Genomic DNA, 109,051 nt, shown 5'->3' on the forward strand with positions numbered 1-109,051 from the left:
AATGTATTGTCTTCTCCAGATATTTCAACATGTAGACGCGATCATGAATTGGGACTTGGTCAGGAGCGATGCTCCATAATTATAAAGACAGGAGGTTTGTAGGAAAAAGGATTTTGTCTGGAGTTCCTGTCAGATAATCTATGATAGGCTTAACACAGGTTCCATGATGTGTTTTTTAAATTTCAGGTTTGATACTTGATCGCAAAATGCACATATATTCTTCGATCTCTATGTACGTCAATCTATAAAATACACTTAATCACATCTTGACATTTAATACTTCTGTTCAGTTAGCTGAATAGCTTTCAAAATATACCGGTAACTTGTTTGTTTCTTAAATTACATTTGAATTGTAGATACCTCGCCGGTTCGACTGGGGGCAGTAAATAAACTAAGAGATGCGATGCTTTAAGGACGAAGAAGAAGAAGTGTCGCTCGCACGCGCTACTCGCTTGTGATTGGCGTTGCTATGTGATGCTGTGTGACATCCAGGAAGACGCTGCTGATGGAGCCCAGTAAGTTACCGAGGTAACAGAAAAACATCTTTAGTCGTTGAATCGATTTATTTTGTTTCTTTTTACATCGAAAAACCGTGGTTATTTCTAATTTCAGGACTAAGGAGCCCAGCCCTGCTTTGTGGAATATTCGTCTGGATTAGCATTAGCAGAGGGATACAAGATGGACGATAGCTTGCATTTTCGAGAAACTGGTAAAGTAAAAAATGTAAGTGTCGACTGAATCATAAGGAGAAAGAGAATGGAATATTAGAGAGAAGTTTGTAATACTGATGCCGCTGGAATGTTGAAAATATGCATGTTGAGCAGCGGTGCAACGAAAGTTCTGCTAACTTTTGGCTAACTGTTATGATTAGCGCGTCATTAAACGGCAAAATGTTTGAAAAAAATGATTTGCTAGATTTATTATAATCTCCCATTACCAAGGAAAAAGTAAAAGACAATTTTACCCTGAGTGGAGGATCCATCATCGTTTAAGGACAAGCATAACCTTCTACAAGCTTTGTGCTCCATCCGCATTCTCGACCATTATTTTATTCATAAACTACATAAAGTGTCACATCATGGACTGCAACCCCCTCTGTAGTTAAGGGAAGATTAAGCCCTTCCTTCAAAATAAGATTCCCATGTACAGTATAATATTTTGAATCTGAGTTGAACGTGTGGAATGGAAATGGGAGTCCTAATAAACCCTGTTACTGGGCTCAGTGGAGTTAGGACTGATCTCATTAGTACAGCATATATGTCACAATAGATTCTTGATGTCTAGCCTTTATATTTTAGTCAGTGTTGAAAACAGTGACATCAATATAATTGTAGAAGAAAATTGGTCAGGAAATGCTTTTGTTGTGAGTTCCAAAGTTTGATACAGAGTTTAATAAATGAATTCAGACAGGCCATCCACAGATCAGGGTATTAATATTAGAATGAGCTCGGGGACAACTAAAGCGTAATGTAATATTGGTATATGTAATGTTGGCCATACCAGTATGGTTGTTTACAGATGCTCTATTAATTCCATTGTCCATTAAGGCAACATTTAGCTGCCTCATTTGACAGCAGCGATAGCCCACTGAAACCACAAAGCCTTTGGTAGATTTTATGCTTTTGAACTACAAAGATATAAACCTTCCATTCTCTTAATTAACCATGTCTTCCAGGTTGCAAAGTCTGGCCGAAGAGCTCGCCTTGCAGCTGACCAGTTGTCAACAGAAGATCCTCGTTATGTAAGAGATCACTTGCAGTAGAAATGTCGGATCCTGTGGTAATCCACAGTGGTGTGTCAAAGTTTTACTTCAGATTGTGCCATCAATGTGTATTTTTGTTTTTCTCACACACGAATGACAGGATGATGAGGAGGTAGGTTGCATGAAAAAGAAACCCTCCATCTGCTGTTAGTTCTTCAGCTCTTTCCCATTTACAGCAGCCTCAGTTTCATAGACTGTTAATTTTTCCGTAATTGTTCGCTTCAGTTCATTTGGTTGCATTTGATATCTTGAGACTTTTTATCCCACTTTTCAGACATACAGTACCGGCACCCTTATGTTAACGCAACCTGAAAAGCAATTAAGTTGCATTCTACGTCCTTCAGCATTCCTTAAAACACCTGCATTTCACAAATATACAGTAGCTCCTCCTTATAGACGTACGTCCTTTATATAGTATTGATGTGAAGTGCTGTTGTATGAAACCTTTAAAATCCTTTTAAGAGGCACAGAGCTTTTTATTCCTTTATTATTGAGCCTAAATTTCTAAATAGTACCTACAGTTATGACCTCTTCACAACATTTCAGGAAAGATATTGCCATTTCTAAAGGGATCTTATCCCTATTCAATCCATTTAGACTAAAAACAGTTCCAACATATGAGAGAAGCTGCAGTCTTTGCGGTGATGACTTCATTATTAGTGTTTGTCTTACGTCGTTTGATTTCCAGCTCACCAAAATTCCACTGATGCTTTTGCTTGAGGCTAATCTTCCCAAATTAGGCCAACTTTCTCCGATGTATGAAGCCGGATTCTCGCGCCCTCCCTGACCCACAGCGTTCATTCAATACATTTTTCCAGAGTGTTGTGCGACTGGGTGGGTTTATTTACACTGTTGGTTTATCAGCCCCGGCCTCATCTGCCTAAAATACCCAACAGATCGCTCACATTCCTGACATCCTTGAAAACATTTCATTCGCTTTTATGGGCTCGCCGCGTTTGGTCACCATAAGTTCCATATACCCCAGAGAGCAAAGGAGTCCCGAATTAGAAACGAAGCTAATTTTCTTAACAGCCATAACTATTCTACTACAACTTTGAGGTTCATATTTGGTCATGAAGAATTGGAACGACAAAGCTGTTTTGTTTCTCAGGAAACTCATGGTCCTCTCCATCTTTGTAGAGTAAAGCAACTGTCAGAGGAGGAATCTATCTCCCCTCAAAGGCCCTCCACCATATGATCACGTCTGTCATGAGAAACAACAAACATCAGGCATCACAGTGATTTTTTCTTTTATATAAAGTTGCCTAAAACGACTCATCTGTCATTATTATCATCTCCCTTTGTTCTCCATAAAGAGACGGGTGCTAATAACGCGAAGTCAAGGCATTTTGTTCAGCCTCAGCTCTCTGGATTAATAGTAATATACAGCAGTGTGGAGTCCCCCCCCCATCCTGCTTAATGGTGACATTCAGATTTATAAATGGGTCTGATGAAGGAGCCGTCCGTGAAAGATTATTTCCTCTTTCGCCATAAACGAAAGAAATTCTTCATGAGCACTTTGTCCTCTGCAGACCCAATTTAGTAATGAGAAACGTTGCGCTCCCTCCCTCCCTCCCTCCCTCCCTCCCTCCCTCCTTCCCACCCACAGCCACCCCGATTCATTTGTCTAGTGCCCACCCTCATGAGCTCAGAGGAATTCATTCATTCAAGTGCTGATTTCAGGGTCCGGGTCTCAGGATTGAGACGCAAGCTCTGTTAACTATTTTCAGAATAAAAGAATGAGAGGCAGGGGTCTATTTTGGGGTCGGACTTGCAGGCCCTGGCAGTTCCCACACTCCGCTCCATATGTTCTGCTGCTGGAAACGGACGTTTCTGAAAACCATAATAAACAACACAATGGAGCGCATATGGACGTCTGCGCTGCAGGCTTATTGTTAAACATGCAGGATATGAGTTGATGCTCGGTTCAAATCGTCCCCGTGATTTAAACAGTGCGATTATTTTCTTCTATATTAGGCTTTCCTTGTTTGCTCTGGCAGGAGGTCAATCTAGGAGTGCATTTGCACCGTAAAATCCTTTTAAGATGATGTTTTCAATGTGCGACTCCAATAAACCCCAATCCTGTCTGAGAATTCCTGACGCAGCCTTTATGGTTTCATCCACCTGACCGGTCTGATTCTCCAGCCTGCTTTTTTTCTGCCGGTGTGAGCGTCAATGCCGTTCTGTTACCACAAATTTCTTTTCATTCAGCACCTTTGGTAAGTTTTTCCTTCTTGTTCCAGGGCACCCCTCCCAAACCCCCCCGGCGGCAGGCTGGCTGGGCCGAAGAGAGCTCCTCTAAGTACGTACTTACAGCGTTTCCTGTCGCGCACTGCAGCCACGTCGAAGGACGCAGGCGCGCGGCGTGATCTTTTTGGGTTCTGCGTTATTAATGAACACTCGTGCCGCTGAACGAGCTTATTTATCAGTGCATATTTGTCACTCGGGCTGTGAATCAACACGGTTAGACTCGGCCTGTCTGAACGAGCAACTCCACATTCGTCTTCATCTGCAGGCAGGGCTGTAATTGACATGGTTAATGCATCAGCCACAGGAGGGCACTGTTAGTCAGCTCGCCACTTCATCACGCGGGTTCAAGCCACTTAATCAGCCCTCGCCACTGCGGCCTGCTCTTTACACGGGGAGCACAACACGGGGAACGGGTGAAATATTTGGAACAGATGGAAGTTGCCAGAGCTAAAGCCCACGACTAACAGATCTAAATAGAAATGCGGAATGCAAATGAATCCAGAACATTACTGTGGTGCCACCCCTCGAGGTTTCCCTCCCACCTGCCACCGTGTGTCTTTTGCTCTCCGCGGAGGTGAGAGTAAGGAGATGCACTGAAGTGAGCCGGCTGTGTCGATTGTACTTATTTGTGATGTTTACCGCACCGTTAGTGCGAGTAGGGAAAACAGCAAACGCGCTGGATCTTTCCCGCCCGGCAGAAGGTCAGCGTGTCGCTTCTGTGCTTTTTTGTGTAACCCGGCTCGATTCTCGCGGCGATTGAAATACAGGAGGTGTAAAAGGGGCTTGCACACACATTGATCCTCTCTGAAACAAAGTAAGTAATAGTCCCCCCTGGAACCGGCAAGGACTTTTCCCTTCAATGTCACCCCTCATGCTCAATCACCACCGCCCTCCTCCCACTAATCCCAGCGCAGAAATCCCAGGATTTGTCGATCTATCACTTCTAATTGACACTAAATGATCTGTCAGTTTATTGATGAACCTTTGAAACCAGGTTGTCACAATATATTTTATCCCTAACAACTTTTTCCAGACACTTTTACCATGTCTATCGCTTTGCCTTACATGAGTCTTAATCAAGAGGCCTGTAATGTGTCTTAAGTGTCGCCGCCCCTGCACAGCAGACAGGACACAGTCCAAGGACAGGCAGGTGCTCTCCCTCAGCTTCTCTGTCCAGGCCGGCAACTTCACGGTTGCTAGTTTACATTAAATCAGCGATGATAAACTGAGCAAATCAGGCGTAGCTTAAAGATTGTCTCTATATTTTGCTTTATATTTGTCCTTTCTTTCAAACCGTTTGACAGATTTGATTCCCACAAAAAAGGGCAATTTATTAAAGTTTAATATCCCTCTTTTTTTCTCTGAGGGTTGGGTTGTGTTTGTTGCCTGTTTAAAGACCCCCCCCCCTCCCACACACACACACACACACTCTGCAGAGGCAGTGACATTGTTTGAAGACTCTAAAATATGATCACTTCGTGTAACGGGTTCAGCAGGCATGTTCATGACCAGTAGGGGGCACTAACAACCAGGAGACGGGGAGGCGCTATCCTTTAAAAATGAAAAAAAGTTGGCTTATTAAAGCATGAAAATTTGTTTTTGATGGCTGTTTCTTGGGGTGATTTCATTTGGTAACATTTAGCTGGTCATATTTTAAATTTGTAACTGTGTGTCTGCCATGATGCACACTGCTAGAAATATGGCAGAGGTGCAGTATTTTAGCGCTCAAACTGGGTGATTGGAGAAGCGCCTCAAAATAGCTTCATTGTCCAGCAGGAGATGAGTCCACACAACAATCACATGTCCGATAGTAGACTTGCTTTGATTAGACAGAGCTGAGGATGCTGTCCTAAAATATACCATGTTCAACAGACGATTGTTTCAGTTTTAGCGTTGCGATTGTGTCGTGCTTTTGAATCTCTCACTGTTTCCCTCTGTTGTGACGCAGATCTTCAAGGAAATCTGCAGCCGATGACCTGGAAGAGTAAGTTCCCTCACCAAAACAGAACCATTTATCATGTTCATTCCAACATTTGATTGAATTTATAGGCTGCCGCCGTGTTTTTGTGTGTTTGGATGGAAAGAAATGTCAGTTTAAATGTTTGTTGCTTTTGCAGTAAAGTTGAAATAGCGCCATTCTTCCAGATTGCCCTTGGTTGCAGCTAATCCTTGCCTTCCAAGAACAATCACTTAACATGATTAAAAAAACAGCACGACTGGGTTGTCATCACTTTTATTGCTGTTTGGAGCCAAGTTTTCCTGTTATTTTAGTCCCCCCCGACCCTCCCTCCTGTGATTCTGTGACTGGAATAGACATCATGAGGAGAGGCAGGTAGAGGACGCAGTCCTCTGCGTTTTGCTCATCGTTGCAGTTGGGAACAGGTCCCTGATTGGCTGCTTCCTTGCCCAGAGTCCCCTATGCTGTGCTTGTGACACGACTCGTGTCACTAATGTTTTTTTTTAAGGCTGCTGCCCCACTTGCGTATTTTTACTGCTCAGAATTTCTGGACCTATCTGTGGAGGTCGCTCTTATCAACCAGACAAGGACGGCAGCGTGTCAGGACTGTCCAGAAGTTCTGGGACTCTGTAGCCAGCTCAGCAAGGAAGACAAACATGAGAGAAGGGGAAAAAAAAACCCAAAACAGACCCAGTATCAAAGAGGAGTCGTTGCTGATGACCTCACTGTTACGGCTGCGTTTTAAAAGCATTAAATAATTCACACTTTTGCACTTCCTGTTCCTACAGTCGTCGCCTGCGACCACAGACTCCCCAGAGGTCAGATGATGAAGGAGGTAAGAGCACCCTCACTGTCCCCCAGCTCTGTGTCTCCCCATGGACGAGGAAGTCCCCCCCCACCCCCGTGGGTGCCTTCCCGGCTCATTCATCCTCTGCAAGTAGAGCAGATAAGCAGACGGTCAGATCATCACTTTTCACATGATGCTGGCGAGGACTCGTGTGTTGGGACTCTGCGTTTGACCGTCGTTTCTCACTTTGACCAGCGTGTGACTGCTGGCTCATTATAAAGGTTGGATCTATTGTTGTGGGAAATTTAAGGGTTCTGTCCCCCACCCAGGCTAACACACACACACACACACACACTAAAAGAGTTACCTGAGGGCCCAGAAAAAGTTGGGAAGTTTCAGCTAAAGACATGAAATAATTATTCTCTTCTGATGCGCAAGGCAGCTGGGAAAGTGTCAGGTTGTCTGTAAAGATACGTTAAATGTGTAAAATACCAAAGGTCTGCAGGTAATATCGCACCATAACCCTGCTGATCGCATACATTTTTGTTTTAATAACAGGAAGAAGAAATTTTCCAGTAGGCGTAATAAAAAAGAAACAAGTAATAACAATGGCTGGCTTCATTTCGTGGAATTCTGAGTCAGAGGTTTCATTTAGGTTTTAATTAAAAATTTTAATCATTTTAACCACTAGGATGATAATAGAGTTAGTTATAGAAATGTCATATGCATTTATGCTGTGCAGAAACTGTAATGCAACTTCAACTATCTAGTTACTGCTGTTAAAATGATTATGACAGATTTCCAAACTAAAAATCTCCACTAATATTGTGAATCATCCAAATGATCGGCAGCATTGCAGAAAAAGAATGTGGTCCTGACTGGTTGTAAAGTGCAACTGCGGTTCACTTCTGTCCAGTCAGAGCGTCTGCCGTCTGTCTGTGTCCACTGGCTCAAACGGCCAGTTGAATGAAGGGCCCAAAGGTTTGGTTCTCTTGCAGTTAATGCCGGCGGAAAGATTATTACTCTGTGGGGGGAGACCTTTTAATACAGAGCCGGAGGCAGGGGCATTGGAAATTACAGAGCTGAGGGTTAGTGAGATAGCCCCTGCGATCTTGATTATGTCCCCTACCCTTATCCCTTATGTCCACTGGCTACAAGCACAGAGGAAAAGAGAGAGATGGAGCGGGCTCTCCCAGTCCCCCCCCCACGCTCCCCATCGTCCCATCAGCTAACCCCCACAGCCTCGGGCATGTCACTTAAAATAGCAGCACTCTCACGCTAAACGCGCTCATCTGTTTCACGTCTCACCGTCTTTGCTCTCGGCTGGCGTGGAGACGAATATTGCCCCATAAGCTTTTCAAAAGCATTCAGCGCCAAGGTAATCATATGAGTGGACCCCTGCGCAGATTACAGGGGCCCAAGTAATGCGGGGAGACGTCCAGCTCGCCAAAAGTAGCTGACTGGCGTGTGCCTGCCGGGAGTATGTCAACACTAGCAGCAAATTATCCCCTTTTGATATTTACATGCTCCAGCCAGGAAGCCGGACGCACTCAGGTAATAAGGATACGGCGGCCTTGGTGGCGGCCAGACAAAAGCCACCTTGATGCAGCCGGCCCAGGAAAGTCCGGATTGGTGAGTGCAACGCATGCTTGGTTGCGGGCCGGTTCCGCTGGCCTCCTTGACCTCCACTAATGGGCCCATTTTGAAACTCGTTTAAAAACGTTGTCCCCTCCCCCCTCGCTTGATCATAGACTTTGCATACGGACACGATGTCCACCCCTCACACCGACCCACTTTAGTAACACGTCGCCGGCTGAAACCGAGCAGGGCTCGGGTACACAGGGGTGTTTGCAAAGAGCGGGCGGCAGGGCTTTTTGATGTCATTGCACTAAGACCATTAAATTTGATTGGGGGTCCAGGGGGGACAGATTCTGCTGAACACCGTGCTTTGTAAATGAGAGGACAAAGTGTCACCGGGGCCTCATGAATATGAAATACCCGTGCCTGCATTTATTTGGATATCAGAAACAAAGATGAATCTTGTCAGCGGCTAAACGAGAACGGCATTGCTAATTTGGCTTAATTAAAAAAAAAAAGAAGAAGTTCAACACTTTTGTTATTTGCTCAGAGCTGATTGGTTCCTGTTGGGACTTTGTCCAGGAGTTCCTGAAAGCGGTTCCTTCCTCCTGTCCAAACTTTCAACATGTGGTGGATTCCTGATATTCTGTGACTTGTCTTTCTTCAGCTCGAGTTGGAGTTATTTTTCGGGGAACGGTGACACAGATGCCGAGATATTTCCTCACATCAGATGCAGACTTCCATCTCTTCACCTCTATTTAGCCGCTCTATTGACTTTTCCCTCCGGGCTCAGTACTGTGGTTAGAGATTACCGACATGCAGCTCCACTCTCCCCCCTCTTCTATCTTTCTCTTCCTTCCACTCACTTTCTGTCGCTCTTTTTCCTCTTTCCGTGACTCTTTTTCTCTGCCGTCAGCACTCGGCTGTAGTCCTAATAAGGAGGTGAATTCTGCTGCCTCCTCTGGAAAATCTTGTACAGGGAAACTCCATCACACCAGAAGCTAACACGCAGCAAAACAGACCCGCATCCAACTGAGAGCTATTTCATTTTGGTTTTGGTCTCCTACAGGACCCTTTTAAGGGTGCGTGCCATCCTGCAATAAGGTTCTGATCCTTAAACCCTTTGAACACGTGTTAGTCAGGCTCTTTATCAATTATCAACCGCAATCGCCTCTAAAACCTCTTTATCTCATATCTCAACAACCGTCCATCTGAAATGTGCCGTGAAAGTTTGCCCTGTCCTTCTTGGGAGTAGAGCCATCCTCCGTCCTGTTGCTTTTTGCCAATTAAAGCGGGTTCCCACTGTTTGAGCAGCGGGTCGGCGGCTCCTGCCATCGCAGCCCCACCAGGCCTCGCTGTGACTTCCGACCCCACACAGATGGGCCCGCAAGCAAATACTCTTGCACGTGGCTGGACGCCGCACCAGTCAGAGTGGCAGAGTGGACATGGAGGTCGGCCCGCGGGCCACCATGGGTCCTGGGGGTGGGCAGCGCTGACAGGGCCCAAATGCTAAGGTAGCGGGGGGTACTTTCTGGGGAGCCCCTGGCCGGCGCCTCTCTCTCAGCAGGTAGAGCTGCCGCTCTGCCTCCTGAATATTCATGGCCGCCTGGCTATTGTGACAGGGCAGCTCTTATGAGGATGTAACCAAAGAGATGGAGTGTGTGTGTGTGTGTGTGGGATGGGGGGGGTCACAGACATGGTTATACATACAGCAGACAAGACTTACACAGGGGATTTTTCAGGAAGCGTTCCGTCATGTCTCTTATAGATCAAATGATCACACTCTGGGAAAATGAATTAACACTTTTTTCCTCGTGTATAAGATATTCCCGTCATTCCATACCTGGAGGAAGTACAAGAGGAGGACCTCATGATGCAAGTCGCAGCTCCACCGAGGTACCAGCAGTGATTTGGTTTCATTTTAATGCCGTATATACATTTTCTTTAATATCAGTACTGGCAGCGTAACTCTCCTCCCGGTGGGACGTAAAGCTCTGTTTTCTACCCACAACAGTCCAGAACCCGACTGTTCAGCTCTGCCTGTGTGAACGCAGCGGTAGATCAGTCCCCACCCGCCCCGGTGACTTTGATCATTACCTCTCTCCCAATCATCGAGTGTCTCGCTTTATAGGGCTGAAAAGAAGAAATAACAGTTAGGTATGATTTATGCAGCTCCATATTCTGGCCCCGGCTAACTGGGCCCTTTGATTTACAGGGCAGTGAGAGACACGCCGACATGTGTCGAATATGTAGCAGGACTGCGACAGCAGTGCAGGTTATTAGGCTCGGGCTTTCTCTCTATGTGAGATAATATCCACATTGAACTCATTGTAGGGGCAATGTAGCGTGTAATGTGCAGTAAGTAGGACTGGCATGCTCTGCTAGGCCCCGGCCACTTTGAGAGCCCCCACACTTAATTCCAAGCCACAGATAAGCAGCTGGGTTTCAATTTAAATCGTTTACCACTTGGCAACCGTCTCCGGCTCTCTGCGGTCTTTGTTTGACATCTTGGAACTTCAGCGAGCCCAAAGTTGAAAGTTCTCCTCTTCTCAGTCCGCTGGTTTGCACAAAGCGTGAAAGTACCCCCTGCTAGAAACACGACTCTGTAGGAGATGCCTGTTCTTCCCGCAGTGTCCAGATGAACCGGGTGATGACCTACAGAGATCTGGACAAGGATTTGAAGGATTACTCTACATTCCAGACCTTAGTAAGTCCCATTTTGTTTCTGTCTCCTCTAATTGTCCATGGGATCGATTCTGTTTGCGCAGTCTGAGTGAATTCTGCCGCCGTCTCCTCTTAGGATGGAGAGGTCGACATGAAGCTCCTCACCAAGGTTCTAGCGTCGGAGCAGGACGTGAAGGAGGTGAGTGAGTTTTTAGTAAATATAGCTTGTAGTGGCCCCCAGCAAAGGCCTGTCCAGCTGTTTCTGGCACCCAGGGAGGCAGCCGTTCTGTCTCTCAGGTAATCAAGATTTATGATGTGTACATTAACACCTCCTGCTCTCTCCTCTCATCCTCTTCCCCTTGCCCCCCCGCTCTCCTCACCGGTGCCTCTCCCTGTGCCTCTCTAATTCTTCTTTTCTCTTCCTCGCCTCTGCAGGATGATGTGAGCTGGGACTGGGATCATCTGTTTACAGAGGTGTCCTCTGAGCTGCTGATGGAATGGGATCAAGGAGAGAGTGAGGAGCAGGCCGCCGTAGCTCAAACATAAGGAGAAGGCCTGGACTGGAACTCTACATGGATTGGGTGGGAATGAGCATTGTATAGGATGGAAATAACTTGTTAAAGTTACTGCTTTATATGCGTATATATGCTTTTCTTTTGTTATTTTTAGGAATAAAGCTGTGGTGGGCTTTGTCTTAATTGCCTTTGTTTGGGCCTATTTGTCGCTTTTTAACTTGCACCGCTGAAAGGCAAACTGATTTTCTTTGAAAAGGCTCGTTGCAGATAAAAAAATGCCCTCCCTGTACTACGGGCATTATCAACACCCTCATACAAGTCCAAGGTTGATAATCAGCTAAGCTGAAATCCAGTTGATTGTGTTCAAATTAACATTCCTCATTAAAGCCTACAACCTTATTGTTATTGACCGCACCATTGACTTTATCTTCCAGGTCTTCGATAGGAGCAACACCTTCTTCACTATTATCTCAAATGCATTGAACAGACTTCCTATTGACAAAATGGGGATTAGCATACATTATAGTTTTTTACTGGATGAAAGGGAATGAGAGGAAGTTTGAAACAAGGCCGCACTTTGTTTCCGAAGCTCATGGCCGCATTTGGAACCTATGGAACACGCCGGAGTCGTGTATCAGTATTCAGCTTAGTCTCCAGTTCATGTGTGTGAATATAGATGCAGGCCTCCCGCTTTATTGTGGAAACAGCTGTAACATTTACAGATTGTGATTAAGTTTATTTCTGCGGCGCAGAGAGGTCTCCAGACATTAGGAGATGCACAGTGAGGCCCTGAAGGACATGTAATCTATGCATCAAATGGCTCAATCACTGCCTATCCCAAACAGAACTGGGTTTTTTCTTTTTTTCTTTATTTGGTAGCCTTGAATCAACTTCATCAACCTCAGGACGGAGCTGCCACATGGGATATTTGTGCTCGGAATAATTGTGTGTCCACAGCTCTGCGCTCAGAACCGCCGAGCGATCTCTGTTTGTTTCTGCGTCCGACATACAAACACACACTTCTTCACCGCCTCCACAATTGGCTTATTTATCCAGACTTAATGAATTCTGCCCATATGCCCTGAGCAGCTGCCGCGTTGCCCCTTCCTCCCGCCCCTGCCGAGCTGAGAAGTGCCCATCCATGTAGAGACAACCTCTAGCTGTCTCTCTGGAGAAGGCTAAGCCTGCCACTCCTCTGCTGGCAGCCAGCCGGTGCCGTCTGAAGCGGACCGCGGACGGCCCGCCGACTCAGTTTAGGGGCCCCGCGTTAGCCGGTTGTGTCCGGCCTCAAATGCGTCGGTGGATCAGAGAGGGGATTAGAAAAAGAGATCCAGAGATGCTGTTTGGCATGTGTTTGCATCCATCTTCTCAATGTGACCTCTGCCTGCGCAGCCTCCTCCCGCCGCTCTCTCCGCCTTTATTCGTTTCCACGCCGTCCGGCGTGCGCGGCATATCCTGGTGCTGCGGCGTGGTGACCTCGCTCCGTATGGTGCAGCGAATTCAATCACATCGTAAGAGCTGCAGTATATACACGGAGTTAGATAGCATGTTATCTGAAAGCTTTTTGGTTATTCACAGGAATGCGATGTCATGGCAAGGTGAGCCGAGTTTGAAGCCTCTGGTTGTCAGATCTGGCGTAACGGGCCTCGCCTAACGTGGGACTGGGTTGGGATTTATGCGCCTTTAATGTTTTTCTATTAAAATAATGGAACCATCACTGCTGTTATAATCCGCGTTGTCCCGCCGCACACTTCCGCAACGCGATATTTCACTCAAAGCGTCCCCCCCCCGCTGACACCATGTTAACAATCCCGCCTCTTAATGGTACTCGTGCGGCACCAAACCTACACAGTGTTCCTGTGTCTAGTTCGTAGATTCCAGATTTATTTGTTCCAAAGCAGCAGCCTCTCAATGGAAGCCCTGTCTGCTGCTTCCAGGCCTGTCTGGATTCTGTGTTGTTATTGGTCAGCTTGGTGCAAATGTCTAAAAGAAGAGAAAAAAAGGTTCATACATCCAAAATGTACTGAGCCTCCATTATTTAAAATGCTTTTCCTCTCGTCAGCAGGCCTTTCGTAATGTATCTTGATATTCGGCGCTAATTGGAAGGATCGGCTGAAGATAATACGCTTCCAGGTCTAGCTAATATACTGTGGCGCTGAAAGATGTTTGTACATCTTATCTGGTTTCAATATCTGCCTTCCATATGGCCCAAAAGCAATATGCTGCAGCGTAATTAAAGAAAATGGGGAGATGTGGCGATAGCCGGGGCCTGATGTCGGGGCCCCTGCAGAGTGAGGGGTGAGGACAGACAGGCTAAAACTCTGAAGCGCATTAAGACCCGTTCATTCCACCAGGGGCCGCGTGCCCACCGCAGGTCCCCTGCTGGGATCAGCCGGCGACGGTGAGCCGGTCACGAGGGGCTTATTATCTGTTGAAATAAAATAAACGTTAACTACTTTCAAAGGATCTTTGAAACGAGCCTCAGAAGCATCCGCTCTCCTTTCCAGACAGCGGAGGCCGTCAGATCACCGTTATTTCTTTTTTTAATTAAATCTGTTGTGTGGGGTTTTTTTGCTTTTGAAAGATTAAAAGGTTTAGTAGTTTTTGTTAGATACGCAGCACCTTAAAAGCCCTGCAGGGGTGGAGGGACATCGAAAGAGCTCCAAGTGCTTTTTTGTTTACCCCAGGTGGAATGCCCTCCGGGGTATTATCTGTCAAAGCAAGTGGGGGAAAGGGGGGGGGGGCTGTATTTTTAAAGCATAACTGTGAGACTGAAAGCTTTTTTGTAATAATAATAATAATGAGATTGACGACATTCATTATTCATCGTTGTCATTACTTCCCACTTTTTCCCTTCGTGCGTTTTTAGTGCAGCTAAAGGTGAGGCAGGGGTGGCTGAAATACGGTCCAGCCCCACATTTGTCATGTATTTTATTATTTCCCTTCTTCACCTCTCAGTCCCGTTTGCGGGGTCCTTCATTTTTCACATGACTGGTTTTCTTATCATGTGGGTCCTCTCCGCTGGCCTAGAAGTGACTTAAAGGCAATAAAACACCAAACATTCTGTGGAACACGGAGGCCTGCCTGCTCGTGGGCGCCCTGCGCTGCCTTTCTGGGAAATTATGATAATAATTCAGTGGCGGTCGGAGTGGCCGAGTCGCCCGCGTGGGGCCGGGGGTGTAGTTGGACTGGGAGTTCACAAAGGCTCGCGGGCAGGGACGGGTCAAGGGTTCGACGCCCTCTCCTGCCGTCGTAGACTCTTTCCATCATGCAGGGAGCGGCTCCATGTAGCCACTATTGATATAAGTTAAGGCTGTTGGGAGTTAGTTGCCCCCCCACCGGGGACGGTGAGGTCAGCCGGGGAGTTTATCATGGCCGGCAAAATGTCTGAGTCAACACAAGTGCAGCGTTTGTCCTCTGAGGGGTCACTGGTGCTGCTCAAGTTTGTGCTAAAATGTTGGTTCCTCCTGAGGTGAAGACACAAAGCAGCGACGGAGCCGTGTCTGCCGGAGCCTTTTGCCGCGTGGATATGTTACTGGGACGGGGGAGGGGCGGAGCGTGGCCCCCACAACACCTCCAGAGTGTGTGAATGAGAAGGAGCGAGGACAGGAAGAGAGCACCACTGAGGTGCTGACAGAGGGGAACAAGGGGCTGAGATTGCACCTGTTCTGGCCCAGCACCCTCCCAGCAGGGCCCCGCCGCGCTCTCAGCCTTCTCCTGGCATCTGTGACGGGGGCCGGGGCCAGCGCCTCCTCCGGCGCTCGCCGCGCCTCGTCTTAGCTTGCGGGAGAAAGACAGGAAACGCTGGAGGCTCCATCTGCCGAGGGCTCGCCGCGGTCTCTGTGGCCCGCCTGGGGAACGGGGGTACACCAGGCCTCTGCAGCTAAGGCGCGGGGGTCTCGCAGTGGTGGAGCGCGGCGTGGGACATCACACGTCACCTGCCAGCTGGTCAGGCTCTCGACTCTGAACAGACTAATGACCACTCAACACAAAATGGAGGAGGGGGGAGGAGGAGGAGAGGTTTGGTTTGGATCGGCTGCTTCTGCTCTCTTGTGAGTCGACTGCATCATATTCCACTGGTTTCCTGCAATATCCCAGTCCCACCAGTGCTCTGCAGGCCCCTGGGATCAAGCTGCCCCCCCCCCCCATCCCCGCTGAGGCTGTTTGTTGGAATTCTGTTAGCGAGCAACGGCGTGAAGTTATTGCGTCAGAAAATGATTATTACAGGAGACACTTCTCAGAGATATGCCTGCTCATCAGGGAGCGGGCATGGGGGGTGTGGGGGGGCTGATGTCTCTCATCTCTGATGTTTATAACACGTCGTACTAATTTTCATGTGCAAAATTTTCCCATCCAAACAGCTTCAAAGGAAGAAAGCGACGATTTGTGCATGTTTTTTTTTATTTTAAAGTCCCATCCTGATCAGTAGAAAACCTTGAATAACCAGAATTTTGAAGGAAACCGCAGCAGAGTCTCGTCCAGTTCGGCGTCTCCATCCTGAAGGACGAGTGCGTCTCAACGTTTTCCAGGCTCTCCTCTGACATCTTAAAAACCACCTTCTTTCTGTCAAAATTTCAATTATTTCCCTCCAGCCAGATAATTTTCCTCCATGTCCCCTTTTCTCCCGAATTCCTCCCCTGATTGCGCCCCCACACATGCATCTATAGATATAAATATAGACGCATATATATAAAATGTATGTGACATTGAGCGTGAGGCAGGGAGAGGTGTGGGGGTCACTCGGCTAGTATGAGCCACCGGCAGCCCGGGCCCCACTGGAGTGACTGGGCTTCATCTGCAAACTGGCAATAAATATATGGCCATCATTTATTTTAATTCACCCCTTTCTTGCTCAAATGGAATAGAATCTTAACCTTGCAGGACAAGGACACTCACATGCTGCCTTGCCTTAGCTGCTAAATTATTCTTCATTCTTGAGGGGGGATATTTAAAAAAAAAAAAAAGGTGTGCTGCCACCTAAAAACATTGTCACTGGACTCCTGGACATGAGGAGGGAGTGGGCAGTGAAAGACAGGGTGAGGTGAAGAAGTGGGGGAGAAAAGAAGGGTCGGCTGTGGTGACGGGTGGGGGGGGGGGAGTCAGCAGCCTCCAGAGTGATTTATTTGCCAAATCAGGACACAATGAGTCGATTATGAGTCCTCTAATAAGAGAGAGTGTTTGGGGACTCACTAATTGGGCGTGATTGAGTTGCAGTCTGGGAGCCGGGTGAAAAGGGAACCTGCTCGGCGGCTGTCATGCAATCATCAGCTAATCAGAGGGTTGAAATTAAAACTGCGTGTTTAGAGTAGAGGACAGGATAATGGCGGGGAACCTGTCCACGTCTGCCTGCAGCTGTGTGTGTGTGTGTGTGTGTGTGTGTGTGTGTTTGTTTGTTTCTGTGTGAGTACAGTAGTGGAGTTACTGTATGTGTGTGTGTGTGTGTGTGTGTGTGTGTGTGTGTGTGTGTATGTGTGTGTGTGTGTGTGTGTGTTGCGGCCCTCTTTATCTCTGACTGTGAACTCTGATGGTCTTGATGAAGACAATGGAGGACACACAAGGGCCAGGCTGCAATCAGCGTGTGTGCTTGACTTACTGTGTGCGAGTGTGTGTGTGTGTGTGTGTGTGCACGCGCGTGTGTGTGTATGCACGTGTTTGTGTTATTCTCTATTTTTTTTAAAAGGACAAAAACAAACTATTCCAGCTCAATTTATCGTTTAAACTGAAAATGAAATTTTAACATCATATGTACATAAATGTTATTCACAGAGATGTCTTTGTCTATGCTTTCTCTAAATAGTTGGGTATATTATTATAAATTAATAAAATGGAAAGGGGTCTCATAATTCATACATAAATGAACAAAAAAAAGCATCAAATCTTAGCAATTCTCAGACAAGAAATTGAGTCAGCAGCTATAGAGTTGTATTCTGCTGTCGTCACTAGGGGGCAGTGTTTATCTGCAAAGCATCGCGAGATTATGGGTTCAGGGCTAATCGATGTCAGGTGTTAAAAGAGAGCTGCAAAGCAGAAAATTACAGCAGCAGTTGCAATATAACCGGGACATCTGTTAAGGTAGAAAACACACATTTTAAGGTACTAAGGGTTTTCATATTTAGATTTTATATGCATTTGATGACATTTTTTTGAGAAGACGCGTGAAAGTCTATCATTTTAAAACTTTTTCCTTCTTCTAAACTAAAAAAAACCCCAAAAATTAAATCGTATTTGTAATTTTACAGTGGGGTTTTAAATACTGCAGCTCCTGGATGTACAGAACAAAACAAAGAACAAAACTCGAACCAGAATGATTCCTCAAAGTATTTATCTGAACTATCTCAGTGAATAAATTCAATGACAAATATTTATTTAATTTTCATTGCTAAAATATTTTTTATAGCATTCACCTTCATTTATAGCAAAAATGTGAATAGCACGATATTAATTATTGAACACTGATGTTGATTTAGCTGAACGTTAAGCCTTTAAGGGTTCACTTTTAAGATGATCAATTATTAATTACCAAACTGCTGATTTGTTAATATGTACCTATAATAATATATGCATTTTATGTTATTTCAGTAAATGTGATGAATATGGTTTATAAGTATTTTCAGCAACACAAAGCAGCTATTTAACATTTAATCCATATTTTAATTTTACCCAGTTCATTTTTAGCAATGACATCACTACCAGTCATTTTCAGCCATCCCACTATTTGGAAGTGTTTACATGACAGCTGATTGAAAAAATATTTAAAATAAAAAGCATTTTTTGTTTCTTTTCAGGACATTCGTACTTCCTGTCTGGATCCCCGAATCACCCTGGAAACAAAGCAAAATGCTGTTTTATGTGAGCTCTCCGGAGGCCTGCTCTAATTGCAGATGCGTCTTCCATCTAAAGACGGCCTCACTATAAAAACCTGAAGTGGGTTTAGGCATAAATGGGATTAATTCCCAAAGAATGTCCTTTGGTCTTCCTCCTATAATTTCATTTGCAGGGTCCACAGGATGAATAGCCAAGCAGGCAGTGATGTGGAACTGGAGGACAGGCCTTGCAGGGCCTGTGCTGCTGCACCGCAGCCTTCAGGTTATGTTACCTTGATAATGTCACAGCTGCAGGAACCTCACCGCCCACCGTACAGGACACAGGAAATCCAATTATCTGCCTCCTAATGTGTGGGAATTTTACGCTCTCCTTTCTTAGACTTTGGCCCGAGGGCGAGCCTACCTGGAAACCATTCTTGGGACTGTTATTTATTTATTTACCAGGAAAATGTCCACTGACTTTTTTTTTTTTTTTTTTTTCAGAAATCGATATAACAGGAAAGTTAAACTAAAGTGTTTCTTCAGAAAGAGTCCACCGGTTCCTTTTGTTGCCTTGGACTTTTCTGCAGAAGGATCCTGCAGACCTTGGAAACCTAACATCATGTGCCTGAGCTCACTCGCATACCTGCGTTACAATTTAAACCCCTGAGGGACTTTTTAATATTTTCTGATACTTTACCACACACAGCAGTGATTATGTGCCCCAGAAGTGATTATATGTCGTCTCCAGCACAGATCCAACCTTTCACTGATGAGCTTCGGTCCGGTCCGAAGGAATGCGAATGGAGGGGCCCCGTTAATGAACGGTAAAGACAGATGAGTCCCCCCTTTGCCAAGCAGGTTGCCTCAATTGGATTAGTGAAGCTGAGATTGGGATGGATCTCTGTCCGTGAGCCAAGTGGCCCATAGCTCGGCCAATAATCCAGCCTTAAATACGAGCCCGGGATTTCCCTCAGTCGACTCGGCGGGGACTGCTGATGCATTTAAAAGTCCGGACATGTTAAGAGCAATAAACACATCATTTATTGTCCTGGAGAATTAGAGAGCTGTTCTCCAACTGACCACTGGGGGCGCTGTTAGCAGACATCAGGGGCTCCTCTCCAGCCAACTCCGTGTAGAGCCGGGGAAACGTCATCAATCACTGTGCGTCCCCCAGTGGAGGAGCTGATGGCGTCCGCGCGGAGAGTCCCGCTCACGCCGATCCATATAAAAGGCCGTGATGTATTAGAGCAGATGAGCAGCAGCGGCGATGACACATGAGTGACAGCTCATTTGACAGCCTGCAGGAAAGTGTGCAGGGAAGTTTCAATCTCATCTAATGCTGCAGAGGCACCAATGCCCCGCTGTAAGATTATGTTTTCCTGTTATGTCCTCTTTAGGATAACGCCGACTGACACCCGCACCCGCGCCGGTCGGTCCGCCGTCTGACCTTTTGACCCGCGATCCACCTGCCGTCCCTCGATCCACTCCAGTCCAGTGAATCGGGTTTCTGAAAGAAAGAAGAAACCAAATCCTGCCTCTGAGCCATATCTGTGGGTAAACACAAACATTTTTTGTGTCATGCATTATCAATCAGCCGTCTCGCGGGGTTTTCCGAACAGGTAATCTCTGTCATCCAATCGCTCCACCGCAGGAGCCGCCCGTCCTGAAACGGGATAGCCGCGAAACAGACATTAATATTAAGCGCAACGGAGATCAGGTTGTCTGACTGCTCTTACTTGTCCTCAGCATCTCGGCACGTGCCTCCTGAAATCAATATTCCTCACCGTTGTGTGTTTCCACTAGAAACGCTCCTCATATCAGAGTTATAGGAATATTTCCTGCCCTGACAAAGGTCAGAGGTCAGAGGACCTGCCCTGGTCACACCTGAAATGCAACAGTAAAGGCTGAATGGGAGGCTAATCGTCCATTTTATAACCATTAAAAAAAAATCCTACATCACACCCACACTGAGGAGTATCTGACCCCCCCCCTGCATTTTCCGTGTGAGGTCACTGGTCAGGCGGCCCACAAGAGTATCAGCTGCTGTTTTTCCATTAAAGCAGACTACAGTTGGGTGTTTAGCCCTCTGTCAGGCCTGACGTTGGTCAGAGCAGCCCGGTGACCACAGAACCTGATCTCCCCCCACACTTAAGCCTCTGCCCAGTCCAACCCCCCCTCCAAACGCATGTCACACAAATATCTCCTCTCTGCACTTCCTCTGGTAAGCATCCTGTCTCCTTTTACATCTCCCTCTTCAGCCTTCCCGTGCAATGCCGCCCCCCCCCCTCCCACCCCGACGTGATGCCGTGCAAGCCCGGCGAATATTCGGATTGTCTAAGTGATCATTAAAATTTATGGCGAGCTGACTTCATCCAGCTTGTGAGGCTGCGCTGGCATAAGTCATAATTATGTGATGACACCGTAAGACGAAAGCGTCCACGCTGGCCTCGTCCCCCTGGCAAGTTAAATGATATAATTAGCCCAGTAAGAGGTGAACGCTCCAGATTGGATAAGTTATTAAATGTTTGGATGAACCTGAGCTCCATTTCCCTAACTATCCCCCCCTCTCCATCCTCCATTAGCCCATTAGCAGTTATGCGATACTATATGCTGATGGGGCAGTGGACAGAAAAAGTGGGTAAATCAAGCCTGACCACTGGTTGTATTATGGCTGCTTGTGCGAGGGGCCACTGAAGGACACTGTAAGACCGGAGAGAACAGCACATCCCTACAGGACACGCGACTGCAACGGACCTGATGGGACAGTAATGTGAGCTCAGCTGAGTTTGTAAACCTGAAAAATGTCCCCCTGACCTTTGTTATGAGCCCAGGCTGCGCGTTACGCTGATTGCGGTCGTTAGGCGCTCGTCTGCGTCCTGCTGCCTGCAGCGGCGTGGAGAGCGTGGAACAGTGGAGGGTCAGGAGAGCAAACGTGCTGAACTGAAGCCGTCACCGTTGCTCAATTTGTCCCCAGGTGAGCCGTGATGGGAGGTGGAGCGCTGAGGCTCCGGACCCTTGAGCCTCGGTGTCTGCGTGGTGTTGAGCGTAGGTGTGTGTGTGTGTGTGTGTGTGTGTGTGTGTGTATGCGTGAGTGGCCGCAGCGAAGGCCTCACCAAGCATGACTGTGTGTTATTCACACCAACGAGTTCCACTGTTCACTGTCACCTCTCATTGTGAGGGGGAATCAGCCTGTGGAGAGAGACATGGACAGAGTGCAGCCCCCACACACACACACACACACACACACACACACACACACACACTACATCATGTGTGTCTGTGTGCGCACTCATGAAATGAATGAATAAAACAATTCTATTTCTTATGTACTCATAAACTTATCTTGGATATTGTGCAGAAACAGTAAATATATATTGCACTATATTATATATTATTATATATTATAATATATATAGCTGCACTAAACCAGTGGATCCAAACAGTGGCTCTGGATTCTGACATTCGGAGAGTATTTAACACCCAAACCCCTCAAAATCACCCAACATCTAAATAGGGATTTCATATCTCTTCTCCACAGCAGCAACAAACATTTTGGGGCATCATAAATATCTAAAAATGTACTATTTTTCTTATTTATTTTTGGGGGGGGGGATTCTTAGAGCCTCAATAGAGCAACTGCTGCAAGGAATCCAGATAATATCTGAGTTTTGAGGGAAAACATCACTTTTTTAAGAATATGTGATTGCTGATATTCTAATATTGTTTGAGATGATTATCAGGATTAGAATAACAATATTTGATTTTTTTCTGTTGTAGCTCATAAAATCAGAAAAGAAAAATAAAGTGCCTTAAATGTTGAGTAAAAACAAATTTTGCTTGCAGGCGGTGGTGGCGATGCAACTCTGTGTGTGTGGTCGTGTTCAGGGAGGGGTGGGTGTTATGGTGTTTGATTTGTTGTGAAGCCTCGATCAGCAGGACCCAGCAGAGTCCAGGTTGGCCCAGCGGGCCCGCAGTGAGTGACACTTCCTCTCCGTCTTGTCCTGCGGCGAGCAATGACAGTGGGGGCCCGACGCGGAGACGAGCCCGCCGTTCATCATCGCCACAACCAACCACCCACAGTGGGCAGCGGGGTGGGGAGAATGGGGGACTTAGTTATCTCTGTCACCCCACCTCCACCTGCACCTGCACCTCCAGCCCCTCCTCCTGCTTCTTCTCCATCTTTGGCCCTGCTCCAGAGATGAAGACTCCCCCACGTCTCTTCCTTCCCTGATTGTTTTTGTTGCTGTGGACAGACAAACCGACTTTTGAGCTCTTAGGAAAAGAAAATCCCGGCGCTCATCCGATCTTACTGCCCCGTGAAGTGGCTCCACCATGATTGGACAATTACTGCACGGCTCCAGCTGACGGTCCAGACCGCTTCTCTCGTTGTGTGAAAGGTCATCAACTGAATGACCAATCATCTACCCTTACAGCTCGTCCGTCAGTACCCTGAAGTGATTAGTGGTCAGCAGCGATAATTGATCCCTTCTTGATTACTGCGCGTGATCAAATAATGCTGCGGGACGGAAAAACCTCCGTCCCCTGACGGATGCTCTCCGTCATCGGACCGCGGCCGCACGTTCGCCCGGCGAGCCAAAATACCTGTTGTGGCTCCGTGTTGCCGTGGACGCCACCCAGCTTTGCCTCACAAGTGGCTCTTCTATGATTGATTACAAAACGAGGGCCTCGTCAGCAGACCCTCCATTATTGAGGTCAATTTCGCTCCTCCCCTCCCCTAATTGAGTGAGGAGGAAGAGATTCCTCACTGAAGCCACCATCATCATCATCATCCCCTGAGGTACAGAGGCTGGAGCGGGCGTCGGTGCCATCCCTTTGTCCCCCAAACTCCCCCCAATCTTTTATCCATTTCCCTCCCCCATCTTTTCTCTTCCCCTCGCCGCCGCCCGATCTCCTCGTGGCCCTGGCTGTCTGCCTGCTCTTTCCCTCACCCCCGTGTTCGCAAATCACTTCTTCCCGTGTCAGCAGGTAAATTGTTTTGTCCTCCCGTTCCCCGCTTTCATTACCTTGTGTAAATTAAGCGATATGTCGTCCACCGGTGCGCGCCGGAGCGCTCGTCGCGCCAACGCCAAAATCATGAGATTTGGCATAATAAATGAAGACAAACTGGCAGTAGCAGTGCTCCTCTCCACGCGGACTCGCCTTCATTATTCGCTTAACTTGCCGGAGAAAATGACTTAACCCTGACCTGTGTATTTGGTCCCATATTCACTCCAGATAAAAGCCTTTTTACAGCGCACAACAATTTATATTCCAGCAAAGAGGCTGCTTTTCTCTGTCAGTTTTCCAATCTCAGCTCCTGAACACACGTCATTAAACTTGTCTTGCCTTCCTGTATTTGTTCATCACTCCTTCTTTTTACATAAAATCTGGCAGCATGATTCTGGGATTTGATGGCACCCGCTCATTTTTTCCCCTTGGAATGTTTGATTGGAAGAAATACAGCCGAGCTGGGGCAGTCTCCTCTCCTCTGTGGAATCATGCACTTGATGGAATAGCGTTCCCCAAGCAAGAATAATAAAAACAGACTTGTGCATTACAGGGGGTCCTCAATCCGCCAGCTGGGTCGAGCCAAACGGGATGTGGGGCACCCTGATCCTGACAGATACCTTTTTTTCCCCCCATCCTAGCAGATAAATGAAATAGAGTGACCACTCTGGAGGCCAACCGTGGCTGGACAGTGGGACAAAGGGTGGGAACATTAACGCGACGAGGGTTCCTGGTCTGAGAGAACCCTGAGAGACAGAATAAACAAAACCTTGATGTCTGTTGGCGCCACCATTAGTCATTTCGGAGCTGAGTGTGATGAACTGGGTGAATGGATGTCCTCGCTGGGACAGCTGCTCGTGTCCAGTTTGTCCAGCATTTCTAATATCCTCTCATACAGCGAGCTTGGCTGGCGGTCACACGCACGTCAACATCTTTCATGGGTTTGTGGTTTTAGATTAAGTTTGTAAATGCGAATCAGTTTAAACTCCACCTCCAAAAAGACTCTTCAGTGTATTCTTTAGTTGACTGTAGGCTTGAAATGAAAACATAAACCCTGTTTATATCCTTGTATAAACTACTGAAATCTGAAACTCTCCAGGATCATAAAGGAAATTAGAGGCACAAACAGGGAAAGAAACTACATTGGCATGACTTTACAAAGTAAGTGTACGTTTTCTTCATCGTTGTTTTGTAAAAAATCCTGGACATCTGCTCTTATAGTTGAATGTTTGTTTAAAAGAAATTGGATTTAACGAAATGCAAACAATTGTATTTCCACTTGTTTTAAGCTGAAATGGCTGAAAAGTTCCACTTTGAATTAGAGGCTTAAGGTTTTTTTTCCCTCTCTCTTCTTCTGGGAGGATAATCAGCTGTAAATGGTGCTCGATTCTACCTAACAGACGCTGATTAATCAGCCAAACTGAGCAGCCTAATCAATCTGCCTCTAGTGCTTCCTACATCAGGAGTGAAGGGCCTGGTGGAGCCTGCCTCCTCCATCACTGCCGCTCAGACACAGTTGTGAGGAACGGACGCGAAACCTTCTGCTTTTTAGTCTGTGTGTGGTGTATCCTATGATGCTTATGCGGGTCCAGTTTCCACACAGTTCAAATAAGTATTTACCCCTCTCAGGGGGATATTTTATCAGAGCTGCTAATATGCGATTTTAACTCCATCTTCATATGCAGCTCTTGTTGGATTTTTAATATTTATTACCGCATCTCCTTTCATGCACAATAAGCAGACACTTGTCAGCTCTGGCCCTCCAGCCCTCTGTGATCCCACCAATTGGGACCAGTCTGCCGTCGGTTTTGGATCACATTTTATCTTTTCATCTGATTGATTTACAACAGTTGATGCTGCAGCTCAGTGGGCTGTGTTTTCTTTTTTTAAGCTCAAAAATGTCCCCAGCCTTCTGGTGCTTTGCTCTGTACTTTGCACCCAGAACCCCGGCAGATATTTCGGGCTGAACTCTTTGTTCTCACGGACAGGCCACACACATCAAAGGAACAGATAAAGGATCAGTGAGCCTAGTTCGGCTTCGACCTGCCACCTGCTAAATTGAAATGTCAAACGCACCTTAGTGGATCAGGTTGATATGACAACCCGTGGCGGCGACACATCTGAAACAATGTACGGGAGGGTCTCCTGGTACAGACGGCAGCAAAAATCACATGACAACAACACAAATGGAACGCTGGCAGGGATCGTTTTGTTTAAAGCTCAGAAGGTTTCACCTCTTTATTAAGCATTGATACTTGAGTATTTGCTTGTATTCATTTTTTATTGGTCTCTACATTTCAGAGCTGCTGTTTTATGTTTTCATGTTTATCTGAGTCAGGGATAAACAGGAAGTTTGGGGGGTCATATGGCAGAGTTAAGGTTCACCGTGGCAACACGATTTCAGGGATTTCTGAAAGGTAATTTGACACTTGGTCTTGGGTGTGAAATGATTTAATTTTGGAGGTCAAATCAGTTCCAAACCACAGATAATCCAGAAAGATCACACCAAATGTGGAACGCTGGTGAGTTTCTGTTTTTGTTCTATTTTAAAGGGAAAGGGGAAATGAATGATACACAGAGGGACGCCACTAAAGTATCCAACTCATTTTTTACTACATGGAAGTTTTACAAGGTCGTTTGGAGAGTCGCGTTCACACAACAGCTGCATACAGATGCGTTCCCTTGTTCTACAAGTCATGGAGCCGAGAGTCTTTAAGCGATCATTATTACCATACAAATAGACAGATCTATTTAACAACCCCCGTTTTATCGCATAACACTTATTCTTTAGTGTTGCTCCTTGAATTGGAGCGAAATGCGCCCCCCCCCCCCCCAACCGTTTTTTTTTTTTTTTGGCGAGAAAAACGTCTCTGGGTTGATAAAGGCTCAGAGCAATAGAAGAAGCAAAGCTGACATCTTCTTAAGAGATGATAGGAGAGCCAAATCAAATAGGATGGAGCAGTCACTCTTTTCACAGATAGGTAGCTCATTTCTGGTGGCTGAGAGTTTGCATCCCTTGTGGCGCTCTGCCTGGGAAAGATAGCTCACTTGGACTCCATTCATTATTTCATTCCCTGCCTCCTCTTTTCACATCTTTGCCACTTCTTTTTTTCTGTTTTTTCCCCCCTCCCAGCTCTAATGAATCACCTATTTTTCTCCAGCCGTGATGGCGATCTTGGAATTTAGATTTGGAGACAAAATGTTTAATCGCAAGTGTTTTTCATTTGTAAAGAAGGGGGCAAAAAAAATCAATTATTTCCATTAGACAATGGTGAATGAAATGAAAGGAAGTGGAGGCTTGTGAAACAAAGGCTCCACGGCGGCCCAAGATAAGTGTCTTTCAGTGTCAGTGGTCTCCTGAGGTACGATGTGTCGTTTGGTTTTTACTAAGCAAACATTTGGGGTTGGAATTTTGTAATTGAATGGCACAGGTTTGCCATTCCAGAGCTTTGTCATTGTGCAAATAAAACCTAAATCAATCACCATAAAGATTCAAAGGAGCTGTCTCCTGAATATGGTGTGTGGGGGGTGTTCTGCTTGGTCTGACATCCCTTAAAGTTGCGGCACCTTTGCTGAGCACTTCCTGAAGAGCGCGCCGCTATCGTCTCCTGCACATTCTCTGCAAATCCCTTTGAAACGCATTTGTAGAAATGAACCTCTCCTTGCAAAGGTCTTATTGAAAGGCGGAATTACACCAAAGATAAAAACATTATCTGCAGCGGAAGAAATGACAATGCGTGTCACAAAATTGGGAAGATGGCCGCAACAATGAATATTAAGTGAATGTAAGACTGCCTCCTAAATTGAAAATGTATAAGTGTGCATCCTGAGGGGGCTTGGTTTCCAAATTGCTAATTACTGCTTCTGAATGGCTGCTGCTTCTGATATGTTTGCTTATGAGAGGCTGCTACTTAACGGAGCAATGGCTCAACTTTTTTCTTTTTTTTAATATACCCACACTCTTTGCTCGGGGCTCTCTCCGGACTTCCCTGCAGGCCTGAACAATGGCGGACCCGGGAGCCTTGCTTCCCCACAGGCCCTTCTGAGAGCAGGCCGGGGGCTGAGTACTGAGGGAGCCGCTCGGCATGCTGAAATATGGAGGCGACAGATAAGGTGGCAGCGGCACAGTGAGGCCCTCTCCCATGGGCCCAAGGGGAAATTTACAGTTATTAAGAGGAAGATGAGAGAGATTAAACGGCTTTTGTACTCGTTTTCACAGACTTTTTAAATACTATTTGGGCCGGCTTCGTCTAGGAGATGAAAGAAGTGGTAAATGACTTTTTTTTTGCCTCATTCAGAAAGACACCAAGAGAGAATTCTTCATTAATAAGAGCTGTCACACATTATAAAACACTTATTAAAGCGCTATTGTCTTTTCTTGTGTGTTGGTAATAGAATTAATGTAATCTATAACAAATCAGACGTGTCATTTTTTATAAATTCACTTTGCTACATCTCCCACGATTTATCAAGGGTACGCAAACTTTCTTATGTTAATTTCAAATAAACATCAGTTTAACTTGTTTTTTTAGTGCTCTCATGATCAATTTTGTTACCTTTGTTTTTAATCTGGTTCTAGGAATTTTCAGAACAACCTGAATGGTCGATGCCAGTGCCTGCACAGGGGGCATTAATGTGTGAAACGTCTGATAAATAAGGAGCTGCACATCCATTTAAAATCTTAAATAAGTAACAAAATCTTAAAATCAAAAACTGACTGTGAAGACAGAAGTAAATTGGTTACCAGTATAGACACAAGTGCTCCCACCCAACATACTGTAGTTACAGTAGTCTGAACAAGACATTATGGTATCTTTTAAATTCATTTTAAGGCAGATTTCTGTTCACCAGGAAGTTCAGTCTGGGCAAAAACAATGACTCTAGTCGCATTAGTAACAAGACACAGGAAATTGAAGCCCAACCCGGATTTGTTATCTGTCAAACAGATGAACAGTGGTTGAAAGGTGTCTTTGCATACGTATTTTATAGATTTGCAGATCATTACTAAACAATGGTAAAAGATGCTATAGTACGTTATGTGGAAATGAAGACAAATGGAAAAAGGGTCTTACATTAGCATCTTTAATTAATCATCAGACCGCTTTGAGTGATGGTGAAACTTGATTTGTGGATGTACATCATATTATTTGGGGTTCACATTTGATGCCTATTTTAGGTTTTGAGTTTAAACACATCTCTTTTTATCTTTACCTTTTCTTTAGTTTAAGGTTCAGCCGTTCATCCTGTTCTTGCTGAGGCTGTGATCACATGAGATGTTTGTCATGTTATCAGTCTGAAGCTTTTTAAATATCTCAGTGCCTAACTCTGTTTTCTTACAATTGCACAATTATTTTTTTTAAATTAACTTCTCAGAACAGCCCTTAAACCTGTTTTAATTTATATACCCACAAAATTGCAAACACACTTTGTTTTGATTGTCTTTACAATGAGAATGATATCCTTTCTCTCAATCAATCAATCAATCAATAAATAAAGTGGATGCACTCAAAGCTCACAGTTGGTGTGAAGGATTGAATCATTTTGATCCCAGTAAAATATGGGCATTGAAATGTAATCAGCTCTAAATCAGCTCTAAAGAGCCAGCCAACAAAGGAAGAGACAAAGTAATTGTGACATTAGTCGTCACATAACGTCGCTAAAATAACGGCTCCCGTTTTAGTTTATAGAGACCCGCTATTTTCAGATAAGGGGAGAAACCACTGAAACAAATAGGTGCACAAAATTATTCATTCGTTGATTAAGAGAGACGGACGGAATAAAAATCCGCGAAATTATACAACATATTCACATCTAGAATGCCGTTAATTTCTGAGGTTTTTCGTGTAACCTAATATTTTGGTCACGAGCTGCGGTGTTGTTGTGGGCGGATCCCTGCCGTCGTCACAGACAGACGGAAGCTTTTGATTGGCTGGGCCCCAGAGCGGAAGTGCTTCTGACGTCTCAGCTGTGAGGAAAACAAAACAACTGCGACTGGTGAGTGCTCAAACTCGTCTCTTCTCTCTTGTGACCAGTATCTGACACGACCATAGTGTTCAAAATCATAATGGTGCCTAACTACGCGTTTCGCCGTTAGTTTTAATTTTGTGTTGGTTGTGTTTGGGATGATTCCGAGCAACTGAGCTCACGTGTGTACTGTTATGTAACATGGAGCAGACAGCTCTGCCCCCTGCTATTGTTCACCTGTGCTGATGCTCTGCAGCGTCGAAAGCTCTCTCCTTACCTGTACTGACGATATTCTAGATGGGTTTTTTTTTGCCTCTTTTAATGTTACATCGATCCGCTTAGCTGACTTTTAATATCGCTGCAATTCAATTTGACGTGCCATGTTTTGATAATATTCCGATATTATACTCCTTGTCCACTCATTGTTTACCACAGTAAAACGTTCTCTATTGATGTTTAATAAAATCAAAGATTGTAATATTGTCTCCTTAATAGGGACGTTGTAAGCATGCCATGCAGGGTTCCTTATCATATAGCTTCCTTCTGGGTAAGGACGATATTAGCTCCGTTCCAGAAATTGATTCTATTCGTTTGTCTGATGTTGCAGATGGGGTTCACCTCCTTTTAAAGGTCTCTGTTGCATTCAAGTGTTCATTAGGTTTACAACAAATCAGCCAACCAACCATAAAAATTAGTGTTTGTTTTTTTTAAAAAAAAAAATCAAATTAAAACCTTTAGCTTTGAAAGCACACCAAATATGCTTTGGAGGCTTATCAATTTGACAAGAATATAATGTTTATTGCTTACTGTAATTGGAAATATGAACTCTTTTGGATCTTGATCTTCAGAAACATGATGGATGAGCTGGTGCAAGACCTGGTCTCTGCCCTGGAGCAGACTTCAGAGCAAAGTAAGTTGGGAGAGCTGTGGGAGGAAATGGTCCTGAGTCCTCTACGGCAGCGTCGACAGATTCGCCGTCGCAGAGGCCAACGGCGCTACCGTGAGTCCTCCCTCTTCCCCTTGAAGCACAGGTGTTGCTGGATTGAGGCCTCAGAGTCGAGCCTGGATGAGATGAAAGAATATAGGAAAACCTCTTCCTCAACCATCGCTGCCGCCGTGGCGACCTGCAGTGACTCTGATGATACAGTATCAAACAACCGGTGGCATCAACTCATGAGACACCCTGCGGGGACCAGGCAGCCATCTTGGCCTGAGTCTGAATCCTTAACTGAGAACAACTCTGGACGACAGCTGAGGAGACGGAGGAAGGTCAAACGGATGATCTCTGATGTCACCGTTAGGTTGCAGCCTAAGGTAAAGGTTCCCAATGTAGACGGGAAACGAAGACATGGGTCCTCACACCTGCAACATCTGTCAGGAGTAAAGAAAAGGTCAGTCTCCTGGGTGGGAGCAGAACGGCAGAGCGAAGGCGCCCGGCTGATGGGAAAAGAGTGCTGGAAGAGGAAGGAGCACAGAGATGGTGCTGATGAGAACATGTCAGAGGGGTAGGTAATGTTTTCTGTGTTGGTCAAACCTAAACTTTATTAATTACACAGTGTTTCTCCAGGAAGGTGTTACAAGAAATTTAGTTATAAGCTTCAGTAATAAAAAATTACAAAAAAGAACTGAATCCAGCCACACACAAACTTTTTCTTAAAGTGGATTAAACCATTATTCTATTTTTTTTACCTGTGAAAACCAACCACAAATTTCAGAGTGACATCAAAATGATCCATACACCTTCTCTCAATCATTTCTATAGTATTGAGTTACATTAAAAATGAATGCCTGAGTCTCCTCATCCTCATCTCCCATAGCTAAAATGATCACCAGGGAAGGATCTTTGATAGTTATGCCTCCAGGCACCGGCTAGCTCATTAATTCTTTTTTGAGGAATATTGTCACCAATAAATAACTGATTTGGTATGGTATTGATTTGTTCTGAAATCGTTCTTGTGTTGCGTCGGTGTAATTAAAGCTGGTGCTGTCCCAGTGTCCCAAACTCAACCCACTTGTGTGCATCTTTATTCAGCAAAGCTAAATATGGCCTGAAGCTGACAACCATTCTATTTTTGAAGGGAATTAAAAGTTATTCCTCAGTTAACATTCTATAGGTCGAAAAAACTAAATAAATATGGTCATTTTAAAAAGAAATATAAGATTGATGTTCGGTTTGGTATGTGATGCATAAAAAAGCCATGCACAGAATGATTGTGGCATGATTTGTTGCTATTTGTAGACCCTGTTATACATGTTGCATTAGCTGTGGGGGGGGGACATAAAACTCATTTTCAACTTAAACTAACAAACACCAGAATACGTGTAACTACTGCCCACGTGCACAGCTCCGTACGGCTGGATCTCCTTTTCATGCTCGACACACTTGAAAACCTTAAGTGACCCTGGAAGTCCAACTACCAATATAATAACTTTGAATAGTCCTCCTTTCAATATCCTCCCATTTTCTAGGAGGGAAAAGTGATTTGAGGTGGCTCTAATGGGACAGACGGAAGGCTTTACATCTTCAGGTTTAATTTGTGCTGACCTTCCTACCCCCTGCGTGGTACTTGTTTTTCTTACTTTATGGAAAAATCAATAGCTGTTCTGACAGAAAACAGCTCCGGAGAAGAAATAAATGGGATCGGCGTTGGCACGCTGTCAATCATTTCTCACTTACACGACTGCAACGCTCTTGATTGCTGCTCAGTAGACTGTCGCGTGGCTTCCAGGGCTGAGCAATCTAATGGTTAATCCATGATGGGGCAACGGCTAAAAACAAATGGCAGCGGTGGTACAACAGCGGTATTTTCTCTTCGCGTGTGTACAGTCCATTTGATGTCAGGCGCAGAAGCGGCCTGATCTCTTTGGTGTTTATCAAACAGACCGTTTTCGACTCTCCTCAAGGTCAATCTCATGCGCACGCTGAGTGGAACTTCGCCTTCAGCCACCCGTGCGCGAGCCGAGCAGATGTTGGCAGCTCCGGTTGGGCCCCACATCCTTGATTAGACCTGGCCCAGCCTGCTGGCACTGCAGCCACCTGGCGCTCAGGCCGGCCCAGCGTGTGGCCCTCACCTGCATGTAGACGTGGTTGTGAGCTCAGCCTTGGCCCCCCCAGCTGCGCGCAGCTACCGCTGATGTTGATTTTAGCTGTGCCACCAGACAAACAAAGCCGTCATGTGTGCCTTTCTCACACGTGGGCATCATTGTGCTGTAATTTATGTTTTGAAAACTCCACGAGCGTTTTTTTTTTTGGGGGGGGGGGTGTCATTTGCCAAAGTTAATTTTCATAAATCTCTGAGACTAATCCAATTACTGCAGCTCAGGGATGGAGGGATAACCTTATAATCAGACACCCATGGAAGAGGGCATGGATTTGGGGTGAGGCGACTTGTTTGAAGAGCCCACGGATCCATTGTTGTCGCCGCTCCACCCCCCCAACGCCACCCGTCTATTCCTTTTCTTTATTCTGCAGAATGAGCCTGGGCTCAATAAATGGCGGCTAGCCTGTAATCTCTGTGCAAACTGATCTGCCTCTCTCAGGAGTTGAGGATTATATCCTAATGATTAGTGCTCATCTGGATACTGTGTTTTGCTTCACCTCTTTGGCTTGCGCAAAGACAATAAGGCCATGTGGGAAGTTCAGCTCTAAAATCCTGGAATGCAGCTTTTGCCCTTGCCTTTGTCTCACCATGGACATATTAGCTAATTAAGACAGTTTTATAGCACTTAATCCACATTAGAATATCATCTTTTTGACTCCTGGGTTGGTACTGCAACTGCGTGTGAGTCAAAGTTTCCCCCAACTTTACTCGGCAAAGGTCATTACTGAACAAAGAGGAGGTGTTTTTCTTTTCAGACCCAAGAAAAATAGAGTAGAGACTCAATTATTCATGCCATTAATTAGGTAGTACTTAATAGAAACGGTCCCACATCAGCCCTGCACTGCTTCAAGTGACAAAGCATCGCATCCTTAATATAGATAAATACTTAATAGGTGCCTCTAATGTTTATAGCTCTTTTTCAAACTTCGCAGAGAATAAAAGGTCCAACGTTGCTTCTAATTAGAATCCACCTATAGTCCGGTGGTTCAGAATGTGCTTCTTAATGCTAATTGTGAGCGATCCGTCCAGAAAAATGATTGGTCAGTTTAGGTTTTTAACGGTGAACTATTGTTTACACCTGATACCAACTGATGAGTACAGAGGTGTTCCAGGCTTGGGGGGGGGCTGTCCAGCCTGCTCTGCCCAGCCAGATCTCCAGGATTCCCCTGGAGAGGCCCACATCTGCTTCTCTAGACTGTGAGGAGAGATGATGCAGGGCCATCTGGCCAGGAGGGTGTGCGGGCTGGATGGACGTTTTTCTGATCCTGTCATCCCTGGCAGTCCTCCGCAATATGGTAAAGCACTGTATCAGCACATGTGTGACCCCCCCCCAGCTCTCTCCTGTGAACAAGGTCAGCCGTGATAAATCTGAAGAAATACTGCAAGGCGGTGGAGGCTATTAGGCTCTCCTTGGCGTTTATGTCATTAACAAGTGCCCAGAGAGGCAGAATCAACAGTGTGCCACTGACTTTGGGATGTTTCATGTATCCTGGCCAAAAACTAGTTGGTCAACAGAGACAGAAATATGTGGAGTTGATTATTATTGAGGCTATATTGGAATGACCTGGCTCAATATTACAGCAGTTTATTTTTCAGATATTTAGATTTTTTTATGATTATTAATGGTACTCCTTGAGTTTATCTCCTCTTGTTAATGCATTCCTGGTGGAAACTTTCCCAGAATGGCTCTTTTATTAAGAGAATGTTCCGCTTCTGGTATCATCCCAGCATCTCCATCACGCTCTGCCCTGACCTTTGGGTGTCTGGAGGAGCCAGCTGAGGTGTGAGAAAGGCAAGAAAAGGCCAGGGAGGTTTGGGGTACGTCAAGTGGGGAGGGGAGGGGGGTGCAGTGGGGTTGCCTGAGGGCGCAGAGAGATCAGCGACGGAGTATTCGGCAGCGGGCAGCCGACGCAGCAGATGTTGGCCAGTTGTTTTGTGGAAGCTGCACGTCTGCCGGTTGCTCTGCGCGGGGGGCACACCCGGGGGGGCGGGAGGAATGTGTTTCGCTCTCCTGTCATCCTCCACAACGCAGGCCAGATTAGATTGGAGCTGACAGCGGAGGATATTCAATTAGATTGTGCATGTCACTCAGTGGCTTCGATCAGAGCCCGCGCTCGCGTCTTTGTGTTTCCTGTTGCAGAGAGAGAGAAAGCAGCGCGCTCTGTCTCTGTGTCATTTCCATTTATGTCTCTGGATTTCTTCATCGTATGTATCACAGACCATTACATGTTAAATATCGACTGGGCCGCATCAACGTCTAATGCACATCGTTCACCTTTCGGACGCCCCAACATTGACTCGCCCCAATCGGCCCATCAGGGATTCAGATGCCAAATAAAAATTCCTAAATTCCTTCTTCATCCGTACAAGCAGGTCAACGGTGACCACTCGTTTTATAGCTTTCTTCTCATTTTTTTCCTCCAGGGAAACCAGCAGCACATGCAGCAGTGACCCCGGCCTGTTCACCAACGATGAGGGCAGACAAGGTATTTGAAGCCTGAACAATAAGCCATTCGATTTTCAGTATTTTGAGCCCAAAGATGAAGCATTCACGTCAGATTGAAGGTGAGCAGTCGGGATCAGGCAACGCTGAGCTCCACTGTGAGGGAACGGGGATGCAAAGGGGAGGTTTCGTTACAATGGACTGGTTGCTGGGCACCCAGGCGACTCTAATAAGACGTTGTCATGTCGTGTTAATGAGCGCTGGAGCCTTTGCTAATCTCATTAGTTGTGGTGGGGCCAGGCGGCCTCTGATTTAACAGTTGTCACTACACCTTGACTGTGAGAGCCATGGTTCCTGCGCGCTCTCTGCTGACTGACAGGTCTGATGAGAGCTTCATGTCAGGGGACAGGAGAGGGGCTGCATATCTGTTAGAGATCTACGTACATTGAGGCCTGTCAAGTAACAACGGATTTACACTATTGTGTAATCTGCCGTTTTGATATGCCTGCTATCGTATTACCTGTTTAGGTGACGATGAACAGAGCGACTGGTTCTTTGAGGGGGACTGTGGAGTCGGGACAGCCGTGAATGGGCTCCTGTCGAGCTGGGACTCTGACAAACAGCTTTCCCTTGATGGGAACTGTCCCTCGCCCACCTTCCTGCTGCCGCCACGGCCTTCTCACAGAGGTAGCCGCTACCTGCACATCCGTTAGTCGTAATCTAACCAGGCGCACTGATGATGATGATGATGATGATGATGGTGATGATGATGTTGTTGCAGCGTTTAGGCATCATTCGCGCCTGAGACGAGCTCCTGGTTCTGCAGCCTGCTGCATCAGGAAGGACAGGAGGCAACTTCCCAGAAAGGTTAAAGGGCGCTGCTATCCTCCTAAAGATGAAGCAGCGATACACACTTTGTGCAATCTCTTTCTTTTAACCGTGTTTCCTCCCTTGTGGTTTGCAGCGCAGCAGCGTGTCAGTGTTTGTGGAGAGACAAAGGTCCTTCTGCCATGATCCATGCCAGAGATGGTAAACTAGACTCTTTTCAGTGTGGAATTAATGACTTGAATTTACATTTCTCTACCTTCTTGCAGCATTTGGCGGCCTTCTGTTGCAAAGCGGGATTTAAACCAGGTAGCTTTACTGTCCTTTTCTGCCTCCTTTGCTTAGATGTCATGTTGCACAGTATATAACAATAACTGTCAATTCTTTCTCCAGTTGAAGCCTTTGTGCCGATTCCCAGTGTGTCCTATCGACACGGTGTCAGAGAACGCCCATCTCAGATGTTCCCCTGCGGTCATTAGAAACAGGTAATCTTATTTTAACTTTCTTTTAAGGAAACAGCCCTCCATGCTTTTAACCAAAGATCAATACAGTGATGGATGAGTTGATCATTGTGAGTAATTCTAATTCTTTTTGATCAGGCGTGCAATCAAAATTATCATTATTTTCTTTTTCGATTCTACTTTTTTTAAATTGTTTAAATACATTATGTTTACATGAATTAAAATACCAACTAAAATCTTATTGTAATGATGTTTCTGACATCATTTTTATTGTATTTGGTCAAATAAGTGTAATATTTATGATATTACATTAATTAAAATTCCAGTGTTTTCATGCCACCAAGTAGTAATGGAAAGTACTGTGTTTGTCCTCTGTGGGCCACCATAGAAGCAGCTGAACATGGCTGAATCCATGCAGAATGAATGAGTTTGATGTTTTTTTTCTGCCCATAAAAGTCAGTCAACATTGTTTAGCTTCTTTATTAGCTGTGGACTTGAGATCTTAAACCAGTGTTAATTGAAATCCTCGTCTGACAGAATGAGCTGATACCAAGAATAGACGACTGCAGTAAGACTCCGTCGCACTTTAATTCAGTAGTTTTCAAGGTCAATGTTCCTAAACTGAAAAAAAATCCCAAGTTTGTGTCGTTACGGTGCCGATTCGAATCCCTGCGTTTCTGGGACTGTGCAAAAACATTAAAAAAAAAAGATCCAAAAGGTGTTTGTGAAGGCGTCACTTGCTCCCAGCCATCCCTGGAAGTGTTGGATCTGCACGGGGACCGTGGAGAAGTCGTTCAAGACTCCTCATTGTATTGTTTCCACTCTGCCTATTTATGGCGCATTCTTAATTTTGTTTCACATGCGCTCTTTTTCGCCGCTCTCTCGGGTTATTTCACAGAGCGCTCCAGCGCTCCTTGATGAGGGGCAAAAACACAACTGCTATGAAAAGCCCCCGACTTCTTAGGGCTTTCTTTCTAACTGGCCCTTTCTTCTCCACCTGAAAGGTTCCTTCAGATTCCAGTTTGAGGCATTGTGAATACTAATTTCGCTCTATTAAAAAGCCCTCATATCCCTGCCATGCTCTCATTTGAATGGCAGGCTCAGGGGAGACCTCTTAATTCCTTTATAGCAGGATTCAAGACCCTTCACTTCAAAAAGTATAAATCATACTCCCAAATGAATGAGGGTTGGGTGTGGGGGGGGGTTGACGAGGGGGAGCTTCTGATGTGTCCCGTCGGACGGCACGAGCTGAACCTCCCCGAGCAGCTCGAATCCTCTCTGCAGCGCGATGGCTGTTCCATCCTCACGGCCCAGCCCGGCACCCGTTTACCTCCCCCAAAACCACAAATATTGAATATTTGCGAATGTTTTGCAAGGAATGCCGCGATCGTTCGCATCAGGAATATCTCTGCCCCTGCTCTGGTGGCGCTCCGTCCTCTTATCCGGAGCGCGGCCGAGCGTTCTTCGCCGTTTAAGCATTAATCTCGTGCCTCAGCCGGGTTGAAATGATACTGTATTAATGAAAGCCGTCATCTCCTGTTTGTGGCAGCAGTCAGAGATTTGACGCTAAGTGATGTAGGCCACGCTGTTTATCCTCCTCCCGGCGTGGGAATAGGCGCGGTGCTTGGTGGGATTTGGCCGTAACGGCGGGGGGGGCGCGTTAAAATGCATCACTGTCTCCCACCTGAGCCAAGCAGCAGCGGCTTTCATCCATCGACTTATTTATTTCTAAATGACACTCGCGCTGCGAGATAAATCACAGTCTTGGGCCACCACCCCACCCAGTTTTTATTTTAATTGTGAGATCTTGGTGTCAGCAGTTAGTATATTGGTGTGAGTGGCCTATTGATTATTGATTTGGAGCTATCGATTATGCTCCCTGGAGAGCCTAATCCTTTCTGATTCATTTGAATACCTCTATTAATCTTGAGATCCTGCTCCCACCTGAAGCGTGTGTATACTAATGAAAATAGATGGCCATTTTGTAGCCGCAGCTCTTCCCTCCACTTTTGATTTATTATTTTTAATTGATATATTTGCTTTTGGGCGCCTGCTCCAAAATTACAATTGACCCTGTGTCAGTGTTGTTTTCACTTTGCCCTGAGGTGCACCGCGTCTGAAAGTGTCTCATGTGACCTGGAAAAAAATCCATCTTGGAGTCTTTTTCTTTGTGTCCGTGTGTCTTTGACGGCATTTACTTCTTGCTTCTTGCCATCTTCATCGCGTAAATGTAACTTTTTCCCCCCGTTTGTTGCCTGTGAGTCCTTTTTTTGTGTTCTTGTCACAGTTTTTTTTTTTTACTCACAAAAACAACTGGACAACATCTGTTCAAACCAAACCAAGTCACAGCTGTGATATATTAAAGGCAGCAACGTGGCTGTTTTTACAACTCGTCTCAGTTTTGCAGACGTGCTTCTGAAGGAGCCTTCGGCTTGTGCTGCCAGATGAATGCTGGTGTTTTGCCTCGGTTAATGAGCCAGCTGATAGTATTCTCATGTTTGATTAGCGTCGCGCTGAGTGTCTCCATGGGTTCTTTGGCGACAGGGGAGGGCTCGCACCTACTGGGCTGTGTGTGTGTGTGTGTGTGTGTGTGTGTGTGTGTGTGGGGGGGGGGGGGGGGGGGGTGCTGGGGTGCTCCGGCCTCTGCGTAATGAACGGAGGTGGAGGGCCGGCCTCTGCACATTAAGACCAAATGCATGGGGGCATTACGTTAATACTGCAGTCATGCCTCGTGAAATAATGTGACGTTTAAGCGCGGATCGATTTTGGAATTAAAAAGTTAGTTTGCAAAGATTTACTGTGGGAAGTTCAATGCCTGAGCTCTTTATCAGCGGCGCAAATGGCTGGTTATGTGCTGTCCGACAGAGCTACGATTGAGGGATCGATAGGTGCGTGATTTACTAACTGGAGTACAGGTAATCAATAAGTATAAAAGTAAATGAAATATGCATTACTGGGATTTTATTAGAGAGGAGTAGCAGGGAGAGAATAACGGTCAGGCCATTTATTTTTATATCTATTGATTATACAACATAGAGACTTCACTTAAAGCGTGCTCTGTGTAGCTTGCAACACCCCGCGCTGGCACACTCCCTCACGTGATTTATGGCTGTTGAGGTCGGGGGAACGTGCTGCCTGTTTAAAGCCCACCCTGATTGGAGCATGTACCTGTTATTGTGGTTGCTCCGCGCGGCCTGTAGTTCAAAAAGAGCCCCCGTCAGAATGCCAGGAACATATTTTACTGGTTCTTTTTATTGACATTTATTAGCACACTGTGTTGCTTTAGCATACAGCTTAGTTGGATAGAAAAAGAAAATCGTACTGGAATTTTCTTACATTATAAAGCCCCCCTCCCCACCCAGAACATAAATACGTGCTGAGCAGAGCACATCAACCCGAGTGATGGAGTGGACCTTGACCTTAACGTTACATCTTACGGCATGACTATTGAGCCGGTGCTGGGTGGGGGGGTGGGGGGGTTCCTATTTCAGGAGTTCTGACATGTGACATAAGAGCAGGTGTAATTTTTTATGGAAACCTTGCAACCACTCAGGCACGAGCACTCCACCTCGTAAAATATTCCCCCTCTCTGTTAATGATGAAAAATTCGGATAACAATAATTTAGGAAAGCAAATGAAGGGGTCTGTGTGCAGGTTGTGGACGAGGGCCGCGTCACCACGCCGTGCATAATCATTTTACTGCCTTCCCACCAGGGCGGCTGATGTCATTCCGGAGCTGTTGTGCACAGGAGACTCCAGGAGGAGGAGGAGGAGGGGGGATCCAGAGGGTGCGTCCGTCCCCACATCAGGTGACTCCCTGCACACACAACCGGGAACCTCGTAATTCCTCACTCACGAGATGGACTGCGATGAAATTTTGTACGGGCACTGCATAAAGTCAGGCAATCTTATTAATCCAAGATGGCTGGAATTAAAATGCAGAGAGGTCCAGTTAGAGAAAGTGTATTGCGTCTGCGTCCTGTGATTGTGTGATTCATATGAAGCAGTTTCTGTTCTGTGCCCTTGGTTGAGATTTGATCAAGAAAGTTTGATTTATGACATGTTATGGTCTGTGGTGCGGGAGGCACAGACCACTGGCTTTGCTCTGCTGCTGGTGGAGCCTATATGCAGATTTCCAGTTCTGTGTAGCTCGGTTGCCTCACTCAGGATGGTTTACAATCTGTGCAATAACTCTGTGACTTTCATGGGCTGCCGGGGCAATAAAACCTGCAATTCTGTTGTTTTCCTGTGTAAAATAGAAATTCAATTTATTTTTATTTCTACCTAAAAATGTACAAGTTTAGAGACGGAGTTGTTCTTCTAACAGCAGATGATGTCACGTGTCCCCCCCCCCACCCCCCCCCACCACAAAAACCTCCAGAATACTCCTGCTGTAATTTCTTTTTTTGATGGCCAACGTCTCCTGTTAGTCAGCCTCTGGTTCTCAGCGACTGTCTGAAAACAAGATTTAGCAAAGACGTCTATTTTCATTTCAGTCTGTGCCACCTTTGTGTTTGCAGCTTATTTTAAAAACATGCTATCAGGCAGTTGTAAATTCAAAAAGGCTTTTTTCAAAATTCTGATATATTAGCTTATTATTAGCTCTTATTATTTTTAAATCCCAGAATGCAAGATGTGTGTCTGGCGCTGATGCTTAAACCTGTTGGTTGTGACGGTCCGAGTGAAGGCAGAGGAGAGATGTGAAGTTCATTATCGGGCAGGTGGGCTCTGAGCCTCGGCCCTTGTGCCTGTTTGGACCTGCAGAGCTGCCTTTGTTCATTAGAGTCACGGCTCGGGCCGCGCGTGTTTGCCTGGATTGAAATCTGAATTGGTTTGTCCACCTTCTCTTCTGCTCCTTTTCTCCCAGCCTCGCCGCGGCCGTATGTCATTTAAATAACAAATGCCGGAGGTCCCCTGATTTACTGAGGGGTTCGGGCCTCTGATGTATATTAATATTGCCGCACGGGACGCCGTTCCAGGGTCCATCACTCATTTGGATAAAAGAGGTGGAATTTGAAAACAGCCAGTGCTTTACTTGGATACAGATTGCATCCATTTATTGCTCTGAGTTATGGAACAGCCACTAACTCTGTCCTTCACCTCCTCAACCACTTCCCATAAAAGTAAAAAAGGATTCACCCCTGGCCCGTAAGGTCCCTTCATATCCAACGCGCAGGCATCCTTCAGTTTCCCAACAGTTCCTGTGCTCTGTTGTTAAACAACAATAAGGCAGCTGATTCCTTTCTAAATGACGAATGACCTTAAAATAATTGCAAGCAATAGTTGACATGCTACTGTATGGAATTGAAACCATCACTTTTTATTAAAATGACCCTGAGAGGAATGTGCCAGATGGGCACATCTCAGCCCCGTTCTTTCTTCCCCTGCTTTTGGAATCCAGTGCCCCCTGTCCTCAGTGATTTATCATGCATCCCGGGCCGTCCAATGTCAGTTTCTGCTGCTGCGACTGCTCTGTATAAATCTTTACCTTGGCAGCCTGCTGCACCGCGTCTCAGTAATCTCACCAGCGCCACGAGATACACATTCCCCCTGACAAGCTTTTGCCCGCTCCGTGGACAAATCCTGGTTGCGGTACCTCTCCTGCGCGAATGCAGGCAGAGACAAAATCCGATGCTTTGATTTGTCAAGCGTTGACGTGTTTTGGTAAACATCCTCTTTGCCTGGAAGGACTGTTTGCTGCATTTAGCGAGGGGAGAATGGAGAAGGCTCGCCGCGGCGTGGTTATCGAACTCGACAGCCCAGCGTTTGTTTGAGTTGGCGAGAGGAAGTGGGCCGTTCCGTGAGTTACAGGTTGATTTGAAACTCTGTAATCAGGAGTGAAAATGGTCTGTGACTCGAGGTGTCTTCCACGGCTCCGTCGGGAATTACTCAGGCGGTACCCAGCTGTTGCTTTGTCTTCTATCTTTACCCTTTTAACACTTCAGCAGCAGTGCTGGAGCAGAAGAAGAACAACAACTTATCAAGCTAGGTTTCTGTTTGGATTAGACGGCCGCTCCGTTTCGCAACCTCAAATTGCCCATTTTCTACTTTTCACACCACCCAGCAATCGAAGTCACCCAACAAACTCTCAGCTGATGTACAGCGTTCTCATGCTCTCAGGAATGAATTAAAAAAACAGAATTGCAACTTTCAATTTCACGGATTTGTCTGTCAAATATTGATAATTATCGTCTGCAGTGAGTTAATTAATGTGTTGGATGATTGAAAATGAAAATAAATGCATTCTCCACAAATGTACGGGAGTGATTTATAAGGCAAAGAGGAATCGGTGGAAAGATCCTGATGGATTTAATAGGCTCAGCTGGTCTCACACACAGAATAATTAATAATTCCACTTTCACCCCTCCCCCCTGCTGGGTTTTATACTGCCCATCTTTCTTGCCTTCACAAAGGGATGAAGATAATAACCCGAGACTTTAACCATTTGATGTTAAAGTCTGCACCATTTGAAGAAAGCCAACCTCTTCGGGACTGTGAATATTTGTAAATGCTGAAAGTAGGATACCCGTGTCCAGACCGGCGCCACTCCTCTTTCCCTCCCCCCCCAACCCCAACCCCCTAGTCTTCACGTGTCTCCTTGCTTGAGCAAGACGGCTGCGTGACAGATCACCTGCGTCGGAGGGCCTCCGTGTTCCTGCCCGGCGGTCCGGCCCCCTCTCATTAATGCCCAGGCTGGTGCGAGGGCCGTGTGGCAGCACAAGACAAATAACGCCACCACTCAGCCATCACTTCTGCTGACAGAAATGCAGCCCACCGCACTATTTCGCCCTCTCTGGCTCCACTCTGCACCCTGCACGCGTCCTTCAGGACCCCCTCCTCCCCCACCGCGCCCCTCACCTGCACCTGCCTCTGCTGCTCCACCAAACTTCCTGGGTTTTGGGGGTTTTTTTTGCAGTCACTTAAGGCGGATTTTATCGCTTTAGCCCAGGTTGTTACAACATGAATGAATCCACCATTGAAACATCCTTAGCAATCAGGTGCTTGTTGATGCGCACCCACTCCCCAGGGGGGTGTGCTCGGAAACATTTGAATGTTCTTTTTATGTAGCTGTCGAAATAATGCTGCCTGTGAGCGTCTGTGTGCATTAGAGGGAGGAGGAGCGCGAGCAGGAGAGACAAACACAAAAGCTAATCATTAAAGAGCTATTCAGCCCTGTTCATTTAAGTGTGAGAATCAGCAGACCCATTACTGTCAATGTGTAATTAGCTGATTAATAAACAGGCGCGGGGGGGGCTCCTGGAAGGGGGGGGGGGGGGGGCTCCTGGAAGGCCTGTAATGATTGTTTTTAGAGTATCACATGAGAGCTTATTAAGATGGTAATATAGTTCTATTCAACCTCCCATTATCACCCACAATAAATACATGTACCATAATTCTGCCATTGATGGAATATCTGTCTGTTTTACTATCGACCTTCATGTAAAAGCAGCCGTGTGTACATTTGAATCAAACAGACCTCTTCCCTTTGAAATCATTTTGTCTTGTAGACATCAGAGCTTGTGACAGCTACAGTCACATCCTCTTTTCCTGCTAAAGAGAGGCACCTTGTTTTCCTTTTCTTGGTTTGCTTCCTTCCGCTGCTTCTGGATTTCTCCCCTGAAATATCGCTAATTAGCTTAGCTGAAACACTGGATAGGTCATGTTATCCTGTCTCTGCCTACAGACATCAAAGAAACACTCTCCTGTTTGGTTATTGTGATGTATGCTTGTGTACTTGATGAGGAGCACCAGCAGATTTCATCCTGGGATGGGGTTAGGTGAGGCCCTGGGTGCACGTGCAACTTCTTCTTCTCCCTTATTGGATGTGTAACACCAGAACTGGTTTTAGCTCAGGAGGATGAAGGAGACTTAAATCTGGTGGATGCTTCAATCAGGTTACATTTTCTTAATGTCAACGAGTAGAGGCTTGAAGTTTATCTTTGAGTTTAATTTACACTTTTTCAATATTGAAAGATGCCCCATACTCCTAACTTGTGAGTTATTAATGATCTTCCGTGATCTTGCATTGGCCCTATGTTATAAAGTATGTATGTTACGAAGTCGTCGCAACTACATTACCCACAATTCCAGAGGACTTCAGTCTGGAATTCCGGCTCCACCAGCCAGAGCTGTCTGTGTAACATGCTGGCGTGATGGATTTACCTGTGAAAAGTCACAAGCTTGAACAGATTTACCATATAAAGAGTGAATTTAAGCCCAAGCTCATTTGTAGATATATTTGCAATGACAATGAGCCTCTTTATTAGCTCCAAAACCAACACCTGCTGAACATGACTTTTTCATTGCTTTCTACACCCTGGCAGACCATCCATCACTGGTATATTCTGCCTGGCAACAAGTTGCGTAATCCTGTCTGTCGTTAACCTGAAGGACACAACATCCATAATATCTAGAAAGCGATGTTAAAATGTGGATTCAGACCAAAGCCAAAAGTCCAGTGACGCAACACGTCGGCTTGCATTTCTCGACATGACAAACATCCGCCGTGCTCCACGCTATGACATCAAACCGGCGCTTCTCATTTCACCTCTAAACTCTTCTGATGCTTTTATTCGCTCTGCCAAGGAGAGCTTGTGTTTTGGTTCCGTTTGTCAGCAGGATTACAAAGAAAACTCTTGGCCTGCATGACATCAACTGGGACTGGTGGCAACCTGCCAGTCGGGGCTTTAAACTGTAGCCAAATATCTTCCACATAAAGCTGCAGAATTACATTTATTACTACATTTAAAGGCAGTTTTGACATTATTTGAACCATTGAGAGGAATGTAATGATACAAGAGGTGGCGTTTGGTTTTGAATTTGGTCTGTGACCTTGAGCGGGGGTAGAGGTGAGGCTCCGTTATCCCCGGCGGATGGTAACACCCCCCCCCCCCCCGAAACGAAACGCCCCCTGTGATTTCTGGGTATCTGTCAGATGTGCAAACCCCAGAATTTTGATCCATGCCTTTGCCTGCGCTTAACCTGCCTGTTTGGGCTGAACCTCAGCAACAGTTAGTCATCATTCCCTCAAGAAAAATTAATCAATTATCTTGCCCGGCGGATCAGTTTGGGGAAGAAGTCATCTGGAAAGAGGCACAGGCAGATATAATGGGAGCGAGCAAAAGCACATGCCAGTGAATGCTGTAATGCCTAATCCTCCGAGACAGCCCAGAGCCACAATGTCACTTCTAGTTCCCCTGTCCTCTGCTCTGGGACCACCTCACAAATGCCTTGTGTGACCGCTGCTAACTTTTTTCCCTCTTGTTTCTTTTTTGTTTTTTGGAATGGAGGGGGGGGGGGATTTATTTATCAAGCACTGGGAGCGTCGCTGTGGTAGAGGTCCTCCGTCTGCTGGAGGGATTGGCGTTGGTTCTCCTGCTGAAGCTTCCGGCTCTGTCTCACTTTACAGGTGTGAAAAACCAAGAGGAGCATTTGTAGGAACCAACTGCAGCCGGAAGGTTGTGAAAACCAGAGAGCATAAATAAAAAACGTACAGTTTTTCTTCCACACCACAAGTGAAGGGAGGGAAGTTAAAGCAAAGGAGCAGCACAGATTGGCCCTTTAATAACCATGTCCACAAGTCAGATGGGGCCAAATTGGATTTGGCTCACTTGACCAAAACCTCATTAATATTTAACCTATTAGAACAGGATTGCCTCAAAGTTTTATTTTAATATACCTAAAACAGTGAGCGAACCAGCAGCCGTGGACTCAATTTAATTTTTTTTTCTTTATCTCAGAGTCCGTCCATTGAAACAGTCAAGAAAATGTGATTTATGTGGGTGTCTTTTACTGTTTGCTGTCTGTGTTGTGTTGCATGTTCAGAATATGATATTCTCTCTCTCTCTCTCTCTCTCTGTACAGCCACCAACCCATTTCAGAGAAATCAGAAGAGAGCAAAGACTCCAGGAACCAGATCCAGTGCAAGCCTGGAGGCTGTTGGACTCAGCCCACCAGGGTCACAGTCCCCTGCTTCTGCTCAGACGGACAGTCTCTCTTTCCTCTAGGGGGCGCAGTGAGCACGATGAGCGAAACACATAAAAAGGTCTCCTGACCGAAAACTTGCACTTGTATTGCGTTTGAAAGAAAATATGTATGAAACCATGTAAATCTTGTAAATTGGGATCACATTTGGATTTTTTTCCCCCCAGTCTCATTTCAATGTCAGGGAAGGAGGGCACGCGGGGACAGAAATTAGGATGTTACTTTTTTCTTTTAGTGACGGATCCATGAGGTTAAAAATAGACATAAGATGGAGGGCTCAGAAAAAGAAAAGGGGCCATTCCCTCGCTACACAACACAAGCAAGTCGTTTACCTCAACAAATGGTAAAAAGGGTCTTTCATTTATATAATACTTGCAGTTAGTTTTAGTTGTTTCAGCCATCCCTGGTGATTAAACATATTTAAATTACAGCCGTACAACCAAACAAGCATTTAAACGCTACTGAGAATTGTGGAAAACACAAAACTCGCCGTTATGCCTCAAATCAGCATTAATGCTACTGGATCCGGTCTTTCAACGCAGCACATTAAACGTGACAAATGTTAATGCAATCAAGCCTCGTTAAGCCCTCCACCATCAAGGGTGAAAACGGCTTGGAGAGGCCCCCTCGTTCCATCAAGCATCCGCAGTTCCTCCTGTTTTCACACAGTCTCAGGGCCACCTGCTACCACACAATCCAGCAATTATGACCAGTCAAGTAGCACGGCATTTGTCTGAGGGAACAGGGGGAGAACTGTCAGGTGAGGCTGGATGGCTGGTGGGTTTGAGGTGTGGGGGGGTTCTCCTCTGCTTAATGGCACTAGCGCCTAGGCTCTGTGGGAGGTGGGAGGGCATCAGAATGTTTAGCCACCACATGCTGCTGCAGCGTTCAAAGCGGCTACCAACGCTACAGAGCCACACAAAGTACAGGCTGCCTATTAGCATGGATTTGAAAACGCTACAGTTTGTACAAAGGTGCTTATTAGCACAACACAGAGGGAATGTAGCTGGGGTCCTCGGAGGGCCGCCTCCCCTTCTCCTCGGCTTACCTTCCATATTCAAAATGGCCTCACATGTTTGCCACTTCAAGGCCGGCTGGAGATGCGCATTCTTCAGCGGCGGCGGATTAGTTCCAAGGGTTGTGCGGAGGGGACGCGCCGGCTCTCTAGAATAGCAGAACCGTGCACCGGCTTCTCGTGCACCCTTGGGGGTATAAATTAATCTGTCTCCCTCAGAGTCAGATGCATTAAAAGATCAATGGCGGCAAACAGGGAGATCAGACGCAACACTTCTTGCCTTGCTGGTAAACAAGCAGTATTTTCAGAAAAACGCATGTCGCTTGCATTACATCACCCCCCCCCCATCTCAGAAATGTATTTTACTCTGAATGTTGGCATGAAGTGTAACAGCAGTGTGAGTTTGGCATGAAGAATATAATACCCTTAACTGAGATCCTAAATCACCCCCAGGAACAGGTATGCACTTCCAGTAATGATCACAAGATCCCTTTTTAGTAAAATGAATTGAATATTCAGGACAATATGCATGTCTTTCCAGACACTAAAAGCCATATTTAAGAGAAGAGTCGCATTTAGTTGAATGGGATTTGCCAATTAATGTGAGTTATGTGTCTGCCATAATCCATAGGAGGAGGCTTTATGTGATCATGTTGGCCGAGGATGACATTTATAAATGCTGTGTGTGCACACCCGTCTAAATGGATGCCTCACACAGGACATCCTACCACAGGAATCAGTCAAAGTGTGGAGACAGGAAAGGGGCCCTCCCCCGCCTGCGCCCTGTCCACCGCTGCAGCCTGTCCTGTTGGACTGTAATCAGAGAGCAGAAGCCTCTGTCCACCGCTTTTTATTTCAAATTTCTGTTCTCAAGTGCTCCTCCCTGCAACCGCCGCATCCGCTGGCGCGTGCCGACGGGACGGGGTGACGCTTCAGGTCAGTTACAGGTCCCCCTAGTAACGGGAGGGGGAAGACCTCACCTGACTCTATGGTAATTAGCAGTTACCATAACGACATCTCCAGACCGCACGCCCAGAGATGATTTTCCGATGGCCAGGAAGCAGAGGAATGGCTTCCGTGCCGCCAGTCAATTGCCCTGTTACCGTTAAGGAATCCGGTAGGCCGGTACCACTCATATTTCATCCCAGGTAAAGATTACCTGTCAGACCCATGGGAGATGTATTGATCTGTTTTCCTTTTTCCGCCAGCAATCACCTGACAAAGGCACCTAGGAAGCGAGTGAATGAGTGATGTCTGATGTGTCTGCGCCACTGTAGTGGCTTCCACTGTCCGCAGATTGGTGCTGGGAGGGGGTCCGTGGTGAGGAAAAGGCAGAGATAATGCAGTCTTAAAGTCTGTTTGAACCTCATGCATGCATGCGGGGCAGCCCCTTTCCCCCCTCCGAGGTCACAGGTCAGTGGAGAATTTGCTTTATTTTATTTATTTTCTCAGCGGCGGCTCCTCTCTCGTTTGTTCTTGCTGTGTAGGCTGCACGTATGGGGGGGGGGGGGGGGGCATGCAGAACAGGCACTTTGGTTCCTGCTGACAAATGCATGTTGTGAGTCAAGGTAGTTCAACTCACTTTCAGCTCCACGAGTGATCCGGTTTGATCCAGGCGGGTGGCTCTCGGTGCCGGCGGACCTGCGTGCGCGCTCAGGGCAGTGACTAAACACAGTGTACATTATCACAGTTACGCGGCAGCTAATTCTGCATATTTGCCCGGTTCAAGTCGAATCTTATCAGTCATTATGCAATGCCTTTGAGTTAGTTGCGCTTTAGAAAATGTGTTGTATTTATGATGTGATATTGGTCCTTTAATTGAAGATTTGGGTCTTAGAACATTAGATACACGATGATAGAGTAGATCCAATATGTCTATTTAATTTTAGATGTGTTTTTTTAATTCCACTTTGAAGGATTTAAATATATCTCCCTGTTATCAGGGTTCTTAGGCAGCTGTAGCCTCATTTGATATGTCATATAAATTGCATCTTATCTTCTAGGCTGTTATCTTCATATTTAATGGCAGTGCCGGCATGCCTAATTGATTTGCAAATGATCGGATCAGGATTAGGCCTTCCTTAGAAAACAGGCACGATGTGTGGTCTCAGCAGCTCTGTCACGTTCTGTCAAAGTAACCACCTTTGAGAAAACCGGGCGAGTGTCGCCATTCAACCATTCCTTCCATCCTTAGCATTTATGAAAAGTACCGCGGTGTGTATTTGTTGGAAAAATTGTGTCAAATAAATCAGCAAAACCTAAATCAACGACTCACATTTGCATCTTTCTCCCTGATCTGACACGAGACGGGCCGGAGTCAGGTATCAGTACCTTGAATACTGTATATCAGCCTAAAAGAAACTGTCAGGCTCAGACATGATGTCAGACAATTAATCATGTAGCAAAATACTACATTCTTTACATGTTACCATGGTGATCAATTGAGCCCAAAGATCCAAAGACTGAGCCCTGATATGACAAGAACATCCAGGAAGTAGCTGCTGGGATGACAAAAGCTCCAACTGATTCGAGGGTGGGTCCGTGGATACAAACGATCCCTTGGCTGATGGAGATTATCGGCGGATGCCCCCGCTGTTAATCTCGCGGCGTGATGGCGAAGACGGCGGCGGTCGCGCTGCCACGTGTTGAGTGCGGCAGCAATTCTCTACGCTCACCAGTGGTCCATGGTTACAAATCACATCATCAGCTGTCTGAGCATCCGCAGCCGCCCTCCTCCCCGCCAGATTGATGGCGAAATGGGGGGGAAATCAATGGCTTCCTCTCCTTCTCCACAGAAAGAGCCCCTCTGTCTTGTTTTCTGGTTTGATCCGTCCTCTCGCTCCGCTGTGGGCCGACCGACGCAAACGGTCCGAACGTCGGTTCCAATCTGCCCCCTTTGCCCCCGCCGAGGTTACTGGTGCGGCCTTGAGCAAACACTTTGAAGATCACAGCGGTCAGGTTGGGTTTCTGCTCGACGCTAGTTAGCTTTCGAACGGACTCACCGGTTCCCGTGTAGGTGACCCCCCCCCCCCCCCTCGCCGTGAGTAACGGCATTCTCCCCGCCACCATCCTTATCGCGGCCCTGGCGCGGCGAAATGAGCCAGGATCACTAAGTATTTCACTCTGACACATATTCCCCGCGCCTAATGGGAAATTCAAATATCACATATCAGCCGAATGCAATATTCACTTAGCGGGAGATAAGTCTGTGCCGCACGTGTCTCGTGTGTCCGGGTCAGAATAGACGCAGCTCAGTCTCTGACACCAGATCTGACTGGGAAACTGCATAAAAGGTGCGTGAGGCTGCTTCTGCTCTGTGTTGGCGGGCGCACGTGCGTGTGTGTTTGAGTGTGTGTATGTGTGTGTTTGAGGGGGAGCAGATTCCGGGGCATCTGTACTTGTCCCGCCGCTCCTCCTGCGTCTTCGCACCGGCGCCATCTCTTTTCATTTCCGCTGGCATTCTAATCAGAGCATTACGAGCTTCAGCGGGTGAAGTACGCTGAAAGTTGTGCTTCCTGACAGCCAATAAAAACTGTATAATCTCCCTGATTCAAGTGGCCCATTTAGAAAAAAACACTAACTAGTGCCATCGCTCAGACCTCCCCTTCCCTTTTTTAATGCCCCCCCCTGTATTTTTTTATTTAATATATAGCCCATGAAAAATGAGAGACTCCCGCTTCAGCGTGTAGATATTTTGTTGCTGATGATGCGAGACGAATTTCCATCACAGCTTTGTTTCCAGCGGATGAGTGGATAATCTTTTACGGCGTGTGAGGAGGGTGGTCAGGCGGGGGAAGGAGGGGGGGGGGACCCCACTCCCATCAATCTCCAGGGCTCGTAGCTGCCGAATGGGTGCCTCACCTGGCCGGAACTGGAATGCCTGGAGGGTACCACCCCCAGTTAGCGCCGTCGAGGGGGCCACAAACGAGACCGCCTCCCAAACCCTCCTCAACTGGAGCGGCGTTCCGCTCCGCTCCCATCGCCCCTGTCATTGTTATTATGTCCCATTTCTAACGAGGCCGTCACGAGTGAGGGGGCAACGTCGCCATCTCGCTGACAGCCCCCGCGCCCGGTGCGCTGCCTCTCCCCCTCAAGGTTTTGCCCACCCTGGCACATTCATGCATCAGGTTTGGAAGAGTCTTGGATATGTCGTGCCATCGTGCTTCGGCGGGCTCTTGAAAGGGGCCCCCAGCGGGCCCCGCTCCGCCGGTACACAGCCCTGCTCCTCGGTGCACCCCGCTGCCTCGGCAATCTCCTGCCGCACAGCCCCTCCTGCTGAGACGACGCCGCCCTGATTGACAATAATGGGAAGTGGCAGAATCGATGGAAGACAAGAGGGGAGTGTGTGTGAAATTCTCCAGGAGCTCGCGGTCGCACTCTGGCGCCGCTCACCTGTCATCCCCGCCACGCTGACATTAGGGCCCGGGACAGCCGCGGCACAGAGGAGAAGTGACAGCCGGGAAATAGTGCCTCTGAAGCTGCACGTGCAACACCTGTCCTCGCGGTAACGTGCTCGTTCGGTGAACACTGAGAAGATTCTGCTGTCAAATGAGGATGAAATGACAACATGAGAGTGTGAGAGGCTCTTATTTGATTAATTAATTAGTGTTATTTAAGAAATGAAGTGGCATTGTTCCCTATAAGTGGTGGTGGGGGGGTGCACCAGGTTGACCATCGCTGTGATTTTACTTTGTTTTTGATTTTTTGTGGTGCAAGAGGCAAAAATGTATATATTTATATGGTCTTTACTTTCATATGGTCAGGACACATTCAGTGCACAACTACACACATTAAATATAATTTACATAATTCATAAATATCTTGTCTGAGCTTGCTGTTCTTACTCTGCTTCGATTCAGCTTTATTTGAACAAGTAGATTTTCTTGTGATAATATTATAATTATGTAATGTTAATTTGAATTTGAACGTTTTGGGCTTAGGATATATGATAGGATAGTGTATTGACGTATGTGTGAGTGTGTGTTCTGTAGTTCAGCTGCAGGTAGAGGGCACGCGTCATGGCCGAAGGGGCACTCCAGCCTTTAATTGATCGGCAAAAGATGCACACGAAGAAGACGTTAGAGCAAAATGAAGTCATAACAGCGGATTGAGACATTTATTAAGTCAGACGAAAGGCCCTCAGAAACGTTGAGATTGTTTATTGATTTTTGTGTTTTGGCTGGCTGCGCAGGAGTAATTGCTCGTGCAGGCTGCCACAAAGGCTACAGAGCACAAGTGCAGCCAAATATTTAGGTGGAGGCACTGACTTCCTCCTCGAACTAGCACCTTTACAGTAAAAACCCATCCCAGAGCACCGCCAGACTGCTCCATCTCTATAAAACTACCGGATTAGAACTTCCTCACTCTGAAAATGAGCGAATAAATGGTGAAAGCGGGGTGGGAGTAGTCTGAGGTTGCTTAACAACTCAAAGGTTTGATTGTGTTTTACTGCTGTTTCCTGCCTGTTGTGGTCCATCCCAGTCCTCCAGTTTACTGTGTACAAAAAAAAATTAATAAAATGTTGATTCATTACAGCCGGACAATATATATGTAAACATAACACCAACTATAAAACACAGTTTTTATTATTTCATCTGCCAAAGAAGAGAATAAAACTGATTTATAGGTTCAAAACTGTCCTAGGGAGCACGTGAGCCTTAATGTGTGTGTGTGGGGGTGTGTGGGTGGGTGCACATGCTGAGTGGTTCTGGTTAGTGTTAGGTAGAGTTCAACCATACTGGTGACATCAATCTGCCTGTTCTTTATTAGATGGAGCAGTGAGGTGTAACTGACTGCATTGTCCACAGATGGACTGGGGCCCATAGGCTGGGAGGGGGGAGGCTGGGGGGGGGCATGGTCAGCCACCCTGACAATGCGATCAATAACCACACACTTATTATGGGGGCTCTGTATGTCTCCCGGTGGCGGGGTGCGCCGCCGTGCGTCCCTCCCTGTTTTAACTCACCTTCCCGTCTCTTCCTCCAGCCCAAATGTGACAACCTGTCCTCTTTCATCTGCGCTTTACCCAGAATATTCTTTTCCTCTGAAATTACAGCTGAAACAGTTGACAATCGCGGCGGGACGTCCCAGCGCCGGCGACTTGTTCCGCACTTAGTAGCCGTGCTGAACAGCAGCGGATGACAGTGATCCAGCGCGGAGCCTGGGGCCTATAAATGGTAATGCCCTCCACTTGCCTTCCTCATAAAGCATAATAAAAGAAGGTTATAAATCCCACCAATTAGCTGCGTCCATCAGTCCCCTTAATTGGAGTGTCGTGACTGGCTGGGGGATGACCTTGTGTTCTGAGAGAGCTGGGGCTGGGGAGAGATCTATGTGGATGTGGAGGACTCGGGCTTCTTTAAATCAACTGTATCTAACAGGCTGCGCTGTAGTTAAGGGTCAAACCATATGGTAAAACGTTTATGCTGACTGGCCGCGTTGCTGCCATCAGTCTAAGTGTGCGGGGATTGTGTGAAAATGCTCCAGGCCAAAAGTTGCTAATAGAGATGTATAATGAGGACCATATATTAGAAACGGAGAGGACCGGAGATTATTGCACCTGACGGAAGCACAAGATCGGTGGGTTCATTATGCAAAGAAGCCTGACGTCAGTGGGTGTGAGGGCGACACCGGATGGATCGCTGGTGTGGGCCGCGCCGAGCAAAGGGTTGAACCCTAAAGAAACGTGCAAAACCCAGGAGAATTTAAAAGTTTTTTAGTGCAACAATATTGTGGAATCTGTGCCCTCATCTCATAGTTTGTGTGTGTGTGTGTGCGTGTGTGTGTGTGTGTGTGTAGCCTGGGCGCCGCACCTTTTCTCTCAACACCTCGGTAAAGCCGCTCTCTGTGGCCACTCAAACTTGAGACCTCGGTTTCCGCTCCAGCTCCAAACATCCACTATATCATGACACTGCCCCCCCCCCACCCCCTCGAGAGGAAACACAGAATCTGCTTGTGTCTGAGAGCCGATGTGTCCTTCCGTCCCTACACTGGAGGATTAGACAGTAAAGAGCAGCTAACCGAGCAGCTGTCAGGGAAGAGTTTCTCCGCTGCCGACGGAGGCCCGCTGACACTTGTTTCCCGTCTCTCCCACCGTCAGGAGATAATTCAGTCAGCGGGCTTTGAACTGCAGATAAGAGAGGAAGGAGATGATCTGGGGATGGGTCTGCTGTACATGAGAACAGAGGGGCTGCACAGGTGGAGGGGAAACGAGAACAGGTGTATGGAAACTGAAGAGGGCCAAGTGAGGTCTGAATGAGGACAGACCCGCTAGTTTTACAGTGTGTCTTGCGGTAGGCTGCAGTACATGATTAAAATAATCAGACCAGTGTATAGTTGATAGAACTCTACTATTTTGTCTTAATTTTTTTTACATAAAGTTGTGGTTTGTGCTCCAAGTGAAGCAACCAGGAAGTGCTCACAATGTGCAGTTCCCGTCCTGGCCACTAGAGGGATAGTCCACAAAGAGTCAAAACTCCCTCAACCCTTTTAAAATGGTGCAAAAAATGCTTTTGCCTTCCACTTGATATCACATCTGTTCCACCTGTAACTGATTATTGTTCCAACTCAACTGAAAGAGTCAGCTTTAAGACCAAGACAGGAAAGTGAGGGGATTTCTTTAGGCGTGTCATGTTTGGATGCTGCTCTTATTCCTTTTCCTACCATTTAGTCTAAATGAAAAGGGGGAAAGCAAATTAATTTCCAATAATCGCGTGACAAAGTGGCCTTTGTTTGGGCCTGGGCACGTGGTCTTCAGGTAGTTGCCAGGTGTCGTTTGCCGTGAACCCCCGCCGGCCCTGAGCCCCGGCGCTCCGAGACAAGGTGGATGATGAAAAGTCCATCAAAGGAGCCATTGAGAGTCAGCAGGACAGAGGGCCGCAGTGTGGACGGCAGAAATCTGATACCCATGGACATGAGCTCCACACTGCCCACTCGGGGGTGGGGAGGGTCATAACCACCCTCCCTGTGCAGGATATCTCACTTTCACCTCTGAGGGATGATAATTAAACTGATATTGATACATTTTTAAGGGTTTGTTTGCACAATATACTCAATTTACACAGTTGCCCAGATTTCTGATTGATCCCTAATGTCAGGCATTATTAATCGAACAGAATTTTACTGCTAGATGCAGATTTGGATATTTAGATGCTTTTCTTGTAAAATTTCAAGAGTCTCCTGGTGAGAATGTCCAACGGTATTTGAAAGTTGGTCAACAACCACCTTCCCAGCATACTTTAATGTAGGCTAATATAATTTTAGCTAGGGGTCTCTCGTATAAGCAGCGACTGAGTCATTCTGGAGCCTCACCTGTCGAGCAGTAAAAGAGTCTCAGAGCCTTCAATCATCGGCGAGTGAGCCGCGGACGGCTCCGTGTCCTCCGACTCACAGATACACGTATTAATAGACACAGAGAGAGACAACACTCGCGATGCAAGACCGGCGTGTCTCTTATTTATCAGCTAATAAGTTGCATCGTGCTGTAGGTTTTATTAATAAATAAATCACCGCACTGCTTCAGAATTAGCTGCTGGCATGCTGTTTATATGGAGTGAAATGAGAAGAAATGAAATCAATTTATCAAGCCTTCGTGTCTCATAAATAAAGGGAACAACTCCGAACCCCCAGGCTGATTGTGGTGTCCTGCCCATTCGAGCTCATCACCTTTAAAAGACACAGTCTTAAATAATAAGAGTTGTCCCTGTTGACACGCCGGCTGATGTTTTTCCCCAGTAATATATTGCGCTGGCAGAGAGCGGCACTTGTCTTCGCCCTGCACCTGGACCAGCCATTCACCCCCGCGAGTCCATAAATCCCGCTGCTGCGAGGAATCTGAGAGCTGAAATGTTCGGAAGGGCCGCTCACCAGAGCCGGGTTGGCTTTCCTTTGTCACCTTACACGGCGCCAACCCTCAGATGTGCGTTTGTCCATACGTGTTTGCACCGGCGCGTCAGAACCTTTGTGAGCGGCGGCGCTTTGATTAGCTGCGGATTCCAGCCATGACCTCCCGCAAGCTCTCGGCGCCACGTGCCGCCGGGCTCCTCGTATACGAATCACCATGGCCTTGTTAGCATAGTTTAGTGAAGATGTCAGCTTTACGGGGACCAGGATGCTTGCCACGCTTGTCAGGGACGGGAAGGGAGAGGTCGGCCAGTAAGGGGACTCCAGCAGGGTGCATCAGGTCTGCGTTGTAAATTTAGGAGGGGGCGGGCCCATGTGGGTCGGTGGGGACCCCGAGGAGAGTGAGGACACGGAACCAGGACAGAGAGAGAGAAGGGGAATTTTAAAAAAAATCTACGATATGTCAAAATAACTCATCATGTATTCAGTCATATACACACTTTAATTACGAAGTCATCATCAAAGTGTGTGTGTGTGTGTGTGTGGGGGGGGGTGCTGCCGTCATTAAACTGTTAATCTCATTTCCTTTTCTGACGACTGGAAATAGAGAGACGCTCTAGAGTTTATCAGGCAGATAAATGGACGGCCCTTCCTCAGAGGAGATCTAATCTGTCATGCCGAGGCCCCGGGATCATCTGCCGCCGGGATAATCATTGTGTCGAAGGTCACCGATGATTTAGGAGCGCCGGATTCTTTGTTTGCCTTTGCAAACACCTGACGGTTTCATTAATTAACCCAGCTGCAATTAGCGGCCGGCGTCACCTCCGGTGGACCCCCTCAGCCCTGAGATATGAAACGGCGGAGAGGGACTCCATTAGAGTTGACCTTTCCTGTGGAATTACTGATATTTGAGGTTTAATTCAGAATCCTGTGAAAACTTCCTTTTCCTTCCCGCAGCTGGTTCCTTTGCTGTCTGCGGCCTGGAATCACGTCTCCTGCAGCCTTCTGGTCATTAATTAGAGACTTTATAAATTAAATTAAAGGCATGTCACTGCTCGAGTTTTTTTTTTTATCTCCCTGTCCTACAGGTTAAAGGGTAGATAATGTATTTATTACCTCTGGACTGGTATCTTTCATATTAATTACACAGCCGAGCCCCTGTTCTGTTATATTTCACTTATCAAATCAACATTTATTACACAGCGGCAGGATGAGATGGGATTCTCCTGCAACAAATGCTCTCCGCTCCCCCAATCTGGGCCGCTCAGCTGATAGCCTGGTAACATATTCAGGGACCGGAGCCGCCTTTGACGTGTGACAGATATGGACCCTGGGACAGAAGAGACAATGTAATTCTGAAGGAACCCTTCCAGATAAACCCGCCCGTAGCCGCAGCGACGTCTAAAGAAGTGTCCCGCTCCAGATGATTTCATCCTCTTCTTCTCCGAAGACACGCGCTTCATATTTTTATGCCTCCCTCTCTTCTTTTTGCTGCCTTTCCCCATATTTTCGAAACCCCAACACACTAAAGCACAGAGAACAGGCCTCATCTCTCTTAATCTCTTAAAACCGCCGCCGCTGCCTGATCTCATCTCATCTCACACACAACGCGCCGCCACTGTCACACGCGCGCATTTATTTATTCGTTATATTTCCTAACTCGGGTTGACGAATGAGTGACAGCTTGACACCTCATTCGGCAAGATTAATCGAACGACACAATATTTACGTGGCAGAGACAGCCAATTATCCCACCATCTATCATCCAGATTATCTTTCTGATTGAAAACTACTCGTCCATGTAATCGGAATTATTTGGAATTAGAAGGGAATTTATGGCTTCTTGTGTCACTTTTTTCTTCTTCTCCTGGATGGTGCTAAATTAGAAATATTAGATACATAAAGATTGCATAAGGAACAGGAGGAGCGGGTTCCAGAGGTGGAGCCGCAGATTTCTTTTCTTTTTTTTCTTTCCCAGGCCTGGAAAGAACTGATGTCATTTCACACGCGTTGTTGTGGCTGTTTGTCCAACGTGTCCCAACAAAGCTGCGTTTGATTGAACGATGAGCTATTTTAATCAGAATTAAATGTCCAACTTTAGACAGTAATGGATAGATCTTATCAACAGAGATAGTCTTGTGTGTATTGATCTCAGCCTATGTTTTTAAATGTCCAGACCTGATGCTGGTTCACTCCTTCAACCTCTGTCCTTCAGCCCCCTGATTAATTCTCCCAATACTTTCTACCCCCCCCCCAATAATGCTTCAGAGCCTGTTTTTGTGTCATCATTCCAACTGCATACTTCAACTACCTTGTCTCAAAGCTTAAATAATGCATTTTGTCTTTTAAAAAAATAAAATAAAATAAAACAAGCAGTACAACATAGTTCTGATGTGGCCGTCGGGCCGCTATTGGCTGGACGGAACACATCTGCGCTCAATACACTCCACTTCTGCAGGGTCCAAAAACGTGATTTTAGGCGGCTATATCGTAAATTAAAATAGACTTGCAATGCAATCTGTTGCCAAAGTGGCCGACAGCTGAACCAAAAATAAATGTCCCTAATATTTGTTATGGTACGTGAATTGACTGAGCATTTATTCCTCCCCCCAGAGGTCTTTAGTAATAGAATTTGGATTGTGACGTGTCATCCCTTTAGTAAATCCTGCCGCTCTAAAAGCCGAGCACTCAGTCAGTTCTTCTTTTAGAAATCGGTGAAAATTGCCACATATAACAATGTTGCTGGGATTTGATTTTATTGGCCCGAGTGCGTTCAGACTTGTAAATGGGATTAGGCCGTCCCGATATAGTGCCTCAACAACTAACTTGTTTATTTTTACCCTCTTATTAGGGGACCTGAATCTGTAAAGGGTGCCAGAATTCCCCTGCAAACCGCTGACAGGGAAAAATGAAAGGTCTCTGACGGTTGTTATAGGCAATCTGTCTCCACCGAAGCACCGAGCGACTGCTGCGCTTGCGATACCAACGAGGTGACCCCGGTGAGATGGGGGGGGAGAGGTGCTCTGAAAGTCAGGCGCGCCGTCTGGATGGGACCACCGGCGTTCTGCTCACACACCACGGTTACGCCCCAGCTACAGTCAGAAGGATATGGGAGATGACCTGCATGTTGGAACAGGGTTCTAGCGTCGTTTCTGAAGCTGCAGGGGGAGCTGGTATGTTGAAATATAATGTGGAGGGGGCAGATTTCCTCCCCGGTTGCTCCTTGAACCCCAGGGATCAAATTAACAGTTTTTTTTAAAGTTTCTTGCTCCTCAGTAACCTTTCTTTAGCTGCACTGACATTTGGGTTCCAGTCCTAAAGCAGCCCGTGAGAACCTGCCCCGAGACGCCGCGCGTGTTAAAACACTTGGCTGTGAGCAGGGCAAATGCTGAATCGATGGGTCTGTGCGAACTGGCATCGGGGATGGAACCACTGAGCGGAGGAGGGACACGTCAGAACACAGATTCAGCATCGGAGCGTTGCTGCCGAGGAGGGAACCAGCCCGCGGACGCAGCTGCTCTCCAGTTGAGAAACCGCATCGCAGACTTGTCGCGTTAGCATCGCGCCACAGCTGCTGCTGTTTGTCATCGCTGTGCGCAATCGATTTCACCACTTTATCTTCTGTCTGGCTTTCATACCTTGAAGTTCCCATTTCCCAGCGCATTTTTGCTATGTTTACTTCATAATACGGCTAAGCCACCTTTGAACACCACAGCTCTGCTGCAGTTGCCCCCCTTTCCTCTGCCACTGTCCCCTTTAGGTCCCCTTTAAACTCCCAGAAAAGGCGTTATGCCCTCATACTTGTCTCCATTATCGGCTACACATTTAAAGTGCAAAATCAAAGCGAGAGGAACATCTGGATGATGAAGCAGCGCCAGTGTGGAACTTTTCCCGGAGACAGAGTAGACCAGCTGAAGCAGTGTGGCAAAAGAGGGATGGAAATACATGGACCCTACAGAGGAGCTGTCATGGTGCTAATGGACAGAGTGGAGCAGAGGGTCAGGAGTCCTCAGCACCTGTGTGGAAGATTAATGACTGCAGAGCCAAGGGGGGGGGGGGATACACCAAAACGGTGAAAAGCTGGGAAAGAGGCCTCAGAGGTGAGGTCCGCTCGACCTCTGCAAGAGAGCTTTTAACTGCCTCCATCACATATATTAAAACTATATATAAATATGAAGGCTTGTTACCGAACATTCAGTCATATAAACCTGGAGCTTCTGCCTCTCGGGCCTTTGGATCTCATTAAATAGATCTGAAGGAGATCCTCGTGTTTTTAAAACAATTGCTGCTTGCTAATGTGTGCCGCCAGAGAGAGGGAGACACGCAGGTCGAGTTCCGAGAGTGAAGTTGTAGCCCCCTCCCTCCCCACCTTCCCCGTGTGCCTGCCTGGGGAATCACGGCGGGTACGGGGCTCATTTCCTCATCAAACACAGAACGAGTGATTTGGAATATTTATGAGGCTCCCAATTTAAGTTAAACATTTAACAAAAAAAGCCTCCGATTAAAATGAGACAGCAGAAAGGGTTAAAGTTCCCGCGGGCGGCCGGGGCTAAAAATTAAACACGGGAGCGCTGCGGATGAATTAAAGTAGCAGTTCTGAGGCCGATTTGACTGGAATTACTGTACAGGAGCCCGGGTGATGCGTTAGGTGTTGAAACAGGCTTTTGCTTGGCCGTGACTGGAATCCTAATTAGGGGCGAGGAGATAATGCTTTGATAGAGCGACCGCAAGATTTTATTTGAATAATCTGCATGCTAATGTGAGGATTTTATGTTCATGGGGTGTCGCGCAACGTATGGATCCAAATTTAAAACCGCACCCGTTGTGGAGCAAAGATCGACGTTCGTTTGCCTGATTTGCACGTGCTGAATGTCAGGTCAGATGACTGTTACGTGATACAGATCAGTAATAAACTAGTTAATAATTATGAGTCAGCACACAACGTCTAGTTATCACAGCTGTGGCGGTTTTCCTCAAATGTCCGAATATTGGAGCTGGTAACCCTGCTGAGGTCAGAGGGCGCGTGTAACACAATCCCATATCGACTCTATTGATAATCTATGTCTCGCTTTCATCCTGCCTTTTAGTCTCCGTGGCAGCCGATCGGTGAGCTGCTAAGGAGGAGGAAGAGGAGGAGGAGGAGGAAGGCTGGTCCGGGCCCCCCGCACCGCTCTGTGACTCTTCACTTCCTGTTTAATCGCTGCTCCGCAGGGACGCTCCACCATCCATCTATCACGCCCAGGGAAAGAGTTCAGGTGACTCAGATGGGGGGGGGGTCAGGCGTGCACGTGCACAGTGAGGGCCTGATGTGGATGTTCAACCTGCACCCCAGCAGTTATAAGATCACACATCTGCATAAGATGCCCCCGAATAACAGGAGAAAGGTGCCCGGCTGGTGAACGTGGGAGTCAACAGTTTAATAACTCGTTTACTACAGTAATCAAGTCAGTGTCGACCCAACATTTCATGCTGAAGGAGTTTAGTGGAACGGCGTTTGAATTCCCCGGCAGCCTGGAGGGGAGCGACTGGCACCTCGGCCACGGAGACACCGCCTCGGGCCATCATATGGTGTCCTCCGCTATTTCCCAGCGCAGTTTTAACCCCGGAGTGGGTCTGCCTGTAACGTACGCTGTGTGCATTCATCAATGTGGCGAAGAGAAGCAGCACTACTTTCTTTTAAAAAGCACTGAGGCCAGAAATCGGAGTTCTGCAGGTGGTTCCTGTTTCCAGTAACAGAAGCAGAGAATCATCTGTAATCGATGGTGGTCCAGCAGCGCCTGATTCTCTCACTCCTCTGGATGATGCAAATCTTCCTCTGCTGATTTTTTTATAGCCTGAAATAAAACGGGCGGAACCCCTATTGTGGTGGTCTGATCTCATTTTTGAGGCTCTGAAGGGAACCGCTGGCCTCCCTCTGATACACCTGGCAGGGTGGTGGTGGTGGAGGAGGTGAGGGGGAGGATCAGTGTGGCCTATGGGCAGCTGCTGACCTCTGGGTAAGGTCTCTAGCTGTGCCGGGCGGGCAGCCGGGGTGAGCCTAGAGTGGGCCACGGCCAACGCGGGGGTGCAATTAGCTGACATAGCGGCTGCGTTTTGCAAGCTGTCCTATTCTTGGGCGTGGGTCGGCAAAAGGGGTAGGGCAGCTAAAATGGGAATAAGGTTATTGATCCCACTGCTGCTATAAGAATAACACACATAAGCTAATTTTCCCAAGAAGGGGGACACACTGCTGGGGAAGGCAATTTGTGTGTGACGTAGATGAGATCTCTTCGAGTCACAGTGGGGGGACGATGCCGAAAAAAATGGAACGTCTCTGTGAAGAAGTTGAAGCATTTACCTTAACGTGGTCCCAATAATTGAGAATCATGTCAATTTTCCTCTGCTAAAAACAATAGAAATTCTGTTCTGTGTAATAGTACAACTCTAACTACAATAACTGACATGGATGATATGGTATACCACAGTGCTGCGTGTCCTCGGCCACCGCTCCCGTCTCCTCGCTGCCCTTTCGTGCCCATGGGAAGTGTTCTAGCGCTATTGGAATGCTGCTGCCTGCCAACATACAGTTCAGAGGTGGCTTATTCTCACTCACGCCGCTCGCCGAACTCCTCCACTCTCTTTGCATAAAGTAATTGCTGTCAGCGAGTGTGCACTGCCGAGAGTTGCTTTTGCTCCACGAGCGCGGAGGGTGAGATTAGGGAATAAAAGAGCTAAGTCAGTGCTACTTAGGCACTCCCAGATCCTGCCTCTGTCATTGCGCCGCTGCGGATGAGGGCTGACAGTGATGAATATTGGCCAAAAGTTGGTATTCCACACGATGATTTTCTCTAATGAGAATTGATGAATGCAGGAGGGAGGGACTCGTGATCGCGTGATGAGAGGAGAGACCACTCATTAGGGGCCGGTCATGCTAAGTTGATCGGCTTTAAGGTGGGCAGGGCCGCTGGGCTGAGCTCTGCCACTCCAGCAGTTCTGCAGGAGGAAAAAAAACCATCTGCTGATGTCTTTGATCAATAGTGCAGATGCAAAATCAATGAGAGTAGTCAGGAATAGCAGCTAGCAAACGTAGCACCATAGCAGAGAGCTAATTAGTCACATGTCAGCCTACACATGTGCTATCTCAGATCTATAGGAATTTAAATTCGTACGGGGGGGGCAGTAAACACCTGGGTGTGTAGCCTCCGCTGTCCTCTCTGCAGCCACATCAGCTGTGGAAGAAAGGAAGGGCTGCCGCTCTAACAGATGGCAGAGTGGGCTTTGAAACGCCATGGCCCAGAACGTGCCCCGGGCGGCCCCGAAGGCAAGAGCTCAGCCAAAGCTCCACATGTGGCAGGGAAATTAAGTGGATAATAGTTAATAGCGAACCAGGTCATTTACTATCACGTGTGTACTTTATGGAGTAAAACCACCAGCGTGTGCAGGAGGGGGGTCATGGCTGAGAGACGGCTTAACTTTTAGATGCAGATAAAAGTGCTAAATGATCATGCGGAGCCATTAGCCCGCTGTCCCATTCTTGGATAAACATTGAGCAATACTCCAGGTGCTTGTTGTCTGGCGAGAAAATGCGCATTAGTGGCAAATGTTCCCTCGGTCGTGTGACTGACCACAGAACGCTGCCTTGTACGTTTCAATGGTTTTCCACCCTGCACGTTAGCCCCCCCCATCTCCTCCTCTCCTCAGAGCAAGGGGTTATGCGTGTCACTCTGCCATGGTTAAGTACAGATGAGGAGATAGCCTCTTTAATATCCAGGAGCTCATTTCACAGTGGCTGGCAGGTCACAGCTCGATGACAGCTAAACAAGCCCGTCTACAAGATGGAACCCGAGCCAGACGGCGTGGATGTGCGCCGAACACGCACCTAGGACAGCTTTCCTTGGTGGAAGCACGTCCATTTTTGATTTACCCTGTTACACGCGCCTGAATCAAGAAAAATAAGCAGCCGTGCATAGTTTTTAAACAGCAAATGTCCTCCAGGAGAACATGCAAGTCCACCGTTGAGGACGATGTCAGTGATTCTTGTCCTCAGCCGCACTGACAGACTTTGTCATTGGCAGATGTAAAGCAGGGACATCTTGGGATGTATAATAGGATTGCTTCCTCTGCAATGTATCGTCTCCCAAAAGTGAATTAGGAGATCTCTTTCTCATCACGTGGTGAAATAATGCATCCAACATGTGCGTTTGCCACAACTTACCCACTCCGCGCTGTCCTCCTAATTGGATTTCAGATGCAGTTTCATTCAAATTTTCATCCTCCAGCATGTTTTTAATATTATTATTATTATTCCGAATACCTCTCTTCTCAGAGCCCTTCCTCTATTCCCCTGCGGTTGAGACTGTTTTAATCAGTCAGTGAACAAAATGTCTGACTGTGCTGGAGTCATTAAACTTTACGCAGGCACATTCACACAGGGCCCATTAGAGAGATGGAAGATTATGGCCTAAATGAATCCATTAGTTACACACACCTCATGATCGTCTTATTTGTATGTATAACTCTGATTCATTTCCCTTGCTCATGTCAAATATTTCCCCCACCCCCAATCATTTGGGGGGAAATTGGGTAAAACAACAACCGTCAACAACCAAAACAACGTCAGGACCTGTAATGAAAGGAGTGGAGGCAAAGGCACTCAGGTGATTGCATCAATTACCCCTCTCCACTATGCGGACCCTTCGTAGGGATTACCCCTCGTTCCAAAGAGGTTGATTATTAGATGCTCGCAAAGGTTTCGTTTGAATCACCCACGTTAAACGAGAAATTGCAGGCTGAGGAGAGAGGCTAATAACAGTTATTAACCCCGTGCGGGCGACGGTGTAAAAGAGCGCCACAATAACGAGGTACCACCAAGGTTTGAGGCGCAGCGCAGCTAGCACACCCCCGAGGAGAAGCTAACTTATTAAAATAATGAATTAGCCGACCAGATTACTGCAGCCTGCGGCAAAGGCAATTATCCCCCTCCAAATCCCTGGACAGGGCTCCCTAGCGCCACCATAAAACAAGTGCTCAGAAAGCAGGAGCCCCGCGCTCCACACAAATGAATAGGCTGTTAATTAGGACCTCTCCCGCTGCGGGTAGCCTTCACACTGCCATAACAGAAACTCCTCCAACGACAGCGAGAGCGGGCGGAGGAAGAGGAGACGCAGTGGAAGGATGCCTGATGAGGGAAGCATCTGAGCAAAGGTTTTAGTCACACAGACCAAACTAGAGCCGCTGGCCTGGTGGAGGGGCAGCAGCCATCTGCATCACCCAGTAAAAAAAATAAAATAAATCTCAAACACATTCAGAAAATAGTCATGAAAGACCACCTACAACAAATGGGATTCCCTTAAACTTTCTATAGAACTCTTCCTGGACAAGGTAACTGAACTCGGTCAGCGGGTTAATAAAAAAAATGTAAAACTCTGCACTACTCTATGACACACACGCACACACACACACACACACACACGCACACACACACACACACACATATACTTATATATAGCCTCTAATGGTTAGAAATACTAAAGCATCACGTGGATGACATCATGAACCAGATTTGGCCACCTTCTGCTGTAACCTTCCAACTTCACTCGTGTGGAAATCTCAAAGTTTTAAAGGCTGGACTCACCTTGTCCTGCATAGCTGTTGCACAGAGCAGCCCTCTTACCACCATCTTTGGTTTTTAGTAATAATAACTCCCAGGAGATTAGTGTTAACCTAATCAAAATAAATGTCACTTCTTCTGGAAACATTTGCTTTGAAGTACATTATGCTGCCTTCATCCAGAAATCATTGCTCTATTTAGACAAGGTATTTCTATTCTATAAGGGTGAGCGTAGAGTGATATGAAAAATGCAACATTACTTAGAATTGCTTGTAAAATAAACTCGTTACTGTGTGATTTTGCTCCCAAGAGGATGATTATGCAGTCACACAGATATGCAGGGCATGAAACAAGGCATTATTGCGGTGTACTGTATGAATATGCCTGCGAGGCTTGACATGAATGCAATTTCATGTAATTTGAATGCCTTTCATGAGGCAAGGACTCTTTTGAACTGTCTTAAAAAGCTCATCCACCATGTAGCTGCCAGTGGCCCTGGGTACAGAGGAGTCATGTCGACAGGCCCAATTAATGATGGGGCGTCTGAGAGTGAATGAATGAGGAGCTTTGAGAGGATTCCTCCACCTTAAATCCCCCTGTGCTGCTGCTCCCAGACTGCCTGTGAAGAACAATCAAACGGCAGCAACCCCCTCCTATTTATCACTTTAAGACATTAGCCAGACATGGGCCTGAATATTAACCAGCTCCTTTTCCAGGAGAGTTCCACACCAAAGGCTGCGTGTGGCAACATACATTTTTAATCACAGGGGAAAACGAGGCCTCTCGATCGCTCTCATCTATTACTGTGTACTTAACCGCTCTTTTTCTTCTTCGATGCTCTCAAAACAAGAGTTGCTTTCTGATTCTTGCTAGGTTTTTGTTTCTTTCTTTAATTTTATTATCTTTTTTTAAAAAAAAAGATGGGATTAAGGATTGATGTGCGTTGAGGTTTTTTTTTTTTGTTATTTTTTTGGAGCGCACATGTGTGGAGCAGAACTGTCCCGTCTGTGTTGAGTTCACTCCCTGGTTCGAGTCCGTATCTAGCTCCGCAGGACAACCACACCGGCTCAGTGGAGCGTGAGCCGAGCCTCCGCAGCTTAATTGGAGTCACGTTCTCCGGGGCCTGGCGCTGCTCCTCTCCCAGCCCCGGCCTCTCCGGGGCTGGGCCGGTGGTTGGATGAGGAGGACGCGGGTACAAGCTATGTGGGGAGATGATCTGTTCACCCTCTTCCGTCCCTCTGGGTTCCCCCACAGTGACACATGGCACCCCGGTGACAAGGTCGTTCCACTGTTGTGACACCACGGGGGGAGAGGGCCTTATTATCAGGAGGGAAGACATTCTTAAGAAGATCCTGAAAGAGAACCTGATCTACAATTGCATTTATTCACAGCTGACAAGGTTTTTTATAACCAGGAGGGTTCTAAGTTTTTCAAGGGTAGACTTGGACTTAAAATGGGCTGAATATGACAGTATAAACCATTCTAAAAATATATAATCATGTGGATACTGCTTTATTTCCTGCTTTATGTGTGCCGCCATTACTTTTCCATGTTGAATATGTTTTAATTAGAAATGTAATAACACACTGTCAATGTAACCATTCAGTGAATTATTTAAATTGCAGCCAACACAATATTGAGCTTACCGACGTCTTTTTATAGATTTGTTGTTTGCTTCTCAGCACATTGACATCGTTTGGTAATAAGATTGTTTGTGTCTTCAACCAAACTGATGTATTAGAATCAATAACAGCAAAGAAATTGCACAAATCCTGCTAAATGAGGGGCACCGTTTCCTGCAGAAACTTTCCCTTTAATTAAGTGACAAAATAAGAGCAGGAATTGTGCTTCCTATCCCAGCTGCGTCTTTTCAAATCCATACACTCACACACTTGTGATTTATTATGTTTTTGATATAGTAGATGGATTATGTGCTGGAACTGGGGGGGTGTATGGAGCCATCATTCACCGCTGGGGTCGGCCCTCACACATGATAGAAGATGACCAGTGTCAGACAGGAAAGGTCAGAGACCTGCAGTCTCGCTCTTTTCCATTTTACAGCTTAAAAACTGCAGCCAGCCAGCCTGTGAGACTCTCCGTCTGTCACGGAGCCGCTCCGAGGTGCGGGTCATGATCACGGTGCCACGCAAGCTCGCTTAGCCAGATGCCACTTTGCTTGATGCCTGCCCCCCGTCCCGCTCACCTCTCCCACCGTTCCGCTGCCTTTCATTCTGCTTTTGTCTGCGGAACTTTGACGGCGCGGCCCCTTTCTTCCTGACTCGCCTGCCTGCGTGGCCCCTGATGACAGTGAAGTCTGCAGGCAGTGTTTTTGAACATCTTTCTCTCTGCAGGAGCCCTCTGACATGAAGGTCCTCCCACGATTTGTTTAATCCAGGACGCACATTCAACATTTACCTGCCCGCGTGCACGTGCGCGGGCCTGCTTGTCTGGACCTTGTTCGCGTGTGCGCTGGCCCATTAGTTCAACAGATAAAATGCTCTGCTGCTCTCTCATCTCAGTATCGCCTGAGGTCTTTTTTACTTGATAACACTGCAGAAACGGTACACTTTCCCCATTAGAGGTAAAGATATCTCTTTAATCAAGACCTAGACTTTCAGAAAAGACAAAAAAAAAAACACATGCATTTTCCGTTTTGTTTCAATATTTCAGGACAGAATTGCCCAGACGGCGATTAGCCATGAAGCTTGACGTGGGGAACCTTTGTACCAGGCCCTCCATTGTGGGAAAAGGGCATAGATAGGAAGGCCGATAGAGCTGATCAATAGGTAGTGCAGTTTTCTCCTCAGGCCTTCTCTCATATCTCTCCCTTGTTTGTGTTTTGAAGGGGTCGGGGGCAAGGTCTGGTGAAGTGGTGGCATGGGCGGGCTTCTGCCCCTTTATCAATCTGGATTTTAATTACACACGTCTAGGGCGACAGCTAGATTAGAAACCAATCGACGCTATCGGCCACAAAATCTAATTACTGTTTATTGACAGATAAGGGCAGGCCCCCTTCACTTTTCAAAATAAGATAAACCTCCCCCCTCGTACACAATGAAAAGCAGCGCATACTGTCCATGAAAGGCTCTATGATAAGCAAGAGCGCACCATCAAAATTCCTCTATGCTTGTGGGGCAGACGTTACCGCTACTTAGCTCTGTGTTATAGCTGAAACAGGATCAGCGTGACACGGATACATCATATCTCTTTTACTACAGATGCCATTGTTAAAAACAACAAAAAAGCCCTTTCAGTACTTAATTTGCTCCATTCCCAACTGTTTTAGGGCTCACCTGCACTATTAACCCCACATATCATAAACGGGACTTGCTTTTTTTTTGCAAGTTACCCATAAATCAGCGGGGTCCTAATGATGAGTAAAGAGTGACCCCTAACCTGTCTGAGCATGCGCAGGTGAAGCGCCTGTGCGCTCACATCTCCCAGGAGGAGAGTCCTTCCTCACCCCCTTGATGTCCCCCTCTCCCTCTGAGCTGAAAAATGCCCCTCCACACTCTCAGCCGTATCAGCGGTAGTTTTACAGCCGCGGCCGCTGCAATGCACTTTGCTTTTAGAGCTGAGAATCTGCCTCAGGTAAATATGGAGTAAATGATTGGATTATTGTTCTTTCATTTGGCTGTGTAGTAATGGCTGGATTATAAACATTGCAGAGTATAGATTTCCTGTCAGATCCTATGAATCAGACATCCTTATCTCATTTCCAGACTGCCGCTCAGCCGAGCGCTGCCATCTCCCAGCAAGGGACTCTGGGAGAGCATGGAGGTGCGTGCACACACACATAAACATAAACAGACAAGTTGACAAGCACACACACATTCAGAGAGAGAAAGAGAGAGAGAGATGGACTGTTGTCACCCAGCTCTGCACAGGCTCTCCAAAGTCCATTCGAAGATTTCAAAAACCACTTAGGTCTCCTGTCCATATTTGTTAAGCAAGTAAATCAAAAGGCTGCAGCACATGAAATTCAAAGAGGGAGAAGACGCAGCGGTGTCTTTATGTGGGGGGGAGTAAAGGCAGGAAGATGTCCCCGAAATGAAATTTAGGCAGGGGAGGGATGGAGCTGGGAGAGAGAGAGGGAGAGACCTCTCTGACTCGGATTGAATCACGCAACAAGAAAAATGTTTGGGTCTGAATTATGCAGCATTTCTGACCACCACTGGAGATTGATGCCTGATTCATCTGATGCCTGAACATCATGTTAGTACTCCCCTCTGATGTTTCTGTGTGTGTGTGTGTGTGTTTGCTGTATTCCTTTTCTCTGGATTACCAACAGTGTAATTGGGTTTGGGAGCTGTGGAGACCTGTAACATGCTTTTGTTGGGATCCATCACAACTCACTGCAGTGCTCAGGGAATTAATCAAAAACTGGTATTTAAAGGATAAAGAATAACGATTCACTTTAACGTGTGCTGTATCAACAATGTATTGCAATTTTAAACGTTGTCAGGAAACCACAAAATAATCCTGTGGAATATAATCAGTAGGAAGTCAGAACGCAGAAGCCATATTTCTGATTCCCCCTGAACTAACCCAAACCCTGACAGAGTCAGGAAAGGCTGATAAATCAAGACCGATAACGTAATTATTGCTGTTTATGCTAATGTCATTTATGAAACCTTTGTCTTGCTTGTTTTTTTCGAGTAACAAGCCAGCATCTCCACTCATTTGTTAGTGAAGATCAGTCAGGAAGAAGAACTCTGCTTCAACCCGGCCTTGGTCTGTATATTTTTGATGCTTCACGCAGCCTTTAATCATCATGTCTAGCGTGTGTGTAATATATATGACAATTAAACTATTGGTACATATAGCAACTGTGCTCATGGCAGCTTTATCAGACACAACTTACATTGACCATCATATATACGGTAGATAATTTAGCGTCTCAGCTTCAGAAATAAAGAAAAAAGAAGTGTCCTCAACATTAGACCACTTGCTTTTATTCCCAGCTGTCATCATTTAATGATAAGATGTTTGAATCATTTATTTAATCAGTACACCAACATCACTAATGCTAACTCGAACAGCCACAAAGACATACCTATTATTTCATAGATTGCTTTAAAAACTTAATGCAACTGTAAGCGCGGATCAAGTATTCTATAAGTGGTCACTTCACACGGCAGCATCGAGGAACAAAGACTGGAAAATGTTTTTAAAGAACATGGACCACACAAACAGACGTACTCCTTCAGCCTGTGCTGTTGAGAGTCACTCACCGGTGTTTAGTTCACCTGCCAGCGCGGCTGAACAGGCCCGCTGTTGTCGTTCCTTGGTGCTGAAGCACCGTGCCATTACATTTATAGATTTTCTCTTTGATGGGATAATTTGGTCTTTATATCTCTCACAAATGAAGTGATCCTCAGCGCTCCTCGTGTGGCGCCGTGTGCAGGGCCCATTTTCAAATGCGGTTAATTGCATTCGAAAAGAATCAATGATACTTTCGGGTTGACAATATCATTCTTTTAATGTCACTTAATTTCCTCAGTGAAATGATTACATCAATAGCCTGGAACCCCTTTCTATCTCACAGCGTGAATTAAACTATTAAGGACAATAATTACACACGTGTAATGGATGGGTTTGGTAGATGCAGGCCGGTCTCCGTCCAGGCTGTCATTCATTCATTTAAAAAAATTACACCATCCCTCTGGGATAAATAAATAAATTCTGCTACAGCTTCGTGGTGTCCTTGTTGTGAGTTAGCCCTCCCTCTAGTGGAGGTGATAGATTTTGTGTGTGTGTGTGTGTGTGTGTGTGTGTGTGCGTGTGTGTGTGTGCTGTCAGCTGCTTTCACACACAGCTGAGTCAGTCAATGAAGAGAAATGAAGAGAAAAAAGCTTTCACAAAACAGCACGTTCCCAGAGCCTTTTAATCAATTGCCTCCAACATAAATAAACTCGAGTATTTTATCAGTTTCCCCTTTTTGACGCTGTTTCCGGAAGCAGCATTTGGTTTATTACATTTCACACCCCCACATCCTAAAAAAACAACCAAAGAATGTACGGACAATCTATATTTCCAACTCAAATAGGCCCCCAACAAAAATCAAATTGGCTTCGTAATTCAGAGAAAATGGGACACAATTTAACAACGCAGCAAAATTATACATGAACAAAAAGTTACATAGAATGCAGCAGCATTAAAGTCACATTTCTGGCATTCCTCACCGACACGCATCGCACCTTTCCCCCCTGAATTAGACCCGACCCCCCTCCTCACTCCGCCGGAGACCGTATTTCGTTGGGGGTGTTTGGTTTACCCACTGGGTGCGCACCGGAGGAGGAGTTGACGGTGTGGCTGTGGTTTGTTCGAGTTAAACGGCGCGCTCAGGCACACAGAGCCACACCAACCGGCACCAGCAGCAGCACCGGCGCCGGCAGCAGGACTTCAACAACCGGGAGGCTCACGTCTGCCCCGCGCTGCCCTCCGCCGAGGATGAGACATGTCATGTCGGCGTCAGGTACACCACAGCAGCCGCTCAGACACTTTGCACGGCGCACCAACTTTAGAGCCTTTTCCCCAGCGATTTGGAAATTAGTGTGCACCTGTGGCTAATTGAAGCGCCGTGCACGAGGACCGAGCTCGCGGAACCGCGAGGGCAAAATTTCATCGCGTCACATTATTGATTTAAGCTTTAAATTGTACTCAGAGTTAAAGTATTTGGAATTTATCTCAACATATTGGGAAGAATTGTTACTAGTTGACCACTGGCGAGGTGGAATAATTTATGTAGGCCTCTTTACAAAAACGTCATATAAAGTTCGTGTTTAATCTCTGAAGATTAATCCGGTATCATGTTAAAATGTTAACTTCCGGTAATTGAATTAGTTCCATCATTTTCTTATCTTGATATAAATTTGACAGTAATTCACATCTCAGCCAGACTTCTTAGTCTTTTCCACTTTTGGAATCAATTTAGTTTTATCATGCATATAGTGCGCGTGCGTGCGTGTGAGGTTCAAACCCACAGGTATACATGCAGGTGTGAGATGAATGCAAATGCTCCAAAAAAAAAATTTTTTTTTTTTTTAGAAATCGCAATCATTAAAAAACAAACAAACAAAAGTTGGAGAATAAATGAGCTGCTCCCGTTCGTCACACTCCATCAAGCGCCTCACGCCACCTGTGATCGAGTGTTCGCCCGGCGCGGCTCAATTCTTTGTTTGTATCGGATCCCTTCCTGTCAAACCAACTGTCACTCCACATGATTTGTTTCATAACTGAGCCGGTGAGAATCAACGATAGCAGCGGCGGCGGCGTGTTCATAGCTCATGCGGCGTGTTTGGTGCTTGAAAACCTGGAGACGCCAGAGAAAAACCTGCAGACGTGTGATGGCTGACGGCTCCCTGAATTAACCAGTGCTGAATAAGCAGTTTTGCTGTTTGTTGGTGTTTTGTGCCGCTGTGTTGGAAAGTTTTACGCTTCTGATTTTAAAGATTTCGCCTCCAAACCACAATGACATGATGGAAGTGATGTAAAAGTGTGTGATTTCCTCCCACAGATGTGTTTTATCCCTGTATCATATGCTGGGATTTATTTTGTCCACCGAGCGTTTAATCTGACAACTGTTCTCTGACGCTTTTACCAGAGAAAGAGGCCAGACGCTGCGTGACGATTCCCACCACTGCTGCACATCAGTAGGCCCGCGATGATCAATGAGGGGTTGCGTGATGTTTTTGCATCGATTATAGAAACGTGAGCGGTTAAATGGAACTGGAATCCTCTCTGAGGGCTGCACTTCTGCTGCAGCAGGGAAAATTGAGGACCGCAGAGCAATGCCACGCGTAGTTTCGCGCTCAAATCTGTCTGGTTCCCTCTTTTCACCAACCATCGGACACCTCGGGAGTTTTGGAGAAGCGGACAGGTTGTTCTGTTCGGCTCAGCTGAGCGCCAGCCGCGCTCGGCCTGCCCGCACCTCCAGCGAGATGCCACGGTAAGCTTTGTTCTTCCAATGTCAGGATACGGTAACGCGGAGACCCTCGCCGTCTGTGAAATGGTATCTGCATTCTCGGCATTCTTACTGAGCTCGATCAACAGTGAAACACAGGCGGTTCTAATGCCGGGGTTACAGAAGACAGGGCTGGATTTTACGCCGCTTTAGGGAGCGCTGGGCTTCCAGAATATGACTTATGGTGTGAGGTCATGTCTCACAGGTGCTGAAAGATTTCTCAGTGGAAACAACAGTGCGGGAGCTCATCATACACACTCAATGTGTGTCGTAAGAGTTCGTTTGAAAGGCGTTTTATTTTCATTTTAGGTTTGCTTTGTCGCGTGATGGTGGACTTTGACCGCTTCCGTCCATTTAAAATTCTATTTTTGTCTCTGTAGTGAAGCAGCGAAGCGCTACAGCGTTCCCCCCACTGTTGGAGGACATGATCCAAAGGACCGCGAAATACAGCTTAGATGCTATTAAAATGTCTTTTTAAAGGGAGATGATGAAGTTTGACTGGTGAAAGCCCAGCACCTTCGCGCACGCACGTCCCAAATCTCCCAAAACAACGAGCACCATCACAACGCTAGTTATTCAACGGAGACCAACATGTTGTGATCGACCTAGCTGACCGCTGTTAATGGGAACGGCCGCTTGCTCTGGGTCTGTACGGCTCCTTTGTGTGAGTGTGTGTGTGTGTGTGTGTGTGTGTGAGTGTGCGTGTGCAGAGCGGGCGAGCGCTGGGATCCCTCCTCCTCGGTGCACTGCCGGCCCCTCTGTCGCTTTAAGTCCTGCCCCTCGGAGCCAGCCAACAGCAGCTGTTCCATATTCATCAAGCCCTCGAGTCTTAAAGAGCCCTATCCCAAGCATGGAAAGAGTCATTCCTCTCGCTCACCGCTCTCATGCTCTCTCCATCTTCGCGCTCATCCCACTGCTGCCTGCGCACCCCTCTCGTTCTCTCTCCCCCCTCACCTCTCTTGTCTCTCCGTCCCTCCTCCTCTTCTCTCTCCGCGTGTTTCCGTGACACACACACATTCACCGACATACACTCGGCCACTTTCTCTCTCACTCATATATACATAAACACACGCGCTCGCACACACACAACACGCACATGCTCCTGCACACGCAGCCACTCATCAGAGGCCGACATACCTGTGCAGGCTGGGGGGAGCGGTGCTGCGGGGGCTCTTCTGGCAGCGTTGTCTCTGAGTTTGCTGTGCTGTCATTTAGGGAAGAAGCGGCTCTCAACTCTTTTCTCTTTTCTCTTCCTCTCATTCCTGGAATGCTAAAACTGGACTGATGGACATTTCAGAACTTTGCCTTCCAGACCCTCTCAGCTATCATAACCAGTAGGTGCACCTTGTTTCTTTATTTCTTATTAATCCCTCTGCTGTGATTCTCTTTCATTTCTCTTGCCTTGCTTTCATTTACCGTCATTTCCTGCCATTTTCAAAACTCCTTTTGTAGTTTTTCCTTCCTTCTTTCCCAGAACTTTGCCCCGATCTTCTTTTCCGCTCACACTTTTTCGGACCGTTATTGTTTTAAATCAGTTCGGAGCTGCGTTGGGAGGGGGCAGGTGCAAAAGTCTGCCGCGGTAATGCTTCTTATATCCTGCCTCTACATTCAGAGCACGGTTGATTGATTTCACCCACGTTTCTAAAAAGGGTGTAATGTTTTTTCTCTTCTCCTGCGCTGAAGGACTCCCCCTGTCCGCTCGGGTTAGCAGGCTGTTTGCTGATAGCTTTGTTTGAGGTTGGGCCACCCAGGCGCAATTATAATAATTTTTTAAGGAGATGAGATTAGAGTGAATCTCTGGAATTGGATGGGATGAATTGCGGTAATATTTAAGGGAGCGGGGAACCTCGCAGAGCAGGTCTGTCCCAGGCAGACACGCAGGCGAGCTGCCCCCTCCGCCCCTGACTGCTGTCAGTCTGAGTCTTCACACAGCACCCCCACTCCAGAAATCCACTGATCAAGTACAAAAAGCTCCTTAAGTTGCTGGCATTATTTACTTGTTTTATTTTATTTTTTAGGATAAATCGCCTTTTTAATTCCGCATTCATTTGCTCTCTTGTGTTCTCCTTTAGCCTGTAAAAATCCTGATCTAAAGCAGGGTTGTTTACCATTAATGTCCAAGTCCGAATCTAAAAAAACGTTGATATTTTCTAATATGTTTTTAGGTTTTCCCCATCAAATGAGAAACATGTGATAAGAAAGTTGGAATTCGTGGATAATCTAATATTTAAAACTGTTGAGGTGTCTGTTAAATCTGCCTGTTAGCTGACATCTATTAATTTTTCTTTTTTCCAATTCAACATTTAAATGCAATTCTTCTCTGTTCAAAGTTGAATTAATGTGGACTTTGTAAAACCTTCCCAATCCCTCAGCAATATTTAATGATTTTGTGATTTTAAAAAGCTGAAAATAGATTTCAAAGCACAAAATGTAAATAATTGCTTGTTTCTGAGTTGTTTTGACTCCAGTTAATCCATTTAAAAAAATATTTTCCATAATATATTCATAGTGTCGTAAATAAGATCTTTTAAGAAATTGTATTACATCTAAACATTTAAAAACAATATTTTAAAGTTATGCAGGGTAATCTCCTTTCAATAATAACATGAACTTATTCCCTTTAAATGCCCATTAATACAAAACACTTTTTAAAAAGCCAGTAACAGTGTATTTCTGTCGCACAATATATTTTTTAATACTTTTTGTTTATTTTGTATATTGTACAGAAAGAATTTCTTTAATAGGCAGGTCTATTCTATTCTATATAATCATTTATGTTTAGATTTAAATCCTGTTTGTACACAATGGCAACTTCCTTTAATGTATTTAATAGTAATGAAAACATTAACTGTTGCTGTGTTCATGACCTTTCCAATAAATTTCCTCATGCTGATCTCAAAAAGAATAACAGCTATTCAACAATTGTTGTTATGTTAAAGTCTGTTTTAAATATTTATCAGCTCAGATTTCTGAAACTGAGTTACAATTTAACTGAGCACAAAATTCGGCGAGCACATGCTGGATATTTCAGTGATTAATTCATCTATATAGGATTAATGTATATGTGCACTTACAAAATGATTCATTGGACAGTATTGATCAATATAAAATTACACTTGACAACAATGAGTTGCATCTTTTATTGCTATAAATAATAATTCAGTCAATAATTCAGTGATTTACAATATACCTCAACATCTTATGTAGCTTATTGATCTTATAAATATTTTAGTTTTGGACATAAATCTGGCCTGTTGCAATAGTAATGCTAATCCATAAATTGCCACTGTCCTGATGACATGTCCCTGTAGTTACGCTGTTATTAGTGGGATCTCTCTGCTGTTAATTGTGCTCCCGCGGTGGCTCTCGGCCGTATTTTCAGCCCCTCACACTGGGCTGGATGTGGCCGTGATGCTCTGGTGAGAGGATCAGTGGGACGTATATTCTCCCTGTAATTAGCGCAGCAGTGTTGGAATCACTGGGGCAGGCTGACCTGAGGACAGTTACCTCTGGAACAGACAGACGCTCCTCTTCTATTTTTGATCAAGTGCCATCCTTTATTCTTTGACTGTAAATTGGGACTCATTACACTTTTAATCACTTTAGCTGGACTTGTCTGACTCACAATTGGCCTCGGTAGCCGCAGCGGGACGAGTGACAGGCGTCTGGCTGGTGTTGCGTCGCAGCAGCGATTCCACCCTCTCAGCCTGTGCTGAGCCTTGTCAGTCTGAGTTTTCCCTGTGCTCGCTGGAGTACGCACGCTGAGCGGCGGTAAATTGAGATGTGACTTCTCTCCGCTTCTAAATGTTCCATCAACACCCTCATTTTCCTTGAGCTCAGACAGAGCTGCTGCTTTCAACTAACAAAGCCATCCAGATTCCTTTCATGTAATATGAGCTTTTTCCATGGTCCCCCCCCCCACCCCAGCCCAGCAAAACAGACGGAAGTTTGCAGCCCTTGATGAATTAGATTTCAATTTATTTGACTTTATTCCCAGCTTGCTGCATTAGAGCCTGCAAACACCCACAGGAGTCCGTCTGTTTCTTATTAGGTTTGGGAGAACAAGGCGAGGGAATTGCATTAGTGGATCTTAAGTTAAAAGCTCTTTGCTCTTTGACCAAGTGTTTCATTGTTATTAGGTTAATCAGATTTTTGCTGTCTTCATCGAGATGCTATCACAGGCTAGAGGCAGCGGTGGGTAACCAAAGCGGTCGTGCACAGACACTGTCCAGATGGGATCAGCTTACGGTAATTTGGTTTCAGAATACATTACCAGAAGAGGCTCTTGGCCGAGCGCGGCCGCCCCGCTATGAGACGGGAGCTGGGGTCTTCTGTAACTGCAGCATCCAGCCCAGCTGAGCAGCCAGCCCACCTGTCCCACTCCCACCCTCCTCATCTTAGCAGTGCTTTTAGGAGGTGTTGGTAAGCTTTTGTTTTTAAAATGTCACTCATCTCTGAATCCTTCTTCCTTGTGCCAACAGGGCTTTCTTGTCAAATTCATTAGAGAGATTCCTGAGTCCACTGGCCGCGCTGGAGTCCTCTCATTTCTGGTATCTAGTATCATTACTTTCACTGTAAATATGTCGCTCCGCTCAGGCAGAGTGGGTGGAGGGTGGAGCATGTTAGTCCAGGCCAAATGGGGATGCAGAGTGTATTGACATTCTCTGGATGTTCATTGTTCTGTAGCTTCAGAGGTAGTCACGCTAACTGTTGTGGAGCTGCCGCTACCATTTCTTCACAGATTTAAAGTCCAATTTATTATTTTCTGCACATCCTTTAAATTCCATACTTTCTAGCAACACAATAGCACGCAACATTCACTTTTACTTTGTGATATCCTACATTGTTTCTGTAGCTCACGCTACAATTATTCCTCATCTGATGTCGGGCCTTAATTTTCATGTTTCTCAACATCCACCACCTGCACCAACCATCCGGGCCTGCATCCCCATGCTTTTTCATCCATTGTAACCTTGGACGCCTCCACAGCAGTGTGAGAATCTGTTTAAAAATAACCGGGTCCATTAGTTTGGAAGGATAATGCTAGCCTATGTGGGCTCTCATGCCCTTGTGGCAGCAGAGTGCTATCAGTGACACGGTGCGTCAGCACTTCTTCCTGTTGCTCTAACACTGAAGGGCTCCTCCTCATTTCCACACGTGCATGTATGCACACGCGTACGACGCAAACGCACACGGGGAAATACTGAAGAAATCAGCAGGGGGGGTGGGGGGTTGCCCATCAAGTTTGCGATCGCAACAGCACTGCGGCTTTTAAAACTAAGCCAGAGAAGTTGTTGATTCTCACATTCCCACATGTTCACATTATGCGCCCAACTATACGGGCGTTTATCAGGAAAGGCTATTGATATTGAGCGGCCAGTTGTTTGAAGGTTATGTTTTGTAGCAGTAATTGAAATGCAAAATAACATTAGGATCGATGCTTAGCTTTGTTTATTTATGAAATCAATATGGAAACTGTCCGTCACAGTCGCTCTCTGGTTCCCACCGACAGCCTGATCAAGTCCTCCTGGCCGCCGGGAGCCGTGCACACGTCTTAAATTTGATGGTTTTTAATTTTATTTGTCAGGGTAGTATTAAAACATGTGTACAAAGCTCCCAGTCTGCAAGTTTGACACTGTTTCCATGGTGACAGTAGCTGTTATATGGGCCTGCCTGTCACTCATCCCTGATCTGCCCAAGGGAAGCAGATGTTACCAGTAACCAGCCAGTAACGCGGCGCCACTTCAGGCCCGTTTCTGCGCACTGAACATAATTTCTTATTGATATATCTGCTTCTCTTCTGCCACGTCTAATATGGAGCGCTCATGTTGCCGCGGTGCAGGGGACATTTATGTTCAATCCCACTCCTGCAAATCAGAACCTCTCGCTCGACAAAACGATCATTATTTATAAATGTTTGTCATTTTAGCAGACTACATAACATCTTGATTTTAAAATGTGTGTGTGTGTTTGTGTGTGTGTTGGACCTGTCACTGGGAGATCTTCCCTCCCAGTACGATCAGGGACACATGAATGTCTGATGTGCATGTTTATCTTTTTACTTGAGACAACTTATATCAGGGAATATTCAGAGAGTTTAATTATTCCTGAACGGTGTGATGGTGGACACAAGCGTATAAATCAGTCGGGCCCACCTGCCTCTTTATTACCAGCACTATTTATGGGAAATGTGTGACAGCTGGTAGAGATGAGCCTGTAAAAGGCTGGAGGCTGTTGCTGCCGCGCGCGCGTGTGTGTGTGTGTGTGTGGTGTGTGTGTGTGTGTGTGTGTGTGTGTGTGTGTTGTGTGTGTGTGTGTGTGTTGTGTGTGTGTGTGTGTGTGTGTGTGTGTGTGTGGCGGAAAAAGTCCTGTTGTGTTGTGAGTTAGTTCAGTTTGGAGCCGTTTAAATTGAACGCTTAATGAGCGTATAAATCTGAGTGAAATTGTGGCGCGTAATGGTCTCGTCATATAAGACATGTGATTGAACTTAAATGATAAAAAAAAAAAATCAAATTTTTATTCTGCCGCGTGGTTGTGCATGCTAATTTGTTTGTTGCTTCTTTCTGTGAAAATGATGGAAGCAAGATGGCTTCTTTGTTTAGCAGGTATAGACCCCCCCCACCCCAAACAAGAAGAGCCTATCAGAGGAAGATTAATGAAGTAATTTCATGCATGGCTCCGTGCCTCTGTCCTGCTGAACACACACTCACTGTGTCTAAACCTTTGATTTACAGTGGACTGTGTTAAATAGCCTTAACCCTTTCGAAAAATATATATATATATTTTTACCTTTATCGACTATTAATTTATTATAACAGGTATGTGCAAATATAAATCTAAGAGAAGCATAGAATAATAAAAGGAAAGGAAATCAAGGACAGATCATTGAGCATTCAGCTTGTTAATCGCCATCAACTTTCAAAACTTTAGTCATTCTTGATTATAGTTATTCAAGCTGCTTTTAGGCCACAGCAACTAAAACTATTTGATTGAAATATCTTTACCAAGAAGGGAGTGTGGCCGGTGCAGCCCAGACAGTTTACGTCAGACCGACAGCACTATCAGAACGCCTCTCCTTCCTGCCAGCAGCGTCTCAAACAGGAAAGAGTAAGAAGGGGATCAATAGATGTGATCTGCTTCTTGGCCAGCGTGATCTGGCGTTGCTGCTGCAGCACGCGGCTCATGTTGTCATACTGGAGTGAGCTCATGGCTTTATAAAGACTACAGTGGCTTCACAGCTAAATATAATCCTCTGCTGGAGAATGAAAAACTTAATTGCCCCGGCCACGGAGCAGTACGGTCCCTCCACTGGTAACCCTGTACGGACCCGTAGCCTATGGACTATTGATCTGAGGCCCCTCTCTCCTCATTGGTATAATAAACCCAGCATTCTCCCTCTTCTCTCCCTCCATGTATCGCTTACTTGGTCTTTTCCTGTTTTTCTATCCCTTCCCTTTTGTTTGCCGCCATAGATTTGCACATCATAAATCTCTGTCAGCTTCTCTGAGTGTCTGGCATATCTGTTAATAACAAGAGCCCTCCCTACTCCTCTGATCCCCCCCCCAGCTCCGTCCTCCTCCTGCCAGAGCACAGCATGACTAATGAATAAGAAATTCCAAAATTAAGGGCCTCTCTGTCATAGGTTAAAATTGGTCCCTATTGAACGGCAGCTTTGCCTTCAGCTGATCCACATTAAACACTCCCCTGCTATATTTCCATTATTCATACTCCATCTGCAATACAAACACCCAGACCACTGCGGGCATCACTTGTATTGCCCCAAGAGCCTTTTTGTCCGTATTCCCTCGATGGCCATTAACCTAGAACCAGTTAGCCGAAAAGCCATCCTCCAAATTTGAGGTTTATTTTGGGATCCGCTCCCCCCATCCCCATCTCACGCTCGGAGCCTCAGTGAGGTTTTCATGTACGTATTCCCCTGAGGGAGCGAACACAAAGCACCCTTGATGGCACACACACACTCCAACGTGTATTTTTGTGATTAGTTTGGCTTTTGAGAATTTCAGTGTGGCGTCTGTGGTGCTGGGGAAAAAAATGAGTCCTTGATTGTGCGTTGGAGGAGTAAGAGGTAGCCTCGGCCCCTTGAGGAGAGGTTAACGCGCAGGCTGCCACTGGGTTCTCTGTCTGCGCTGGGAAACCGAGCCAGGCTCCGCGGAGGTCTGCTAGGAGCTAATTGAGTTCGTCCTACCAGCGCTGACTCTGGGGCCAGTGGCTTATCAGGCCACATCGCCCAGGGCCCCTCTAGAAAGAACTGCCCCTACCAGGGCATCTGATATCACCATCACCCCGCCCGCAGATGTCGACCCCTGCCTCCTCCTCCCACCCCTTCCCCTGCATTCACCCAATTTTTGTCGCGGACCAGGAATGTGACACTCCAGGATGAGGTTAGCAAACGTTGCAAAATTGGGTTTTTCGTCGTCTTTCGGCCTCCAGAGTGAAAAGGGCAATAAAAATTATGGAGTCGAAGATCAAGCGCAGATTTGTGATCCGTGTATGGAAGAGTTGAGCGTTTCTCCACAGAACAGTGGAGAAGAACCGTGATCTCCTGAAGTGCAGTAGGAGACTCAGCGTAGGAATACTTACAAATTGGCTCAATTAGATCCTGAATGTTCTACACCTCAGCAGGGACACGGAATGTTCACGGTCCTGCTTGCAGGCAAGCGCTGTGCTGAGATGTGAGGGAACGAACTCCACGGTTCTTCTCTCAGAAGAGGAGGAACAGCAAGTGCAAGACAAGCTGCCAGATCATTAGGACGGCTAATCCTGGTCGCAGCAGTACCAGAGGAATGATATTAAGGATCTGAAATTCTGTTGGGGGGGGCCAGGTGGAATCAGATTAAAACCAAACTGCCCAGTGTGCGTTTGCAGGCCCGTAACCCACGACTCAGCATGAATTTTGATCGGTACAAAGGGAACAAAAGGAGGAAGAACAGAGAAGGAGTGGTACTCTATTTTAGATGAGCACTGCTCCTTTGGGCAGCAAGGGAGCGGAATGGAAAATACTTTCATTGAGAAAGGAAGCGGGACAAAGCTGAAGATTTCCATGATCTTGCCAGCCCGGTGGAAACCCTTTCCTATCTGCTCTTACTGTGGACCCCACAAGCTAATTAGTACCTGCTCCACATATTGAATTATTTATTACAATTGCTGCTGTCAAATTATTTAATGTTCATAATTCATGTTGCCTCACAATTGTAGTTTTACATTTAAATTGGAACTGTCTCGTTAGAGATTACTCATATTTATTGAAATATTTTAGGCTGTTTGATTAATCCATCAGGTTCAAGTGGTTAGTATTCCCCTAGTGTCATTAATCAATATATACAGGCTTGTTTAAAGCACACGCATAGCCGTGGCGTAAAGTGTCATAGCACAATGAGTTAAGATGGTTCTAGACAGAACATTTATTATAGATGACCACACGGAGCTGGAGGCGAAACAGTTAAGACACTTATGCAATTATGCTAAGTGTCACCCTGAAGGTGGCCTTTGAACCGGGGTTAAGCTCACTCTGAATTTGTGAAATAAAAGCTAAATGGAACCATCTTGTGCGCCTGCGTTTTAATATATTGCCTTTAATAAGCCAAGTGCAAGTGCCCCTATCACACAGGTGCTCATATCCATCTGAAACGCAGAACATATAGCAGACAAACACGGAGCTGTGCATTCATCTACGAGGATGCAATCTGCTTTCCTTATCAACAGCGTCGAGTTCTATTTTAGAACAGCATGAAATGTATTTATTTTTTTAAATTCAGACTGCACGGACATTTAAGAATGTGTAAAAAAACAAACAAAAAACAACTTAATTTTGAATCCATGCTTGCTAGCAACATTAAACGCTTTGCTTGATTTAATAGCTACAACAATGGTGGTAAAGGAAAGTCTAGCACCGTGATATTTTTAGGTTTTATATAGTAAAGGCTTAATATTGCGCGTTTTCTAGAGTGCTCAGCCGAGGGCTGACTGCACAAGGTCAACCGTTTTAACAGGGGGCATTTTTTTATTATTTATTTTAGCAGTTAACCTTTTTTGTAAATTTCCAGAAGTGGTCGGCACCTGGAGCTCCAATGAATATACATGACAGCGGGGAAGGAAACCTGGGAATGAGATTTAATTTGACACATTGACCTCCATCTTCCTGGGCCTAGGAAGCTAGGGTGAGAAAATAAGGCTGACCCGCTGACCCTTGGGTACCAACCCCTCCGTCACCCACCCTCACAATTAAATCAGAGAGCAGAAGGCTGCCCGGCCGATAGGGGACACGGTGTCTGTGTCTTCCAGTTTCCTCTGAAGCGCTCTCAGAACGACCATCCAATCAGGTTATACTAAAACTCCCAATCTTCATGCGTTGATGGTAAACTATGGTATCAAATATGTAAATATTGCCATTAGTTGGCAATATGCTAATGCTACTCCTCTGCTAAGGCACAACTTGGGCTGTCTGCTGCCATTCACGATGAGCCCCTGTCTAGATTTGCATAAGCCATGCAAGGTGCAATTTTGTTAATGCAAGCAAGTGCAAGTGACCTTTCACCCCCTCCGTGATGCCTAATGCAAAGGGATGTGTGTACGTACGCCTGTGGCCTCGCCTTGACCCCGAGACGTCACTATATCCACCCTGCATCTCCACCACACAAAGTCGTCCTGCACCTCCAGTAGTCCTGGAGTCAGGAATGTTTTTTGGTTGTTCTTTTTTCTTTGTGTTGTTCTGCTAGTACAATTGAAAGTTAGGGTTATAGGGTTGGACTGATATAGATTTATATCAAAAAGGAAGGCGTGCTTTTTATGCACTTTAGGCGGCTTGTGTTGTAGCATCATATTGCATGTTCTCCAAAACACAGTTATTAGGCAGACAGTGAAAAAGTCAATATCTTACCATCATGTTTCCTTTTGGTTGACTGCTGACTCAAGGAGACAAGCCAAGGTCCAGTCTGCTCTTTAAACTATAGAGAGACTCCTGTGTGTGTGTGTGTGTGTGTGTGTGTGTGTGTGTGTGTGTGTGTGTGTGTGTGTGTGTGTGTGTGTGTGTGTGTGTGTGTGTGTGTGTGTGTGTGTGTGTGTGTGTGTGTGGTTATTTGAGTGCTCTGTCTCCCTCTCCTTTTATCAGCATCTCTCTTTGACTGTCTTTCCTTCTGTGGCGTGTTGGTGCACCTGTGTGTGGACGTGCACGGTGTACGTGTGTGTTATCCGTACACGGGAGCACTTTCCCAGCTGCTGTGCCGTGTGGTTAATGAAGCACTTACAATCCTCCCTCTGGTTCAGTCAAGGTTAGGACACACTGGGATGGAGAACAATAAAGAAAGTGACTCACAAAGAAAAAACATAAATAATAAATCTATAAATATGCTTTGTTTTGGAATTTGACTTGACTATTTTATATGTTATCAGTTGTCTGTGTAAAGAAAGCATTTTATCTAATTTCTAGCATGTTTTTGCTGAGGTTCATTCTTCTGCTAATCTTCCTCATCTCTTCCTCCTCACATCTCTTCCAGGCTACTGAATAGAATGGCCGCTGATGACCGGCACCTGCCCTCCAGCTGTGGGTCCTACATCAAGACGGAGCCGTCCAGCCCCTCCTCGGTCATCGACACGGTCAGCCACCACAGCCCCAGCGGCAACTCGGACGCCAGCGGCGGCTATGTCAGCGCCATGAACAGTCACTCCAACGGCCTGGACTCCCCTCCCATGTTCACCCCCGGCGGGCTCGGCGCCAGCACCTGCCGTAAACGATATGACGACTGCTCCAGCACCATCATGGAGGACTCGTCCATAAAGTGCGAATACATGTTGAACTCCCTCCCCAAGAGGCTGTGCCTGGTCTGTGGAGATATAGCCTCGGGGTATCACTATGGCGTGGCCTCTTGTGAGGCCTGCAAAGCCTTTTTTAAAAGGACAATCCAAGGTATTTTCCCTCTTACCTCCCCCACCCGACCAACACTGAGTACTGACTTATTTCATCCCATGATGCTGTAATACATGACATAAAAACATCCTCTACACCAGAGCCCTTTGACCTCTGAGAAACACAAAAACATACTCACAGCACGTTACGATGTAGGCAGCAGCGGCGTGTTTTCTGAGATAAAAAAAAAAAGAAGGTCGCCTGAATATGCAGTTAAATCGATAACTTTTAAACACAGAGATGACATCATCACTCAAAGGTCAGATGTGTTTGGGTGGAGCGGCTTTTTCACCCAGATGTCTTGGGGGTGCGTCGGGGCACCAGAGAACACGCTTCCTTATTATTTCTGTCCCAATTGGCGTTCCACGGTGCGATGTGGGAGGGGCGACAGGCTATCCGGGAGGCACCATGTATCACAGCATCTCATTAGAGAGGCAATGAAAGCCCCCCCTCTGTGAGGCTGTGCTCCACGTTCCAGATTAATCAGGAGGAGGTATTTTTGAGCCTGGAAAAATAAAAACGTGCACAGCTGCCCAGGTCTAAACCCTGTCAGCTTAGGAGAAAACAGGTGAACGGGGCCAAAGGGTGACAGTCTGGTAACATTAGAGAGGGTTTAAAGATAATAGGAATGTGATTTAGCACCGCTATTCATTATTTCTAGTTTAATTTTGAACAAGGAACAAATGCAGGTGTTACATGAAGGCCAGCCTGGCATGATAGGTGTTGATTTTGGACCTCCCAGCTCTATCGGCTTTGACAGTCTATGTACCTTTTGCGGGCAAACAAAAGCATTAGGCCAAATCCTTCTGTTTACCCTTGCTGCCGCTAGCAGCCCTGTTTATTGACAAAAGATGAATATTTTCTCCCAAGTAACATAACAGGGCCTTTGTCCTCACACCAAAAATGCACCGACTACAACACAATGAAACAGTAAAGAGGCCGAGAAGAGAAACAGACGTCTTAAGTGGAGCACTCGCCTGCCCGAACAATTAGGAGAAAGGTACATGGGAAAGATTGAAAGACCCTCTTTTTCTTGCCTCACTCTCCATTGTCGATTTGAAATCCCTCTCTTTCTCTTCTTGGAGGGCTGCCTGTAATGGAGCTAATCTGCCGTCGTTTGTCCGAGCCACAGGAGTTTTGTCAATAACAATCAGCGTTTGGAAAGTGTAATTAAGGCCGAGGCTTTTCATTAGGAAGAAGGGAGGGGAGCGTCTCTGGGGACGGGCATGCCAATTAGAAACTCAGGCACGCGTCGCCGGGTAATTTCAAGGAAAGGAGGGAAAAAACCCAGGACTTCTTTAGATTGGAGAGGGACCCTGCTGCTCTTTCAGAGGAGAGGAGGAGAGGCTTAATGGCATAATAATCAGACAGGGGTCCCAGGCAGAGACGGCAGGAGGACGCAGGGACTTTTTTTTTGGGGGGGGGGGGGGTGAAATCCTTCCAAAATGATAAAAAGACACACGCGCAGGATTGCTGGGGGAGAGCGGCAGTAAATGGCTGAATGTGGAGCCCTTGAAAGAATGAGAGGGTTGATGAGAACTGATTAATTAAAGGAATAACGAGGCAGTCAAGGGTGGAGTGTGAGACAGCCCTTTCTAATGAGACAAAAACAAAGGAGCTGTCTTTTTCTGCTCTTTATCACCTCGTTCTAGAGCACTTGGGGCCAACAGTGTGCTAATGTTAACTGTGTACATGGCTCACCTTGTGATATCACTGCCATATTTAGATTTATAATTATTTTGAATATGGTGATATGTAGTAACCATGCACTTATTTATGTACCTTTTTTTCATTGGAAAATTTCCTATTCGCTTCACTTCCTTCCTCAGCTCGCACGTCTTCAGCCGATGACCCTCCTTTTTCAACAGAAGCCCACAAAAGATCCATCTTCTGTCACCTATTCATCCACTGAAAAGCCCCTTGAACCTCTGCGTGGAGATAGTTGCATTAGTCAAGGCCAGGCCCCAAATGAATGTCAACTTGGATCTCCATCTATCCCAGAATGCTCCTGTGTTCATAGCTCCCTAATCATCCTGCCATTCCTGCACCTCACGTGCCCCACCAATCAAAAGCATAAATCCCTTATTGAACCCTGTTTTCTTCCCATTTTGAACCCAAGTGTAAAATTGCTTGAAAACCAACTGAACTCAGTGGCCTCCTTTTATATGAAGTAATAGACCTTGACAGTAAGCCTGTAAAAGTCAGTTTAGATTTTGATGAGAAATACCTGCCATTTTACTGTAATTTACTTACAAGACCTGACTTTCCCCTCTGTGCCCTGGCATGGGTCCTGAAAAGCCATAAAATAGATTGAGACAGATACTTATCAAGAGTAGAAGGAGGGAAATCTTTTTCTTCTGCCTCACGCTGTAATGTTATTGGTTACCAAACCATAACCTTTTTAAAGACAGATAAACCTGAGCAGGGGCCTCTGGTTAAAGGGGTCCCCACCAGCGTTCTTCATCTCTGAAAGTGAGACTGGGCTCGGTCAACAGGCCGGGAATCATTTCTGAATGACAGGTTTACAGTAAAATTCTACATCGGAACGTGATTTATCTTCTCTTTGGTTTTAACTGGAGCTATATCGCATTTCGCCATTGCATTTAAGAGCAATTGTTCTTTATATTGCAAGGATGTTATTGTAGATTAGCTAACAGAGGTACCCAAACCGTCCTCGACTAAATATAAACCCAACACGGAGATGAAAAAATAGTTAATCCACCGCTCTCGCTGCACTGAGCTACGACAAGCCTCCTGTGACAGGACATCAGACGCGCGGCGGCTCTGACGGGACAGGTGGACAGAGCGATGCATAAGCGCATGTTTGTTTTTCGTTTCTGGTGCGTTCTGTATCAGAGCGCTCGCCGTCTTAGCTACCAGCAACAAATCTGCACGTTTGGACCCTCGAGGTGTTCCCGAGATTGATAAAGGGAATAAATTGAGAGGAATTTATCAGATTTCCAAATAATCTGCAAGCTTATCGAAAAGCTACTTTGTGTCCTTGCAGATTGCCCAATGGTTAGCGTGTAATGAGAAGAGCAACCATAAAAGACCTCCATGAACTGATTCACAGCACACTGATTGCCTCCTGCCTTCATATGGGAAATGGCTCGGATTATTATGGTCTTGTTCTGCTATGACAACAGAGAAAACAGACAGAGGAAAGACAATCAAAGCTCATCAGCCGCTTCCCTCACACCTTTATTTACCCCAGTCCCAAAGAGATGAGAATTAGCATAATGATCTCTACCCCAGATATAAGGAGGAATTTCTAATTATTTGTAACATCTTGGGACCCTCTGCTTGATCTGCCCAATAATGTTAACATAATTGCATAAGTTGTCAGAGGATGTTAGAGGGCTAGTAGAGGAATGCCAGCGGAATAATACGCAGCTCTCTGTTTTCTCCGTGCTACCACGTGGAGTGAGGGTCAGAGATGTGGAGGGGCTTCATGTAATCATAATGTAGGATTCCTTCTTTCAATTAAAATTATTCATCTGGTCCATGCATGACGAGGTCTATGCATAAGTGGGTAAAAGTGCACTTTAATTACAATGAATGTAAATCTTGATTGAACAGAGGACTCCCTTTTTTCTGGGCTGATTAAACATTTAAAAGTAAAAAAAAAAAAAAAGAGCCAAAGTTTAGAAAAATGCCAATGTCAAAAGCTTTCAGCACAAGGATGATTTAAATTCCTGGGCAGGAGCCCCCATTATATTCCAACCCTTTATTGAAAACCCCCTGAATACAGTAAAATGTAGGGAACTGAGGGGCACGACGGAGTGGCCTCAGACATCCTACCCTTTCTTTTGCTAATGCTAGACCGTACCGGAACGGGCTCTTTTATTGTCAGCCGAGGAAGTCGTCTTCATTGCTGGAATCAGACCCTACGGTTGAATAATGCATAAGCCTCTAGCCTGTACACTATGTAAATAGTCAACAGTAGTAACAGTGGTAACAACAGGCTTGGGTCTCTGGGAGTATTATGTAAAGTGGTCTGGGGCAGCACGTCTGCCTCTCACGCCGGCTATTGCGGTGGTTGCAGGCCCTGCCGAGCGCAGGGGGACTGGCCCGCGTCCTGTGCCCTGAGGGGCCTCACGCAGAATTAATGAGGCCAATTTAGCATTGGTCCAGTGTGGCGTCCACTCATGGGTCCTCAAGGACTGTTGGAGCTTTACCTCCACAACACACCTCCTCCTGCCGAGACACAACCTCCACGCTGCACACATGACGTTTCTGTGCCATTGTGTCTACTCCCGATATTGTGATGTAGCGATAACTGATCGTTTTCTTCTTTTTTTTTTCTCACCAGGTAACATAGAATACAGCTGTCCCGCCACAAATGAGTGTGAGATCACGAAACGGAGACGCAAATCGTGTCAGGCCTGTCGCTTTATGAAATGCCTCAAAGTGGGAATGCTGAAAGAAGGTAAGAAGAGTAAGAGAATTTTACATACTAATTTGTTCTTGCTCACGCGTCAACAACACAAATCCTCGCTTCTTGCGTCACAACAATAATGTGCATTTGAGTCGGGGACAGGAATATGCTGAACAGGGCGATCCTTTAGCCTGAGTAACAGTATTCCACCTGCAAAGGATCTGAGCAGGTCCCTGAGCACACAGTCTCAGCTCTCCCCAGCATATTGATCCACTAAATGTTTTCCGAACATCTCAGCTCTCTTCCTGTGGATGTTTTTTTAAAGTCACACCAACAGGGAATTCAGCGACAATTAAACATGCTTCCGATGGATTCGTCTGGCTGGCTCTTTCTGTCCCTCTCTCTATCTCCCTCAGAGACCCCCATGGCTCACCTGCTCTTTGGGGGTGGGGGGGGGGGACACCTGCAGTTTTCCTGCCGGTTCAGCCCTCAGACGGGCCTCTTCCTCGCTCAGTCGCTGGTCACTGAAAAAAGAGGCCAGACAAAATAATGAATAATGAAAGATATGTGGCTCGGGGGTGAAGTGGTGGTGTTATGTTTATTGAAGCCTCCTCTGGGAGTAGCTCCAGACTCTGTGAGGAAACATGTTTTTCTCAAGTGCTGATGGGTATGGGTCAGGTAGCACTTACGTTGTGGAAAGTATGAATATCACTTATGACTAATACGGCAGTCTGAACATTCAGACGGGTCAAAGGTCTGAAGTTACACTACACTTAATATTTAAAGCATACAAAGTGCAAAGAGATGAAATAAATGTAGGTATGCATGTGTGAGTCTAATTGCTTCAGAGGTTTGTTCTTCAAATGATAGATTACACTGCTGCACCTCTGATATAGCATGTGTTCTGTAACCAAACATTTCAACAAACGTGATGAGATTAAAGCAGTTTGTTCCACTCAAACCATTGCAGAGTGTAAAGAGAAGCTCAAAATGCCCAATTAAACTACACAAGTGGCTTTTCCACAGCATCCTACCAACTTGACTCTACTGGCTTTTGATGCGTCCCTCCTTCAGTGGCTTTTATGGCTGCGTAAAGAGCGTATGCAGCGGCGCCTAAAGCCAGCTAGAGTCATCGTCCATATAGATCTCCGCACAGTAACAGAATCCTCTGGACTGCTTGAGGACTGATAAAACCACAGTGCCAGAAAGACACAGTAATCGCATTACTACCTGATGAAAAATTTATGCCAATATATCATATTATGGAATAAGAGACTGAAAAAATATGTACCCGTGGCTAGAAATGAATGACCAGTGTCAACCCATAAAAAAAGACAGAAAAACTTAAAAATGCAGACTTTGGCTAATCCCCAAGTCACTAATGCATATTTCTATACGTTCAGCACATTTTTCTGAATAAAAATGACCCTTTTACTTCTTTATAAAGAGACTGTGCCCACCACATTATTTCTACTGCTCGTGGCCTTACTGAGGTCGTGAGCTGGTGTTGTCATCGATCTCTCTCAAATTACCGATATCTGACACAATAAAAAAAATTATTCAAAGCACTGCTCGGGTTTAATGTGCGGCGGGAAGTGCATTTTTGCATAAGCTCTACCTTGAGGCCTGGCACTTTAAAATGTCAGCAAGACGAAATGGAAAGAAAGACACGGGGTCTGTGTCGACTGTAAGCTCCACGAAGCCGTCAGCTCAACGCCATGCTGAGGCCTGGGGTGTGGAGATGGTCACCACTCATGTGACCGAGGTTGCCACTTACTTCCATTACTGTAGAAAGGTCACATTGAGTCTCCGTGGAAAATCACCTAATTATAACTTTACAGCTCCGACAAAGCGCGGGGCTGCAGCCCACCTGAGAGACAACTCTGAAAACCATATTGGTAATATTTTGAGGAAATCAATGCCAGACATTCACTCTGAGAGGTAAAACACTTTGCTTATTAATATCCGAGCACTGATAGTACAGGCAGAACAGTGTGGGTGGAAAGGAAATGGGCTTTAAAGATCATCAGTCTGATTACAGGAGACCTGCCTGGACCCTGCGTTTAGCTGCTGTTCCTTCGCTTGACTCTATGAAGGAGGAAGTGATCAATAGAAGAATCAAATGTCAGAGACAACAGGTTTTTCCTCTGATCAATGGAAACGGATAAGAGCTTAGAGCAAGAGAGAAGACAAGATACTATTGAGAGATTACACTGACATTATTCACTGGCAGTCGCTCCCTCCACAGGCTTTGTTTCAGCCTCGCTGATACAGGCATCATTGCTCGATGTTGTTCAAGACAAAAAAAGCCCAAAACATTCAGCTGCATTGGCTGTAAAAAGACACACACATTTTACATTATGCTACTTTTAAGTGTAGCCTCTGTACAATTTGGTGTTTTCAATTAGCAGGGTGGACAGCTCACAAGGGATATTGTATCTAACCTGTAAATGGACTATGTGACAACGGTGTCAGCGGAGAAGCTCTCGGGGTCAGCGGATGGGGTGGGGGAGGCAGTGCGTGACAATTTTTCCGCTACCCTCGCTCATCGCCACTCGTGATTAAAAATGCTGCGACACACTTACAAGTATGCGGAGCTGGCAGCAGGGGCCCTTTGAAATAGTGCTGATGGCAGTTAGCGGGGCGGCTTCCTTGAAAGGCAGGGTTCACCATGACTTGCCATGTGGCCTTCTGATTTTCCCAGCTAAAATAGGGTCCGCCTAAGCCCCCCTTGGCATTGCCAACCATCCCAGACATCCTGACACTTTCCCCAGGGAGTGACACCCTGAACAGGTGAGGGACTCAAAATAAGGGCCCCTAGTATGGGCGGCCACACAAAGTGAGTGAAGACAAGCCCTTTTGTAGGAGCGCGCTCTGAGAAGGATTATTGTTGTTTTTAGAGAGAAAGAAGAGCCTATAGGTCAGCTGGCCCCAGCCCCCATCCTTCAGCCCGTGCTAATCCGTGCACAAATGCCGACCGTCTTGGCCAAAGGGCCTCTACCCCTGCACCCGGCTTTGAAGAGATGATACCCGAGCTCACCCGCTCCTATCCTCACTGCAGAGTGTAGTTTGACCATAAAGCAGGGAGGGGACTTTGGATGAGGTGGTCACCCCTCTACCAATCAGACTGACACCGTTTGAAGCTACAGGTGTCGCCAGAGTAAACACTTGAACCCCCCAAAAAGCCCCATAAGGTCTCAGCACTGGGGCCCAGTAGGATGAGTGAATGAATCAGTCTCACTCCCATAATCACTCTCTTCCTCTCTGCTGTATCTGGCGCTGCTGGACAGTAAAATGAGACGGGTTAGTGCCAAGCTTTAATTCCTGTCAGCATCTGTTAATTATGGCCAGGACTGTTCTAATTAAAAGAGGCACCCTTCTACCTTCATCACAGGCTTTACGCTGGCTGACACAGGCACATGACTCAACCGGCTGAGGGGATCATGGAGAACAGAAACGCAACCACTGGGCTCACTGAGCAAGCAGGAAGAAACCGTAGAGGGGGGGGTGACATCACATCAGACGCGGGGAGGAATTTTCCATGCATGAATAGATGCCGTCGCAACTAAAGAGGTGGAAAGTAGCAGTCAATGAGTAGAACTTTGCACTTAGAACGTACTTAAATGCAGGGCGGAGTCAAAGCGTAGGTCCGTCTGATTCCCAAATTAGAGGGATGCTTGCGTGTGTGAGTTTTTACAGGTAGTTGCCATCAGATGATTCCCTGGTGCCTGCTGGGAAGGCTGAGTCTCTGTTGGGAATGGGAGGTAATTAGGTTAGTGGGTTGCCAGTGTCAGGAAATTGAAAGACAATCCTAATCAGATTTGTGTTTCTTGGGAATCGTATCATTTATAAAGCTAAATATCTATTCTGCAATCACATGGCATGGTATAGTTTAACTGGACCCCCCCACCCACCCAAGTGAGAGACTTTTTCATCATTTGAGCTGTGGAAATAGGAAATATTTCATATACTCTATCCACGCTCTTGACTTTCTCTGTGTTAAACGTCGACCACCACCTCTGACTTACGTCATCTGATTTCCCCGTCCTCTCTTGATCACCATACGACCTCCAATTTCCACGTATGGGACGCATCCAAGCTCATCCCCTTCAAGAGCACTTGCTGATGGACAAATTGTATTAGGCTCATTTGCAGTGGCCACACAATGCCCAGCTTTGACACCGTTCTCCCTGTTATAAAGTGATGAAATCATCAAGGAAGTGCTCTGGCAGCGCGCGTTGTTCCCTCGGAGGATGCGGACGGCTGACAAATTAACTCCTCCTCCGCTGCAAGCATTTCATTGAGCCTTTTCTCATCCGCCTTTTAGTATTGAATTTATTTCTGGGGTGAGGTTTGCATTATGCAGCCGAGGTAAATTGAAGGGATTCTCCCCGTAGACAGGATTAAGTTATCAGGAATATTTAGGCTGCACAGCTGCGGTGACATCCTGGGACAGTATATAGATGTTCACATACAATTGAATTAAACAACCAGACACTTACCCCCCCAGGTAGCAAATAAATAGAACAGCATAGATTAAATATCTTAAGTGTGTAGAAAATTAATAGAATAAAAAAACACCCAAATAGAAATGTTCTTATCAAATAATGAGATAATAAATAACTTATGTTATGATGAGGCTGTCTTGACATTTACAGTATCAGTGTGCAGCCTGCCCCCCCGCCTCACTGTGGCTGGGGGTGATAAGGCCTCAGTGCTACTCCAGTGAAAGGAGGGTGAAATAAGGGTCCTTTATGAGAAAGCAGCACCCAGTTATTTATCTCCAGGACGACAGTGGATGTTTTGTGCGTTGTGTACGCGACCGTGTCTTTGTGTTTATTTTTCTGGATGCAATGGAGCTCACACACACACACAGACACACACAGACAGACACACACAGACACTGCAGGCAGGCAAAGAGGAGCGAGGCTGGCAGCTCATTAGCATGCAATCTGCCTCGCCCAAAAGCTAAATAATTAGAGGGCCAGTCTTTGAGATCATTGACCCTGCATTAAATATTCATATGTTTAGACCTGCTCTGGGCTCAGCTGTGTCACAGTAGACCAGTCAGGCATTGTCCACATATGGGAAGGCAGCCGTGGCGCCGACACTTCCACACGTTGATAGAAAAAACCCACACACATCACTCTGCTGTCCTTTCACCAGGCCTATATAATAGAAAGCTGCGCTCACTATTGCTTTTATTTGTGGTGTAATACAAACTGTTAGGATGTAAATGTGTGTGTTTAGTGTAGCTCATGTGTAAGATACCCCTTTAAATATAATCAAGGTAAAATACACTCACTTCACATGAAATGTTCCGTCTGCCATTTGTCACACAGGAGTGCGTCTGGACCGCGTGCGAGGGGGGCGACAGAAGTACAAGCGGAGGCTGGACACAGAAAACAACCCCTACCTGGGCTTGACACTTCCCCCTCCTACCAAAAAGCCTCGTGAGAACTGCTCTTTCTCTTCATTGTTTCCCTGCACCAACACTCTTCTGTGCCTGCCCAACATATATAAAACTAGTAAAGCTGCCCCATGTTTAGATGCTTAACAGTCCATTGTTTGGAAATTGTATTAGATGTACAAGCATTATTCTCTTAGGAGCTAAAGGATGCTCGAGCACACTCGCATACATTTTGTCCCACTTGCATACATTCTGTAGGGATAAGAGCTTTCAGTACCATCACTTTACTTACACAAATTGAGGCTCTATCCATTAGTTTGCATAATGAAAGGGAGAAAGATTGGCTGAAAGTGAGATGACCGCCTCTGGGTTGCAGTTTCATCAGCGTTTATCAGTTCATCTCTGTGCCTTGCTGAGCTTTGCAGGGATGTAACCCTTTGACCTTTTGTTTATTTTGTCCACCCACCACCCTCCTTCTCCTCTACCTGCAGTCACAAAGATAGTGTCTCACCTGTTGGTAGCCGAGCCAGAGAAGATCTACGCCATGCCCGACCCCACCATGCCTGAGAGCGACATCAAGGCCCTGACCACACTGTGCGACCTAGCTGACCGTGAGCTGGTGGTCATCATTGGCTGGGCCAAACACATCCCAGGTACTAAAAAAAAGATCTTCCTTTTATCTATTTCGAATCAGGCTCTACCTTCCCTCTCACACGTGATGCACAAATGCACATACTAATGACAGCAGCTCATCCCGCCCCGGGCTGTATGGAGGATAAAGAGGTTGCAGAATGGAAATAAAACCCTGGAAGACACAAATCAATAGATTCCCCGACATTAACGGGCTCAGGCCGCCGAGCGGAAACTGGCGAGGGTCGGAAAAACGGTAGATTATCACAAATTTGAGCCCCAGACACACAAACAGAGGATCTTGGCTTCCTTTTTATTGCCACTCCTTTGAACATCAGTCTGCACTGAGAAGCCGCATGGAGCTCCTCCGCTCATCTTTTACTAATTTCTCCTGCTGTTAGTTTGTTTTTTGGATTTTCGTTGTTTAACTTCTACCATTTTACCTGCCCGCCTGCCTTTTCCCACTGACCTGCTGAAATCCATTTGTGGTTATAACCACCTCCACTCAAGTCCTATTCTGGTTTTCTTGAGTGTGACAAACATACATTGAATTATTGATGGGCATAATCATGTTTCACCCTCGCCCCTTAGGCATTTTCATGGATAAGGTGTTGTGCTAGAAGAAGCTGTTCAGGCTCTGAGGATGCAGCACCTCACGTCAGCAGAGATTTTGCTCCATCTGAGAGTTTTCCTTTAATTTTGCCGAAGAAAAAACTCTCCAGACCCCTTTTTTTGCTATGTTGGCAGATTCTTCTTGATCCTTGAGCTTGACCCCCACAACTCTATAACATTAGGGTATCGTGGAGATGCTGGGCTAAAACAAACTAAGTGAATGTCCCTCCGCAGCCTTCTCTTCTTATCAGCATCAGATTTGGATGTGCGTAGTGCTGTCAGCACATAGGGACATTAAAAAAGTGGTTGTAAAAAAAGGCCCATTTGTTTTCAGTAAAGTCCAGTCAACCTCACCTGACCTCATAGGTATTAGAGTCCTTCTGAGAAGTAGGGGTATTAATCAGGTACAGCTCTGATGGTAATAAGATTAGGGATGGATACGCTGTCCTCCCCCAGCCGCTTGTGCATGTAAACTGTTGGGATCGTTCAACACAGGCGCTGCCTGGTCAGCACACTGGGAGTTTAACAAGAAGCTTAGTCAGACCCGGATCACAACTGACCCGATAACACACTCTCATCATCGTGACCCAAAAATGATGCCAGCATTGCCGACGCACAATAAAAAGGCGACACGAACATGACATAAATCAGTTCCCATCATATACATCTGCAACCAACGGTGCTTTTTCTCGCCTTTATGCATAAATATGAAAGTATCCAACATTTTAGTTGGAGAGTAACTGCAGGCCTATTTATTTTCCTTGGAATTCCTCCATAAATAATGCTCATAAGTCTTTATTAACCAATAAAGGATGTAACCTGTGCCCTGGAGTGGTACTTCATTTTCTGTATGTGTACACTCCAAGTCAGATTTTGTTCGTCATAGTGGTGAAGCCCTGGTAATCAGATTATGCTAACACATATTGTACAGTAGATAGATTGATAATGTTAATGGGATTTGCTCCACAGATTGCAGTAAAGGGCTTGTCAGTCCTCATGCGTCGATAATGATCATTTAACCCAAAACTGGAGGCACTAAGCCAGATTGTGTGAGCACACACAGACACCTGAATGGATGAACTGCAAATGCTGCACCTGCAGGATTGCAGGGAGATTATTTTAAACTTCAAATTAACTTTGAATTTAAGCTGTGTGGCTGTAAATATTTGCAGCGAATGTTTATTGAGAGATTAAAGCATTACATTTGAATGGTTTGTGCCGGTCCCTTTAGTGCTGTCTCTATAAGGACAGTAGGTGTCCTCTGGCCATGGAATGGCTGCATAATTGAGTTGTACATGGCTGAACCTGATCAGAGACGGTTCACTGATTGAGCAAGACTCCATGCACTAACACTCCATGCAACGGTAGCCCAGGGCGGTCTACCATGCTCGGTTCCTACAATATTTCTCTCTCCATCCGCTCCGGGACAAGAAGGGAGCAGGGTAGGAAAATCTGCTGATTGTCTGATAGATTTTTTTTTTCCAGCCCTGGGCGATGGAATTAAAAAGATTAACAGTTCATTATGAAGTAGTCCACATTGATTCGGCAATTGACAGATGGGCCACTAACTAAAGTCCAAATGGAACAATATAAATGTCACTGAAATTGGCCCTTATATTCTCCCACTTGATTGTTAAGCTCACCCATTTCCTGATAATGTTTGAAAAATGGTGTAATGTGGAGTCGAGTAGCCCGATTGGGTTTTAATTGGAGGTCGACTTGAGGATATCAAAGCTCTATCATTAGCATAGATGGTATCATTGCCTCGCAAGTTCCTGTATCATCATTGTCATCCCAAGTCTATTTAGCATTCCATTCATGTGAGCGTTGTGAAGTGCTTTCCCAGCAGTTTTGTCCAAATGTCTTTGATGAGATACTTTATATCTGGAGGTGGTGTCAATTATCAGAATACTGCTTCCCAGTTTGCCATTTCTGGACTGCAACCTTGTCCTAACTCTGAATCTGCCCATATTTAATTAATAATAGCTTTTGGACCCTGTGTCACTGCTCTAAATAGCACCACGAAGCAGAGTTTAACGTGACGTTGCCTGAGGGGGGGGCTGGGGTCAATAGGAGCAGTGTTAGAGGGATGCTGACAGATGGCTTGTTGCTTCTAAGGTGCTAACAACCTTTGACACACATAGCAGTCCACTGTCCACCCCTCTGACCCCCTGCTGTGCTGTAAAGCTACATTTCTCTCCGTCCAAAAGGGTTAGATACACCGACCGCTCCGGCGCACCAGAAGCTTGCTACCACACTGACGTTGCTGCCTTCTTTAGGACCAGTGTGATGTTAGTGTAACCTCGCACCCCAGCCCACCCGCAATGGGAATGCCACAAAGCTCCTAGGTAAAATTGTCCACGCGCCCTGCTTATACAAGAGGTACTTGTTGTTTGGTGTTTTTCAGCTCCCCTCTCAGCTTTCCAAGCCAGACAGTTTTCAGCTGGGAATTCTCTGAAGGCAAAAGGGCCAAGCAAACATTGGCTCTGCCGCTCCTGCTTGGCTCCCACACAGGAAAGCATATTTTGCGCTGTCATTTTCCCCTTAAAATGTTTCAATTGGCGCTCTTTATATCTTAGATTGTTGAAATCTTTTCAAATACAGCTACTAGGTGTTGCGCAATATTTTTTACAAGAGATCGGACCTGATCTCGCGTCAGGTCATTCTGATGAATCGTCTTCTTCTCTTCCTTCCCGGTGGTCTTGTGGTATTCATCTTCTGTCTGCCTCTGACAGGCAACTGCCTGTTTGTTGTTAGCACGGAGGCAGCAGTGTTAAAAGGAGATCACGCCTCTTGTATGTTGTCGTGTTTGTGTCAGCTCAGCCCTCCACGATAATCACCCACCCGCCAGCCCATCAGCCCACCCTCCTCCAGCCTCCTCCAGGCCCCTGTTTTCTCTTTGCTATTAAATTGTGAAATCTCCTCACTGTGTTGCCAGCCTGATCCCACTCAAGCTGCGTAATCTCCTTGTAATAGAGTGTGAATACTGCCCGGCAATAAATCAGCACCTCATCAGTGCACTTTATTAAATATAGACACCAACAGACAGCTCGTAGTATATTCAATTTACCTTCTGACGTAGGCCTCAACACACAAGATAAAGATAGATTGAGCAATCAGGTGGATGCTGAGGCCTGAACCCCACTAGGAGAGCAAGGGGAGGGTGTGAAAGCTGCAGGGACATTGAGATGGGGGGGTTGCAGTAGCAGGAAAGGGACAGCTGTTAGCAGAGGTGGGGGAGGGCTTCGATAGGTTCCTGTGGCACATGAGCAGGTACAAGCAAGAGCACAGTTCCAAGTATATTTACGCAGGCTTGACAGTCGGGCCGTGCTGTAACTCACTGATCTAAAGGTGAAACTGGAGAATTTTGCTTCTCTCTTCACGTAAAATGTCCTGTCGGAGATTTTATATGCTGAGGGGCCTATAAATGATCGTCAGCAGAGCGCCATCCCTCATTAAGCAATGTTGCTTGATGGCAGCAGAGATAAATTATGTGTAATTACAGCAATGATTAAAGTCTGATTTAGCCTGTTCTGGGAGGCTACACGGATAAATGTAATGTCAGTATTTGGCAGTAGGACCCTGGGGAGGGTTAAAGACTTTTCCATTAGGGTCAGGAGGTCACAGGGTGAAGATTAAAGCAAGGGGATTACTGTATTTAATGTTATTCAGCCTCATAATGTTCACAGACTGATGGTCAAATCACCCGTACCCCAGCTACTTAGCATGGATAATGGCTGGTTATCTGGCTGAGAAGAGGGCAGATATCAGTGTCCTGTAGGACTGTTACAGGTGAAAAAGACAAAACCCAAAGCTGGTTACTCCTGATATCCAAGTCAGTTGTGTCAGTCGCTGCGAGTGTTTGCAGCGTGCTGCTCTGTGTTGGTCTGCAGCACGTGTCACAGCAGTGCATTTATTTATGGCAGGTAATTTACCAAGTTGATTTACATTAGATGCTGTTATGTAAATTAGAGAGAAACACATTTGGCAGGTTCTCTGCAAGCACGTTCTCCTTTATTATTGCTGCACAATGATACCTCAAAATCTCCACATGCCTCCTTCCGATTCTGTATTATTTCCAGTACTTTTAACATCAATATTCTCTTAATCTAAACCTGCAGCAGGATGACTAGAGTAGAGTGCAAATGTAGACAATTTTACCCTTTTTTGGCAAACATCCCATCTACAATGGAAAACAAAAGCTTTGATCATCTTATAGACGTGTAATAATTCACCCCAGTTTGAGATTAGAACATAAAATAAAAAAGCATCTTGCTGGAGCCCCGGGGTCCAGTTAGGGGGCAGTTTTACTTCAACTGGAGCCCTGAGAGCTCTTAACTTGGCTGAGGTGAGTTTGCCTCTGGGCACGAGTCCTCTGGGCCTGCTTGTCCTTCTGATATCCAGCCATGATAGTTCAGCCTCTGTCCAGCCAGATTTACTCTCTTCCTCTTTCTATCTCACTCTTTTTTTTTTTTGCTCCCTGCTGCTCGTTTTTCTGTCTCCCTTATCGCCCTCCTCTCCGGCCCATATCTTCTCCTCTCTTTTATCCTCTATTTCTCTCCCCTCTCTTGCCATTTTTTTCCTCTCCGTCGGCTCTGTTGTCTGATTGCGGGTGAGTTACGAGGGGGCTGCAGCTGGAGGGGGCCACCGCGCCTCGTAATTACATCTCTTTTTATTACTCGCCCTAATGGCCGTCGGGGAGAGGGAAACAATAATAAATTAATAGAATATGAACTGCGGCTCAACAGAAATCTTCAGCATTTCATTGGGAGCCGTCCGGTGCTCTGGCAGATGAAGCGGCGCTCTGATTAAGCTCTGCGAGGGGTTTGAAGCAGCTGTCTGTGACTGCGGGCTGCCCCCTCCTGCCCACAATTTAGGCCTCTTCAGGAGATAAAGGAAGGGCTGATGGCTGTTTTTTTCCCCCCAAATAAATGTTAAATCCTGGTGTATAACCTATTTTTTTGTCACATAAATTGTCGCTTTGTGTAATTTCGAAGGAGTGACATGATCACCATGTGCTTCAGTCTGAACTGAGGTAAACCTGCTACATCATTATTATCTCTGCATTTCTGTCACAAAGACTTTGCTGGTGCACTCAGCACCGGAGTGGAAAAGGTGCTCCCAGCCTGTAGACGGGCCACTTTGATTTGGTCAATATCATGTCATGTTTGGTCAAACCCCACCGACGCAGCGGGCTGGAAATGAAGATGTAAATATTGATATTTCATTAGAGGAAATCACCCACTTCGACAGCACTTAACCGGGCCGCCTTCAGAGTGCGGCGGCCGGAGCGCAGCGTGACCTGAGGAGTCGGGAAGTCACTTCATTACTCGATTAAATTGAGTGGAAAAAGGCGAAGCAACGACACAAGATCCCATTTGGAGCAATAATTCAGGCCCTGAAGAGATGGGACGGAGCAGGTGGGGGGAAACACCACCTATCCATCTCACAACACCAGATTAAATTCAAGGACTTTTAGCGTCAAAGGTAATTGTAGGCTGCTGGGCTGCATGTGTGCATATGGTTGAGAGGTGTCTGCTGTATCACAGCAACTCTAAAACCTCTCCAACAAGGCCGAACAAGGCCCTCACACAGCCTGTCACATTGGGAGCAGCGCTTTAGTTCCGCTTCAGTCCTCCTTGGCATTAAAAGGCTAGACAAAGCCTTGTCTGTGATTGTGATGCCAACCTGATGCGGCAATCAAGATCACGTCCACGCTTGCATGACAATTTCTCTCCGGCCAGTCCACATTCTGTCCAACTTAATGGCCACGTATGCAGACAAGGAAATAACACAAAACAGGATTTGAAGAAGCAGCCTCGGCGTGTAATGGCAGAGGCCTTTACGGAGTATATGGCTTATTGCTTCCACTGATAATAGCAAAGTGTTTTGAGTGCTTTTGGCACTTTTGCTTTGTTTGGTCCAATTTGGAAGCTTCAGACCTCTGACCAGTCCAGCTTGGCTCCAGCACCTCTCTGTTAGCACTCTATTCTACTGACTATTGATTCCCTTTCAAAATGTGAAGGCTCTCGCATTCTGATCACAATCTGTTAATTAATGTATCCTGCAGCTCTTCCCCTGCAGTGGTCAACACCACGATAAGGGGAAATTGAACACTCAAGAACTACTTTTCCCTCCGCCTGTCTCTCCCCGTCCGGTTTTCTCTCCCTCACGCTTCCTTCTGTTGTTCTTCCCACATGTATGTGTGTGTGTGTTCACAGCGTCCTGTCAGAGGAAGATAAACATCAGCCTGGTGGCTGCACAACGGAGAGATCATTTATATTTAAGAGAAAATGTAGGCTGTGGGTGCAGCAGGCACCGTGGTCAATACTGTAATCTGCCAGCGCATAATCACACAATGGCAGCTAGCATGGCAACAGCAAACTTGTAAAAGCAATCGTATTAATCAGGGGCGGAGTAGAAGCGTCTAATACGGTGTGAGAATGGACTGCCGAAGGCTCACTGAGGAGGAGGAGGAGATAGAGGAAGCAGGCGTGTAAGGTTCACCCAGTTTATTGACAGCTGAAGATTAGTACGACAGGAAAAGGGATGTGATCTGCTCCTCGCTGTCTTTCATTGTGCCATTAGCCTCTTTAATTTGGTTGAGTTGTTCATAGCTCGGATTCTCTCTGTTGAACGAGAAGCTTTCCATGACACACTGGAGATCAGGGGTTCACCTGTTTGCTGTTGTAGCGGGAGTCCTTGGGTTTAAGTAGGTCTTTAGACTGTGCTTGAACCAGGCGACCCCTCCGCTTTATGTATGTATGTATGCCGTCGTGCACATTCGTACAGGCTCCGTCCGCATGCACGTGTGTGTTGTTGCTATATGTGGGCTTGCGCGTATCCCCTCATCGCCTCCTCTGACTTCACAGTGCATGTCATGTCCTCAACCCCTGCAATGAGAATTGTCTCGGTGCTAATCCGCCTCGCACCGATAAAAGTGTGACAGGATACCAGGGCTATCCACATGGCTTTGTGTGTCCTGGACCTTTGCACCGGTTTACTGTTCGTGCTTACGGCAAAGCCTACTGAAGTGCTCCGACAGCGGCTTCAAAGAGCACCTTCCCGTGCACTTTTAAATTTAAACACTGCTCGCTGTCATGTCCCTCCAGACACGTTCCTGGACACTGATTTTTAACTGGCATTCACTGGTTGTCAGACCAGTAAAGTAAGATTTGTGGAGATTTTTAGATGCAGCTACCACTTTTGTGATTTCACCAGTGTGGTGCAGCCTCTTGTCCTGATGCAGTGTCCTGATGTGTCTCCCCAGGATTTTCCTCCCTGTCTCTTGGAGACCAGATGAGTTTATTGCAGAGCGCCTGGATGGAGATCCTCATCCTCAGCATTGTGTTTCGCTCCTTGCCGTATGAGGATGAGCTGGTGTACGCTGAGGACTACATCATGGACGAGGAGCACTCGCGGCTGACGGGCCTGCTCGACCTCTACGTCTCCATCCTGCAGCTGGTCCGCAAGTGCAAGAAGCTCAAGGTGGAGAAGGAGGAGTTTGTGACCCTCAAGGCCATCGCTCTCGCCAACTCAGGTAAGCCTGCTGAGTTCAGGTGCCGTGTGTTTTTAATCCCATTCAGTATGCAAATTCACTCAGAAGCAGTATGAAAATGAGTTTTATCAGGTTAAAATGGTTCCATCGCCTTGTGCAGTATTTTAAATGACTGTGTTAATATCTCAGAAACACCTGATCTTAAATCAGCAATTAATTTGAAAGCAGTGGAAAAAAAACCCAAAATAATATTCACTTCTTTTTTCTTTTTCTTTTTTTTAAAGATACAAAGGTTTTTGTTTTTTTTTGACTGTCATTGAAAAGTCTTTCCAGAAGGAACCCACACATAATGTAGCGGAACACAAAGTTTCTTTTCAGAATTGACATTTCTTAGTTTTTCAGGACTACTTATCGTAACCTTTAGTTTGGAGCCCAAGATGGAGAGATGGAGCACAGATAAGGGCAGCGTGCGCGAGAGAGGGATGGAGGAGGGCGCTTTTTTTAATTGAACACCCTCCATATTGTGGTATTTCTCCAGCGCTCCCCACTCGGCCCGCTCTATCTCCATAACAGTAGCCGCGGGGCACAGCAGCCACGAGAGATAAATTTAGCATTTCATTAGAAGCACAGGGGCTGTCAATAAAATGTGTTAAGTCGAATGGAATGAGTATCAGGGAGCGATAGGCCTCGTTTGTTCCAATGGCGGGACGGCGCGCGGCTATCGACAGGCTCCTTTTGAGGAGGCAGGACCTGTCGCGCTCTGATCAATGTGCTCCCGGGTCACCGGGATGCTTTCCCTTGTTTTGTGTGAGGCTGAAAAATGAAAATGCTGATGGCGAGCCTTTCCTCTCAGACAACAGAGCGCCGGTGTAAGGAGGCGCTGCGAGAGAGAGAGGGAGAGAGGGCGAGAGACGGGGGTCGATGAGAGAAGCGAGGAGCAGGCGGAGGAGGGTGATCGGAATGTTAGAACAAAGTCTCTCAGAGATCACTCTCCTGGGAGCGCCGCCGTCTGACAGCTGTGAAAATTCATAGCGATTGATTTTGTAATTAGCAGTTTATCAATCGGATCGACGCGGGCTCACTGATGGATTGGGAGGAAATTGTTTCTTCAAAGTTGTGTTTTTTTAGAGGCCCCCCCTCCTCCTCCGAGGACCAACAGCTGTGTACTCTTTCTTTTTTCCCGTCCTTCAGATGAAATGTCTCTATTTTTTTCCTCCTTCCGCGCTACAACAGCTTAAATTACAGTCGCCCGTTCGGACCAGACTGTTGCGCAATCTGTGTATTTATGAGCGCGAAAAAAACTAGATAATTGTTTGATTTTATAAAAGTAGAGACTCCCATTTCCAGCCAGGCTGAAATGAACAGCAAACGGTCACACTTCCTCTCTCCGAGGCCTTTTATTTATTTATTTATTTCATTCTTTCATCCTCTTTCGTACCCCCGCCGCCCCACAAAACGACCTACTTTGTTTTACCGCTGTGGATTTGAGAAACCGTCGGGGTGAGAAATGTCTCAAGGTCCTGGGAATACAGTTGTTCCAGTCAATGAATTTGGGGCGAAGCCTGAAATCTGTTTTTGCCTTTTTATTATCCCATGTGGTAAAATATGCAGCGCCAAGGTGAGACGAGTCAGGCAGCCAATGACACGCAGCCCCCGGAGTGCCAGACACCATTTAACCAGCGGGAGAAAGCGTGACCCCGATGGGGGCGGGATGAGACGCAGGCGTGCGCTGGTTTGGCATCATAAGACTGTTAGGAGTATGAGAAATAACAGAAAGATTAACTTTTATCTCATTAGATGTTGCTCCAATCTGGTGGAAACTCCTCAGAGAGAGCAGGAAGGAAATGAGTTGAAAGGAAGTGTCATGTTTGTGTAGCATCGGTCCAAACGTGGACCTCCTCATCTCCTGGAGGTATCGGAGGTGAGGGTCATGGTTCCCACCGTCATCCTCATGTCCTCTTCTCCCCACCAGATTCCATGCACATAGAGGACATGGAGGCAGTCCAGAAGCTGCAGGACGCACTGCACGAGGCCCTGCAGGACTATGAGAATGGTCAGCACCAGGAGGACCCGCGGCGAGCAGGCAAGCTGCTCATGACGCTGCCGCTGCTGCGGCAGACGGCCACCAAAGCCGTGCAGCACTTTTACAGCATCAAGGTGCAGGGGAAGGTGCCCATGCACAAACTCTTCCTGGAGATGCTGGAGGCCAAGGTTTGATCAGCCGACCGGCCGCTCTGATGAAACTGACAGGAACCCGGGCCGAGGGTGCTCAGGACAAGGACCCCCCCCACACACATACACACTGACTAGAGGGCAGAACAGAGACTGACCCCTCACACCTCCTACTGGAACCCTGGGACAGAGTCGAGAAGAACACACGAAAAACTTGGTTATTAGTATAAATATAAAAATGATGCAGATTAATTTAAGATATATAAGAAATATTGTGTACAGTAATGATTTTTTTTTCCTTTTGTTAACTGTCAGTGGTCATGCTGTATATGAAGAAGGACACTAGGGCCCATCGGAACATTCAAAATAAGTATTTGCCAGATCTTGATAACAAGACAAGGAAGTTTGCGTTTTCATAAAATTGGTCGAGTTTGTTCTGAAACCCGCGAGTCCACTCGTGTCTCGCCGTCGCATCTCTGCCCGCGTTTGACCGGAACTTGTATATATTTATTAATGGAAGACTGAGTGTACAGTTCAAAGTCTGGTGACCTCGGTGGCCATTTTCTCTCGTCCTCCTTCAGGACAAAAAAAAAAATCAAAGAAAAGTTGTTACCTAAATGTGAACTCTTATCATTTTAGATGTATTTGAATATACCTCTCCAGAGCAGTACGCCGTGTGATCTTTGTGGATCCGTCTCAGCCTGGGAGACTCGCCGGGCTTTTTAACCCAAACTAGCGTCGGCGGGTCCAATTCATTAATCGTCTTATTCTGTAGGAACTCGGCACTGAAGGGAGCGCCCTGGCCTGGATCTCAGCTCCACCAGAGCGACACACCGCTGCACCCTGTTTGCACGCTACCTGCCCTCCTCCAAAGCCGCGGCCCAAATCCAAATTTGGCCTTTGTTCACGCTCTTAAAAAGTGCCACTCGGCACGCTCGGATGATTCTGATTCGGGCTCGGTGAAAAACGATCCGCCCGGTTTGATGTGGCCGTATGACAGGATTTATGTCAGTGACAGAAGTCCGAGAGATTCCTTGTTCAAACAATCAGAGGCCCATGTGTCAACTGCTCTATTTTAGGAACCTTTAAGCCCGTGGTAGTCATCCTACACACAGCGAGCAAGGTGTCCAGCATCTGCTCCCACCATTTTAGACACCCTGCGTCTTTTAATAGCCGCGCCTGCATTTATAGAGCTCCGGCCAAACGGAGGTAAACGGCAGGTGCACGGCCGGAGCGGCGGCACTTCACACTGGGTTTATTTTTAAACCCAGCAGGGGGTTGTTGTCTACACCGCCTCCCCTCCAGGAGTACATTAGACACGTGGAACCTCTTGACCTCATGCTGACACCGGGGCAGTTGCAGAGGAACATCCATCCTTCCCACTGGCCAAGAAAGCAGGGTTTGGGATGGCCGAACATGCACATGTGAATAGCTATGCAAGAAACTGTCGGTGCGCTCCGGAGGGCAACAGCAGCCCAACGCAGTGTCAGTAAAGGTGTGATCTCTGGTGGGGGGGAGATCTCAGGCTCCCTTCTCTCCATTCAGCCACATGTCCAGTACACCCGACATGAGTCAAATGCGGACGAGGGATTTTATGCGATAAAAACGTGTCGGTGTCGCAACAATATGATACTGTGATCAAAGACGTCCCTGACATTAGACCAGGGTAGCATCGGCACCATGCTTGAGATATCACTGGCTAGCAGCCTTACAGCAGCAGAATGGGGCACAAGTACCCCCCCAGTACCCAATCAACCCCAACCTGGAACTCCCGTCCCAGCATTCCGGTAAACAAGCTCCACTGTAAAGATTGACGACATAACTGGAGTTATTTTACTGTTGTGCGCTACAACAGGGACCAGTTCTGACTGAAACCATGCTAATAGCATGCTTTTGCTTAGACGTGGATGGACTTCTATGCTACCATGTGACATATTCTAATGAAATCAGTTGACCTTGTCTATCAGAAGAGTTACAATTTGATTTGCTCCACTGACAAAAAAGACAACAACTTTGTGCTTACTTCAATAATGCAGTTACAATAATAAGAGAACTTTTGCATAAAATCTTTACACCTAGAGTTTTGTAGCGTCCCTAACCGATCAGCCATACGACTCATGAGCCCATCTCTCTTCCGTTGAACCTGCGGCGAAGACACCGTTTTGGGTCGATGTCTCACGTACAGGCTGTGTTGAGGTGTGTAAATACAATGTGTTGCCGAAATACCATTGAAAGTGAAGTACGCAGCGCTCTGCTGACGACTACCTCATTCAATACTGATTCAGTTCAACTCTACCATCCTGAGCCGTCCATACTCTCACAGTCTCTTTCTCCCTCATCGTTTCTCCCAAAATATTTGTAAATGTAATCCCCCCATCTTCCTGTTCTTCATAGACCTGTTTGTAAAAGGCAACGCATGCTTCATGTTGACCATGTTACCTGGCCATCGGCGGGTGTGAACCCCCTCCACTTTGGTTACAGATGTGTTTTTACGGATGTCGGCGTGTCAGAATTGGTCCCTCGGCGATGAATCGCAGACACGGGCAGGCAGACGAATTCCTGCCTCTGCTTTGACTTTATGGTGTGAATATATATCATTTGGCAGTGGTGTACGTTGATATCTGATCGTTGAACCACCAATATCTGTGTAACTTTTACGTTTTGATTTTCACGAGCGGTAAAGGATCAATTAAAACCAATTTAAAACAAACTTTGACACTCTCCTGTATCACCTACCCCCATATTTCAAGGTCTGGTGTGTGAGATCGTTTAGCTATAATTTTCCAATGCATGGATATTTTGGCATATGCATTGTTGGTCACTGTGCCCATTGCTGATCTGTGTCTTTGCCAGTTTAAAGAATATTTTAAATTCCCAGCAATTATTTCTCAACAGCATCTACTCCAGGACTGG

General features: G+C 46.3%; 3 protein-coding genes across 19 annotated transcripts; all 3 read left to right on the plus strand.

Annotated features, from left to right (window-relative positions):
- The first annotated feature begins 388 nt into the window (after positions 1 to 388).
- Positions 389 to 11,912, plus strand: LOC130540368 (intraflagellar transport protein 43 homolog B). Of its 4 annotated transcripts, none has more exons than XM_057059451.1 (11): positions 389 to 528; positions 613 to 723; positions 1,676 to 1,741; positions 4,006 to 4,064; positions 5,115 to 5,162; positions 5,961 to 5,996; positions 6,758 to 6,804; positions 10,158 to 10,230; positions 10,966 to 11,041; positions 11,135 to 11,197; positions 11,434 to 11,912. In XM_057059451.1, the coding sequence occupies exons 2-11, from the start codon at positions 679 to 681 to the stop codon at positions 11,542 to 11,544; spliced, it is 624 nt and encodes a 207-aa protein (XP_056915431.1). In that variant the 5' UTR covers positions 389 to 528; positions 613 to 678; the 3' UTR covers positions 11,545 to 11,912. The 4 variants fall into 4 exon arrangements, with proteins under 4 accessions (XP_056915431.1, XP_056915434.1, XP_056915432.1 ...); XM_057059452.1 differs by having other exon boundaries at positions 423 to 515; XM_057059454.1 differs by lacking the exon at positions 5,115 to 5,162 and having other exon boundaries at positions 396 to 528.
- Positions 11,913 to 29,216: 17,304 nt separating this feature from the next.
- On the plus strand, positions 29,217 to 49,382 carry LOC130539753 (G patch domain-containing protein 2-like). Of its 2 annotated transcripts, XM_057058330.1 has the most exons (10): positions 29,218 to 29,320; positions 30,139 to 30,795; positions 34,816 to 34,877; positions 35,363 to 35,521; positions 35,616 to 35,701; positions 35,799 to 35,863; positions 35,929 to 35,968; positions 36,053 to 36,144; positions 39,835 to 39,929; positions 45,985 to 49,382. In XM_057058330.1, exons 2-10 carry the CDS (start codon positions 30,143 to 30,145, stop codon positions 46,125 to 46,127), a joined length of 1,395 nt encoding a protein of 464 aa, XP_056914310.1. In that variant the 5' UTR covers positions 29,218 to 29,320; positions 30,139 to 30,142; the 3' UTR covers positions 46,128 to 49,382. The 2 variants fall into 2 exon arrangements, with proteins under 2 accessions (XP_056914311.1, XP_056914310.1); XM_057058331.1 differs by lacking the exon at positions 39,835 to 39,929 and having other exon boundaries at positions 29,217 to 29,320.
- A 22,094-nt stretch (positions 49,383 to 71,476) lies between these two features.
- On the plus strand, positions 71,477 to 108,848 carry esrrb (estrogen-related receptor beta). Of its 13 annotated transcripts, none has more exons than XM_057058317.1 (9): positions 71,477 to 72,027; positions 74,813 to 74,849; positions 77,779 to 77,937; positions 85,029 to 85,438; positions 89,751 to 89,876; positions 95,159 to 95,269; positions 95,718 to 95,879; positions 103,739 to 104,008; positions 105,939 to 108,848. In XM_057058317.1, the coding sequence occupies exons 1-9, from the start codon at positions 72,003 to 72,005 to the stop codon at positions 106,181 to 106,183; spliced, it is 1,545 nt and encodes a 514-aa protein (XP_056914297.1). In that variant the 5' UTR covers positions 71,477 to 72,002; the 3' UTR covers positions 106,184 to 108,848. The 13 variants fall into 13 exon arrangements, with proteins under 13 accessions (XP_056914297.1, XP_056914298.1, XP_056914300.1 ...); XM_057058318.1 differs by having other exon boundaries at positions 71,479 to 72,027; positions 89,751 to 89,867; XM_057058320.1 differs by lacking the exon at positions 77,779 to 77,937 and adding an exon at positions 77,997 to 78,065 and having other exon boundaries at positions 71,479 to 72,027.
- Positions 108,849 to 109,051: the final 203 nt, after the last annotated feature.

The sequence above is a fragment of the Takifugu flavidus genome, chromosome 16 (genome assembly GCF_003711565.1).
Source record: "Takifugu flavidus isolate HTHZ2018 chromosome 16, ASM371156v2, whole genome shotgun sequence".
Lineage (NCBI taxonomy): Eukaryota > Metazoa > Chordata > Actinopteri > Tetraodontiformes > Tetraodontidae > Takifugu > Takifugu flavidus.

Coding starts and splice junctions, on each gene's coding strand:
- LOC130539753 (XM_057058330.1), top strand. CDS start 30,143: ATGATGGATGAGCTGGTGCAAGACCTGGTCTCTGCCCTGGAGCAGACT. Junction 30,796..34,815: donor GATGAGAACATGTCAGAGGG/GTAGGTAATGTT, acceptor TTTTTCCTCCAG/GGAAACCAGCAGCACATGCA. Junction 35,864..35,928: donor CATGATCCATGCCAGAGATG/GTAAACTAGACT, acceptor ACCTTCTTGCAG/CATTTGGCGGCCTTCTGTTG.
- LOC130540368 (XM_057059451.1), top strand. CDS start 679: ATGGACGATAGCTTGCATTTTCGAGAAACTGGTAAAGTAAAAAAT. Junction 4,065..5,114: donor GCCGAAGAGAGCTCCTCTAA/GTACGTACTTAC, acceptor ATGTGTCTTAAG/TGTCGCCGCCCCTGCACAGC. Junction 6,805..10,157: donor GAGGTCAGATGATGAAGGAG/GTAAGAGCACCC, acceptor CTCGTGTATAAG/ATATTCCCGTCATTCCATAC.
- esrrb (XM_057058317.1), top strand. CDS start 72,003: ATGAGACATGTCATGTCGGCGTCAG. Junction 72,028..74,812: donor ACATGTCATGTCGGCGTCAG/GTACACCACAGC, acceptor TGGACATTTCAG/AACTTTGCCTTCCAGACCCT. Junction 95,270..95,717: donor CCCTCCTACCAAAAAGCCTC/GTGAGAACTGCT, acceptor CTCTACCTGCAG/TCACAAAGATAGTGTCTCAC.